At 38.4% G+C, this 123,242-nt stretch overlaps 1 protein-coding gene across 7 annotated transcripts; it reads right to left on the reverse strand.

The window, feature by feature from the left end:
* Nucleotides 1-27,242: 27,242 nt before the first annotated feature.
* Nucleotides 27,243-109,914, reverse strand: LOC129718263 (sodium/hydrogen exchanger 9B2). 7 transcript variants are annotated; one of them, XM_055668858.1, is made up of 8 exons: nt 109,523-109,914; nt 67,722-67,953; nt 47,588-47,884; nt 47,212-47,394; nt 28,861-29,036; nt 28,477-28,583; nt 27,888-28,193; nt 27,243-27,738 (listed from the first exon to the last, which is right to left on the reverse strand). In XM_055668858.1, the coding sequence occupies exons 1-8, from the start codon at nt 109,566-109,568 to the stop codon at nt 27,454-27,456; spliced, it is 1,632 nt and encodes a 543-aa protein (XP_055524833.1). In that variant the 5' UTR covers nt 109,569-109,914; the 3' UTR covers nt 27,243-27,453. The 7 variants fall into 7 exon arrangements, with proteins under 7 accessions (XP_055524833.1, XP_055524836.1, XP_055524837.1 ...); XM_055668861.1 differs by having other exon boundaries at nt 109,547-109,913; XM_055668862.1 differs by having other exon boundaries at nt 109,625-109,912.
* Nucleotides 109,915-123,242: the final 13,328 nt, after the last annotated feature.

Consider the following 123,242-nt stretch of genomic DNA (forward strand, 5'->3'; position numbering starts at 1 on the left):
CTAACGTGTGTAACATATTGATGGGACGAAACTCTTCGGCTTTAATCGTTCCAGCAACCTTTTGAATCGGAACAACCAACGATTCTTTCCACACTTTAGGCACGTGCCCAGTTAGCAATGATTCATTAATAAGGTTCAGCAGAGTGTGACCAATAACATTAAAGCAATCTTGAATAACCCTAGCATTTACATTGTCTACGCCAGCCGTTTTACCTAATGAAAAACAAATATTTTTAAGGTCATCCATTGTGATTGGGTGAAAACCATCAAATCTACTATTAACGTTAGTCGGCTGTTTTATTTCATCCGGTTCATCGACCAGTTCAATTGATTGATTGATCAATGAAACACTATTGATGAAATAATCATTAAACTTACTAGCAATTATTTGTTCTGTTTGTTCTAATGTGCCATCAAAAGTTATGGACCGCGGTTTTCAATAACTAGGTTTTTATAAAGATTTCAAAATTTTCCATAACTCTTTGCTGTTGTTTTGATGCTGAGTAATCTTTCTCTGGATATATTCACAACGCGTCTTTTTAACGCTTGTGAATATTTATTACGCGCGATTGTGTACTCATTCCAATGACTCTGACTATTTGATCTACAAAACTTTTTGTACAATTTATCCCTCTTGCGCTTAAGACGCAAAAGATCCAAATTGTACCAGCTATTCGCGTTCTTTAAGGTTACAAATTTATGTTCAACTAATTGATTCGTACACGTTTTCAAAATACTAGTAAGAACAGCTGTAGAATCATCTAAATTACCGGACGCGATTGGAAAATCCAAGCTTCTTTCAACAAGATTCGAAACAGGCTTTTTTTTAAATCATTTTTCTCACTCAAGTTGTCTAATACAGTGATCACTAATGTCTCATGATCGGTTATTTCCATATCAGAATCCGTTACTGAACAAATGGAATCCAAATTGGAATAAACATGATCAATCGAAGTTCTACTTCGCTGGGAAATACGTGTAAATTCATTAACGCTTTGTTTTAAATTGAAAGATTCTACTAAACGCTTCAAATGTTTCGAATTTGTATTATTTCGCCAGTTGATATTAAAATCGCCAGTCAATATATTCAGTTTACTATAATCGAGAAATTCATCAAGCCAATTTTCCAATATTTCAAGGAAACGGTGATCACTAGCATTGGGAGAATGATACAAAACACCAAAATTACCCACCTTCATACCACGTACTACTGTTATGCCCAAGAACCAATTGCCATCCTTCGCTTCGTTTCGGCAAAGCTCGAATTGAACTGATTCTCTGACATAAATAGTAACACCGCCAGTTTGTCTATAAATTATAGAATAAAACAATTACGAAATTTACAACTATTTTCGTAAAAATGTTATTTCTCGAGATTGGCTCATATTACCTCGGAATGATAGTTGCTTCTTACGTAAAATTTTCCAAGGAACACGATGAAATTATCAAATTTAAAATAAAAATGGCTGCATTTGCCGAAAAATGTAAATTCAGTTTTCAAATACAAAAATAATTTATCTGGCAACACTTCCGGTCAAAACTTATATTTTTTCTAGATTCCTTGGTTTATTTTCTTCGAAAATCATCTATCAGTATTTTTCGGACATCTCACGTCTATGAATTGTAAGAAAAAGAAAAAAGAGATTTTGAACAAAAATTGCGTGACTTTGCAATAAAGAGGTGGGTCCTACAGAGCGGGGGGTATTCCAATCGACACCAAAATTGGGATTTTTCCAAAGAGACAGTAGATGAGTAATTCCCCCAGCTTTGAGCAAAATCTGTGATGGTCGTGTACAAGTGGCATGTACACTTCGTATGGAATGACCCATATATAAGTCATTCCATGTGAGTATGGACCATAACAATTGGCGGAATGATTCACTTGAGTCACTTCGGAGAAATCGTGATTTTGGTGCTGATTTTCATACCCTCTAAAATAATACATATTTTGTTCAAAAATTTATTGGTATAAGAGGTCCCAAAAACGGTGACAGATGTTTTATGAATAAAACGAGAAATTAAAAAACAATGTTATTTTAAGTCGTAAATGTTGTCAGATTAATTATTTTTGTATATAAAAACGGAATTTGCATTTTCCGGTAAATGGAGCCAATTTTATACTAAATTTGACAGTTACATCATTCCTACTCTGAAAATTTCGCGTAATAAGCATCTATCACTCTGAGCTAATATGAGACAATCTGGAAACATAACATTTTTACGAGAACAGTTGTAAATTTTTCAATTTCATATTTATTTGAAATTTATATTTGTTCGAAAATGTCTGTTGACATTCATGTTCAAAGAACAATCCAAGAAAGGATTTTACGATTTTTTCTGGCTATTTAGGAACGAAATAGTAGCTTTCTTTTTTTTTCGAATCAAAAACTAACATAAACTAAAATTTTTCGAATAAAAATATAAGTCAACTTTTGTCTCTATTTTGTTCCATATGATTGTTTTCTAGGAAAATACTAAATTGAAAATAATATTATTTCCGTAACAATGCACAATGCGATTGATTGATTGATTGTTGGAACTGAGCTAGTGAATTTCTACAAAGAATCACGTACATGGAAACTCGACATTAGTTTACCATCTTCAATGTACAAAAATTCAGTAGCTTCCGCTTTGCACAAATCCGCAACGGCACAAGCCTTCCTTGCGGTCTTTAGGGTAAGAAAGGATATTGTAACGAAAAAGTTGTAGATGTCGTTGTTGTCAGAGACCGAGTTAACCCATGCATCTCCACGACTGCGACGAAAGTCAAGAGTTGCGTCATCGTGGTAAGTGACGGAATCAAACAAAATTGCACGTGAAATAAACTCATCACGAAGGCGAACGACGAATATAAAACGAGATTGAAAATAACCCAAGCAGATTGAAAAAACACCTGTTTTGCTATAGTTTTCTTATTTCAATTTTCACATCGAAACTGCCTTCGAATAATTTTTGGGACTTTTTAATACAAACAATTTGCAATGCTGACATTGTAAATGTCTTTAATCCATTCAAATTTATTAATGTTTTACATCAAAGATTTTTTGATGTGGAACTACGTCGTTATTTTCTATACTGGTACGCATTCTGTAAAATTGGAAATAAAACTGGCAAATGTTGCGTCAGATTTCAAACGATTATAACAGCATAACCGCATGATGGATAACAGCAACCAGTTTGTTGTTGGATAGATAAAATGTTGAACAATTTTGTAATACGCTAGTTATCATTATTTTTTCATTGCAAAGCGGTAAAAATCGATAAAAAGTGTCAAGGACAAAATTACGCGAAAAGTGATCCAATCACATGTGAGCATTCCTAGCACAGACGACATGAATAGACACCAACCATTCCCTGTGATATTCTCTGTATCAATATCCAAAAAAAAATGAAAGAGTCTGCCCATCCCAATAGGTCAATTTATGTTTGCTTCCATGAACCTAAACTAGTTTGATGTCGCGAAAGTAGAGGTTTTTCGAAAAGTTTAAGACAACTCTTTTTTTTGAACAATTACTAAACCTACTGTTAGAGCGTAATAGAAACTGATGTCTTAAAAGAAAACATGCTGGTAAAAGCAAAAATACTGTAGAATATATGTGGAGCAGAGCGCCGCTAGTTTCTCGACGAGTAAGTTTCTAAACGAGTAAGTTCCTAAAAATACTAATTTATAGAAGAGTAAGAGCCGGCGAGTGCTTGTGATCGTTACGTCCATTCACTAGGATCTTTTCAGATTTTTTTTTACATTTCAAAATTGTTAGATATTTTTTTTTTAATTTTTAACTTTTCAAATAAAAAAACATACTTATATTAGATGTCTTCGTAGTACAGTGAATGTGATTGTTGGCAAATGAAACAAACTTGTGAAGCAAAAAACAAAAATTAATCTTTTGAAACTTTAACTTCTTTGTGATTGTTAAATGTTGTTTGAACAAAAAAAAACACAACAGGCACAACATCACCAAGTGTAAATTAAGTTCTTTGCGAGTATAATTAAATTGAGTTCTGAAAATATGAAGGCGAGGCGTAAATCACTGAACAAACGAATTTATTGTGTCTGTAGTAACAGTAATTACAGTGTTTAGTACTACGTTTTTGGGCCAAATATAAAAACATCTCTAGGTCTCAATGTGAGGGGTATATTTGGATATATATATAGGAGTAAATTCAACTTGAAAAAATGACAAAAATGGAAAATAATCTTATTTTTTTTGCATTTAGAAGCTCACAGATTTGATTTTTTCGGTGTTTTTTCTCCCAAACAAGAAATAGTTACCTGTAATTTGATCCAAAAAAAATTGGAAATCGATAGACTTTTATAAAAGTTATAAATTTTTGTAAATCGAATTAGACCGTTGGATATGGTCACCCACGTTACTGTTATTTTCGAAGATTGAGAAACACCTGTTTTCTGCAAAAATGCTTTGAATCAACACGGCTACAACATTATTAAAAAAAAATTACCTATAAATATAAAAAAGTTAGATACTTGATTTCATCGAATATTTCGATCACCCAAATTTTTCACAATATATATTAAGTTGCATCATATACTACAACTTTGTAGAAGAAAGTGTTTTTCTAGAGTATCGCCATCGAGCTTTGGATAATTTAGGTGAACACTGCTGCAAAAAGTAAAACTGTTTTTTTTTTAGTTTCTTATTAAGGCCGTTGCAAATTTTATTTCCAGTTAGTTGCTGCATTATAGCCGAAAGTCGAATTACATAGTTACCCTGTGGAGGGTAGTACCTGGACAAGTAAGCGCGTCTCGGCAGCCTGCGGGTTGTGCTAAGTTGGAATTGCAATGGGATTTCAGTCCTACGTAGAAGTGTTTTAGTTTTTGTTTTCATGTCCTTTCTTGTGATTTTAGTTTTTCAATTTTCAACATCCTGCAGAAACTTTTATTAGGAAATTTTGAACCAAATCTTAAGTTATTTATTTATTCACCTCTTTTTATTTTTCAATTACTCTTTTTGGGGTGTGGTACACAAATTACGTAACGCTGACAATCTCATGTTACAATAACTAACGTTTAATATCATTTTATCCTCTCCACCACCCCCCCCCCCCCCCCTCACCGACAAAATTACGTAACGTTAGACAACCTGCAATTTTGAACAAATATCACAGTTACGCTACTATTTCAGCAACTAGAAAATACTAGATAAACATTTCAAAAGGTCCTATCTGCTTTTATCGTTTTTCCGAAGCTTCTTTTTACTTTGGTAACGGTTCAGCTTTAGTAACTCTCTCAAGCGTGGCTTTTGTTCAGAAGGCTAGAGTGATTCCTCCGCTATCAAATTGTGCAAATAACGTGTCATAAAAGGTGTTTAATAAGTTTTGGTGATTGATAGAAGGTGATCTAACAAAAATCGATCAAAGCAGATAGGATCTTTTGGAATGCTCTCTAGAATAAATAAATGCTGCATCAAAATACAATGGCTGTTGTGATGAATTTCTACGAATCAATTGACTAAAATATCTTCCGCTTATTTGAATGACAAAAGAATTTTCTCAGCATTCAGTAACCCATATTAGAGCTAAGAGGGTAAATTACACAAAAACAAAATAGCAAACGAGGCAAATGTTATCAATGGCTTCTGCAAAAACATTCAGTAGTACATCAAACAAAGCAATTATAAATGCGACAGTAAATCCAAGTCGTTTCGCAACCCAGTCCCCCATGTTCTGCGTCACTTCTAAAGGCATGAGTAATGTTAAAACTTCGATGCCGGAACCGAAAAGTTGGTAAACCAATATAAATCATGAATATTCACCGAATTCTTCTTCAAACATAAACGGTTCAATTGTCAGCACAAATCCTACAAACGGTTGTGCTTTTCTTGCTGAAAGAGAACTTTCGGCCGAGTTAAACATCAGCAAACTTATTCCTCCGCAGATGTAGGAACTGTGGTAGATGATTCTTTATGTATATATTCAAGCCATCACCTGACCTGCATTAATATGCACGTCACCAGGTACGTTTTTGTTCTACGAACAATTTTGGCTTCGCCGCCTGCAACATGATAAAAACCTAGTCCGCAGGCAACATCTCATTTCCCAGAGGAGGAGAACTTTCTTGGAGTTTTTTTTTTGTGTGAAACAGTAGCCACAGATTTCAACGCCTTGACCACCTTGTCCTTTCCTCGGAGTCAGATGGTACCGAACGGAAGACTAAACCATTCATCCACGAAAACTACTCTCGCAAATCAACTGCAGTCGCGATAAAATATGAAAAATACGTAAAGTTTTCGTGGGACACACTCGCACACACACACACACTCATAGCCCATGAGTTCCGGTTAGTGCTGAGGAATTGGCCAAAGTTTTTTTTTTTTCTTCTTTCGTTGAACGCAGTGACTGAAAACGCCAGCAGCTACAGTACTTTTCCACCAACAAAGTCTTCCAAATAGCCGATCGGGCAAAGAAACTCTTAGTGGAAGCGTCCAGCAGGAGAAGTTCAAAAGTATTGCACATCTATGGGCCGCCCCAGGGCATCCGATGGCAGAAAGTTGTTTATGGCCCCGGCAGTTTAATGGAGTAAAATTATGCTTCTAGAAGTACTATCCATCTTGCGCGACATCGCGGCACAGTTTATTGACAGATTGGATTTTTTTCTCGCTAGAGAAGCAGTGCAAAATAGTTGGTAAAGCAAAAAGTATTTCGTGATAAAACAGTTCTCTGCGAATCGTGAGATCGTATCAAAATAGGTATTTAATTTTTTAACGAAAATACTACATATAACATATACTACATATAACAATCAAGAATAAAAATAAATAAAAGTATTCTTCTTAGTTTTTCGAACTAAATTTCTATTTTTTCTCGAACTTAAATTCTTTTTTTTAAGAACGGCTTTTACCCTGCTTAATGAACTACCTATTCTTCTTAGTTTTACATAGTTTTCGATATAGTTCGATAATTAATTTATTATATTTTAGTACAAATTTGATTTGAACGTAAACAAGAAGGCGACCCCTCTGTTGCAGACCGCACAACATAGAAGCATACACGGACGAAACATGTTTCCCGTTTCGGTATGTATGCATACATCGGAACCGTGTACATTCATACCGCACAGACGTTGCATCCCGACGGGAGAGATAGAATTTAGGAAACCTTAGGTAAGAAACATAACCCCAACACGCTTCTTCCTGCGAATCCAATACCAGATGCAGAACAGAACACCCCACGATGCAAAACGGTGCTCTTGAATCGGGTCGACCATTACGATTTCTAGTCTACTTGGCCATCTTTAGCGAAGAACCAGTGCTGACAACTGAGCCACAAGGTAGATAGTGTTGTTTCGGGCTGATTCTTATCGTGGAACTTCTTCTGGGCGGGGTTTGGATCGTGCTAACTTTGGAAAGACTGAAAATAGACAACATACCCTAGACGAAGTCAGAGTTTAGGTGTTTTTGCAACACGTTGGAGTTTTGTACTTCGGTTTGTTGGGGTTACCGTTCCAAAGAGTTCATTTAATACTAGCATAAATTTTCACTTAGCTATCGACGCCTGGATCGTCACAGTAAAGTTGAAATATGACCTTCTCAAAACAGAGAGCTCGATTGAACCCAACTAACTAAACTAAACTAACAAATTTGAGACGAGCTTCAAAATATTAATATGAATCTTTATAAACATTTTTTAATTATTGATTGGAGCTTTTTAGAGGTTTTACTGAAGACCGGCTAGGGCGGCTTTCCAATGCAAAAACTAGACTGGTGATTCATCATAAGCAGCACTAAATTCTAATCTAACAGAAACTTTTCGCAGCAGCTCGCATACGCGGCTACTAACAGTACTGACAACACTGGCGCACAGCTCTAACATTCACAGTTGAGCTGGAACTAGGAAAAAGAATTTTAAAAAATGATTTCACAATACGCTACACCTTTGAAGCATGTTCAGCCCATTCCGACCGATTTTTCCCAGAAACTAATCTTGATTGCAATGTTTATTAGTGTAAAAACTATTGGCTGACAATATGAAATAATCGGACTGGACTTAAAATATCTTGAAGAACAATTTAAAAGTATGTCTTTATTCAACGGTTGTTTGATTCGAACTAAATAATTTTAACTCTATGCTATATGTAGCGATTACTTCGATTGCATTGCTTGCTGCGTTGTACACTGCACACTCCTCCTCAACGCTGCTGCTATTCGCCCTGACGAAATTATATCATCATCTTCACACACTTTAAACTGCCCTCTGCGAATTTTGGTGAAATTTACCAAAATGGTTGCTATCACATTCACCCTCGAAGAAATTCCTATCCTCTGCACTCATAGAGTAAACAAACTGAAGGTGGCATCACCGTAACTCCGTCAGAGCGAATTGTAAGCCACACTGCTGTCGAAGTACTTCCAAACGTACTCGTGATAGTGGTTTTGTCAGAAGATCTGCTGCCATCTGCTCCGTGGGACAGTATTTGTATTCAACAGCACCCTTAATCTGTAAATCTTTGGCAAAATGGAATTTCGTCGAAATGTGTTTTGTACGGTTACTGAACTTGTCGGATTCCAGCATCTTCAAACAACTCTGGTTATCTTCGAACAACGCAACTTCGGTTTTCTCTCCCAGATCATGTAACAGTCTCTGCAGCCAAACTGCCTCTTGGGATGCTTCTGAAAGCGCTACAAATTCTGCTTCTGCTGTAGACAATGAAACGCAAGATCGTTTCCGGCAAGCCCATGAAATAGTGCCACCGTTGTACTTGAAAATATATCCGCTGTTAGATTTTCGATCGCTACGACATTCTGCCCAGTCGGCGTCAGCAAATCCATTCAGGGCAGAAGAGTCTGCTGCTCAGTCTTAGCTTCAGACCACTAGTCCCCTTCAGGTATAGCGAACCATTCTTTTCAGCTCGTTCCAGTCTCTTTGGGTCGGGCAACTTACCTTACGACTAAGGATGGAAATGGCCGCTGCGATATCTGGTCTGCTGTTGACTGCAATGTACAACAATTGACCTACCACCTTTTAATAATGTTGATTACTAGGTAACAAGAGCGCATCTTCTTCTGTCTTGCCATATCCAAGATCAATTGGCACGGTTGAAACTTTTGCATCCTGTAGACCAACAGAATGTACGACATCATCAATGTACTTCCGCTGACTGATGAAGAAATCTCCACAATTATCTCGTTCGACTTGAATGCCCAAGAAAAACTTAATATCCCCAAGACTACTGATTTGGAATTTCTTTGTTTGCTCTAATGCATTGATCAAACGTTCATCCTGACTGGCCACAATTAAATCGTCTACGTATACCAAAACATAGCACCACCTGTCATGAGCTTGTTTAGTATACAGGCACGGATCTGCCTCACTTAGCTTGAAACCGTCTGCCTTTAACACCTCGTGAAGTCGCTGATTCCATGAACGAGCCGCTTGTTGTACAGGCTTTTCTTTAAACGGCATACCTTGCCTTCCACGCCGTTTACGCCATACCCGGGAGGTAGTTTCATAAATATCTCCTCCTCGAGGTTGCCGTTGAGAAACGCTGTTTTTACGTCGAATTGCTTGACGCTCATCATTTTCTTTTTATGCCATTCATCGATAAGCTTACCCTTTACCATGTCGAGGGTCAAATCTTCTTCCGGACGAGCTTCGAGAGCGGTTACCAACGTCTCGTACTCCTCCGGTAGACTGCTAAACAAAACAGCAACCAACCACTCGTCGTCATGGATTTTTTCCGGTTGTAGATTGTTAAGCTTCTCAAACAATTCCGCCAGCAGGTTGCAGATTGTCGAAACTAGGGTTGTCGATATTGAAAATAAAATATCGATATTCGTTTTATCGATATTAAGGCGGCATCGATATTACGTGTCGATATCGATATTTTATCGATATTTTCCTTCATATATTTTTTGTTTGAATTTTAGTTAGGCCTGAAACAAGCTGAACGCCGACGTGAGCGATCGGGCGAGATTCTTGCCGAAGGTTAACAAACAGCCGTGAGTAGAGTTGTTCATTAACCTACGGCGAGAATCTCACCCGATCGGTCGCGTTGGTGTTCAGCATGTTTCATGCCTTAAGGTGAAACCTCATTGAATCCAAAAATGGCCGACTTCGAGTCACCACTTCAAATTTTCAAAAGCACAAGACTCGGAAATACTCATTGCGTTTCCTATGAAAATTCTTTTTTATGTTGGCTTCACCACAGCAAACATAAAATAACATTTTCACAGAGAACGCATTAACTGTTTCCGAGTCTTGTGCTTTCGAAAATTCGAAGTGGTGACTCAAAGTCGGCCATTTTTGGATTCAATGAGGTTTCACCTTAAGCAGGTATTAGACGAAGCAAATATTTGCTATTTTTTAATACAGATTTTATTTTGTGCAAATAAAAGTCGTACCAAAAATAGCAAATATTTTCGTCGTCTAATACCTGCTTTAGTATTGCATATTCCGGCGAAGTGTTTGCTATTTCATCTCGTCCGTTAGGACAGCGGGCCGATTGCTGATCGCTTTACGCAAGGTGCATTTTCCAATCAGATTAAACCGACGTTTCGTGAGCCGCGTCTCCTAATCGTCACTGATCCATTGACTAATCAGCAGTCAGTTACTGAAGCATCCTACCTGAACATTCATGTTATCGCTTATGTAACACCGATTCTTTACTGAAATTCATCGACCCTGCCATCCCAATGTAACACCAAGGCATCGCATTTGATCGGTTTAATGTGGTGGTTATTGCCCCGAGAAGTTTCACACCCAAATTTCTGGAAATTCGCTCTATACATGCTGTCAATAAAAAAGAAATATGGCAACCATATTTCTGTCGAACTGCTTACATTTTCCATCTAGCACTTAATGATTCTAATACCAACAATTCTGGTACCTACTTTTTAGTTGGTTTGCCCTAAAATAGCTGAAATAGAGTAAACGTCCTTTAATTTCTATTGACCTATTTTCGAATAAATATATTTATCAATGGAAAACCAAGCCTTAACCAGGGTGGCCACCCAACCGAGAAAACCGGGAAAAAAACCTGGAATTGTTTGGAGCCGGGAAAAAAACCGGGAATTTCACTGAATATTTCAAGCCGGGGTGAGATTGTCAGCTATCTCATGGCGATCACTAAAATTCCTGGAATAAGTTTTCTCGAAAACGACCAAGAAAGACTGGTCTTCTGACCCGGAAGAGATGGCTGACAGGTCACGGGCTGGATGGCTCAATCTCACCCCGGCTGCCAGTATATTTAACTCATTTCTCACAGTGCTTATATCAGTTTTGTTTTAATTCATCTTTCTCTTGAAAATTAATTAACCACGGTAAGCTCCCCGGAAGTAGCAGTCAAACGGCTCGAATTTTGCCTAGAGCAAATGGTTCACAAAGATAATCCCGCGAGAACTGTAGTTGACAGATTTCGCCAAGAATACTCACAACTGTTGGGTATGCATTCGACGGAGACATTGCTGACTTCCTACCGCCGTAGTGAAAAACGCCTTGATACTCTCTGTAGAGATCTGATAGCTGATTTAGGCAAGAAACGTCCTAACTTGACCGTGTTTATTAAGGAGATTTTGATCCAGCGATTGGTGTACGATGCAGTACAGGATGCCGGTGGTGGAGACGAAATTGATATCACCAAGTCGTTAATCTATTACGCTCGCGTTTCACATAGCCGATATATTGAATTGTTGAAAACAAAGAAGGAGAATTCGGATCAAGATGAAGAAGCCAGAAAGAAGAATGACACGGCCCGTGCTCTTGAAGCTAATGTGTTTAAGTGTAATTCTTTTATATATTGATTCTTCGGTGGTTGAGGTAAAAACGGTTCCTACAAACTTAATTTAGCCTAGGAGTCCCCGGTAATGAGTATTATATGCGTTGTTTATAAGTTTTAAAAATTCTACGCCCCTGCGAGCGACCTTCCGGCAGTTAACCGGAACATTCGCCATGGCGGACGAAAACCTGCGTGCAGGCATGTTTTCAAGCTTTTTCTGTGTTTTTTATTAATTCCTCCTCCGTTTTCGCGACAAAATTGTTGGAATAGATCTTGCGCTTCAAGTATGCCCAGAAATTTTCCATCTCCTCCAACGATCGCTTCGAGTAGTGGGCCGACGCCAAATCTGGCCAGAACACCGTGTCTTCGCCCTTATGGTATTTCTTGATAAACGACACAACTTCTGGCAGGCACTTCGTACTGTAAATTTCCTCGTTCACGGCCAGCCCGGAGCAAAAGAAGAGCAACTTTGACATCCCTTTCTCGCTGATTGTCAGCCACAGCCGCACCTTCTTGGGGAACTTGGTCTGTGAATATACTTCACCTCGGTGCTCACTTTCTTCGTAGGGGAGGTAAAATACAAAGTGCCCTACTAATCGTTGTCATCTAGGGTTAGATAGGTCTCGTCGTCCATTACCACTGTCACATCGCGATTTGCCAGGGAAATCGACTTGACCATCTTAAACCTCTGTCGCTGCGTCATTGCCTGCAGCTCCGAGACTAGCACCAGTGGACGGGACTGCTGCTTCCTGACATGTATGCCCATGTTTTCCAACAACTTTTTCACTGTTTTACCGCATGCACCAACCTCCCGACCAAGTGCACGCAGCGATTTAGCCACTTTTCCCTCGGTCTTCCTCTTCAGCATGCTTTGAAGCTTCTTGCCGTTCAGGGTCGTTGGCCGTCCAGAACTGGGCTTTCTTCCGATGCTTTGATCGTTGTCCAATTGTGTCAATATATTGTAGATGCCGAAACGGGCATACCAGGCGTCTACAAAGTGCCGCACGATGTCCGTTTTTGACGTGGCGGGGTACCATTTTTTTTTTTACCGCAAACGTTATCCTCTTGAAAAAGATGACGTCCGTCACATTTTTCGAATTTCTGCAACAATATCTCTGGATTATAATAAGCGTGAACACGCTTAAAAAGTGACTATATTAGAATGTAATTCGATAATGGGATGTAAATCGACAGTCACGCTTTTTTAACCCTTAACTGTATGAAAAAATGCAGAATTCTGAAGTACAAATAACCGGGAAAAATATTTGAACGAACCGGGAAAAACCGGGAAAAACCCGGGAATTTAATTTCGAGTTTTGAGTGTCACCCTGCTTAACGTTTGTTTTCAGTATAATGTGCACTTTCAATGAATATCTTATATTGTGTGTAAGAATTTTAAATTTAATTTTGATGCCATGATGAATTTATGATCGGTAGGCAAAATTTTGCCGGCAGCACTCCCCTGATGGCAACCGAGAATATCGGACAGCAATATCGAGTCGCAATATCGAAACATCGATAATACCGAATGCGCCAATATCGGTCAAAAATATTGATATTGTGACGAGCAAATATCGATAATATCAAATATCGATAAAATATCAACAACCCTAGTCGAAACGTGTGCTTCCATGTAACCGTGTTTTTCCAGGCGTAGACTGCAGATTTTTCGCATCACGGATACCTTCTTCGTCAACGTCCTTTTCACATGAAAGTTTTCAAGAGCTTTCCACGCCTCAGCTGCCGATTTGGCCTTCCTTATGTGGATTAACTGGTTGTCTTCCACGGCCAATCCTATTGATGCCAGCGCTTGCTCGTTTTCGAACTTCCACACTTCCTTGACCGGTTCTGGCTTCGTGCCCGCTACAGGAATCCAATTGCCCTCTTTCGTCAGCAACAGTTTCATTCTGAAACTCCAATAATCGTAGTTGGAACCATTGAGTTTTGGAAACGACACCAGTTTTTCTGCCATCTTGACTTCCAAACTTCTGAATTTTCTTCACCAGTTCCGACTCCGGTCGCAAAAGCCCTAACCTATTGGCTGACAATGTGAAATAATCGGACTGGACTTGAAATATCTTGAAGAACAATTTAAAAGTATGTCTTTGCTCAACGGTTTTTTGATTCGAACTAAATAATTTTAACTCTATGCTATATGTAGCGATTACTTCGATTGCAATGCTTGCTGCGTTGTACACTGCAACAAAAACACGGTATACCGTGCTGGATCGAAACCCGTGCAGTATCGAAATCCGTATACGTTGGTGTTTTTCTTCAGTTCTGAGCAGTGATGGCATGAACTCGTGCAAAGTTGAACTGAGTAACACTTTTCCAGATTTGAATCCAACTTGAATCTGCTTCCTCTCGATAGTTTGAGTTTTTTTGCACCGCACACTCTGATCGATTGAGTTTAAATGCGTGCAATGCATGCAGTGCACGATGTATCCAGCGATGCAGGCGATGTTGTAACGCGATGAGTTTTGGTTTTAGGTCGAATTTATGCTTTCAAAGGACAATGCAACAAACTGTTGCAGCAGACGCGGCGCAAATTTCATCGCATTTCGATTTTTATGCAATTGTTGTTATGCAGGATTAAAACACAAATCCAACTCAAGTGTAATGCACTGTTAGTAGGGTTTACGTGCAAACCGAAAATAAATGTGCAAGCAAGTTTTAAAACTCACTTGGATACGAGGGCAAAGTCACACTGCCTACTCTGGTTTTGAGCATTATAAAAATGAAAATTCATATGTTAGTTACATGTACATGTCCGTTGAGCTGTTGGCCTTCTGTTAAATTAAACTATGCGCCAGTAGGTCATGAAATAAAAAAATTAAAAATTAAAAATCGATCGTGTATTGGTTTCAGTTGTCATTACGTTGTATCGTTAGAGAATTTACTAAGGAAACGTTCTTTATATAAAAACGTTTTTCAAGAGGGATATAAGTGTTTTACTCTGTGCATCTTTTTGAAATTGATGGAAAAAGTAAGTCTTTGTCATTTTCGAGCTGTATATTATCTGGTAAATAGTGTAAATTGTATTTATTCAACAAAAACTGTGCCGTACGGATTTTGATCCTTGTTAATTGCTTGAATCGAAATCCGTACAGCGTGTGTGTCATGCATATATCGTTGAACTTTCTTCTTGTTTTCAGCATTTTATGGAAGAAAACAAGTATAAATTTACAGCAAACAATTTCGAAGAAGCTGTGACTGAGTTGCGCAAGGGAAAGTCGTACCGGGAAGCTTCGAGAGGATCCGGTGTTCCGGTTACTACGACAAAGGGAGCCGCAACGAAACGTTACGAAAATTGCACTATTTCAGCTGAAAAAAATATAAATCAATATGTGATTTCTTGATTTTATATTGACCGTCGAAGATTATCATGTGCTTAGGTATACGGATTTCGATCCAGCACGGTATGGGGTTTGAGTGATGACGTAACTATGTATGGTGTGTCAAAAGCAGAATTGGCTATATTGGAAACAGATTTGATTGCGAAGAAGTTTGTTTATAAACAGATTCTGTGAAATAATATTGCATCATTCAATTTATCATTTAGATGCATTTAAATTGTAAATATAACAATGCTACAAACCTTTCTTTCAATATTTGTACTTCTCAAAAGCACCTCACAAGTTGAACATTGAAAATTGAAACATTTCTTTTTCAAATGAGCAAGGACACGTAAATAAACAAGGAAACTTTTTTTCTGTTCCATAGTGATACTTCGTCCCTAACCTTCCCAAGCAAAAAAACGCTCTCTCACCCCGTGCCTGCTTTTTGACCAAACCGTAACACCATGTTTTACTCATGAGTTTACCTTCAATCGCACTGACGAAACTACTCATGCATCATCAATCATAGTAACCCATGAGTTAGCAAAAAAAACATTTGACAGCTCTATCAGTCAAACTCAAACTGTGATGGCGAAAAAAGTGAAGCTACTCCGTTCAGAAGTGTGCGCGTTCAAAGAACGGTTCCCCACCGCGTCAAGAACGGACATCGTGCGGCACTTTTTGGACCCCGGGTATGCCCGTTCCGGCATCTACAACATCTTAACACCATTGGACAACGATCAGAGCATTGAAAGAAAACCCGGTTGCGGAAGGACAACGACCCTGAGCGACAAAAGATGCTGAACAGGAAGACCTAGGGAAAAGTGGCTAATTCGCTGCGTGCACTTGGCCGGGAGGTTGGTGCATGCGGTAAAAGAGTGAAAAAGTATCTGGAGAATATGGACAAGAAGCGGCAGTCCCGTCCACTGGTCTCAGAGCTGCAGGCATTGACGCAGCGACACACGCCGTTTTAGAAACGGAATATTATGCAACTTTAATGCACCTCGGGTTTTTCTTCACCAGGAGGTAGTTAAGGGTCTAAGCTTTCAAATGAAAGTGATTTTGAATTATATTCTATCGGGGAAAACTTTAATAAAATGAGTTTGAGTTTTTATTCAATATTTTGACCATTTTGGTCCATTTATGGAGACGCTAGGAACATTGAAATATATGGTACTAGTTAACCCGGCAAACTTCGTCCCGCCTATTTTAGTGTTTAATATAATCATTTTAAACCTTTCAAACTCATTGATTCCTTGCGATTGGTTTATATCGTTTGAAATTATTGGTTTTATCGGAATGACAACATCCTCGACTTTTGGCTCTTGTACATGACCTCTATTCCGGATATATATTGGGTGCATTTCAGTTATTTTCGTTGCTTTCCAGAAACTGAAAGTGGTCATCTTCTAATTCAAAATGGTGTCCAGGGTCAATGCTTGGCTTCTTTACATCATTTCGGTTACGGACAAATCCATATGTAGTAGTATTCGGTTATTTACGGCTGTTTCCCAGAAGTTGCCATTTTTCAAGTCAAACTGGTGGCTGAGGTCAATGTTTAGCTCCTTGCATCATTCTGGATCCTGTGATACTCATATTGGGTGGTATTTGGTCACTTTGGGTTATTTTTCAGGGATAGTAAGTCGCCATCTTGGATTTAAAAATGGCATTTGGAGACAATTCCTGGCCAATTTCTAGCTCCTGTGTATCATTCTGGTTCCGAAGATACTCATATTGTATGGAAATCGGCCATTTTTAACCGTTTTTCAGAAACCGGAAGTTGCCATCTTACAATTCATAATGGTGTCTGAGGTCAATTTTCAGCTTCATTCTCGTTCCAGAGATACTCATATTGGGTAGTATTTGCTCACTTTAGGTTGTTTTCCGGACATCGGAAGTCGCCATCTTACAATTCAAAATGTTGTCTGAGGTCGATTTGTGGCTTCATTGCGTCATAACAATCCCGGAAATACCCATATTGGGTGGTATTTGGTCATTTGCCGCTGTTTTTCAGAAACCGGAAGTCGCCATATTGGATTTCAAAATGGCATTAGGAGACAATTTTTGGCCTCTGAGCGTCAATCTGGTTGAAGAAACACTCATATTGAGTGGTATTTGGTCATTTGCCGCTGTTTTTCGGAAACCGGAAGTCGCCATCTTGCATTTCAAAACGGCATTTGGGACCAATTTCTGGCCTCCGTGCGTCAATCTGGTTAAAGAAATGCTCATACTGGGTGGTAATTGATCATTTTTGGCTGTTTTCCAGACACCGGAAGTTGCCATCTTACAATTCAAAATGTTGTCTGAGGTCGATTTGTGGCTTCATTGCGTCATAACTATCCTGAAAATACCCATATTGGGTGATATTTGGTCATTTGCCGCTATTTTTCAGAAACCGGAAGTCGCCATCTTGGATTTCAAAATGGCATTAGGAAACAATTTGTGGCCTCTGAGCGTCAATCTGGTTGAAGAAACACCCATATTGGGTGGTATTTGGTCATTTTCGGCTGTTTTCCAGACACCGGAAGTCGCCATCTTACAATTCGAAATGTTGTCTGAGACCGATTTGTGGCTTCAGTGCATCATAACAATTACGGAAATACCCAGGTTTTTCAGAAACGGGGAGTCGCCATCTTGGATTTCGAAATAGTATTTGAAGATATGCCAGAAGAAGGAAGGGTGTCGAAACATTATGGACATGTTTGTTACACCTAAAAACATTCACCTGCCAAATTTGGTTGTATTTGCTTGATTGGTTCTCGAACTGGGCGAAATCTGAGTTTCATTCGTATGGGACCCCTCCCTTATAGAAGAGGGAGGAGTGTCAAACCATTATGGATATATTTGTTACCCCTAAAAACATCCACCTACCAAATTTGGTTCTATTTACTTGGTTAGTTCTCGAGATGTGCAGAAATTAGTGTTTCATTTGTTATGAACCCTTCCCTCACAGAAGAGGGAAGGGTGTCAAATCAACATGGACATATTTTTTACTACTAAAAACATCCACATGCCAAATTTGGTTCCATTTGCTTGGTTAGTTCTCGAGATGTGCAGAAATTTGTGTTTTATTTGTATGGGACCCCTCCCTTGCAGGAAAGGGGGGGGTCTCGAACTATCTTAGTCACCTTTCCCGGCCCCTAAAACCCTTATATACAAAATTTCACGCTGATCGTTTCGGTAGTTTCCAAGCCTATATGAATCAGACAGACAGACAGACAGACAGACAGAGCTGCATTTTTATATGTTTAGATGGTAACGATATAAACAATGTGTGTGTGTATGTGTGCGTGTGTGTATGTGTGTGTGTGTGTGAGAGAGAGAGAGAGGGAGAGGGACCTGTGCAGTGAAGTAGTATGTATAATACGGAATTTATCGATAGAAAAAAAATACAAATTGTGTTTTCATATGTAACTGCTGTTACAAGCGACAACTGCCTTGAGAATATTCTGCTGATATCTTTCATGAGTTTCAGAAACTTAATAATTCATCAATTTTTAACAATGTCATGGTGCATAGTTTCAACAGTCTGTTCCGAACACCGTCCAAGCCCTTTAATTGCTGCAAACCACATTAAATTTTATAATATAAAACTTCGGAGTTATTGGATATCCTGAAGCTAACCAGCTTTTGCAAAAATAATCTATGGATTTACGATATCCATGAGCTCAATTCCAAAGCATAACAATAAAACAGACTTGAAGTAGGGTTGCTGATATTTTATCGATATTTGATATTATCGATATTTGCCCCTCGCAATATCGATATTTTCGAACGATATTGGCGCATTTGATATTATCGATATTTCGATATTGCTGTCCGATATTTTCGGTTGCCATCAGGGGAGTGCTGCCGTCGAAATTTTGCCTACCAATCATAAATTCATCATGGCATCAGAATTTAATTTAAAATGCTTACACGCAATATAAGATATTCATTGAAAGAGCACATTATACTGAAAACAAACGTTAAGGCTTGGTTTCTCCATTGATAAATATATTTATTCGAAAATAGGTCAATAGCAATTAAAGGACGTTTACTCTATTTCAGCTATTTTAAGGCAAATCAACTAAAAAGTATAGGTACCAGAATTGTTGGTACTAGAATCAATAAGGGATCATTCAAATAATACATAACGCTCTAGGGGGTGAGGGGGTATTTAGCGGAGCGTTATATTGCATGTGGCAAACATGTAAAATTGCGTTACATGGGGGTGGGTGGGTATTGAAAATTGCCAAATTCCGCGTTATGTAATATTTGAATGGTTCCTAAGTGATAGATGGAAAATGTAAGCAGTTCGACAGAAATATGGATGCCATATCTCTATTTTTATTGACAGCATGCTTAGAGCGAATTTCCAGAAATTTGGGTGTGGAACTTCTCGGGGCAATAACCACCACATTAAACCGATCAAATGCGATGCCTTGGTGTTGCATTGGGATGGCAGAATCGATGAATTTCAGTAAACAATCGGTGTTACAAAAGCGATAACATGAATGTTCAGGTGGGATGCTTCAGTAACTGGCTGGTGATTAGTCAATGGATCAGTGACGATTAGGAGACGCGGCTCACGAAACGTCGGTTTAATTTGATTGGAAAATGCACCTTGCGTAAAGCGATCAGCAATCGGCCCGCTGTCGTAACGGACGAGATGACATAGCAAACACTTCACCGGAATATTCAATACTAAGGCATGAAACATGCTGAACGCCAACGCGACCGATCGGGTGAGATTCTTACCGTAGGTTAATGAACAACTCTACTCACGGCTGTTTATTAACCTTCGGCAAGAATCTCGCCCGATCGCTCACGTTGGCGTTCAGCTTGTTTCAGGCCTAACAGAAAGCCAACCCGGTGGCATCACAGACGTTTACGTTCAACATGAGTGAAGCCCAGGGGCCTATAAACGTCAACATTTTGCCTACCAATCATAAATTCATCACGGCGGTAATATTTCATTTCAAATGCTTACAAAACTTATCTTATTCATTAAGAGTGCACATTGTACTGAAAACAAATGTTGAGCTCTTGTTTTTTGTCCATCTAGAACGACATTTACTCGAGAATAAGTCTACCGACGAAATGGGACGTTTACTCTATTACACTTGTTTTAGGGCAAACCAACCGAAAAGTGGGTACCAGAAATGCTGGTACCAGAATCAATGAGTGGTAGATGGAAAATGTATGTGGTTTGACAGCCACAAGAGCCCTCTGGTGAAGCCAGCATTAGCTGGATCACTGGATCAGTTTTATATGTAATTTGACAGCTGATTCATCGAAACACGAAAAAAAGCAGTGTTCATACGTGCATACAGTATCGGTGTTCAGTGGCAGTGTGCTTTTGTATTGTTTTCGGGTGATGTATTTATTGCACGAAACGTCGAGTGCTTTGCTGTATGAAACAAAAAAAAATGCAATGCATTATTTTAGAATGTAAACAACGTTTATTCTTGCCGATTGCGAACGGCGGTGTTTCTTGCAGGCAGCTGACATCGCGCGATGATTTAAGGAATAACATTTCAACGTACGTGTAAATGAGATAGCATATCAGCGCCACTTTTAAACATTTACAAAGCTAAGTTAATTTTTTTTTAAATAAATAAATTGATTCAAGCGCATAACTCTGTGCAACATATATTATGCTTCGCTCGTTGCGTTCACACTGCTGTGTGAACAAACCTTCAAAAACATAAATGAGACTAGCGCCACTGTCTTTCACGGCAGCTTCAAGAAACAAGGCCGATGCCACCGGGTTGCTGAAAGCCGAACAAAAAATATACACTAAAGTCGCTTTTTACGCGGGGGTTACGTGCCGCGTGAAAAACCGCGTAAATTCCGGAATCCGCGTAAAAAAACGCGTAAACTCCGGAATCCGCGTAAAAAAACCAGCGTTAATTCTGCATTCCGAGTGAAGGGAAACCGAAATCCGCGCAAAAAAAATATCGCGTAAATTCCGGAATCCGCGTAAAAAAAACCGCGTAAATTCCGGAATCCGCGTAAAAAAACGCGTAAATTCCGGAATCCGCGTAAAAAAAGCCGCGTAAAAAACGACCTTAGTGCATAGAAGAATATATCGATAAAATATCGATATCGGCGTGCATTATCGATTTCAATATCGATGCCGCTTTCAATATCGATAAAGCAAATATCGATATTCTATTTCTAATATCGACAACCCTAACTTGAAGTGAAGTTAGGTAAAACAATTTCGATTTTAACTTTGACTCTACTGGTTTTATTCGTGGGGATATCGGTTACTGGTATTGTGGTAACTAAATTCTGTAATAACAATGAATGCTAATTGTTGTTTTGGTAAAAGATGATGTCATCTGGGATGGGCGAACATCTTAAGAGCCGTTTATATGATATCGGCTTCGTTTGAAACCAAAGTTTACCAAAACATTACAATTTTCTGTATATAATGATACATTGTATATTCTGGTTTCGAACTATGTCAATGCTCATTCTACAAATTTCACAATTCACACAAATGTAGTGCGAAATTCTAGCAAAAGTTCAAGAGATTTGACTAGATATTGGCAGCACCCTATCAAAACTCAATGAAACTTTGTATGTGTGTAACTACCCTAAGCATCTTTGCATATTTTTAGAGATAAGAAAAGTTGACTGTGAGATAGTGATAATAAGACCTTTAGAAAGTGTTTGAAATTTTATAGAAAAATATTGACAGAATAGGATTAGAGATCATACACCCTAAGATAATCATTCAATAAGATTGTTGTTTTAAAAAATCGGATTTAGTTCACATCATCAAATCACATTTACAACTGAGTTAAAACTGAACTACAATTGATGCGGCCATATTTCAATTTTGTCTCCATTATACGTTTTGCTGCCAAACGAATATTCAACACTGTTGTTTCTTTTATACGCTAAAAAAAGCTGGTTAAAAACATGTTATAAATCAGTTCAACTTCAACTAATCAATCCGATTAGAAACATCATTCAGATTTAAAACATTATTGCGAGTGAATCGAAACTTAATGTTTTCCTAGTAACTTATTTATGACTTATTTATAAATTTTTCCTTTCATTTTTTTCGAAAAATACGATGCATATGTTGCTAAGGTCTAGGTATCAACAAAATATTCTCAAGGCAGTCGTCGCTTGCAACAGCAGCTACGTATGAAACCACAAGAAAAAATATTATCATAAACATTTAGTATTTTTTTCTTATCAATAAATTCCGTATTATACATACTACTACACTGTACAGGTCCCACCCCATTCTCTTTCTCTCTCTCTCTCTCTCTCTCTCTCTCTCATACATACACACATTGTTTATATCGTTACCATACCATATATTTATATAGTTCACTCTCGAATTTCCCATATATTCCCGTGAAGACAGACAGGGAACACCCCCTCTTGTGGTGAAAAAGGTAACTAAACTCATTGCACAGTGGTACAGTAAGGCAATTTAGGCGGACATAGGCGTTTCGTTGCGATTTTGGTTTGCGGTTTAAAACCATAGTTTTTGTAAAAAGTTGTTTCTTATACATAGTCCTCTATTCATGTGCGAATGAAAATTAGGGTGGTCCTAAAATCAACGAAATAAAACATTCTTTGGCAAACTTGTAGACCAACTAATTCTAAGTAACTTTGTGAAAAAACTTTTTTGTAGACATGAAATTTGGTTTCCAAAAACAGTCTTTTCGCTCTATTTTTTCAATTCAAATTTAAAAACAAAGTTTTGTTCGGTAACTTTAATCAAAAATACGCCAATTTTGACGAAAAAACATTGTCGATATATTATACAGATGTAGAGTTCACTATTTCAATTTTAAAAATAGGCCCCTTTGATATATTGATGTCTCCGTTTAGGGCAAACATAAATAATATTTTTTGGGATCGTTTGATAGAACAAATATTGTATTAATATTGTGAAGAAATACCGAAAGTTGCTTAAAATTAGTTGATCTACAACTGTGCCGATGAATGTATACATTTATTTATGCAAATAAAAAGTTAGTTTTTTCATTTAGTCGATTTCAGGACCACCCTAATTTTCATTTGCACATAAAAAATAGACTAAATATAAGAAACAAGTTCTTAGAAAAAAAATTACTCTAAAACCACAAAATCGCATCGAAAAACTCGTGTCCGCCTACATTGCCTTACTGTACCACTGTGCATTGTTGTTGAATTTCTGTGAGCGTGTGACATTCTCACACACGAAACTAAATTTACTCAATTTTAGATTTAGTTGACTCAATTTCATACTTTCACAGAAAAAAATATGTTGCAGATTTCGTGCGTATATTGTTTGTATGTAAAACTAACGCCATTCCGGGAGTTAAATATTGATAATATAATAGATGTAGCTTATCGAGGCACGAAGAAGAAATGTTCAAATAATCAGGCCACGACGTGTAAATGGTAAACTAATCCCAAGTTGCTATATACGTGGTTCCCTGTGTAACTTCACTAGCTCAGATCCATCACGGGAAGCAACTACGAAATGTGCGGGCGTCAAGCTCAAGCTCAATAATCAGGCCACGAAGTGTACAATTAAATGAATATTTCAATAACCTCGTGAAAAAGATAAAAGGAGAAACCGCACAATGGTTGTCAATAGTCGTATAAGGTTGTTGTGCAACTTTTAGCTTATATAACACTTGAATGTTCTATCAATTTAACAATTTAAGTATGAATACATATCATGTTGTAATTGGTTTAAAAGCTTTATTATATTATGGGTATTCATGTCGAGCTCGTAAACAAATACCCAGCCGTAAAAATACTCACCTCCATTGACGAGTAATGAAAGATACACAGTTTACGGCTGGGTATTCGTATACGAGCTCGATGTGAAGACCCCTATTATATATAAAAGATATTCAACAAAACAAACATAATTAGTGATAACAACTGTTATGCAAAAACTATTATTTAATGTTTAGTTTTCTTCGTTTTGAAAGTATTTTTTTTATCCCTCCGAATTTTTTGCTCTCGAGTTCTAATCTTCGTATTCATCACTTGCAGCTTTGCTTTAACCAGCATATTTATGTATTTACTAGCTGACCCGGCAAACTTCGTCCCGCCTATTTTTGTGTTTAATTCAATAATTTTCAACATTCCAAATTCATTGATTTCTTGCGATTTGTTTATATCGTTTGAAATGATCGGTTTTATCGGAATGACAACATCCTCGACTTTCGCCTTTAGTACATCACCTCTATTCCGAAAACACTCATATTGGGTGGTATTCAGTTATTTTCGTTGTTTTCCAGAAACTGAAAGTGGTCATCTTCGAATTCAATATGGTGTCCAGGGTCAATGCTTGGCTTCTATACATTATTTCGATTACGGAAATATTCATATGCAGTAGTATTCGGCTGTTTCCCAGAAGTTGCCATCTTACAATTCAAAATGGTGTCTGAGGTCAATTTTTAGCTCCATGCATCATTTTGGTTAAAGAAACACTCATATTGGGTGGTATTTGGTCCCTTTAGGCTATTTTTTTTGGAGACAATTTCTGGCCCCTGAGCGTCATTCTGGTTTAAGAAACACCAATAATAGGTGTTATTTTGTCATTTTCGGCTGTTCTACAGAAACCGGAAGTCACCATCTTAGAATTCAAAATGTTGTCTGTGGTCGATTCTAGCTCCTGTGTATCATTCTGGTATCGAAACATCTCATATTGGATGGAAATCGGCCGGTTGAAGAAATACCCATATTGGGTGTTATTTGGTTATTTTCGGCAGTTTCCCATTCACCGGAAGTCGTCATTTTACAATTCATAATGTTATCTGAGGTCGATTTGTAGCTTCAGTGCATCATAACAATCCCGGAAATACCCATAATGAGTGTTATTTGGTCTTTGCCACTGTTGTTTAGGAACCGGAAGTCGCCATATTGGATTTCAAAATGGCATTAGGAGACAATTTCTGGCCTGTGAGCATCATTCTGGTTAAAGAAACACCCATATTTGGTTGTTTTTGGGTCATTTTCGGCAGTTTCCCGGTCACCAAAAGTCGCCATTTTACTACTCAAAATGTTGTCTGAGGTCGATTTGTGGTTTCAGTGCATCATCACGATTTCGGAAATACCCATATTGGATGGTATTTGGTCATATCTCGCTGTTTCTCAGAAACCGGAAGTCGCCATTTTGGATTTCAAAATGGTATTCAGAGACAATTTCTGGCCTCTGAGCGTCATTCTAGTTAAAGAAACATCCATATTGGTGGTATTTGGTCATTTTCCTCTTTTTTCCAATCACTGGAAGTCGCCATCTTACAATTCAAAATTTTGTCTGATTTTTCTAAAACCGGAGGTCGCCATCTTGGATTTCAAACTGGCATTTCGAGACAATTTCTGGCCTCTGAGCGTCATTCTGGTTAAAAAAAACACCCATATTAGGTGGTATTTGGTCATTTTCGGCAGTTTCCCAGTCACCGGAAGTCGCCATTTTACAACTCAAAATATTGTCGGAGGTCGACAAACGTACAAACCGTGGAACACCACCCATGGATTGCCTTATGCATAGGCGAACTTTATTATTATAAAATATTCGGCCGAGTCCACTTCACAATAAAATGTGAATTTTTTTCAGTGTACCCATTAGGGTAATATTATTGTCAAAAGCTACTCTGTTTCGCATGTCGTGTAGAACAAAATCAGAAGTGGCGCACCTAGCGGTCGAAAAGGTGACTAACGCTTCTGTCATTTTCAATTTGTCTTCATAATTTCACGTAAGTGAACTATATTGGTATTTAATATATTTGATTTATTTCAATGTTCCTATCGTCTCCATAAATGGACCAAAATGGTCAAATTCAATGGTTTGAAAAACTTAAACTCATTTTATTAAAGTTTTCCCCGATAGAATATTTTAAAATCACTTTCATTTGAAAGCTTAGACCCTTAACTACCTTTTGGTGACGAAAAACCCGAGGTGCATTAAAGTTGCATAATATTCCGTTTCTGACACGGCGTGCGCCAGCGATTGAACAAGATTGTCAAGTCGATTTTCCCGGCGAATCGCGACGTGGCAGTGGTGATGGACGACTAGACATATCTTACCCTGGATGGCAACGACTAGCAGGGCTCTTCGTATTTTACCTTCCCACGAAGGAAGTGAGCGCCGAGGTAAAGTTTATTTCACAGACCAAGTTCCCCAAGAAGGTGCGGCTGTGGCTGACAATCAGCGAGAAAGGGATGTCAAAGTTGCTCTTGAACGGGGAAATTTATAGTACGAAGTGCCTGACAGAAGTTGCGTCGTTCATCAAGAAATATCATAAGCGCGAAGACACGTTGTTCTGGCCAGATTTGACGTCGGAAAACTACTCGAAGCGAAAGTTGGAGGAGATGGAGCAGCTGATTATCGATGTGGTACCGAAGTCGGCGAATCCGCCCAATGTCCCCCATCTGCTTCCCATCGAGAATTTGTGGGCAAACTTGAAGCGTAAGATCTATTCCAACAATTTTGTCGCGAAAACGACGGAGGAATTAATAAAAAAAACGAAGAAAGAGCTTAAAAACATGGCTACACGCATGTTTCCGTCCGCCATGGTGAATGTTCCGGTTAACTGCCGGAAGGCCGCACGCAAGGAAGTAATATTTTTTGCGAGGAAGCTAACATGATAACCTTCCATGGAAAAGTTATCCAACTGAATTATCTGTCATAGTTTTTTTTCATCACCATTCGGAAATTTTTTTTACCGCAAACGTTAGCTGTCAAATTATCGATCGATAGTAGCCCAGAAATTATCGATTGTTATCGATGTCCGTTTTGGGCGATATTTCCCATCACTACTCTAACATCTATTTTGCTTCAAAAGACAGCGCTGATCATGATGGCTCACGATTTCAAGCAGCGTTGCCAGAGATGTTTTCAATACAAGATGAAACTGTCGTACAGGTGCAATTTACAATCGCCACCAGTGCACGGTACACAAGAATGGCACAGCTTGTACGTTTTGCCGCAAATTTCTGTCGGCTTTAAACTTTGCAGATCGAGCTGTACTCTAACACACCGGCTGGACGAGAAAGTTATGCGCTGTTTGTTATCTGCCTGTCTGGCTAGGGAGTTTGCAGGACATTTCACAACCTGCAATGCTAATGCTATGATGGTCATAATTTATCATCTTTCGGTCAGTGTTGTTTGGTTAAGCTATATGTTTATTTCTTAGCTAAGAAAAGTTTGAAGATGGTTTTACATTATTGAGATTTTATTGCATTATAAGTGTATGGCACAAAAAGCAACCTCGAAGTGTAAATGACTGAGGTAATATTGAATCAGATATACCTATCACTAATTACTTTTCCATGCTCACGTAAAAACTCAAGTGAAGTCTTGAAAACTTATTGGTACTTTAAAATTAAGTACCCGTTCGTAACTTTGATAAGTACAGCTAACAACTAAATTTCTGCAGGGCCCCTCTTCAACCATCTGGGGGCAAGTTTGATCATGAGTATTGCTCCCAGAGGAGCAGTAAAGACAATAGCCAAAACCGTAACGATCAGCACCGTTTGGGCTCTAGGAATCTGGTCGGTGGCGTTTAAACTGCGTGCCAAATCCAAAGCGGCAGGGCCGAGAGCAGCCTGGACGGTAGCCTTCGGAAAGCCGGAGAGCGTAACGTAAGCCTTTTCCTTCCAGTTTAGGTCACTACCCAGTGTCGAAAGGTACGAAAACACAAGACGGAACTGCAATGAAAAGGCTCCACATGATTAGAGTTCGGCTTCAAACATGCACGTTACAAATTACGACACAACGGGGAAAGCTGCTTCGTATCTCGCAACTAAAGCGCATAGATGTTATATAAAAAGGAAATAATGATTAAGACTTCACATACCAAAACAGCCACCAATAGCGTGATTGTGCCGTACAGCACCGTGTTTCCTTCCAGGACCGAAAAGTTCACTTCCTTTCCAATTAACGAGAATGACACCGGCTTCAGAAACTTCCACAGCAAATCCAGGTACACGCCAACCTCATTCGTATCATGGTTGGGTTGCTTCTTCCAACCTGTACCAGCGACAAATGCTGTCATTATGCAGCCCAAAGCACCTGCCGAAGGATATCCAATAAGTTTACTCCCAACCACCGACAGAGCCCCGGCGCAGATCGTCATCGTGAAGCGCAACCCGTTGGAGTATTTCTGCGTGAGTGTAGGTGTGTGAATAATTAAAATTTCAATAAGAACCAACATGATTTACGACACTTTCTTCAAGTGAGTGAGAGCCTTGCACCACCCACGGTTAGCTTCGTTAGTGCAAATTCAGATACCGAACATGCTTTTGACGGCACAAATTTTAACTTTTCCTTTCTAAATTAATCGTTATCAAGCAAAGGCTAGACGATGATGTTCAACCATTTAGTGCGGTACGCTGAACAACACGTCTGTTACTCTATGTCTCACATCCCCGTCAACAAGGACTTACCGCTTGGTGCGATGGCATGTAGAGCAACCCAATCCCGCATGCACCGCCAAAGACTAGACCAATTACGATGCCGATCGGTCCCTGAAGAATCTGGCTCGTGAGGTCACCTGTGGGGAAAAGATAAATAGTGTACAAATATAATACAAACGCCTGCACGAAGGTACCAGCTAGAAACCCATTACGTTCTACAAAGACCAGACGCCCGCCATTCTTTGTCACGAGTCGAAACCCCCGTCGCCTATATTCAGAGTGACACATTTTTAGAAATTTCAAAACGAAATACTTTAGAGTGAGATCATATTCTACCAAGCATGCAAATTTTGTCTGGCATTCCTAGCAAGAAACGACGTTGCATCGCAACCATTCAAGTATATATGTACTTACCAGTGGAAAATGTCACCCCCAGAAGGACGCCAAATAGGAAAATAGCTAAAACATCATTACAGCTTGTCATAGCGATGATTAATGTGTGAATTCCTTTATTCAGGCCGAGCTTTTCCTCCTGCAAGCGCAGCAGCACCGTGACGACGACGTTGGGAGAAACCGCCGTTACCACCAGTCTAGAAAGGGAAAAGAATCCGGAAACCGAGCGCCCGGAGCAAGGACCAGAGTAGAGAGAAGAAAAAAAAATACGCTTAAGTGAAAATTGGGAGGAGATGCTGGTTAAATAAAAATGAACAAAAATTCCAATGAGATGCCACTCGCGAACGGAACGGGGAAACTCGATGGAATCCACCTAAAAATTCGCTGAATTTTGCTGGCGCACTCCGGCGCTTCGAGAATTGCTCTACCGGGATCGCCAACAGACGTTTGCAAAGTGAATTGTTTTCAAAGTGTAAAGTTTACAGGGGCAGACGGAGCAGGAGGTGATGGTACAGCCTGTGTGTCAAGTACTGGAAACTTTTATCAATCGTACGCCAGAGTGAGTGGCTTCGTTGGAGCTCGAGCTTACACGGTAACGATGGTGTCATGTGGGAAACTTGCAACACAATCCTGGCTTAGAGTGAAATCATTCGACCAGTGGCAGCTCGTGATTAAAAGGTCAACTACCAGTATCTAAGTTAGTGGCAACAAAACTTAATTCTTAATTCGATTTTTGTGTTGTGTCAAATCTACGAAAACGCATGATCCCGGATGCTGTTCAGTTTTAACTAAAATATTAATCTGGTTAATTATATTTACATTAATAATACTAACAAGTAACTAAAATGATAACGAATTTCAAGAACTAAACTATTTTGAAAAATCATTAAAAATTTACTAAATGGACAGAATTAATAGAAACATTTTAACATTTTTCAATACAAAAGTCAATAAATCAACGAATAACGATAACCAAGCCCATACACTATTATGAGAACAACAATAAAAATTTCAACAAATTATACAAACCTAAAATCTAAAAAAAATACCAAAAATATTGAAAGATAATTTTTTCCCTGCGAAAACCGAAAAATAATTGTGTAATATTCACTATTACAAAAATAAGGGAAATAAAGAAAATTTGCCTAATATTTAATTTAACAGTAGAAAAGTTTGTGCCAAACTGGCTCGACACAGGACTACTGGTATGACGTAAAATTTTGACTATCATCGATATAAAATGTCCCATTTTGAAATACATCCACGATACAAAAAGAAGCAAACAAAATTCGATTTGACGAAAAAAACTCCCTTTCGTATCAAATTTGTTACACAAGAAGCAATAACATTCATCTCTAGTCAAGCAACAACACAAACTGTCGTATATTTTGCACATGTTTGTACAGGTCTTCCTTCTCCAATTTTGTTAATTTTTCACATACGCAAACGTTATAGAGATAAAAATGTGCAAGAGTTGCCGGGTAATTTTTTTTCCTCCATTATACAGTATGCGAATGTTGGTGATTTCAAAGCCTTCATATTTCTCTTGAAATCAGATCCTGATCCGTAAACTGCGTCTGAGAAAGACAAAAACATTTGCTTTCTTGTAAACGGATGTAAGCCATGATGGAATCACAAACCCATCACTTTATGAGAACGAAAGAGATTTGAAATTATGTATGTTACATATGTTTAATTTTTCCTTCCCTAGAGTCAATTCTTCCTGAACTTCGTTCTGTTATCGATGAAAAAAACTCGTTTGAACCTGTTTGATAGTACAAAACTCGTGTCAACCGACCAAAATATATTCTCCATTAACTTATATGATGATTTTGCAATCATCTCCGGCAACTTTAGTCGCAGTGTAATATTCTTTTAATGTCAATCTATAAACAGTGAGGGTAATTAGCGAACAAACCACAATTAAACAATATCAAGTGGACATTTGGGACTGGGACGCCACGGGAAAGAGTCTGCATTTAGTAAGTAAAGCGGAATAAAATAATCCTCAACGTTGCACCAACACAAATAAAGCGAATGAAGTCTAACTAACACATGCATTGAACACATTAATACAATCGCGTAACTGCAATCTATTTGTCACTTTTAGTTTGTTGCTTTCAAAGTCTATTTCGCGGTCTAAAGACACAAAAAGTAATAGAAAGTTGCGCGAAAACAACAAAATCTTCTCCATTTGTGTTGGGCGTACCTTTATTGTGCGCGCTAGTGAAATGAGCCAGTCGAGACGTTGCAAGCTGTTTTCAAAGCTGCAAAAAATGTGATCGAAATTATTTTGACCCAAAAAATAGATTTTAGAGCCATAGTGCCCTCAGGAAAGTTGATCCATTAATTATTTTCCATTTTTTAGAAGTTGCAATTTTTGTGAATAACCCACTTAAATTTTACTATTTTCATATTTGTATATAAAAATTTACTTTGTTCGCAAAGTTGTTGCACATTTCATAAGAAAAACCTTTGTCAAAGTCACCATACTTCTATCTGCCTTTTTAAATGGACTTTTGTGAAGTTTTCTACAGATTGCCACTGAAAATCAATGTTTTTCAATATAACATTTGGTAGTGGTTTTCTACCATTTTTCAATGTTGTACATTGTTGTTTGCTATCACAAAACAAATAATTTTAACGAAGAAAGTTTGTTTTTTTTTCTCATATTTTTTGGTTATTGACGATTTTTTTGAAATAATGCACTAATTTACTAACAGATATCTACAAAAATCTGCTAATATCTGCAAACTAAACTATTTCTTTATTTAAGCATAAGTAAAATATCATTCAATCCAGATATAGGTATTTGTCTCTCGCTGTCTCCTGTGTAGATATCTCTAAGTAAATTAGTACATTATTTTGATGAAAACCTTCAATAACTAAATAAATTAAAGAGATAAAAATAAACTTCCTTCGGTGAACATTTGTATTTTATTATAGTAAACAAAATTGTAGAACAATGAAAAATTTTAGAAAATCACTATAAAAAGTTATATTAAAAAAATATTTTTAGGGACATAGAGAAAGCTTCAAAATAGTTAATTATAATTAGCAGATACAAGTATAGTGTCTTCGACACAGTTGTTTCTTATAAAATGTGCTAAAACTTCACTCAACAAAGTGGATTTTTATATGCAGAAATGAGAAAAATAAAACTCACTTCTCACTTTTAGGTGGATTAATCACAATATATCAACCTCTAGAAAATGGAGAATCATTAATAAAACAACTTTACTGGAGACACTACGATACCAAAATCATTATTTTTTGAGTTAAGAGTAATTATAATTATTGTAAATTAGCGCATTATTCTAATAAAAATCGTCAACAACCATAAACATATGTGAGATGAAAATACACTTTCTTCAAAGAAGTTGTTTATCTCGTAGCAAACACTATTGTAGAAAATTCAAAAATTGTAGAAAATCACTATAAGAAATAAACCGACGCACTCTTGGTCCCACCGCGGAGTGGGAGGCCGTTCTTTGATCGTTACGCCGGGATATTTCTTCGTTTGGGCTTGCAACGCGGCGTCGAGGATTAGGCCCGCGAGGAGGTTGTATTCTTCAAGTGGTGGGTGATGTTGAATCGACTCGACCGCTTTTGAAATCATTTCCTCGTATAACTTCCAATCGACATTCCGTGTGAGGTCATACGGAATGTCAATTGGTCGCATGCGAGTTGACCCGTTTGTAATTGAAATAAGAATAGGCAGATGGTCGCTACCGTGAGGTTCGAGGATTACCTTCCATGTGCAATCCAACCGTAGCGACGTCGAACATAAGGATAGATCCAAAGCGCTTGGGCGCGCTGGAGGTTTCGGGATACGTGTCATTTCGCCGTTGTTTAAAATAGTCATGTCGAAGTCATCGCAAAAGTTATAGATTAAAGAGGAGCGGTTATCATTGTAGGGGGACCCCAATATATATTGAGGCAATACAAAGCTCTTTACCTTGTATTGTCATTTGACATGCGACAACTTCGATGCCTGGAATCGAGGGGAGGTTAATACGATAGAAAGAATAGCACTTTTTAATCCCTAAAAGTACTCCTCCATATGGGGTGTCTCGATCAAGGCGAATAATATTAAAATCATGGAAGTTGAGATCAATATTTGAAGTAAGCCAAGTTTCACAAAGGGAAAATGCATCGCATTTGTTTTTATTTATCAAAACTTTAAACGAATCAATTTTTGGTAAAATACTTCTACAATTCCACTGTAAGACAGAGATAGAATCCTTCATATACGCAGTTGAATTAGGCATCGGAAGATACAATCGCTGCAAGGAGGGGCCATTGGGCAGTCAACTGCTTCAAAAATTATCTAACTGTTGGGAGGAATGCTGTAAGAAAAATTTTGATTGGATCGGGTACATTGAAAGTTTCAAAAATCCAGTCCACAATGTCAGAAAATTTCACTAATCCAGAGTTTGTTCCATCAACTGGGAGTGCAAAAGGAACAACTGGGGTTTTAGATGTTCCTGGCAGTGCTGGGAACTCCTTCTGGGACTTTAAATTTGCAAGCCCAGGAGGAGTTTGCTTCGGTTTTTCCGCAGCACTGTTTGGTTTGTTTGTAACTTTCATTTCACTTTGAGAAATCTTAGGACCTTTTCTGGGAAGTTTAGTAGAAGAAATATTTTTCCTCTTTCTAGACTCCCCAGGATTGGCGTAAGATGTTCCCGCTGGTGAATCGTCAGAATCGGTTTCATTAGAGGACAACAGATCAAAAGGGTTTGGTGTAATGGGAGAAGTGGTAACGGTCTTCTTCAGCATCTCAGCGTAAGAACGCTTCGAACGCTCTTTGAGAGACCTTTTTATTTTATCCCTGCGCTGCATGTACACCGCACATGTCGAGAGCTCATGCTGACTCTCCCCACAGTGAATGCATTTTTCAGCATTTTTACTGCAGGAATCATCCGCATGATTCTCCCCACACTTGCCACAACGTGCCTTATCGCAGCAGTAGGCGGCGGTGTGGCCTAACTGCTTACAATTCAGGCAGTTCATGACGCGAGGCACATATAATCGCACAGGGAGACGAACCCGGTGGATCGAGACGTGGCTTGGTAGCGCTGACCCGGCGAACGTAACTCGAAACGAGCCTGACGGGGTGTATACTGTTTTGCCACCGATGATCGATGCTGACCGCAATTGCTTGCAGTCGAGCACCTTTACATCGGGACAGGTTTTGTTCTTAAAGCACCCTTTGGCACTTTTCAATATACACTCGACGGACAGACTCGAATCGGTTATGACACCGTCAATCTCCACGTCTCGTGCGGGTATGTAAACGCGATACTCGCGTGTGAAGAGCTCAGAGCAGGCTATATCGTTGGCCTCTTTCAGGTTACTGACCACGACACGGAGCTTTTAGGCCGGACCTTGGAAATTTCGGTCACGGCCTTGCACCCTTTCGTCAGGTCTTGCAGTCTGTTTAATCGCTTTGAATTCACTCCTGCCTTTGGACGAAAATAAACAGTATAGCTGCCCTGTTGAGATCCGTCCGGGTACAGCCTGGGGCGAGGGGGGACTGAAGAATGAACAGGGGAGGGGGTAACAGAAGGGTCAGTGTCAGAGGGGTTCGGGGATGGTGGCGCGGGAGGCGAGGGATCTACATTCATCCCGTTAAGTCTAGCGCACTAGCGCCGACAAGAGCACGTACCTTTTTACTTCTCCCATCCAGTAAGGTTGGTTGTCCGATCGTTCGAAGCTGCACCCAAAACAGCCAGCAGCACCAATACAGCAGCACCAAACAGCCACCAGCAGCGAGCCAGGTGTGAGATCACTCCACACAGCGATACAACTCAACTGTCAACTGATGGCTTCTTCTTTTTCCTCTTTTGTGTCTCGTCCACTGCTGTAGCACAATTCAGCTAGCAGCCAAATCGGCTTACGCACCAGCAAACAGCCACGATGCGAAACAGTTGCACAAAGGCGCGACCTTGAACCCGGATTTATTTCACTCGACCAGGCAAACAATGCCAACACTTGTTCACACGTCTTTTGTTTTATATTCTATTGGAGCGATCACCGATCACACGTCCGATACTGATGCGTGTTCGGCACAGAATGGAACTTGAAGTATTTGATCAGTTTTTGTTAGTTTAAACCAGGGGAAAAAATGTACCGAGCGATGACAGTTTTTTGATGACATCCTTGAGCGTCCCTCTATGACAAAGTTGGTATTGGCAAAATAAACACAGCGGACAGAAAAAATATATTGCGATGCGACTATAACGTTGCCGTCTAGTTCTCCATACACGAATGTTTTTTTTTCTTTGCTGTTCACCTTATTCCAAGGTTGCATATTCAATTTTGGGGTGTTTTATCGCTGCGTGCCGATAGCTCGTTCCACAAATGCAATTTTGTGAAACAATGTAAATATGACAAACTTGTAGTCCCTAAGTAGTACTACAAGTTTGTCGAATTAGCGGCACGCGACCAATTGAATGGAGTTGACGGCTAAAAATTGGACCTGCAACCTTGCCTTATTCCCATGTCGACGATAGCATGTATGGTTGCATATAACATTCGTTATGCGATACACAAATCCTTCAGAGCACATCCACTCTATTGCCGAGTTTGCTTTTCTTTGCACGAAGGCTGTCGCACATACGTAGTACGTAGTACGGAGTACGTAGAACAAAAACCTGGCCAAAATTATTTTAATGACTTTTCAGTTAGCAAACGTGTTTTAACGGGGCCTTATTTCTGTTAAGCTTCATATTTAGACATAAAAACTTATTATTAACAAGATTTCATCAAGATCTAATCACCTAGCAGTGATATATCAACTTCTCTCTGCTATAACTCTGCAATTCTAAAAAGTACAAATATAGTAAGAGCGTGTTCTGGTAAATACTTTTTTGTCAATGATATCTATAATCTGCTACTCTTAAAGCGTCTTTTAAATCACTCGCTTTCAAAGGATCGTCTGATATGGTCTTAATAACGATGGAAACCGCAGTGCTCCCAGTAGATCATTGAATCATGGGAACTGCGTAACTCAACTCATCCAATGGTACAGTTTCTCGTTTGCGTTTTGTGTCTCTTGCTTCGATCACAGCCATCAATCCTTTGCTTGGACTACATAAATGTGAAGTTTCCAACCAACTTTACAACAATTTGGGTCAGCTATACAAATTTGGCAAATTTCGAGCTGTCAATTTTATATAAACTAACTTTTGAAGCGACTCTGTTGGCATCTTAAGATCGTGTGCTTCTTGGAGGACATTTGGGTTTTCTTGTGAGACTTCCACCACTCGATCATTGTTTTGATCTTTGGTTGTGACATTTGAGGGTTTCTTTGAGTTTTTCCTCCAGAATCAGGAACTTTTTAATTATCGAATGTTCATAGCATTGCGCAATCAACCCGAATAGGGTTTTTCTCGGCAAGTTATCACAAAATCTGAAGAAACTAATCAAATTTATACAACCGATGTATGACAAAGGCGCATTGGTCGCAATTACGAATGGGTGAGCATGGGGCAGATTTTCTTTCTGGTACTTATTGAGAAACACATAACCTTTCCATTGGTGAGTGAGTTTTTGCTGGGACTTGCTGGGAACCCAAACAAAAATCCTTTTTTGTAAAAAAATTGTTGATCAAAAGAAACTGAAAAACACGTGTATGGCAATGCCCTGTCATAAACAAGTTTTTTCAAGCTATACAGCACATTACCGACACAAATTTACTTAACATACCTTCGTTGTTACCGCCCATATTAAATTTACGCTCATAAATCACTTTAAAGTTATAATAACATAAGTGGAAGTTTATAGTTTTCGTACAACAATTTGTGACTTATTCATGGGCTCTAATTAATAACAAGGTTATGATAGTTACTGTAGTTTGTAAATAACTCAGATAATTTCAAGATGTCCTGCATACAAAGTAGTAAGTATCAGAGAATCCAAAAAGGATCAATAGCACGAGGAACACTTGAATTATTTTTTTTCATATTTTGACCAGGTTTCTGACTGAAATACTCCTATGTGTGTCGGTGAGTTACCGAGCAGTCCTTACGCTTCTTCTTCTCACAGCCTTTTTTACAGCCGACATCCATCACAGGCAAGAAAAAGAGAGGGGAAAATTTTCCGGTGGATTCGAGCTATTACCGAAACGAAACAGTTTGTGTAGTACTGATACGAACGTCTGTAAAAAACAGCTTCTTCTTTTTTCTACATTCGCAATCCCGAAGACATCCTCCAAATAATGCCGAATCGACACACGGAGTACATTTTTGTTTCCTTTTGTGATCGGACTGCCGGTCCGAATAGGTATCACGAACGAATAGCAACAGCAAACACATCCTTAGAAGACAGTAAAAAAGACTGTACTTTTGGCATGCCTGGTCTAAACACAACAGCAAAGCAAAGCCCTGGTGCTACATTCCGATTCGGAACTTGACCTTCTGTTTTATTATACAGACTTCGCAGCCGACTGTTTAGTGTACAGGACAATTGCGGGGCTAGCGCTACGATCCTACCGACAGTCTCTCCCGAGCCGAGAATCGAACCTACGGCGACTGGCTTGTTAGGCCACCATCGTACCTCGAGACCATCTGGGAGACAAACACAACAGACCGTGAGAAAAAAAATCAATTAGAAAAACCCAAACAAAAAATATTTATAATTAGTTCAATTTTAAAAAGCTCGTTTTTTTTTACAACAAAAGATTAGTTAAACGTTGATTATCGTCTGATCATGGAAAATATTTCAAAAATATTTCTAAAACCAAACAGGTTTGTTTGATCAGTATACTTTTTTCGGTTATGTTGAAGATAATAATTTCGATATAAACACCGTAAAAGAATGAAAAAAAATACACCTTGAGAAACAATTGCCATTTCTTCATGGTCGAAAAACCTTTTGTAGTTTAATTTTAAATATTTTTTGTGAAAATTAATTGTATTTGTTAAGGTGCACCTCTTTTTCGGAAAAATAAAAATATTACCTACAGTCAGGGATCGGGTGCTACTCATTTTTTTGCGTGCAAAGCACACGCCGTTAGGAAACTGCACATCAATTTCTAAAGAGACGAGGAAGAGCAGTTCGGATTGCACTGTACATTCGTTTCCAAAGAGACAAGTAAGTGCAGGTAGCATGTCACAACACACTTTATCCGTCTCTTTCCGGAGATGTCTCTTACTCAGGGATCGGGTGCTACTCATTTATTTTTTACGAGTAGATTGCACGATGTTGGGAGACTGCACATCAATTTCCAAAGAGACGAGGAAAAGCAGTTCGGATCCCTTTCGTGTCGCTCAGGAGACCTCACAGAATTTACCCCAGTATAGTGCAGAAAGACGTACCGTGACTGCGGGTAATTCTGCGCAGCACATTTTCCCGCGCACTCAGCTTATAAAACTGTTTGCTACAGTAAATTTTACTAAAACATACCTAATCTCTGTACTATTATAGCAGACTATGCTATGCACTTGGCAAAGCACACAAATCAACTGTGTTTTAGTAAAATTACTGTTGAAAAATAGTTTTTTAAGATGAGTGCGCGGAAAACGTGCTGCGCAGAATTACCCGCAGTCACGGTAGTTTCTACCTCAGAAAATTTCTTGGGCTTCGTGTGCCTCTTTGTTGAGAGAGTTTTTGATCACAGCCAGTGATGCCACATATTCAGATTAATCTGTAGTTATACAGATTTTATTTTTCGACATTTTCACGCATAACGATTATCTATGTTGTATGAGGATGCGGATCACACCTTTTCAATAAGTGAAAAATGAACCGTACAACGCATATTATTGTTTTCAAAGGTATGCTTCTATGTTGAATAACAGATTGAAGAAAATTGATCTTAAAACACTAAATGAAGGCACAGCTTAATGCTTTTAAAGTTAAATAGCACCTAAACATAAAGAGGCGTCAAAGAACATCTTGTACAGTAGACTTTAAAATTTAATTTAGTTAACAACAAAACCCATGTTTATCACATATTTAAGAGAGGAAATTGTTCCTTTTCTAGGTGCTTCTTATTCTCTATAATTCGACGTTTTAAAGATATCATTGATTACGGACTTTCTCGACTTTCCAACGAAACCAACAAAATTAAGCTAGCTTTACATTTCTTGTGCAATAGTTAAATGTATTTAAAAATGTGAGTGGCAACCCTGATTATTTCGCCGTTTTCGGCTTCCTGCTGACTCGTAGGGGGAATAGGGGCATAATGGGCTCCTAATTCGGTTGCTGATTTAAGCATGGAAAACGACAAAAATTTAAGGGCTGTCTTCAGTGCAAAACTTGAATTAACTTTTTATAATTAAAGGTACACTATTCACAAATTGAAAAGTTTATCGTATAATGGTGAAAAACACAAATTAGATTCATGCTTATAAAACTAGCAATCAGTCGATGTGTGGGGCACAATGAGCTTCCCACTGGGGCATAATGAGCTCTCTTATAGAACATATCTGTGTAGAAGTACAACTAATGGGCCAACGTTTGTCGCGAGATGCCATGATACTTGGCGGCTTGTTTCGTAAATGTCCCGTCGCGCCTTATGGTGGCCAATTCTGCCTGCAGTCCCTTTTTCTGACCGATTCGGCTTCAAAGATTTTCTAATATATGTTCGCACCATCACTGTAAACAAACACTGACTATGGAAACAGAACAAGTCTCACAAGTCTACTGAGATGAATTTCAGGTAAATTTATGTGACAACAAACCTTGTCTTATTTCACCCCAACTATAGGTGACCATTTCGCTCCTATCGAATTAGTTAAAGTTAATATGAGATTTTAACACTAATTATAGCTTAAAATCAAAACGTCAATGATGGGGAAATTTTGGGTACGACCCATACGCCGTATTGATGTGTCTACATACTTGATTGAGCCACGACCGTATAAGCTTATTTTGTAGTGCGCAATAATAATAATTTTTCCAACATCCGGGAACCAAGTTGTTTTTTTTAGTATATTTCCATGTTTTAAACAGACAAATCACTTTTGTTCTACATCAAGATATACTGTAGTAACTACGGAACAGTTCCACATACCACATTGTATTAAAAAATGCGTAGTTTCGCATATAAGAGGGGTGCCCATTTCACCTAGTGTGCTTATTATGCCCCTCATCCCCCTACACAGATTTTAATGCAACATTCGGAGCAAGTTTCGAACGCTTTCATTGCACATAATTGCACAGAGACATCTCCGGAAAGGGACGGATAAAGGGCTATTCCCACTGCTTCCGTTCCGGGACCGGGCCGGGACCGGGCTCGTGCGGGACTTTTCATGCATTCACAATGCGCCGTGCTTGAACCGTGCCTGCGCTGCGCTCTGGCTGAGAAATGTTGATGTGTGTATGTGAAAAAACGTCTTTCTCTTTTTTTCATACCGCAGCTCACTCCGCGCGAAATATGTCACTACACATGCACGCATCCACCCGAGTGCCTCCCGTGCACTCTCCGGCCAACACAAAGTATCGTCGGCAACGATAGTTTTTCTCTCGCACTGCGGCAGCACCACAGCAACTCAACGCTGCCCCGGTCTGGGCACGGTGCGTCGGTGTGAATGAGTTCATAAGAACGCATGCAATCAATCTCAAACGAGCCCGGACGACACGCGGAACAGCCACGGCCCGGTCCCGGCCCGGTCCCGGAACGGAAGCAGTGGGAAGAGCCCTTAAAGAGTGCTGTGACATGCGAACTGCACTTACTTGTCTCTTTGGAAACGAAATGTACAGTGCAATCCGAACTGCTCTTACTAGTCCCTTTAAAAATTATTGTGCAGTCTCCCAACGGCGTGTGCTTTGCACGCAAAAAAATGAGTAGCACCCGATCTCTGAGTCTCTGAAGTATAAAATCTCTCTCTCCTTCGTCTCTTACTCCTTCCAAATACTGGAGACGTGCATAAAAATCTGCGAGACGCACGAAGATTTTTTGCACAACTCTGAGTAGTTAGACGATCCCTGCCTACAGTTTTGCCAAAGATGTCGCACCGATCAAACAAACCGTTCTGGCTCTAAAAATATTTGTTAACATCAGACAAAAAGCCTACAAATTACCTACAATCATCAATATACTTCATCGATTGTCTCCATTATTCATTGATGAGAATGAAAATGGACCTCTCAATAGCTGCGCGAAACTAGAGCGGAGAATCACTCTAGTGAGAATCGGTTGAGATATCAATTTTTGGGAGCACTTTACATACCAGGCAATTTCGATGATTTTCATGTTTGAAAATCACAATTTTTAGCTTTAAATAGCTGTAACTTCCTCAGTTTTGATCCGATGATGATTCAACAAGTTTCATTTTGAAGGGAAATTTATGTACTTTCTGGGTTATTTTCTAGACTTGCAAAAAAAAAAACAAAAAAAAATTCAATCGAGGTAAACCATATTGCAGGGAAGCAAAAAAAAAACATGTATTTCAGACAGAACTCATTTCTACCGTACAATCTTGTGAAACAGTTCGGAGCGATCAAATAGTCAACAGCCTTTAAGAAAACTATTGTACCTTCCAGATTTTGGGTACAGTTTTGCACATTGTTGCTCAATGTGGGCTATTTTGGAAAACGAAAACTATGGAGACATATGGTGGCCAGTTCTAAAATATTCAGTTTCGTATATTTAAACAAAATGATTGACTGGGAAGTGAATCATGACCATGAAGTTTACAGTACTACAAGTATTCCAATTTTAAGTACCAAGCAAAAAAATCTGGAAAAAAAACAATTTCTAGCATCAAAAATTAGTTTACCACCCCAAAAATTTCGTAATATGTAAATATTTGAAAAACATTTTCGGTTTTCTCCGAAGTTTGTTCAGAGACCTGCCACTTTGCGCGTTGCGCACTACTGGAAAAATACAACAGAGGCAACTTGAGTTTTCTGTAAAATTCTGTAAATTTGTGATGCTTTTCATGATTTTGAATGAAAAATATACTAGATTTACTAGATACCAGGGTGTCCCAAAAAATCGATGTTGAAAAAGTCAAGGTGCATAGCCCTAAATTGAAAGATAATGTTATTTATAGCATTTTTGTAGAACATTTCGGATTTCTAAAAAATTGTTTTCAGGTTGCCCAAACGTGATTTATGAAAAAATGACTTTTTTTGAGCTACAAAAACATTCTTTTTCACTTTTTTCAATTCTGTTCGATTCCTACATTTTTCAATAAATTTTTTAATTTTTGTGGGGTTGTTTTTGAATATTTTGCATGGTTCAGTTCAGCATTGCATTCAGTTGTTTGACTCCCAGAACCCATTAAACATCACAGAAAAATAACTTTTCCCCCTAATTTTTAGAAACAATACAAATAAAAAAATTTTATCAACAACTAAAACTTTCATTACAATTTATGATGATGGATTTATGAAAAAAAATTGCATGAAAAAAGATCCCTCATTGGCATTTTTATATGTGATGCAAAACTATGCATTTTAACAAGTATGCTAAATAACTGTTTTTTAAGAGATAAAAATTAACAATGTTCAGGAAACAAATGCGTTTTTGGATGGTTGATAACTAAGTAAAAGGTTCGAAAATTCTTACCTATATATTTTTGGGCTCTGTAAGTCCAATATTTATATCTAGTAGATATACTCTCTCACTCTTTTTTCTCTCTCTCTCTTCTCTCTCTATCTCGCTTTCTCTCTATCTCTCTTTCTTTCTCTCTCCCTCTTTTTCTCTCTCTCGCCCTGTATCTCTATTTCTCTCTCTTTCTCTCTCTATTTCTCTGTTTCTCTATTTCTTTCTCTCTCTCTATCTCTCGGGGAGCTCCGTAGCTGCAAGGTTACTGAGTCTGCTTTGGTAAGCGGGTGGTCGTGGGTTCGAATCTTAATAGAATCAGGCCATTTGGTTGTCAAAGGACTTTAGCATGGGTTCATTATTAGGCTCCCCACCACGTACCCTTCCTTCAATCTGAATCCTACAATACCTTTGTTGACTCTCCTACTAACAAAAATAGTCCCTATTATAATAAAACTGATGTGCGTAACATATGAAAGTTCTCTCCAGGGAATTGTAATTAGGTGATATTGTTAGGATGGACAGAGGCTCGGTATAGTAGAGCAGTAAGCTTGGAACGGAAAGATGCAACTTACACACAAGCACGGATATGAATGATCAACGTATCACTTACTTCAATAGTGATACTGCCAATAATATGAAGTGCGGAATACAGATAACACCTGGGCAATATCACAATAGATCTAATCTCTGTTCGCAGTGATGAGTCCACACAGAGAAAAAAAATCTCTCTCTATCTTTTTATCTCTCTCTTTCTTTCTTCTTTTCTCTCTCTTTTTCTTTTTCTCTCTCTTTCTCTCTCTTCTCTTTATCTCTCTTCTCTTTATCTCTCTTCTCTTTATCTCTCTTCTCTTTCTCTCTCCCTCTCTTCCTCTCTCTCTCTCATGAAGTGTTTCTCACTTGATGATATCTCTCATACTTACTCCGTTTTCGCTCTCATTCTAGGTACCATTCTAGATTTTATGTGACGGGAAATTAGCACACTTAGTGCAAAGTGTGTGCAAATAACAGCCCGGCTCGAGATACTTGACGTAGTTCATTACGAACTAGCTGTTCCGATAAACTCCGACAAACGTTCCGCCCATTTTTTTATTTGAATGATTTCTAACACCCTAAATTGAATACGATCAAACACAAAAGATCGTTTGAAATGATTGGTTTTAGGGGCCATCCACATACCACGTGGACAGATTTTTACCAATTTTTCCCCCCATCCCCCCCACCGTGAACAAATGCCCATATAAATTCTTTTTTGTTTTTTGTAAGGCCGTTTCATTGCTTGTGTGGATATTATTTTTTTCATTTTTAATTGTTTATTTATTTCGTCAAGCAAATGTAGACTACATAAATATTTCATTACAGTTATTATTTATAGTGTTTACAATGTTCTTGTTACGAGCTAAGTATTTCTAGTGTATTTCAGATAGTTTTTAATTTGTTTTTTTTTTTTGACGTTGTTATGCCAATGGTTTTACAATGTAGATTATACTGACACATCATTCGATTAATGGGACCATTTTTTGCATAATTAGTTCTGCAATTTTTTTCTGAAAAAAGTTTTCTCGTTCTAAGATGCCGTGAAGGTGTATTAAAGCTGAGTTGTGATAATAATGCAGATGAGTCTATACGAATTGAAATAATGTCATTGACGAAGAATAGCATTGCAAATTCGTGGCGTTGTTTAAGTGTTTGCAGATTAATGAGCATGCAACGTGCTTCGTACGATGACAGAGGAAATGCAGTCCAATTCAAGTTGCGAAGCGCATAAAGAAGGAATTGTTTTTGGACTAATCTATATGAGATTACAATATTCTACAATAGGTCTAACATATGTAATATACATTAGTTTGATAGTATACGGGTCTTGAAAATTGTGGCTGAACCGCTTAGCAAAGCCCATCATACTATTTGCTTTACTTATGATGAAGTTATCGTATCATAATAAGTATTTTTCGAATAAGTCCACGGTCGAGCAAAATGCAATCATTCTTCTATAGCAGCGGTTCTCAACCTTTTTTCGTCCGCGTACCCCTTAGCGATATTTTTCATTTCGATTGTACCCCCTCGCTTGAAATGCTCTCGCAGAGTGGGATAGAGTAGTGATAGATCATATTGTGGTAGTCTACTTCAGGTTTCAAATTGAACTATGATTTGTTTGCTTGTTACAGTCATGTTTTAAGAGTAGGATTGAACAACATTTGAAGTATTTTGAAGAAAAGTTGCTTTGTCCGCCATTACTGATTTTTCTTTCGCGTACCCCCTGAAGGCTCTCGAGTACCCCCAGGGGTACGCGTACCACAGGTTGAGAATCGCTGTTCTATAGAAATCAATGATACCGTTACCGATGCAACTTCGTGCTGCTTCGTATCCGTTTCTCCCTCCCACACCAAGACTATGTTAAAACACCTAGGCTAGAAAAGTTAATCATCAAATTCTCATAATGCACGCAAATCGAATTACCCGTACCCGACCAGTTAAGAATTTTTCAAACCCGTACCCGACCCGAACCCGAAGCCTTGGTTTTTAAATTACCCGTACCCGACCCGAACCCGAAAAATATTTTATGGCGTTACCCGAAACCCGACCCGAACCCGTCGGGTACGGGTCGGGTACGGGTATCGGGTAAAAATACCCGTACCCGACCATCTCTATTCCACATGCCTAGTTTGGTACTATTTACTTGAATAGTTTATTAACTATGCAGAAATTTGTGTTTCATTTGTATGGGAGCCCCACCCCCTTCTAGGAAAAGAAGGGGTGTCGATCAACCACAGAAATATTTCTTGCTCTTGTAAATAAACCTAGAGCTATACGGATAGTGTGTTTGTATGGGAGCCCCTTCTTCCATAGCAGGGAGGGGTGTCAAACTATCACAAGAACCTTCTCTGGCCCTAAAAACCCCTACAAACAAATTTTCTTGTCGATCGGTTCAGCAGTTTCTAAGTCTGTATGAAACAGACAGGCAGAAAGACAGACAGACAGAACTCCATTTTAATATGTAGGGATAGCACTGGTCAACACAAATTTAGCCCTTGTCCTCAAACTGGAAAAAATGAAAGATTATAGCGTTAATCATGTCTGTGAATTTTGGTATCCCTAGTAACGATAGAACTGCGTCAAAATAGCGAAGAGTAATTGCTCACCAGGATCTTTTTTTAGTTTGAGCTCTAGGGCAAATCTTTTCGCTTTTTGCGACTAGTGTATTTTTTTAGGCTTAGTTTATTTTTAATCTTTTTTTTTTTTTCATAGCAAACTCGATCGACACAAAAAACGCAATCTAATTTTTTACCTAGATGCTCCCCTCATTTGACAATTCTGGTGTCTGATGTCTACACCAGACAGAATCACACTGTAGTGAGCTATAGGGTAAATATTTTTCCTGCTTTTGTCCACCATTTTGTTATTTTTTGGTGTAATTTGTTATAAATGATTTTTGGCAGAGCAAACTCGCCCCACACAAAAAGCACTGCAGTAAGCTCCGTTACGTAGTTACTGTGCGTACTGTCCTTTTGTATGACAAAGCTCACCTCAGTCTAACCTTTAAATTTAGGCGAAATGTTATATTGTTATTGTTACAACAATCCAATGAAAAAATTTACTTAAACAAAACCATTACTTGGACTGTCCGAAACCTGAAAAAATACTCCAATCAGAAGGCAATGTGTAAACTGTAATAAACTGTAAACAAATAGAGGTTACACTCATTACAAGTGGCCTATCCAATTATGAAAAAATTAAGAAAATAAGTAACTAAGTAATAGTGAGAAATTCAAACGTAAGTGACAAAATTAGAATTTAAATGAACAAAATGCATATGATTTACAATGGTTTACTGTTTATTGAAATTATGATCATAAAATACGAATGGTGATATCGATACTTTTTAATAAGTATGAAAAGAATGAAAACCAGTGAATAATCACCAACAATGTACTACGTTCTACAACATTCGCTTAGATAGAATCGGCTTGACTTGTAAAAAATGCCGATGGCAACATTGTTGCATTCGAAATGCTTCAATAAGGCGAAACAAACAATGACAGTGTTAAGTGCAATACAATGTAAAAAAGCACTACACATTCACCAGTTGATCGGAATCGACCGAGAGCTTCAACTTTTCTCTAACCTCCACTGCCAACGGTAAAGTAAGCATTCAATAACGCACTTGAAAAGAAAAGTTTTCCCTGCCGCAGCGTCCTGTTGCTGCTGCCACCACCAGGAGCAGAACTGTTGGTTAGAGAGATGAAACCCAAATTGATTTCCAGCGTTATTATTCCTACAGCACACAACACCACCGCGAATGCAATCTGTTTGCTGCACTTAGGGCAAATCAGACTCGAAAGAAAAACTTTTTCTTCTACGTTCTATACTTTTCTATATGCCTGCGTTGGGTTCTATAATGAAGCATTCACGAAAAAAAAATCCAGAACGCCAGAGGTAGAATCAGCAGAAGTTTCCTCCCTCCAACCAACCCACTTACGGTGGCCAAAGAGTGCAGGTTTTCTTCCGTCGATCTTTTGAATGACCCTATTGTAAAAAAAACTGGAAAAGAATTTCGCCATTTTCAATTTTTCTGCTGTAGAAACCTCTTTTAATGTGGCTTTCATCAGAGTTGCTATTTCCATTAAGCTCTCCGTTAGCTCCCGGCATCATTCGCTTCACAGACATCGAAAAAAAAAATGCATTTAAAACCAAATTAAAGGATTTTTCTCCGCGCTTATCGCTGCATATGGCAGTAAGTTCGTCTCGGTGGTCTGCGGTCAACGCTTCAAAAGAAAATGCATCGAAAGCCATATTTACGAAGCAGCGTTTTACATCTCACTCTCTAGTGCCGTGGTCGGGGAAACAAGAGGTATCTGGAATAGCTTACTTACCCCAGCAAAATACCCCATAGCCAAGGTAAATCCAACAGAAACCTGGACAGGATGGCAATTGCAGCCACCTCAACTATCGTTGGAATGAGGGTTAACTGCATGATGAAACGAAAAAGTTTTTTCAGCGAATCGTAATCCAAACCGAGCCCGGCCAGCAGCATAATGTTGACGAGAGCCATTTCCCTGGAAATAGAATCAGAACAAGAGCGCGCTTTATTTCCAGCCGCTTCGCTCGTTCCTTGCCATATAGGCAATTAGAACGGTTAATTACGTCAGAGCAATCTAAGGACACAATGGTGCATCCTCTGAACTAACCTTTTTCTGTTTGCAGAATGATCCCAGTAGATCATATAAGCCAATAACTGGAAATACTCACCGTAGAAAAACTTCCACCGTCTGCAATCCGCTGAAGTCGGCCCAACCGGCGTTGGTGTAGAGGACGCCCCAGAAAAGCATTCCCAGCATATCCGGAAGGCCGGTCAGCGAAACCAAAATGCCGCTGACTTGTGCACCGACGAACAGCAGCCAGAGTCTCATAAATGGTGTATTTGGCTCGGTCAGATGTCTGGGAAGAAGCGAAAACGCAATCCCCCAGAGTAAGAAGAATATTGCTAACAGCGCAAGCGGCTGTGATAAAACAGACCAATTTCGGGCGGCAATTCTTTTGGCATCTCTGTTGTTGTTCCGCACGCACGCAGACGGGTTCCGTGCGGTAGGGCAATTTCCGGGCCAAAAAGAAAATCCGACAGCAAACGAACATAACATGAAACGAATGGGAAAAGTTTAATAATCTCATCGGGTGTTTAAGCGCCGAGGACTCATATCTGGGAAACCGACCCGACGGTGTCGGATATTGAATAGTAATAGGTACGTACTGTCAAGGGGATTGTTTGTTCTCTTAAAAAAGCAGGTAAACTATTTATGCTATGGTACTCTGCTGTGGTGAACAAGTGAATTTATGTTTCATGTTGAATATTCGGCTCTACATGTGCAGCTGAAAACGTATTGGGACCTGCTACGCCCTTCAAGGCATATCTATTTAATCTAATTTCAGTGAGGAACTGAACAGAAAATCATAACAAATCAACCACTAAAGAGCGATTCAAACGAGTACAGAGCCTTTCCTTCGTCAATGATTGTTACGTTGAACAAAAATTGGTTCGTTTTATATGCTGGCTAGTTTTGTTTAAAACATTATGTTTTAAAAAAAAACTGAGTACCGTGCTGGATCGAAATCCGTACACCTAAGCACATAATAATCTTCGACGGTCAATATAAAATCAAGAAATAACTTATTGCTTTAAATTGTCATGTTTACTTATAGGTCTACTCATATTTTATCAGTATTTGCAAGCAAAATGATTTATGTCACTCTGAAACTCGAAAAAATCATCAATCATCAGTTCAAAAATGAACATCTTTTATTTATAATTTATCTTCAAATTACTAATAAATATATTTCGAGGACCAATTGGTTCCTAAAGTTTCACACGGTTTTCTAATTTTTATATCAGCTGCAAAAGTGCAATTTTCGTAGCGTTTCGTTGCGGCACCCCCTATCGAAGAAACCGGAACGCCGGAACCTCTCGAAGCTTCCTGGTACGACTTTTCCTTGCGAACCTCAGTCACAGCTCCTTCGAAATTATTTGCCGTATATTTATGCTTGTTTTATTCCATTATATGCTGAGAACAACAAGAATGTTCAACAATATATGCATGATACACACGCTGTACGGATTTAGATTCAAGCAATTAATAAGGATCAAAATCCGTACGGCACAGTTTTTGTCGAATAAATACAGTTTACACTATTTACCAGACAATATACAGCTCGAAAATGACAAAGACTTACCTTTTCTATCAATTTCAAAAAGATTCACAAAGTAAAACACTTATATCCCACTTGAAAAACGTTTTTATCTGAAGAACGTTTCCTTAGTATATTCTCTAACGATACAACAAAATGACAACTGAAACCGATTCACGAGTGATTTTTCATTTTTAATATTTTTATTTCATGGCCTACTGGCGCACAGTTTAATTTAACAGAAGGCCACAGCTCAATGGACATGTACATGTAACTATCATATGAATTTTCATTTTTATAATGCTTAAAACTGAAGAAAAACATCCAGGTGTACGGATTTCGATACTGTACGGGTTTCGATCCAGCACGTTAATGTTTTTCTGAAATTTTTACAGTGAACAGAGTTTTTGTTGGTTAACCATAGTCCGCATATTTGACATTTTTTATATACATATTTGCTTCTTCGATGTTTTGAAGCATCGAAAATTTTACAATAGTTCAACATTTAAAAAAAACGTCTCAGCTATAGAAATATATAAATTATAACTCTTGTCTGTTATTGACATTTTTGGTATTTTGAGCATTTTTGACATTTTTCTAATGTCTTGACCTTTGGATATTTTAGACTATTTTGTCATTTTTCACCTGAACTTTTTATAATTTGACGTTTTCGACAATGTTTACTTTTTATATTTTTTTTATATATTTTTAACATAATTAAGATCTCTGAATTATTCAAAATTTTCGGCATTTTACGAATTTTCAACATTTTTAGAGTGTTTGATATCTTTTACATTTTTATTTATTAGACACCTGGGTGACCGAACAGAAAACTTTGTATAGACCCGACCAGACCGTTTGCTCGGTCGAGCACTTTTTCAAGTCAAAATGTTTGGCGGAGTGCTTGCATTTTACAATTGATGAGCAACTTGATGCAAAACTTCAGATTTGTTGACCAATTTTGATAATTGGGAATCAAGATCTCGCCACGACATATTAGCTCCAGCGAGAACGTCCCTATCGCAACCCCCATGGGAAGCTAACTAGGATACAAGTAACCTCAGAGAAGATCCTGTTCGAACCCCGAAGGCAATCTTAACCCTATACTAGCTGGGGAAAGTCTGTTCTCCCATATTGCGCGACGTATAACTGCGTCTGATTCGGAACCGACGGCTGAGCTATGGATGCGGTGTTATATCCAAGACGGTGGACATGTTGCGAGACTAGGCATCGTGTAATAAGACAGTATGTCGAATGTAATCTACAACAATATCGCACGCTAGCCTGGGGGCCTAATGCGGTCTCGATCAACTAGATTAGTTGAGAGAATTCGTTATCGATATTGTTTTTGGCATATCTTGCATGTTGTAGGATAAGTACAACGATACACCGTGCCCCAGTGCTGAGTCGAGAAAATTTCCAGCTCGAAAAGATCCTCGACCTGATCGGGAATCGAACCCGATATCACAACCGTGTGAGAGAGCTAGCCGACCGACATCGCTAACCACAGAACCACGGGGACCACATAGTCGAATGTAATCTACTGTGAACATTTCAGAAAGAAATACTCCAATAGGTATCGACTTCAACAGATGAACGATAAATGGCAATGATTTAAAACTCGGTACCGTGGAATGTGGTGAAACTGATCAGTGGGATGAAATTAATCACCTGAAAATTCGTGTTAAAAAATACTAATCAAAAGATATTGCTCTTACAACACTAGGCAATGTTAACGTGTCCTCAAACGCAACTTTTGCATGATTCACATACCTGTCAAAGTTAACCCTTGAATGCCCGGTGCAATTTTTCATATTTTCGAAAAATTCTTCTAACTCAGTCAAAACTCAATCAAATTTGAGCAAACAAGTTTTTAAATAATAAAAAAAAGTATTAAATTTACTTGAAGTAATCTCAGTCAGAGCTGCGATTAATCCAAGCAACATGCTGACAATGACGAGAGAGAAAATATCATCGCACTCGTTTCTTTCTCTCATGAATAGCCAGCAACCATCACAGTAAGCGTGGAGATCCGACAAGTGATTCAATATCTTGTCTCTTTTGTTGCCATTTTCGGGTTCTCATTGTCAATCGTCGTGAATATACAGAGTTCACTCGGTAATGTCACTGCAATGCAAATCAAGGTGATTTTTGGTATATCAAAAATCGTTTCAGTAGCGTGATTATGTCAGTGCCAGCTTGAAGTTTGTTGCTATCAGGATTTTTTAAATTTGATCTGCTTTGCGGTCCGTGACGATCCCAACTCAAGATATGGCCACCAATGAACTAGGTTTATAATTTCAAACAGGTCCGCATTTTTACATTTTTCAATGAGAGGCATGGTAGGATTTTAAGCACTTCTAAGCACTGCGTTGATCATCGTTACCATGTTACTGAAATATATTCCGGCCATATATCCGAAACCAGTCGATTAACTCCGGCCATCCTCTTCGTTGAAAGAAAATATGAATGAAAACTAGGGGAAAAGCAAAACCGTTTCAAACCGAAATTGAACAGTTTCAAAGTTGAACCGTGCCAAAATTTAACAGGATCTGTATATAAATATACATACCCATACATATTTTAAAGTTTTCTGTTTTGCCACCCGCGATTCATTTTTTGCCGCGAACTAACACTGTCTTTAGTTTAACCTACAACAAGCACAATATTCAAGAATCAAATTAATAAACTCATGCTGTCAAAAAAACAAATAAAAATGCAATATTATTTTTCAGATATGAGATCATTTGAAAAATATTAATAGATTTCTTTCTATAACAATTGGTGTTATGAAAAAGCACCAAACTAAAATACGCTCAGTTACAAAACGAAGTAATAGTTGTTTATTGGCAATGCTTTTAGTCGGCGTGCAGTCAAACCGAACCAAGCTTCTAAAAACATTCACCGCCGCAATTGCTGTGTACAAGCTGTTACAGAGAATTTTTGTTATAATATCGTTATCAAATGCTCTAACGATTTCGTTACTTCATAATAGATAGATTATTACTTCTCATATCCACTGGGTGTCAATAACTCAATCTGAGAAAACGGCGCTTAATTCGGTTTGATCGCACGCCGACTATATATCAATATCATACATATCAATTGAAGAAAAATCATTGATTTTATGTTTGCTATCCTCATAACATCATGCTGTCTAAATGAACTTGATATTTCTGCTGGTTCAATCTCAGTACAGCCATACCCGAATGATCGAGAAAGATAGCAAGAAAAAAATGAGAGTGAGAGTTGACGCTAAGATAATCATTATAATATCGCAAACTCTTTTGTAATGAACCATGTATCGTAGTTGGCTGATTCTTGTGTTGCATCATTTTGGCGTAATGTCAGTAGTATGATATTGACTTTTCGCAGCTCTGATCTCAGTTGAGGGTTGATTACGTTAAATTTGGAGAAGTGAGTAAAGTTTGATTAAAGCTCAAAAAATGTTATTTTCAACAATGACCATTCCATAATATTAAAGAAATACTGTTTCATTCGCAGGAAACCACAAGAGATTTTGATTTCAGAGCTAATTTTTGAGCTTTTGCAACAAACCGAATTGAAATCGGTCTAACGACGATCAAATAAGAGCAAATTTAGCAACAAGCAGCTCGTGAACGAAAATAAACAAATTTTAACCTGAAAATCGTTATTTTCGTTTCCAAACTAGCTGTAAATGATATTTTTCTGCACAGAAATCATCATTTATCTTTAGCATATCGAAAAAAAGGGCATCGCCAAAAGAATGTATGGATTTCAATGGTGATCAATTTCACCCCAATTTACCTCATAGTACCTTATAGAATAATCGAATTTATTTCATGAAGTAGACGATAGAAATTTCACCAATAGCCATAGAGGTTTACTGAAGCACATACCACTTCTTGTTTTAAAGTTATACTATTTCTGGAAAAATGTACATGAAACTAGGGAATTGGAAATTGTTATTAAAATTGATCATTTTCACCCCGTTCCGCATAACAGCTTTCATTGTGAACTATTTCGAGTTACAAAAGAGCTTGTTTTGAGCGTAATACGAAAGCTGAAAACTCAATTTGTCAAGGACGATTGGGTCGTCACATTCTGAAACATTCACTACGTCCTCTGGAGTGCCGTAAGGAAGTAATCTGGGCTCTCTTTTGTTCTCACTCCTCATCAACGATGTTACTGCCACATTACCGCGAGGTACACGGTTCCTCTTTGCGCACGATGTGAAAATTTTCATGACTAGCCTACCTGGATGACTGCCTGAACCGCAAAAGTTGCTTGATTCCGGTGACCAACAAAATTGATTCGTTCGCCATACTCGCGGAATTTGAGCGGGGATGCTCCGGTACCGTAGAACAGTAAGCTTAAAAACCGATACTGCCAATAATATGTAGTACGGAGTCCTGAAAACACCTGGACAATTTCACAATAGATTGAATGTCTCTGGTCGCAGTGATGAGCCCACACAGGAAAATAGAAGATGATATGATAGGTATGTTATATTGTAATGTTTCTCCTTTCGTTACTGTGATTGAGTGGCCCTCAGTAGATGTCTCAATAGAATGTAGCCACTGTCCGCCCTTATCGTTTGTGAAAAACCTAGATAAATGCATTATTTATTATATTATATTATTTATTTAGAATAAATTATAAATTATTTAACAATTTATTTAAAAAGTCTCCATCCAAAATTTAAGCTTAACCAAATTTCTGACAAGGTTCAACTTATAGTCGTGAAAGTCTGACATTTTGACCAGCCTAAAAATGCATAAGTGTAATTCTTGAAGTTTCCGAAATCGATTTTTTTTTATAGCAAATCTCTTAGAAATGCATGAAATGTCGAAATCTGATGTTGTTTCATAAAAATTTGTTTTGAAAAAAAAAAATATTCAGGGACATGGAAACTTTTGCATTGGGAGACTTGAGCTACACCAGGACACACAAGAGACACTCCCAGCTCAAACATTTCTTTCATCGATTAAAAAAACTGTAACTTTGACCGCTTTGAGGCTCTACTTCCCGAAGTCCGATTAAGCTCAAATTTGGCATGGGGAATTTTTTCGAGAAAACAAAACTTTGGAATTCTATCGTAAATGAAATTCTCTATCGTAAATAAAACAATTAAAAAAAATCCATTTTTCCCGAAAAATGTTACAACTGTACAATCTGTAGATTTATCAATCTGTAGATTTATAACTTCCCGCTCAACAATATCCATCAAAAAGTCGCTCGCAACATTACCCTTTTTTGGTTTTGTCCGATGACATGATGGATTTGTAGGTAGACCAATTGATAGTTCATTAAAGGCAGACAGTGTGTGCAGCTGGGAAAGCGAAAAATAAGCGAACTGAAAATATGATACAGACTTGGAAAAGTATACAGCATCTATCATCAGATCTGGTAGGTTGACAGATATGTGCTCCACTGTTGTAGTTGTCAAACTATTTTCGAAGATCGCTAGTTGTCGTTTTCAACCAATATTTTTCTATTATTTCTTACAAACTTCTAAGTGTGTGCCCTGTGCTGCAACTTATCATCGAAAACTGCTCTGGGTACCATCAAAAGAAAGTGAACTTGTCGTTGATCGCTACTGGGAGTGCTCCGTACGATGCATTCTGTATCCACGGTTTGACGCAGACAGATACAGCCAAGTTAGATTGATGCTGCATTACGTGATACCGTGGAATGGGGTGAAATTGATCAGTGGGGTGAAATTGATCACCTGAAAATTCGTGATGATATATACTAATAAAAAAATATTGGTCTTACAACACTAGGCAATGTTAAAGTGTCCTTAAACGCAATTTTTGCATGATTTACATACCTGTCAAAGTTAACCCTTGCATGCCCGGTGCAATTTTTCATATATTCGAAAAATTCTTCCAACTCGGTCAAAACTCAATCAAATTTGATCAAACAAGTTTCCAAATAACAAAAAAAAGTATTAAATTTATTTAAAGTAATCTTAGTTGAGGGTTAATTACGTTAAATTTGAAGAAGTGTTAAAGTTAAAGTTGATAAAAGCTCAGAAAATGTAATTTTCAACAATGATCATTCCATACCATTAAATAAATACTGTTGAATTCGCAGAAAACTACAACGATTTTAATTTCAGAGCAAGTTCTTGAGCGTTTGCAACAAACCGAATTGAAATCGGTCTAACGACGATCAAATAAGAGCAAATTTAGCAACAAGCAGCTCATGAACGAAAATAAACAAATTTTAGCCTGAGATATCGTTATTTTTGTTTCCAAACTAGCTGTAAATGATATTTTTCTGCACAGAAATCATCATTTATCTTTAGCATATCGAAAAAAAGGGCATCGCCAAGAGAATGTATGGATTTCAATGGTGATCAATTTCACCCCAATTTACCTCATAGTACCTTATAGAATTATCGAATTTATTTCATGAAGTAGACGATAGAAATTTCACCAATAGCCATAGAGGTTTACTGAAGCACATACCAGTACTTGCTTTAAAATTATACTATTTCTGGAAAAAAGTACATGAAGCAAGTTAATTGGAAATTGTTATAAAAATTGATCATTTTCACCCTGTTCCATGGTACTTGAAACATCAGAGCTTTACTCGAACGGGTACGCGTGGGTATCGTCACCAGAAAACTTTTAATCTGAATAGTGCTGTTAAAAGTCCCAGCTGTCGTCAGTCGTCAATGGGCTCAGAGCGATAGACCCTATTGCGGGAACGACTTTCAAATACGACGTACCAGTAAAGGCATGAAGTTGGTGAGTTTGTACCTTAATATTTTTCATGAAAAGATATCAACACACATGGCAACATCCTAATGGTACAGCCTGCTCTTATTCTAGTAAACGGACGGTATTTCCCAGACGTTATCGATGGGCTGCCCCTCCAAGACCCAAAGGTCGAAGGAAACCTCATAACCAATGAGACTGGTGGCCATGCATTAGAAACAACATTTCGAGATTGAACGGTCGACAGAAACGGGTGAGATATTGCGAAAGGTAGTCATGCTGTGAACCACCAGACTTGGATGAGGTCCAGAAAGCTTGTAGAGAATAAAAAGTCACCAAAAAGTTAAAAAGAACTGCATCCCTGCCGAATTCTCAGGGTTGGGAGTGAGCAGCTGTTGCGTTGTCGCAATTAGAATCTTTTATAAAAGATTCATTGATTCGAAAATGCAGATGCTTCCGAATGAAAGATGTGGAAAACTGTCAGAAAAAAAATTGCGGCTGGTTTTTAATTCATTCAAAAACATCGCGGAGCACTTGCCTATGCCTCGCCGAGCATCAAGTGCTTCGCGGAGCACAATTTGGGAACCCCTTGTATACCGGAAGGTAGGAGAGACGTCGAAAGGAACAGGATAGAAATTGGGGAGGACGGACAAGCTGTGGACCCACCAACATTGGACGAGGTGAAGAATACTTGCAGCTCTTTGCAAAAACCACAAAGCCGCTGGGAAGGAAGGCTTACCAGCCGAACTTTTCAAAGTTGGGTGCGAGCGGCTGTGTAGTGCAATTCACCAGATTATCCTAAGGTTATGGTCTGAGGAACAACTACCTACGGACTCGTTGGAAGGACTCATATGCCCTATCTACAAGAAAGGACATAGGCTCGACTGTAGTAATTATAGAGGCATAACCCTCCTCAATTTCGCTTAAAAAACTCTCTCCCGTATCTTGTTCCAGCGACTGAGGCCGTTGCAGGAAGTCTTTGTTGGAGAATACCATTGCGGGTTTCAAGTGGGGCGATCTACAACGGACCAGAGGTTCACCTTGAAAAAGATTTTCGATAAGTTTCGAGAACACAACTTGCAGACGCATCATCTGTTCATAGACTTTAAGACGGCGTACGACACAGTGAAACGCAACGAGCTTTGGCGAATAATGCTAGAACATGGTTTCCCAACAAAACTAATTAAACTGGTACGTGCGACGCTCGATGGTTTCACATCATGCGTCAGGACAGCGGGCGAATTTTCGGACGCGTTTGTGACGTTGGATGGTCTGAAGCAAGGTGACGGGCTCTCGAACTTGCTGTTCAACATAGCTTTGGAAGGTGCAATACGAAGGGCAGGTGTGCAGAGGAGCGGCACGATCATGACTAATCTCACATGCTTCTGGGCTTTGCGGACGACATTGATTTAATTGGTGTTAACCGTAGAGCAGTTGAAGAGGCCTTTACGGCTTTCAAAAGGGAAGCTGCGAGAAATGGACTCACCATACACACTGCCAAAACGGAATACATGGTGGCTGGCAGAGAGCGTGGTAGTTCTACGGGTGTAGGTGCTGCGGTGGAGATGGATAGGGATACTTTCGTAGAGGTCGACGAATTTGTTCATCTTGGTACTCTCGTGACATGTGACAACGAGGTGAACAGGCGGATTGCGGCGGCGAATATGGTTTATTACGAATTGCGTAGCCAGCGTAGGTCCCGTAGCCTACAGGTCCGTACGAAATTTGCGCTCTATAGGACTCTGATCCTCCCGGTGGCGTGGAAGGAGGCCGATCGACGAGCGCTTGGAGTCTTCGAGTGTAGAATCCTGCGATCAATACTCGGAGGCAAACTAGAGAACGGGGTGTGGCGCAGGCGCATGAATCACGAGCTGTACGAAGTATACAAACACGCTGATATTATCAAGCTGATGAAACACGGCAGGTTACAGTGGGCTGGCCATGAAGCACGGATGGCGGCCCAAGTAACACATGTTGGTATAGAATAGTTGACGTTACCTATTCCATGCCATCTCTATCACCAGAAAAGCGCAGAACATGAAGGCTAATAGAACAAGTACCGATAACAGCATCAAAGCAAGCCAACTTGATAGAATTAAGTGGCAAAATATATCTCGAGTACCAATACCAAATGTGTTGTGTCGGCGCAGTGCAACTAGATCGACAGTAGCTTTTATCAGTGGCAGTTTTAATTGATTGTAAATTGATGACAAAAAATAATTTTAAAAAAATAAAAAAAAATTAAAAGAGTTGTTTCTTTTGCTTGAATATTAAAATTGTTTTCGCATAGTTTCAACGTTATCTGGATATAAAATCTAACAAAACTAGAAAACGTTGTTAGATAAACAATAACAACAAACTGAATTGATATTGGTTACACTGCAAGCGTTTTGTTTATCTTTTGATGGCACGTTTTGACCCGCTTCGAATAAATATAGAAATCGTTCATATAATTTAAATATTAATTTGATCAAGTATTTTTAAGTTGAGTGTTGAATGCTACGACTGTTGTACTAAGGAAAAGCATTTTACAGGTACGTAATGTTGTTATTAGATGGTGTAATGTCTTACGAAAAGACCAAGTGATAGTGATTGTTATTCTTGAACTCATGTTATTGAAAAACATCTCCAAAACCAGAAAAAATGAGCTTGTTCTCGAAATGCGGTTGTATTACTGATGAAAAACAACTTCAAACACAATATAATAACACAAGTTTTTAATTACGCTTGTAGTACACTTATATGACTACTTTCGTTGTAATCTATTTTCTAACATGTTTTGTGTGTTACTTGGGGGATAAGCGACCGGCAAAGATAATATTTAGTAGAGAACCGGAGAGAGGCCGACGACTTCGAGGCAGACCGCGCACGCGCTGGATGTGTGCTATCGACGAGGATGCCAGAGCAGCGGGTGTAAGGGGAGACTGGAGGATAGCAACCCAAGACCGAGTTTTGTGGAGACGTATTCTGGATTCGGCATAGGATTTTATTGATCTGTCGCCATAAAAGTAAAGTAAGTAAGTATGTAGACCATCAAAGATTTGGCTCATAATTATTGGGGGAATTATTTGTCTAGGTTAACTTTGCAAAAAAATCAATTTTGGAGTCATTTGGAATACCCTCGCTCGCTGAGAGCCTCCCCACCCTGTGTAACAAAAAACGCATTTTTTGCTCAAAAAAACTTTTTTCCCTTTCTTACAATTCATAGACATAAAAAAAAAATATAAGTTTTGACCAGAAGTGCTGCCAGATAGATTATTTTTGCAATTCAAAACTAAATTTCGGCAAATGCAGCCACCGAGCTCCCACAGACCGTTATTATGAAAAAAATGCACCAAAGAATCAGAATACATGACGTCCAGAATCTCAGGCCAAAATTTCAAAATCATCGTACGGTACAGTTTTGAGTAATGCCCATTTGAAGGACGTTAAGTACAAAAAAGTTATATAAAAACGACGAAATACTTATTGTAAAGCACGTTTTTCAACCACTAGTTTAAAAAAAAAACTCCCAAAATAGTTTCTACACATTCCAAGCACTATAGGAAAACTGCTCCATTATTCATCTCATTAAGCCGATATTCACGAAGAATGCACGGATCAAACACCAAACTTTTACGAAATCATTGAACAAATAAGCTAAACATGCTTACGTGCTCTTATGGAGGTTCAGCATTGTATATTTAGTAAAATTAGCTAGGCTTATCCTGAATTTTGTAAAACAAACCATTTTTCACAACGCTTCCATATCCATCTCATGTCAAAACTTGAATTACTGCTCAATTATTCATCTCACGACGCCCCCATATTCATCACACTGTTAATCATGAATGAATCACATTATCATGAATGAACGTCGCCGCAGCCCGTCGTAGTAGGTTACCTAGATATCCGCTGTAGTTGTTTACGTGCAAACTTGGTATCCTAGGTAACCACTGCAGTGCTGTCGATTTATGTCAATTATGTCGGAATAATTCAACATTTTAAGTATGATTTTTTAGTTATAACAGAAACTGATTTGGCAACTTTTGATTTTCTTCAACGCACTGAAAACAGATGAAAATACATACAGTTGAAATTAGGAATTGTATAAGTTCATCTCATATATTTCTACTAATTCAAGCTTGTTCTTTGGAAATTTGAGGTGAACATTTCGAAAATTATAGTATTCTTAGCGTAGTGAGTGATTTTGTTTAGTGATTAAAATAAAAAAGTCGTCCGCTAGTGATGAAAAAAACTTTGATTGGCTGCTGAACGAGTCCCGTTGTAGCCGTATTGAACAAAGCGCGGTTTTTTTCTTATGTAGGTGATTGAATTAAATAAATTAAATTCGAGTGCAGATGCCTAACTACAATATCAAATTTAGAGCTTTTAAATGAGGATTCTACTTTATGAGAAACCTGAAGTGAACTAAGAAGAATCCATTCCATGGATTAGCAGATTGGTTTAGTTAGAAAATGTGCGCTTTTTTCCTGTTTTCAATTGTGTTTTCATGTTTTATAAGATGAATATATGGGCTGAGATGAATAATGGAGCAGTTCCCCTATTTCAAGATTTATTTGAAAATCCCACAGTGCACAGTGATCTAAATTCAAAAAATCGTGGTCGCTTTAGATATGACTGTGAAAAATTGATCTTATGTACTCAATGTCTGCAGCAAAACTGTTCCATAAAACAAGGCCTTACTTCTGGCGTATTCGGTTTTTCGATCATTCCACCTAACAGTTACGTTAGAATAATATTTTTTCTTATTCTCGACATACCAGATTGCTTTCTTCAGCAAAGTTGTGTAAAAATTAAAAAAAAAATCTATTACTAAACACTGTACGGTGGACACGACAAAATAGATTTTTTTGTGGAACACCCCTCCTTAAATTCAGTAACGGTCTGTGAGAGCACCGTGCGACCATTTAAAATTTGATAATTTCATCGTGTTCCTTAGAAAATTTCACGTAAGAAACAACTATCACTCCGAGGTAATATGAGTCAATAAAAATCATTATAATCTCGTCATAATGCAATGAACAAATTTGAAAACGTAACAAAGAAAACATACTTAACTACAGACTTGGTTTTCTCCTCCGGGCGACCGAAGAGCAAGGTGTATTTTACATTTGCACTACGCGAGAATCAAAGGACTCCGCGCGCGCAATTAATTTACGCTACATTTGACAAGCAACTGCTCACTCCTATTCATTCTGCACGGGAAAAACAAATCGGTTACACATCAGCAAAAGAGAAAGCCGAAGTTTTACACCTGAAACCGAAGTTTTGCTCCTCAAAACCGAACGATGGCACGCGGCGACGCGGCGTCCGTCATATCATTGCCATGGCTAGTGTGATTGATTTTCAAAGTCAAGGTAATTTTTCCCAGCATTCAAAGAGGAGAACAGATGAATATCTCAAGCATTTTTTTATGCCTGACGAGACATGCCGACAGTAGCAAAATGACTCCGGAGATTGAATGACCATAGCGCATCGGGCATAACATGTTGAGCTGGTGTATGACAATAAATTTCAATATGAAAAATGGATACTTGAACTCTAATTAGCCACTCTAGTTTTGCAGCTTTTTATAGACTTTTGCAAACGACCGCAGCTTTTCTTTACCAGTTCTTCGCATCCTTTATTTGTTCAAGATGTCCTTTTCATGGATCCTCAGGTCAGTGTGACAATTTGATGGTATGGATAAAAAAATGTGACAGTAACGAAGGGGTAAGCACGTATGGTCCACGTTGTTAAATGCTTATCCATTGGAACAATAGTGAATATTTTTCAAAATTTTAACCAGATAAATCTTATTTCTAAAATATCTTCTAAAGGCGAAACGAATTAAAACTAAGTCTAAAACTGAAACTAGCATGTTCTATTTAATCAGCGGTTCGACTTGTGGTTTGATGAGCACTCTGTTGCTTTTCAAGTACCGTCAGCCGCGATCAGATTGTGCCAGTGGGGGTGAGATTGTGTCATACAACCCGTGACTTGGCGGCCATCTCTTCCGGGTCAGAAGACTAGTCTTTCTCGTTTAAATATTAGAGGAAACTAATTCAAGAAAGTTGGGTCTTGTGATCGCCATGGGATGGCACCCCACACTGGCATAATCTTACCCCGGTTTACGGAACTCATAAATCGGCATCATTCATGTCTTGTACCCTTGATCCAGGAAACTACAAACTGAAGCATAGGTTTGTATTTCTCAAATCAATTTTTTTCTCAGTGATCAATTTGTTTTGTTATTAAAATATTTTAAAATAAATAGGATAAAATATGGTATGGATAAAATCAACCTTCTATACATATAAAAATGGAGTTCTGTCTGTCTGTCTGATCCATATAGACTTGAAAACTACTGAACCGATCGAAAGGAAAATTTGTATGTAAGGGAGGAAAAGGTTCTTATGATAGTTTGAGACCCCTGCCTCCTCTGGAAAGGAGGGCCCCCAAACAATTGAAAAACTAATTTTTGCACAACTCGAGAAATATTCGAGCAAATGAAACCAAACTTGACACATTGATGTATTAAAAAGCAAGAAATATTTCTGTGGTAGTTTGACACCCCTATCTGCTCTGGAGAAGCGCGCTCCCATACAATCGAATCCCAATTATTGTTTGGCATGTGAAGGTTTTTGGGGGTAAAAAGTGTTTCTATGATGGTTTGACACCCCTCCCTAATTTGGAATGAGAGGAGTTGGAAAACAGCCAAAAGTGATCAAATACCACCCGGTATGGGTGTTTTCGTTATCATGATGATGCGCACAGACACAATTTTGAATTCAAAAATGGCGACTTCCGGTTTCTGGAAAACAACCCAAAATTACCAATTGCCACGCAATATGGATATTTCCGGAACCAGAATGATGCACAGAAGCGAAAAATCGACCCCGGGCATCATTGTTAATTCTAGGATGGCCACTTCCGCTTTCTAGAAAACAGCCAATTATCTCCAATAAACGTATTTTCGTAATCGTGACGATGCCACCAAAAACCAACCTTATATTCCATTTACATTCTTAGACGGCGTCTTCCGGTATATGTAAAATAGCCGAAAGTGCCCAAATACCATCCAAAATTGGTGTTTCCGTAATCGTGATGTTGCACAGAAACCAAAAATCGACCTCAGACACTATTTTGAATTCTAAGACGATGGCTTACGGTTTCTGGAAAATAGCCAAACAAGAACGATTACAACCCAAAATGGTTATTTTCGGAACCAGAATGACGCTTAGAGGCCATAAATGTACTCCACATGCTTTTTTGAAACCAAGATGACAACTTACGGTTCCTGAAAAACAGCCAAAAATGACTGAATATCATCCAATATGGGTATTTTCAGAGGTGATGTACAAAAGCTGAAAGGCAACGATGTTCTCATTCCGATAGAACTAATCATTTGAAACGAAGTTTCCTTAGGATTTGAACGTATCCAATACCTGAATCTTTGGATGCCGGTGGAATCAATTTAGGGTGTTTGAAATGATTCAAACAAAAAAAAGCCGGAACGAAGTTTGCCGGGACAGCTAGTGGTTTCATAAAAATGATATTCTATCTCGAGATTATTACATTGGGGTGATAGTTGTTTCTTACGTGAAATTTTCTAAGGAACACGATTAAATTATCAAATTTCAAATAAAAATGGCTGTATTTACCGAAAAGTGTAAATTTAGTTTCAATATACAAAACTAAGCTGTCTAGCAACACTTCTGGTCAAATATTATATATTTTCAAGATTCCTTGGCTTATTTTCTGTAAAATTATATTTATATATTTTATATAAAAAAATTTATATAAAAAATATTTTGAACGAAAAATGCTTTATTTCATAAGAGGGGGTCTCACAGACACCAAAATTGGTATTTTTTCAAAGTGAACCTAGATGAACAATTCCTCCAATATTGAGTCGAATACATGATCGTCATGTTCAGGTGGTATGGACACTTCATACAAAACTGTCCACTTGTAATATTTTTGGGTTTTTTTTTTTTTTTGGACATTTGCCCTAAAAAAAGCTTTTAACCATTCCTGTGAATTTAAGTACCCCTACCCAGGTATAATTTACATCCAAGTCTCGCATAGCAATCGGTCGTCGGTTTCGTCGCTTCAACGTTATTTTTACGTAAAAACTCATTTAAGTCTCTGAGAAAAATGTTGGTGGCTAGGAGCAAAGGTTAACAAGCTATAATCCATCTTTTTTCCAGTTTTAGTTCTTGGGCAAAACCTAAGTTTAAAAGTTAAATGAAACCAATCATTGTATTTGCATTGTGAAAATGATACCGAGATTGAAACCAAACCAAGTCAGCATCGAAAACGAAAACGAAATCAGACAAAAATCGCCAAAAAGCAAAAAAAAGGGTTTGCGTGGTTATGCACTTGTTCAAAAACACGTTTTTCTTTTAAAAATTCAAGATGGCAGCCCAATTTTTTCTACTTCAAATGATCAATGAAACGACCAGCAATTGCTCAAAATACAACTTCTCTTGTAAAGCATTTGGCATATTCGACAAAAACACCCATGCTTGTTGCACTTCATGAGAAAACGAATTTCAATTCTAGTTGCAAGAAAACGAATCAAAAAAAGTCAAAAGTCGAAGAACCATCGCAAACGTTTCTTGAAGAAACAGAAAAGAACTAGTTGATGATTTACTATTAGGTACTAGTTTAATTTAAATTCAGAAGAGATCAAACATAGAAGCCTATTTTCAAATAATCTAAGTCTTACGAAAGAGAATCAAAGGAGTCTACAAATCGCAAAGAAGGATAAATGAAGTTGAGGAAATATGAATAATGCCATGGGGTTATTTTGAAATTAAATGTTGACATATTTTGATACATTTGAAATTCCCAATATATTTAACATTTTTGATAGTTTTAGAATGAGCAATTCTCGCTGGAACTAGGCCACTAGATGCACAAGGTCTTTCAAATTTGATATAAATGCACATAGTTATTAGAAATAGAGAAAAAATGATGATGCCATTTTTGTTTGATCAAATTTGTTGACCTCTTGGTCACCAAGGGGTGAAACAGTTTTCAGAAAAGTTGAAATTTAGACAATTCTTGATGTATTTCTTGAGCTATATCTCTAAAATTCGTTATGTAAAGTGCTACAAGTAGTACTTTATTGTGAAGAGGAATGATAGGGCTTTCATTTGAAGTAATCAGAATTCAGGCCGCCATCTTGAATTGGCCGCCAGCTTGCATCATATCAGAAAAAAGCAATTTCGACCGGGTTCGCAACTACCAATTTTCGATCTGAGACCAGCATTGGAAAGCTGAGAAAAAATGCTATAAGATGCAAGAAAAAAATTAGGTAAGCATCAGTGTTGACTCATCAATTGAACCTATTTTCCAAGCTGAGTGATAAAATATTCAACGTACACCGCGCGATCAACGTAGAAACCTGTCTACTGAAACCAAGTGGATGTACATGTTATAATCCTACTAGCTCCATATATCGTAATCGATTGATGCTACAACTAGTACGCCACTACTGTTTTTTTGAGTTTAGTGAGAATAATACAAGATAGTAACAATAAACAATAAACAAACAGAATAAACAAAGCGATAGTTTTTTTTTATTACTGAGCAGTTTCACAAAAATGTCCCAGTTTTAATATTTTATTTAAATTGTCGTTTTAATTTGGCTGAAACTTTGCATAGACGTTTCTATACGCAAAAGATGCCATTTTGTGCTGCTGGTTTAATTTTTTGCAACACGACTCATTTTTGTGAAGCTATTAAAAATGCTATTTTGGGAAGGTATTGATGATTACAAATATTTTCAGGGCCAAAATGGTTTGTTTGATCGGTATGACGTCTTCTATAAAGTTGTAGATAATATTTTTGTTTCTCCGATAAATTGAAAAACAAATTTAAAAAAATGTAAAATTATCGTCAAGTTTTGCCGGGGGGTTAATGAAGACATAGAGAACTAATATTTTGTAGGAAGATGCTTTGCATTATGAAGAACCATCATGCGAAAAATTAACGCTCTACGACATCAATTACTTGACGATAGAACTTGACGATAATAGAGCCGATACCTATCTTAAAGCTCATTCTTTTTAAAATATATTTTTTTATTAAGACTACAAAGGATTATTTAAACATTACAACCAAAGAAAAAGTTATAGAGTGTATATTTTTTTCAGAAAGACAAAATTATTATCTACAACTTTATCGAAGACGTCATACCGATCAAACAACCCGTTCTGGCCCTAAAAATATTTGTCATCATCAATACCTTTCCAAAAAAGCATTTTCAATAGCTTCTAAAAAATAAGTCGTACTCTAAAAAATTAAAACAATAGCACAAAATGACATCTTTTGCCTATAGAAATATCTATGCAAAGTTTCAGCCAAATTAAAAATGACAATTTAATCGTTATGTACTCGACAGGGTGCCTTTTCAGACTTTATTGCTTTAAAAAATAAGGATAACCTCAACTCAGCCAGCTAAAACTTATGAAATGCTCCTAATAAATCATTTTTTATCATCAGACAAACAATGTTTGTGTAAGCAATGTTTACGAAGATTAAAAATTTAAAAAAAATAGACTAACTTTCCAATCTTTTGACAGGTCAAGATCGAAAATCGGTCAAGAAATGAAAAAGCAAGAAGCATTTCATTTTGTGGTTACCCGGGTACCCTGCCGAGTACTTACGTGTGTTGAAATTGCCGAGTACATAACGGTTAAATAAAATATTTTTTTCTTGCATCTTATAGCATTTTTTCTCAGCTTTCCAATGCTGGTCTCAGATCGAAAATCGGTAGTTGCGAACCCGGTCGAAATTGCATTTTTCTGATATAATCCAAGATGGTGGCCAAATTCAAGATGGCGGCCTGAATTCTGATTATTTCAAATAAAAGCCCTATCATTCCTCTTTACAGAAAAGTGCTACTTGTAGTACTTTACATAACGAATTTTAGAGATATAGCTCAAATAATACATCAAGAATTGTCAAAATTTCAACTTTTCTGAAAACTGTTTCACCCCTTGGTGACCAAGAGGTCAACAAATTCGATCAAACAAAAATGGTATTATCATTTTTTCTCTATTTCTAATAACTATGTGCATTTATATCAAATTTGAAAGACCTTGTGCATCTAGTGGCCTAGTTTCAGCGAGAATTGCTCAATATTTTAAAACCTTTTGTATTAATGCCTATTTTTTTCGATAATGTGAGCAATCGATATTATGGATATACCTATTTAATATTTTCATATTTTTGACATTTCAGATATATTGAGATTTTTAATAATTTATTTTATTGATATTTTTATTTCTCTAATTTTTTGGATATGTATAAAATATCAGAAATTTTCGATAATTTTGATATTTTGAATATTTTTTTATATTTTTATAATGGCATTAAAATTACTGATATATTCGATATATCTGATATTTTCGAGGTAGGATAACGAAAAACAACGTTTAAACCGCATTAAAGCAACTTTAGTATTGTAGACTTTCCACCACGTTTCTTGTTCAATCGTGTTACGAAAACATTGTTTTGTAACTACTTGAATGATTTTGAATGATTTTTTTTTTTCGTTTTACAATTGATCTATAGCCTTTGAACTCGAACTCGAACCTACGACGACTGGCTTGTTAAGGTAGCATCGTACCTCGAGACCAACTGGGATATCACAAATTTAACTACTTGTCCATTAACTAGCAGCTTCTGTTACAATATTGTCTCATTTTAAAACTATGTAATGTAAACTCTCACTAAATGTCTCGAACTGGTGTAAAATGTTCAAATCTTGATAACCGCAAATATTGAGTGCCAACTAACAACATCAGTACGACATGTAACATTGTGAAAGAGACTATCAGACTCTGAACGAAAAGTAAAGAAAAATAATTATAACCCATTAGCTCCCTCGGATTAATATACCATCAAAGACCGTTAATATTTCAATGCTTGCTCGCGAGTTCTGTCGTAATGTAGAGTTACTCGAAACTTATCAATATAACAAATGAAATTCTTACCTGTTGAGTGGTTCATCATTCGGTCCATTTTCAATGTCACTGCGCTGCAGTGTTGTGGCTGCTGCATCATAACGCTCATCAGCTGTCTGTTGCTTGTTGAGTGTCATTGTGAGATCTATCGACGGTATCGGGTGCTGAACAGACGGCGACACAGGCGGTAAAAGGGCCACCGGGATTGTCAACACGGGAGCAGGCTGCTGGCTGGTGCTATCGTCCACCGAAGTGATGTAAACTACGGACAAACAAGGAAAAGATTAAAACACTGCTGCCGAACGATACGCTGCAATTAGCTATGGGTTTATCAGCAGAAAGTAAACAACCTTTTCTATGTTTTTTCATGTTTGCTCGCATCAATTGGAATGAATGTACCACCGAATGTTGTTAAGAAACTAATGAAACTAAACACACTATCTTATGAATGAAAAGCTGCGCTCATACTGGCCTGCAGTCCCGCTAACTATCGATGAATATATTCGAACTAACCTCTTCAGTCGTCACCACTTAACGCTTTTGGTCTAATAAAGCGATCCGACTACCCCGAAGGCAATTAACGCATCGTTGGCACGTGTACATAAATTTGTTTGTATTGCAGATGAATTGGACTTGACTGCAGCGCCTTTAAGCTCGTGCGTACAGTTTCGATTACATCGGGTGGTGAAATAGAGTGGTTACCTCTGGTCAATAAGGCTTGAAGGGTACAACGACAGGTTCTCGAGTGCAATTCAGAATTACCATTCCTTCCGCTGCCTCACTGCAAGCATTGTTTTACCAAATCAAGCAAATGAGTAACATATAAATTGTAGAGAGACTGTAACAGCCGCCATAACGGTAAGTGTCTTGTCGCCTCTATCGTATATTCTCTCTAATAAAGTGTTTTATTATGTAAACGCATGAGCAGTTAAGCCTTGATAATAGCTTTGATCACGTGAATAAGTGTGATGTTCTATTTATCTTATTCTTCTAAAATATAAATAACCGTAACCTAGTTGATCTAATTAATATTATTTCCTAAGACAAGACGCGACAGCTGCCTTCTTATTTTTCTTTTTGTAACGGCCACCACCCCCGTTGTAATATTTATTGTCAAATTAATAATTTCTAACAGCTTTTGCAAATCGAAAAAACTAACGGGTTTTAACCAAAATTTATTAAAATGAAACGTTAGAATTAGGAAAAAACTTCTCCTACCGTACGAAATGAAAGCTTGGATATATGCATGCTCTTGCAGCATCATTAATGATCAATTATAATAGCTAAATATTGACTCTCCAGCAACATTCCATCCGTGACGTAAAGTAATCAGAGGCGTTGGGGGCACTTTCTCCCTCCATTACCATAAACGTGTAAAATATAACACAGTTTTTCATCCATCTCTAGTGATTTAGTATTTATTTTTCTTGCGTGGTTTCAAAAATCTGTCATTAACTAGGATTAGGAACGACTTGTGCAGTGGCGCCTATTTTAGTCAATCCAAGAAAACGGGCCTGAAACCCTTGAATTTTAATTGATATCGAACAATTCAAAGACGGGAGCGAGAACTCTGATTACATAACTGTCTTACGAATTTACAGGGTGTTAGGGAGCTCACTTAAAATCTTTTAAGGGATGATAGAGGACCCTATTTGATGAAAAAAATCCTTCTACGCATGTGGCTAGAACTTAACTACTGCAGAGTTATTCACTTTGTTTGCCGTGGGACTACGTCTTTGTTTTCTATACTGGGATGCATTCTGTAAAAAAGGAAATGAAACTGGCAAACTTTGCGTCAGATTTCAAACGATAATAACAGCATAACCACTAGAGTGGCCATTTTTGTAACATCATGCGATTTCGATGAGCGCCGGGCAGAAAAAGTTTCCTTTTTACTCCAAAAATGAGCCATGAAAAGTTGACTCGAGATCATTTAATGGACCCACAAAACGCTTATATTAAAAAAAATAGATTCTCATAAGAATTGCTGTTTTTTTTATCTCTTTATGAAGTTTTTTTGTCTTAGTTTCTTAAAGTAGTTGTATATTTTGCGTCGAAATGCTCTTTAATCATGAAACCATATCATTAGGGATATTCACATGTTACGTAACGCTCAATTTTAGCAATTTTGAATACCTTCCATCCCTCAATAACACAATTTTACCACAGTTTTTTGGGGGCCTCGCACAATGGAACATTTCATTGAATATCCCCTTCTACTGAGTACATTACGTAATAAATGAATGACCACTTGTATTCGTTAGAGGATTTGAAGCTGCCATTCAGTGATTATATCCCTAGTGAACCGTCACAATCGGATTGGTGAAGCAAAATTATTAAAGTTATTAAGAGCTTTTTGTATGGATTTAATGTTAGTTTTATTATTATTATTTTTTTCTATGAAACAGTTTAAGACTAGTTATCTAAATTCACTAGGACGGTGATTTTTTTTTTCAAATAAAGTCGGTAGATCTCATGTTGATCGAATTGCAATTCTTATGAGTTACGATGAAACAGCAGAGTTCTTAGGCGCGCTTGAAATTGATTCAAGCTCCGGCAAAAATATCGCCTAAGAAGTTCATAATACGCCAGTGGATTGGAATATTTCGGAAAAGTTTCAAAAACTAACCAATATTACTTGTCCTCTTCATATCTATGAACTTTTATGCAAAATATATTACATGGCAAAAGCATCGGACCTTAAACACCTTTCTTCAACCATTTTACAAGAGCATCAAACGAAATCATTCACAGCTTCAATGATCCAAAAGATCGCTTGAAATGGTTCGATGATGATTACAATCAAATCAAGCAATTTTATGCAATCAAGTTCGCGGTGATTATGAAGTGCTCTTGAAGTTAGCATTTACATATCTAGGTTGTAAAGCGATCCTTTTTCACTTATCACACACAAAAGAGAATGAGCTCTGATCATTGACCATAAATTGCATTCGAAACATGTCCCTTTTTATAGTCAAACTTCACATAGGAATGCTATCCAATGTATAAATCCGAACTTTTTAACAAACACCAAAAGTTTTAGATTATTTTTAACTTAAATTTGAATACGTTTATCGAGAAATATTTGTTAAAAAAAGAAAAAACTCCGTACAATTTTCATGTAAATCGATTTCTAAAATATAAGCGTTTTGTGGGTCTATTAAAAAAACTCCGATCAACTCCAAAATTTCGTGGCTTATTGTAGAGGTCAAAAGGAAACTTTTTCAGCCCGGTGCTCATTAAGATCGATAAAATATGGCCACTCTAATAACCACATGATGGATAACAATAACCAATATGTTGTTGGATAGATAAAATGTTGGACAATTGTGTACCGTGCTGGACCGAAATCCGTACACCTAAGCACATGATAATCTTCGACGGTCAATATAAAATCAAGAAATCACATATTGCTTTAAACTGACATGTTTACTTATAGGTCTACTTATGTTTTATCACTATTTCCAAGCAAAATGATTAAAATCACTCTGAAACTCGAAAAAATCATGTTTGAATAGAACATGTTTTGAATCGAAATCCGTACACAGTTTTTTGTCTGAATCAAAACCCGTACACTTTTGACTCGAAATCCGCACACTGCGATATAGGCTGAATCAAAATTCGTACAGCAATAAATCAAAATCCGTACAGATATAAAAGTACAATAATGAACATCTTTTCATCTAATAAATATATTTTGAGGGTCAATTGAATAATTCTACAGAAGAAAAAATAAAGTTTCTCCTAAATGTCAGCTACAAGACGCCTTCTGCTTAACTCTCTGCCAGTGCTAATGGTTTATAAGCAAAGAAAGAATTTAAGTGGAATGATTTACTGAGATGAATGTGTGAGTTCTAAGCAATTTAAGCAATTTATAACGAAAGTGTTGATGAACTACTTATAAATTAGCCTAGGGAACGGCGTTTTTCAATAATTTATATTAGAAAATGCACGAGATTTTTATTAAATACAAAGCAGAAGGCTAATATGTTTAATGCTTCTGTTGCCCCCGATAATTCATTTATATGTTTTTATTTAAAATATAAAAATAATCGAGTACATACGATTCGGATATGTACGTTAAAGAGACCAATTGCAAGCTATTTTTTGCTTTGATAATAAGGAACTAATAAGGAACTTAAATAATTTTTCAACTTTTTCAAATAAATAAAAATACATGAATATGTTACTTAGTCTAGATTTTATTCAACAAGCATAATGGTGATATCATTGGGAAAAAATATTATTTTAAACTCATGAAAATTAGTCAACATTGAATTTGTTAATTTTCGTACCTTTCTTTGTTTTGTCTTTCTTTGCTGACTTTTCAATCTCCAATGTTCGATTTCGCTTTTTGGCTTCCATCTTCCTTTGCTGCTCTTCCTGGTGCGCAACCCTTTTTATTTCACGTTCTTGCATCTTTCTCTCCTGCTCTTCCTGACGCGCAACCTTTCTTTTTTTCCGCTCTTGCGTTTTCTCGTCCTTGTCTTCCTGTCGTGAGATCCTATTCTTTTCTCGTATTTCGATTCTTCTTTTTCTGGCATTTTCCTTTTCAATTTTTGCTTGTTGTTCCTTCATATACATGTCTTCCCATTGCTTGCTTGTGGCTACAGAAGGAAATGCTCGTTTTACCCGCTTCTGTTCGGTAATCTTGTACTTGTTGGTTTCGTTTGGCAGGAAATTTGCGTTGTTGTTCTCTTGGTATAAATTTGAAAGATCTTGAATCGATGCTATTGATGATAACGTATTAAAAGTTGATTTATTGAATATAAACATCAATTTCTTGAGATTTACCGTTTTGATCAGTACTTTGGTCTTGATTATCGTCTTGGTCAGCATGTTGCTTTTGATCGTAATTTGGATCATGGTTGAAAATTTCCCCGTCGTTTGCAGTATCCATTCTAGAGTATGTCTCTGTTAATAAAATAAGGAAAGAAAATTATGTTCAAAAGTTAATTTTAAATTAACAAGTCTAACCTTCCTCAGCGTTGTTTGGTTCGAAATCCTCGGCATAACAAACATCGTTTCTCTTAATCGTAAGAAAAGGCGCATCAATCACCATGAGTTTGGGTGGCCCTTCGCTTTCGTTCACAGCATTTCTCCACAGGTAGAATAGACTCACATCTTCTACGGGTCCAGACCAGACGAGATTGTTTAGATTTGCTCGAGAAGCGTCCAGTTTCTCGGAAGACAATCTAGAATTTAATGATTCAAGGAAACCTCTATTCTCTGGAATTGAAGCATCGTTGGCGTCTGATAAGTCTTCTTCTGATCCAATTTTTGCTGAAGACGTGGCTGGAGCTGTCGATGGTTTTTACAGGGGTTTGGGAAACGATTTGTAGTCAATGGCATCTACATCGAATGGGTATAACCCACATTTTCTGAATTCGTTGGTCAGCGTTGTGTCCTTGTTTTCCAAGGTATCTATTGCTTTCTCCAATAATGGAGCAAAATTTGCTCTAGATATCATTGCACCATCGTTTTCGAACCTCCACTGCTTAACCACTTCTTGCCAAGCGTTTTTCAGAGGAGCGAAAAATGATACATCAAGTGGTTGCATTACGTGGGTGGCGTTCGTGAAAAGCGACACTAATATTATTCCGTTCTTCTTAGAGAACTCAATTGTCTCAAAAGAAGTATGGGAGGGGTGTCCGACAAACAGAATTAAAGGGAATTGCACCTTTTCCTTCAATGCCCATGGATAAAACACATTCGCGATATACTCAAAAAACGCTTCTGAGTTCATCCAACCTGATTCGGATCGCCCGACTGCCCACCCTTTCGGCACGCTGCTTACAATGTGGGCTGGTAATCTTGATTTGTACGGAAACAGTACCAGCAGCTGATGCCGAAATCAGGACCGTATAGTTTTCCTTGTCACTGTTGGAGGACAGAGCCTGAACGTTCTTTGATTCCTTTGCTGCGAAAACTTTTTGTTTGCGCGGGACCAAAAAAAAGCTGACTCGTTCATGTTGAAAATCCTTGAACGATCCGCCAAAACATTTTCAACGTTGTTAGCGGCCGCATACGCGAGGATCTCAGCGAACCACCCTCGCACATCTGCTTCGGTAATGGCTCTCTTTTCCGCCATATTGTTGGCCGTCCTCTTCACCAATTCGGGGTGCCGTTCCATAAAACGCTTCACCCAGCCGCGAGTTGGACCGTTATCTTTAAATGCATCTTTCTTGAGCTTCTCAGCCAATTTAGCAACGTAGAGGATTAGCTGCAAACGTATTCACCAACGTATTCACATAAGATACGATCATATTCAGAACGCGTAATAAAGTAAAGCAACTTCCAAATTGCGTACCTGCTTTTCCCCCACCGGAAAACCTGCCGCGGCCATGGATAGCACCCACTTCACGATCATGTCTTCCTCTTCAGCAGTGAAGGTTGGTGGAGCTCCCTTTGACTGGGAGTCGTAGCGATTTGTTACGGCATCCCTTATCGTAGTCACCGGAACGCCCGAACCTCTCGAGGCTTCCCGGTACGACTTTCCCTCGCGCACCTCAGTCACTGCTCTATCTAAATGGTTACCCGTATATTTACACTTTTTTTCCTCCATAACATGCTGAAAACATAAGTGAAAGTTCAACAATATATTCATGATACACATGCTGTACGGATTTCGATTCAAGCGATTAACGAGGATCGAAACCCGTACGGCACAGTTTTTGATAAATAAATTCAACTTACACCATTTTCAGCTCGAAATACAGTTCGAAAATGATAAACACTTACCTTTTCCATCGATTTCAAAAAGATTCACTGAATAAAGCATTTATTTTACACTTGAAAAACGTTATTAGTTGAAAAATGTTTCCTTAGTTATATCGCTAATGATGAGACAAAATGACAACAGAAACTGATACACGATTGCCTTTTTATTTTTTAATATTTTTATTTCATGGCCTACTGGCGCATACTTCACTTTGACAGAAGGACAACAGTTTAACGGACATGTACATGTAACTGTCATATGGATTTCCATTTTTATAATGCCTAAAACTGAAGAAAAACATCAAGGTGTACGGATTTCGATACTGTACGGGCTTCGATCCAGCACGGTAATACATTATTATTTATTATTATTATTATTTCATTGCTCAACGCTGAAAATCGATAAAAAGTGCCATGGACAAATTTACGCGAACAAGAACCAATCACATACGAGCATTCCTAGCACAGACAACATGAATAGACACCAACCATTCCCTCTGATATTCTCTTTATCAGTATCAAAAAAAAAATTGACAGAGTCTCCCCGTACCAAAAGGTCAATTTATCTTTGCTTTCATGAACCTAGACTAATTTGATGTCTTGAACGTAGAGGTTTTTGAGAAGGTTTGAAACAACCCTTTTTCTTGAACAATTTCTAAATCTGCTATTAGAACGTAATAAAAACTGATGTCTTGAAAGAAAACATGCTGGTGAAAGCAACAGTACCGTACATTATATGTGTAGCAGAGAGCCGAGCTTCGTCTTCTATGACTCCAGCGGTACACTTCTATTCGTATTTTAATACGTGTGCAAACGGGGAAAAACTGCATTGCTGCTGCTGATGGTGATTAAAAGTTCATCTCATGAGTATGATTACCATAAAAACCCAACAAGAACTTTACATTTTTGCAACGGTTATAAGTTATAAGTTATTTTTATTTCATTTCAGTTTCGATATTCACTGAATATTCGTGACTGGATAATACCGAATAAGTACATTCCTAAATATACAAATTTATGTAAGAGTAAGATACTCGTGATTTTTTTGTCCATTGACTAAGATTTATTCAAAATCATCTTAAAATTTGAACATTGTTAGATGATATTTTTTCATTTGTAACTTGACAAACAATTTACGGGTCATTCCATACTAAGTGTACATGCCACTTGTACACGACCATCACTGATTTTGCTTAAAGATGGGAGAATTATTCATCTTCTGTCTCTTTGGAAAAATCCCAATTTTGGTGTCGATTGGAATACCACCCGCTCTGTTTATTGCAAAGTCACGCATTTTTTGTCAAAAATCTCTGTTTTTCTTTTTCTTACAATTTATAGACGTAACATGTCTGAAAAATACTGATAGATGATTTTTGAAGAAAATAAACCAAGGAATCCAGAAAAATATAAGTTTTTGCCGGAAGTGTTGCCAGATGAATTGTTTTTGTATTTGAAAACTAAATTTACATTTTTCGGCAAATGCAGCCATTTTCATTTTAAATTTGATAATTTCATTGTGTTTCTTGGAAAATTTTACGTAAGAAGCAACTATCATCCCGAGGTAATATGAGCCAATCTCGAGATATAACATTTTTACGAAAAAAGTTGTAAATTTCGTAAATATTTTATTTTTTAATTTATAGACGTAAGGCACCAGAAAAATAGTGACAGATGAATTTTGAATAAAATAAACCAAGGAATCCAGAAAAAATATTATTTTTGACCGGAAGTGTTGCTAAATAAATAATTTTTGTATTTTAAAATTAAATTTGCATTTTTCGGCCAACGCAGCTGATTTTATTTTAAATTTGATAGTTTCATCGTATTCGTATTCGTATTCGGAAAATTTTACGTAAGAAGCACTTATCACCCCGTGGTTATATGAGCCAATATCGAGATATAACATTTTTAAGAAAAATTAATTACGAAATTCAGAAATTCGTAACGAGCAAAACCCGATCCTGTCCGTATATTAGTTGGACCACCAGATTTAGTCGATTGATAAAGATTCATAGTATTATAGCTGGACTGAGCAAAGTAAATACGAGCAGCAAAGGTAATTACAGATTTTCGAAGCCATACAGCTAGAAACAGGGTATCAAAGTTTGTTATTTTTTTGTCAAAGATGTTTTTACATATTTTCAGTTTCATTGAGTTAAGTTTTATATATTGTGTTGCATAAAAAAAATGGATTACTGGAGTCTGTGACTTTTTCTATAACGAAGGTTGCACAAAAGTGACGCTAATTTGTTGATTTTTGTTCCTCCCGAGAAGTTTTTGGCACAAAGGGTTATCGCTCATAGTTTGACAGTTCGGAAGTGTTGCTAGCGGGATGGAAGGAACGGAAAAGATGGAATATCACACTCTGAAGGAGATATAATCGGAATGGCGGAATAGTATACACTCTACTAATTAACTACCTAAAGAAAGGAAAACGACACCCGCTCATCAGGTTAGATTATATTGAATGGTTACCCGCGTACTACTCGTGCTTGGTAAACGAAATACGAAGTTGCTTCCCGCGATAGGTGTTCTTTAGTTTCTCGATTATTTCCGTATTTAGTCGATTGATAGAGATTGGCCAAAACACTCCAAAAAATAGTAGTTGTTGGAACGGTCCACGTGTAGGAACCATTCAGCCTCCGTGCCTGGCTCCATAAGGTGACGTACACTCTTTAGTTTATCCTGCGGGCATACATGAATTGTTCAACTACTTAACGTCGGTCGGAAATGTCTGTTTGGTTTTATCCCCTTTTCACTGACTGCAAAGCCTAGAAACTCGATTTCGGTAAAGCAGAACTGACATTTCTTCATCCTAACTTCTAATCGAAATTCCGCCGATCAAAATGCTCTGGAATAGTGTTGGTTGCTTGCGTAACATTATCCATATAAACCACGACAGTGTCCTCTCTTACAAATGGTTCCAGTACCATGCTTATATTTCTGAAATACAGCCGGAGCAGTCCGTAACCCAAACGATACTTTCACATACTCGCACTGTCCAGAAGATGCTACAAAAACTTAATACGGAACGGAATCCAAAACCATGCTTACTTGACGGAATCCACTCTCCAAGTTCAAAACAGAGCAATTAGGCTCTTCCTCTACCCGCTCCAGACAGATATCTATAAGCGGAATAGGACAACTATCGCGTTATAGATTTTGTTAAAGGCCCTATAACAAACACACATTCATCACTCACAGGATTTTGTTCTTAAGACAATCGGAAATAAATACGGGACGTAATTCTCATTGATCACTTTGATCAGCTCGTGTTAAAATTTTTTGACCAGAAAACACACTTAATTTTAAATTACATGAAGGGGTCAGATTTTATTAGGAATTCTGAAGTTATTATAAAACTTTTGGTAAAAAGTCCAGAATCCAGAAACGACTAGCAATTTTTTTATTGAAGATCAAGTTTCAAAAAAATTCCAGTTTTAACATTTTTCAAACTATTTTCAAAATTAGATGGATTAGATGGATGATTAAAAAATTACGGTTATATTCACTGTCACCCTAGGGGGCAAGACACTATTGATATATTGCGAAATATTTCCGATGTTCAATATTAAAAAGTATTTACCGTTCCATTTTCAGGCACCCCTCTATCTATATCATAAGCGTTACATTAACGTTGGAGGATGTCAATTGACAGATAAACGATAAATCTCGAGGAACATTTCAAAAGGTCCTATCTGACATTTGTAAACAAAACCTATTTTATGTTTATTCGCATGAAAGAGCTTCTTGTCTATAAGTTCCTTTGAGAAAAAGAAAAGATTTTTGATATCCATAAAAAATTCCAGAGTATGCAAGAAAACGTCCAATTTGAATAATAATACAATATCGCACAGCTCTCTGATTGGACGTTTGTCTACAAGTAGGCCAATCTGTTATACGAACAAAAACTTTGACAGTTGCAGATTGGACCTCGAGCTTTGTGTAATATTCTTTACCGGTTTGAGAAAGTGAAAAACAGTAAAAATGAAGTCCCAATCGATGTCCACAGAAGACGCCGAAAACGTTGCGGTACGGACGACTAGCGTGCACCTGGTAAATCTTAATTAAAATGTTTAGCTTAGATGCTACATTATTACCTCTTATATGATTCACAGATCTCGAACATCTCCTCGTCATCGTTGTAGGTTCCTCTCACGAAGTCTCATAGAGTCGTTCACGTCGCGATTATTTGTTCATGAAGAATTTTCCAGATGGAAACAGACGTTTCATGGACTCATTCGAGTAGAAGGAAAATTTACAAATCTTTCGCTCACTGTCATAGGGGTTTTTTGAATCATTGCCAGCCAAGGAACATCATTGAAAATGATGAAAAATGGAAAATCAACTAGTTGCAGGTCACTGATTCTATGAAGAATATTGCTGTTAATTCCGACTATTCAGAAAATTTTAAACGTGACACCATATATGTTGGTTGTAACTATGGTACCTTCCTTCTCCGAGGCTGCTACCTTAACTCCACGGACAGAGCGCCCCCCCTGTGTCCAGCGGACGAGTTTCAAGTGCTCGATTTTGCGATTCAGGATTCCCACGAGAATGATTCGAACGACAGCTGTATATTGCCAGCAAATTCAGAAGGCCTTTTGGTAAACGACGACCTAACGAGAGACGACCTTATGTTTTCAAACACACATTTTTTCCCTATGTTCTATAGTCACTTCGATGGAAATCTGGATCCCGAAGAAAATGATGCGCCTCACTGAAAAATCATGTGATTAATTGAATACTATTATTTTGATTTAGAAAAGAGAATTAAATAAAAAAAATGTTGGTTTAAAAAACCAAACTTTCATAAGAAATGATAGACAATATTTTCATGGAAATGAATCTCGAATTCGGATATCAAACGTTAAACATAATGATATACTGTTTCATATAAAGCCTTTGAAGCCATTGGCATCAAAGGTCCAATGTGTCATTGATAGTTACTAAGAGACCAATCAGATAGGTCCTATGTGATAACGAAAACAACATAGGTCCTATGTAACAAAACCATCAATAAAAACTGGAAAAAAGAATTGAAACGATTGAGAAAGCACTAGAAGTTCAGGTGACGTTCTTTTTTACATTTGAGATAATAAAAGGGATGGAATCTTATTTCGGTTTTAATTGGAAATTGAAAAGGATTCACAAAACTTCAAGTTCATTTTTCTCTGACAAGCATCGATGTCAGATAGGACCTTTTGAAATGTTTCTCTAGAAATATCAAGAGGAGTCATCCACATACCACGTGGACAGATTTTTAACGATTATTACCCCCCCCCCCTCACCACCCTCGTGGACAAATGCCCATATAAACTCTTTTTTTTTGTAAGGACCGTGGACATTCCACACCCCCCCCCCCCCTTTCAGGCTTTCCAGGTGGTATGTGGATGGCCTCGAATATATCAACCAATATTGTGTATATATGAATATCGAAATATTTTTCATGAAAAGCCCCTAGCTGTCACCCTTTCCATGGCTTGATGAATTCAAAGGACGGAAATAACTAATTTTTTCATCCGCTCTTCTGTCTTCTGTCGAAGAATTAATTGTGTAATATTGATCATACATTTCAATGAATCCGGAGTATCACAAATAGTCCAAACTCAATTTTGAAATGTCTTAAAAACGGATGCATTAAAAAGGTTAGTCCCAAAGAGCTTTATAATTTGAAATTACTTTCGGAATCATCTTGCATCGTTAGGATTAAATTATTCTTAAAAGTTGAAGCTGAACCAAAATCCTAAAGATTTAATTTTTAAGTAAACATTTACCTAACATATCCCCATCCTGAACATTTCAAAAAGTAACGCTTGCTCTGTATGGATATGAAATTTAGTGTTCATTTTCCCGTAAATCAAAATTTATTTGGAGTTTATTTTGGTTAAATTAATTCTATGGTGCCTATTTTTTCTGAGCATTATTAGTTTTCTATACAATTCATTCTCATATAGCTTTTCTGTACAACCAAATGTTTCTAAGCTACAATGCTTTGAATAAAACCTATTTTTGCATTTTGACGCTTACGTTTTATCAGAAAATTACTCTTGCCGGAAGCGAGTCGTAATTTTTCCGCACATTAAAACATAGAACACGTATATATGCAAAAGTATATTTACTACTTTTCGAATCATAGTACTTCACATATTCTAGAAAATATTTTGGACCGCAATTCTCCTTGAAACAGCGAATCGCATACCTGTATATATGCAAAAGTATATTTACTACTTTTCGAATCATAGTACTTCTCATATTCTAGAAAATATTTTGGACCGCAATTCTCCTCGAAACAGCGAATCGCATACCTGGGTTCGAAAGGTAGACCTTTCACTTGGCACTTATTTTGTTATAATTTGGTAATAAACTTATCTTCTAATCTTTACATTAGAGTTCTCACTTCTTGGTGGAGGCAATTTTTTCATGGACAATTCCGTGTAATCTCGAATCTTTCATCCAAGTTCTTGTATCGTTAACTTCACCACTTTGCACTGAATAACTTCTTTAGCATCAGTGTGTATGCAGCGCCCCTAACTAACTTTATAATCAATTTTTCGTTGCTGTATTACCGGTGATCTCTATTTTATCAATAGCATGGAACATTATATTAGCTTCACTGTTTGTTTGATCATTTAAGATAATTTATCGCTTTCAGAAAGGCAAACCTTATTATCGGGGCACGAACATACGAAGCCTAACCGATTCGGCTAGCGCTGAAGTCTCTGCAGCACCAAACCAATATCTGTTATCGCTTGTCTCAACAATAATTACAGCATAATTTTATTTACAAATTACAAAGCGATTCAGCCGCTGCCTTCTAAGCGGCAATTTCAAAAAAAAAAAACGATCACGTAGTAGTGTTCAGTGTTCATTGCTCTCAGTTAATGTGTGCCGGGGGTAATTTTTAATTTTAATTTAAGATAATATCTTAATTTTATTGATACGAACATTTGAAACGTTGAGGTTTATATGTGCTCATGTTAAGCATCTAGCACAATGCCTACCGAATTGAAAACGAAGCCGATAAAAATCATCGTAACAGTTGCTCAATCATAAATTTTAAAAGAAATAAATGGCACGATCCAGTTTAACCTAATTGACGTGAGCAATGCACAATTCACCCAGTGAAAAAAAAACACCCAGCAGCAGCACCAGTGGCATTAAGTACTAGCCATAAGTCCAAATTTATTGCTCGGCAGTTCAAGATCACGCTGCTTCGCACTGAAGAGAAGAGGAAAAAAGTTGCACAATTTTCACGAAACACGAATATTAGCGGCGAAAATTTATCACTTTTAATGTGACACCGCCCTCCACCCTCTAGCTACACGGCTGGCGCCTTTCACGATGCGTAGAGTGGATCCACGTAAGAGGAAATCTTCTATTTTTTTGTGCAAACTTAGTTCCTCCGGTCTCGTTACGTGTCGCTGCTCGAAAGCTACGATAAGGAAAATAACCAATTCCCCTAGTATAGGGTGCGCACCTTACACCAAGCTGCGTATCGAGAAATACAATCTGAGAGAAATGCTGATTTTAAAGTAATTAAACTTTATTTTCATTAATTTTCGCTTAAACATACTCCTATTGTAACGGAAAAGAAAGAGAGGCATGTGAAATGAGCAGTAAGAAAGAGCATCACACAAATTTTTCTTAAAGACATTCTCATAGAGATTTTCAAAATGATACATTCCTTGATTTACGATTTCATTCTCCATTCGCTTCAATAATGCAATGAATATCATTCCATGCACATCCCAGAAAACAGACGCTATAACCTTTACGATACATTATCACATTCATCCTCGCTTTAAACTGGGTGTGTTATTGTTGTTTCTTCTATGATGATGCATGTACAACTAAAAATTAGTACATATCAGCATGTTTTCTGCAATATCCTAACGATAAAATACGAGGCATGCCATTTTATATCATCAGACCTCTTGGCTGTAGAATGATGTGAACTGTTTTTGCTATGATGCCATTCTGCCCATAATTCAAAAATTGGCTAATATGCCATTTTTACCAAAATCGAGAAAATAGTTTCTCGTGATGGTACACACCCTAAACAAGGTCCCTACGGAAGCCGATTGTCAAAAAATGCATTTGGGAAGGCAGCAAACGTGAAACAATTTTGGCTAATATCCAAAATAATTGAGAATTCGGCTAATATCCAATATCCAATATGAACCTGTGGCATGTTCACGAACCAGTGTATTATTACTGAACTGTGTTTCTTCTAACTTTCGAAAGTGTGTTGTAGCTTGGTGGTTACTGGCGACAGGTGAGCGATCGTAAGGCCCTTGCATCAAATTTGACTTTATCACGAAGAATATTTAATGCTACAAGAATTAATTTGTTGAACTGCGAAACCCAATGATCAAAAGGTGTGACTGTTTCCTTCTGTCATAAATCTTCATCAGATCATTTTGGATTTGATGAGAAAAAATAGGAAAGTGGATTGTGAGATTACCATGAACAATAATAGTTTCGTTATATTATTATATTGCTGCACGAAACAATTGTCTCGTCGTCCTTTTCATCCTCACTTGTGCTTCCGTGTTGTTTTATTAAATTTAAAACCATTTTCATCACCAACAAGCACGATATAATTCACATCGTATGGATACTAGCCAAATTGCACACCGTTTTGTCAACTGACCTTTCGTTTATAATTGAAAAAACGGCTACTGTGTCAAAAATACGTGGCGGATGGAATTTTTCTACAGATTTCTCTGTTTCAACTCAACGGCAAGGTTCCAGCATATATGAAGGGTGATATACTCAATGAAAAAGTTGTCATAAACAGTCAAAATATGTTGTACTGACAAAAAACTTTCAAATGCGTTTTTCTCGCTTTGAATTATGGGCAACATTGTAAAATTTGACAATCTTTAAAAACACTACTAACCTAAAATACAAAATAAAAGAACTTTTCACTTTTCATTGTTTATCTTACAATTACGCTGCTGCAGTAAACGATAGCTAAAATGGCGAAGAAAAAAAAAATAACTCAGATGTGCGACATTCGTTGTGATAATTAAAATTAATTTTATGGAATGTTCTTCCACAGGATCCATTTCGTTTACAGTACATTTCAGTTCTCCATTCTACACACGGCAACGAAACGGAAGTCGACTATCTGTGTGCAGGTAACCGACAAGCTATAGCACTGGGTCGCCTGGGAAGTTTGCGCTATTTTTAGTTCCCTTCCGAACGTTTTTCTTAATGGTACACCGCATGACCAAGGGAAAACCGAAACCGGAGAAAGTACCGTCAATTCATTAACTTTTGTCACTGTTGACAATTTTTCGTTTGAACGTGGATAACGGCAACGTCGGCCGTAGATCCTACGGTGAAAGCCTCCGGGGAGGTGAAATTGGCGCTTTAAATGAGTGGAATCGCAAGATGGCCGGCAGGTAGAAAACATTCAACTTTTTCGTAAGGATCAACCCGCAGATGTTCGAACTAAACCATCAACTGGAGGCTAAATTTACAATGATAACAGCAATATAAAATATTGCTATTGCCCATATTTACAAATAAAATAAATAATTGAAAATATCTTGAATAATTACCAAGGATACAGTGACTCTCGATAAAATGACATTCAACTAGACAGTTAGGTGAGAAACAATTAATTGCAACATTCGATGAAACGCTCCAGAAGGAGATGAAAATATCTCATATAGCTAAATTTCGAAGCTAAATTAAATTTAGTTCGGAATTTCATTCACTTTTCGTTTCAAATTGGTGCTGGTACGGTAGAAGAAAATGCATATTCCACTGTTGGAACTACTTCCGTAGCAGACCAAACACAAGGATTGTTGGATTCAGCTTTAGCTGTAAAATGTATTTTTTTATAATAAGGGTATGTGTTTCTTAATTAATTACCTACAAATTTTCAGTTCAATCTATCACCGTCGAGATTCTTCCCGTATCCGTTTTAGGTTAACAAATTACAACTACAAATTTTAATACTATATATTTTAGAGAGGGAAACACAATTTTAATTAACTTACTTGAATTGTAAATAGTAGGTTTAAGTAGAGCAACAAATTAATTATTTAATTATTTATTTTAGTTGGAACAAATTTTAGATATATAATTTACTTCAATTCAGCAGCTATCGAGCATGACTTTCACTTTCTATGAACGATATATGAAGGAGAATTCTTGCTTGTCACCGCTACGTGCGTCAAATGTGCCCGGCCACAATATGCCAATTTCTTAGCGCGTAGTATACACTGCTGTAGTCGTCGGGGGCTTTTCGCCGTCACATTTCCCCACCCGTGATCCGCTATCAGGATCACCATCCTTCATGACGTCGAGCAAAGCCAGCTTGACTACCGGCCTTCGAAAAACTCCTCCCTTAGTGCGTACCCATGCTTGGCGTACACGACCATCTATACCACAACATACTTTCTCCACTCGTCCTCTTATCCATTGATTTCTTACTGTCCCATCTACTACCAAAACAAAATCTCCTTCCTTAATTTCTCTGTCATTCCCGAACCATTTGGACCGCCGTGAGATCACTGGAAGATATTCTTTCACCCATCGCCTCCAAAACTGATCAGTCAAGTGCTGCGAAAGTACAGGCAATTGCTTAACCCCAGAGGAACTGCCCGACAGAAAGTGGTTTGGGTGAGCGCTTCCTGGTCTGCCAATTCTAATTCTTCAATGATAACTGTCTCTAGCGTTTCGTCATTTGGCTTCCGTGGTGCTTCTATAATTGTTCCGATCGCAGCTTTCACAGAACGAACCATTCTTTCCCATACTCCACCCATATGAGGAGCCCCAGGTGGATTGAAGGTCCATCTGGTATTTGAGTTGGTGAACACTGAAGCTAGGGTTTTCTCTCGATCCCGAATTTTCTTTTTTAATTGGTTGTTGGCACCATGGAAATTTGTCCCTAAAGAATTCCGCAGGTGAACCTCGCCTCGACACGAAACGACGAACTGCTAGTACGCAGGACTCTGTGGCCATACTGTGTGCTACTTCCATGTGAACAGCGCGTATACTTAGGCACGTAAAAAGTGCAACCCAACGCTTCACGTTGCTGCGCCCAAATTTAGCCAAAATCGGTCCAAAATAATCCAGACCCACGAAAGTGAACGGTCTTACAAAGGGTGTTACACGGACGTTTGGTAATGGGGCCATCGGTGATGGCCTTGGTATGGCGTTGCGTATACGGCACAATGCGCATTGTTTGGCAACGTTCGCGACTAACGCTCGCATCTTAGGAATAAGGTATTCCTGCCTCATTTCGTTTATAATCGTCTCTCTGTTAGCGTGGTTGAAACGACGATGAAACTGTTCTACCAGTAAATAGGTTATACGCGATTTCTGTGGTAGAAGTCGCTGTATCGATCCTTCCTCGTACCCTCATCACACCGCATTGATCTAAAAACGGTCAAAGTTTGAAGGTAGACCTCGCCCTAGATACCGCTGCATGCTTCCACTGCGACTGTTCGTTGATTTTATTGAGTTCTCCTAGTTCTTTACTATACCATTCCTGCTGTGCTTGCTTATATATCGTGATTTCAGCCTTGACTAATTCTCCCTGCTTCAATACTTCGAATTCCAATTGTTCGCCTCGACGTTTCCGCCTTATATTATCGACGAACCTGAGCACTATTGCCACCGTGCGTTCGAGTTTTTCCCAACAGCTAAACCTGTTTATTTCCATCAACGGCACGATCTTCTCGTGCAAATTAACTCGACGAATTTCTTCCTCAGTAGAATAAGGGACAGTTCGTTGGTTTGGCCAGAAGCTCTCCGGTTCTGACAAGAATTTCGGCCCACGAAACCATGGATTGTTCGCGTCAAACCTCAGTCCTCTTCCCCACTTTGTCGCCATATCCTCTACATTCAGTTCACTTCAACTTTTCTCCATTCCTTTACATCAATTCAGTTGTAGAAAAAATTACCACCACACGAAACCCGACGTACTGTTGATACTTTCTACTGTTTGACAGCAACCACGCCAAAACTATCTCGGAGTCTGTCCATAGGACACGTCTAGTACTTTGAAATTATGCATAGTTATGACACTGTTTAGCAACCGCGAACCCAGCACGGCGCCACGCAACTCCAAGCGAGGAATGGATATCATCTTGAGAGGAGCAACTTTAGCTTTTCCAGCGACTAATGCTACCTCCACACCTTGGGATGTTTCCACTCGAAAGAAGATTACACTAGCATAAGCAGATTTACTTGCGTCTACGAAAACATGTACTTCTAGCGTCGAGTAAGTACTATATCCGGCTCCAGGAAATTAACACCGGGGTACTTTGACCGAATTTAGCTCGTTCAGGAGCGCCGTCCAACGCCTCCATTGTACACACAACGTACTGCTTATTGGCTCGTCCCAGTCAGCACCTGATGCCCATATGTCTTGCATTAATGTTCGGCCATGAATCAGGAAAAAGCAAATTAAACCTAGCGGATCGAATAAGCTCATAACTACACGAAGCACTTCTCGTTTTGTTGGTGTATGCAAATCATCCAGCGCTTGTTGAAGATCTTGGCGCCATACGTAAGTGTTGGTGAGCACATCACTGCTTGGGATCCACTTCATTCCCAAAAACGACTCCACAGTTGCCCCCTTTTCCGCATTGATAAGTTTCTCAACTTCTATCGACTCTGCACCAACTTGCGCTACTATTGCTGGATCGTTGGAAAGAAAATTCCTGATTTCAAACCCGCCTTCTGCGTGTATCCGCTTAACTTCATTCCCCACCTTCACTGCTTCTTCGGCTGTTTGAAAACTGTCCAGATAGTCGTCCACGTTGTGGTATTGTAGGATAGCCTCAACCGCTCTCGGGAATTGAGCCTCAAACTCCTGCGCATTTAGATTTTTTATATATTGTGCAGAGCTCAGCGAACACGTAGCTCCGAAAATAGCTACATCCATTACATAAACTTCGACCTTTGATGTTGCTTTATCTCGCCACAGAAATCGCAAGAACTGGCGGTTTGCTTGCCTGATGAAGAAACGATGAAACATCTCTCTTATATCTCCCGTCAGTGCATAAGCATATAAGCGGAAATGAAAGAAAACTGCAATCAGCGACGTCAGAAAACCAGGACCTTTCAACAACGTTGAGTTTAACGAAATCACGTTAACTTTCGCGGCAGCATCCCAAATATTCCGCACCTTATTAGGTTTTTAGGATTAAGCACTACTCCCAGCGGTAAACACCAACACTTCTCGGCACTTGTGTTTACAAGTTCTTCCTGCGTAGCTCGATGTGCGTATCCCTTCCTTTCATACTCCCGTATTTGTTGACGAAAAGAGTCGTTAAGATGCGGTTCTTTGCTAAGTCGTCTCTCCAATAACCGCAAACGCCGGTAGGCCATACCGTAGCTATTGGGGAACTCGATGTCGTCCCACTTCCATAAAAGCCCAGTCTCGTATCGGTTTCCGACTTTGATTGTCGTAGATTGAAGAAGCGAACGGGCTCGTTTGTCATTCTCTGACTCAAACGGAGTTAGCGGTGGTACTACTCCAGAATCATCCAGCGTGATATAATCGCGAACTAGCTGGTTCAAATCGGGCTCCGGATTGGTCCATCCTCCAACGTGAAACCCACATATAAATGGTTCCGAAACAGGCTGTGCACATCCGTATATGCTCCAGCCGAGCCGACATTTGGCTGCCATTGGTTGGCCACTACCTCCTTCCCGAATCTTCAAAGGAACCGTGAGTTTCAGGTTGTCAAGACCAATCAGGAGTTTTGGCGTAATGTCTACGTAGTCATTTATCGGCAGTCCGCGTAAATGTGGATAGATTGTTGCTAACTGATGATAACGCAACGATTGCATCGGTAATTGAAGACCAGCTACGGTGCGTGCGTCGAACAACTTGTAGCGTTTCGCCAACCCACTACCTGAAATTTCCATTCGTATCCGCTTATTTGGCTCATTCCGAGTAATGTTCCCAGTCCACTGTAAATTTAAAGTTTCAGCAGGTCCAGTCATCCCCATCTTTAGCGCAACCGTCTCATCCAAAAGCGTCAGCTGCGAGCCTTCATCTACGAACGCATACACATCGAGCTTGCAGTTTTCCCCATACAAAGTTACAGGAAGAATCCGAAAAAAGGGATCGCCACTGGTCTGTTCGCCTGCATGGCTTGTAGAGACTACTGTCGATACGAATGGTATAACCGAGTGAAGCAGTGTGTGGTGACGCATACGACATCCCTCTATTCCACATCCTCGCCAAGTTTTACAAGGCCATTTCCCGTGTTCTGACTCGCCACTTTACACCGCTCATCAACGTTCAACAATTTGAATTCAAAACAATCCGCCACTCTATGTCCTTCAAGTTTCCAAATAATACAAGTCTTCTTTGGTTGTTTCACTGCTGGTGTGGCTGTATTATAGTTTGACGGTGATGGCCCAGCCGAAGTCTCTGCATGAGTTTGTACATATCCTCGGTCTTTGGACTTCTGATGAACTCCTTTGGATGTTTTTCCCGTAGGTGTGTCATCCATCACTTCGAACGCCAGCTCTACTAATGACGACATGAATGATCCGAACGTACTAAGGTTAACTTCTGCAACATTGCTTTTAAATGCTGACCACTTCAACATATAATCCACAGGAAGTTTTCCCACTAGATCGCGAAGCAGTGATGGGTTCGTTAAATGGGTTTGTTGGTTTGCAATCTTCAGGTGCTCTACTAAATTATCAACCGCCATACCAAAGTCAACTATACTTTCCAAATCGTCTATTCTTGGAGGTGGAAGGTGACGAATTCTCTCGGTGAGAGCCTTGATCAAAGTTTCCGGTCGACCATAACGCAACTGTAAAGTTTTAATTATATGCGGTACACTGCTTGGAGAAAGCAGTCTGCTACGCACCATTTCTAAAGCTGGACCTTTCAGGCAGCGCTGCAACCGAAGTAAATTTTCATCCTGAGAAAAACCGCACGTAGCTGTTGACTGTTCAAAGTTATTAATCCAGATAGGCCATTCCTCTAGATTCCCCGAAAACACTGGGAGATCTTTTCCCATCACCTGCCTTGCTGCTAATTGACGGCTGGTGGGATTTCTCTCTACTCGCATACTATTGTTCTGGTTGTCGTCATCTTCGCTTACCTCAGACTCATCCAACTCTTCACATTTTCTTAGAGGCCTCTGAGTTTTATTAGTAATAGGATGGAGGATATCGTGAAGAATAGGATTCGATTTCTTAACATGAATGTTAGTCCGTTGCTTTACTGCTGACGTGGAATTATTTTTGTTTCCTTCTGTCTGCTTGTTTGATTTCTGCAACTAACTTTCCACCTTTTGAACCGATTCCTCTGTTTCACTTTGACAAACGCTCGAAACATCGCTACCGCATTGTGACAACTGCCGAACAAGACTTTTTATTTTTTCATGAGACTGCTGTCTCATTTCTGATTGGGCTTTACGAAATTTTTCTTCATCCGCGAGTTGTTTTTCATGATACGCTTTTTCATCTGCCAACTTTTTGGCTTCTAAGAGCAAGCGCACCGGTGAGTTGCCATTTGAGTTGCTATTTTCACAACGCTGGCCGTTGCTATTTTGGATAGCAACCGATTTTCGCACCGGTCGTTGCTAATGGGGATTACCAATTCCACTATCACTTTTTCACACCGGCAGTTGTCAATTTCTAAAGACCGTCACTAGCCAGCGTTGGCAAAATGTTTGTATGTGATGTATTTCGCATATTTTTTGCGTATCTAGTAATAACCAACCTATCCGTCAGTCAATCTTTTCCGGAATGATCTACGTTCTTTCTGATTCATAAAATGTTCCCTCCATTTCATGCAACTTTGTCTTAACTTTGTTTCCGTTTTCCCAAGTTATCGATAACATAATTCTTTTGCAGGTTTTTTTACTTGTGCGTACATGGATTTTTTCATCCTTACATGTTTATTTAAAGTAATTTCGTAAAACTGGGCACGTCCCGCAACGTTGGCTTAAACGACTATTCTACTGAAAGCTGGCGAACTCTCATTAGATTGTATTCTGTATTCTATAATGTCTTGGTTCCCACAGTTTGCTATCAATATTTGAAAATTTGCCACCAAAAAAAAAAATTTGAATATAGAACGCGGAAATTGTTTTCGAGTATTTGGTTGATTCTAGTGATGAAGAAAGTGATTTCGCAAAACAAATTTCCTTATACGCGATTAAGAATATGGTTTTTGGAATGATTCGGGGCGGCTCCCAGCCTAGTAAATAGCCAAACATTGACCGCCATACAAAGGAAGGTGCCATCCAGCGTTTTAACAATATTTTTATGGGAAACACCCGTCAATACAGATGACCATTTCCAACGCCGCTTTCGAACGCATCTCAGGTTGTTTTTGAAGATTGAAACAGCGGTAAAGGAGAAAAATGGTTTTTCATACAACGACCGAACTAAATGGGAAAATAGTTGGTAATACTCCCGAGCAGATTTGCTTAAACCTTCCAGGTATATTGAATAATATTGGCCAATCTTGTGAGGATTTGCGCTTTCCGCATCGTGTAGGTTGCATACCAAAATGCCAACCAAAATGTTCATTTCAATGAAAACCTATACAAAATGTTCACCTGCCCGAAAAAACACCCTGTGCAAAAATTCAGCTCAATCAGAAACAAAATTGAGTAGTAGTTCACGCCGACACTTGCGTTCTACGACGTGTTTAACAAGAGAGGCAAAACATCTCGTCTTCCGTGGCCGACCAATTGAGTCCGCGTCCGCGGAGAATTCTTGCTTGTCACCGCACCGCTACGTGCGTCAAATGTACCCGGCCACAATAGGCCAATTTCTTAGCGCGTAGTTTACAGTGCTCTAGTTGTCGGGGGCTTTTCGCCGTCTAGAGCTGTGACGACACTTGCAGTGACGCACAAAATAATGCATTTATCTAGGTTTTTCACAAACGATAAGGGCGGACAGTGGCTGCATTCTATTGAGCTATCTACTGAGGGCCACTCAATCACAGTAACGAAAGGAGAAACATGACAATATAACATACCTCTCATATCACCTACTGTTTTCCTGTGTGGGCTCATCACTGCGACCAGAGACATTCAATCTATTGTGAAATTGTCCAGGTGTTTTCAGGACTCCGTACTACATATTATTGGCAGTATCGGTTTTTTAAGCTTACTGTTCTACGATACCGGAGCATCCCCGCTCAAATTCCGCGAGTATGGCGAACGAATCAATTTTGTTGGTCACCGGAATCAAACAACTTTTGCGGTTCAGGCAGTCATCCAGGTAGGCTAGTCATGAAAATTTTCACATCGTGCGCAAAGAGGAACCGTGTACCTCGCGGTAATGTGGCAGTAACATCGTTGATGAGGAGTGAGAACAAAAGAGAGCCCAGATTACTTCCTTACGGCACTCCAGAGGACGTAGTGAATGTATCAGAATGTGACGACCCAATCGTCCTTGACAAATTGAGTTTTCAGCTTTCGTATTACGCTCAAAACAAGCTCTTTTGTAACTCGAAATAGTTCACAATGAAAGCTGTCCTGCGGAACGGGGTGAAAATGATCAATTTTAATAACAATTTCCAATTCACTAGTTTCATGTACATTTTTCCAGAAATAGTATAACTTTAAAACAAGTACTGGCATGTGCTTCAGTAAACCTCTATGGCTATTGGCGAAATTTTACACCGTCTACTTCATGAAATAAATTCGATAATTCTATAAGGTACTATGAGGTAAATTGGGGTGAAATTGATCACCATTGAAATCCATACATTCTTTTGGCAATGTGCTTTTTTTCGATATGCTAAAGATAAATGATGATTTCTGTGCTGAAAAATATCATTTACAGCTAGTTTGGAAACGAAAATAACGATTTTCAGGTTAAAATTTGTTTATTTTCGTTCACGAGCTGCTTGTTGCTAAATTTGCTCTTATTTGATCGTCGTTAGACCGATTTCAATTCGGTTTGTTGCAAAAGCTCAAAAACTAGCTCTGAAATTAAAATCTTTGTGGTTTCCTGCGAATTAATCAGTATTTCTTTAATGGTATGGAATGATCATTGTTGAACATTACATTTTTTGAGCCTTTATCAAACTTTACTCACTTCTCCAAATTTAACGTAATCAACCCTCAACTAAAATTACTTTAAGTAAATTCAATATTTTTTTTTTGTTATTTGGAAACTTGTTTGATCAAATTTGATTGAGTTTTGACCGAGTTGGAAGAATTTTTCGCATATATGAAAAATTGCACCGGGCATGCAAGGGTTAACTTTGACAGGTATCTAAATCATGCAAAAGTTGCGTTTAAGGACACTTTAACATTGCCTAGTGTTGTAAGACCAATATTTTTTTATTAGTATATATCATCACGAATTTTCAGGTGATCAATTTCACCCCACTGATAAATTTCACCCCATTCCACGGTATCACGTAATGCAGCATCAATCTAACTTGACTGTATCTGACTGCGTCAAACCGTGGATACAGAATGCATCGTACGGAGCACTCCCAGTAGCGATCAACGACAAGTTCACTTTCTTTTGATGGTACCCAGAGCAGTTTTCGATGATAAGTTGCAGCACAGGGCACACACTTAGAAGTTTGTAAGAAATACCAGAAAAATATTGGTTGAAAACGACAACTAGCGATCTTCGAAAATAGTTTGGCAACTACAACAGTGGAGCACATATCTGTCAACCTACCAGATCTGATGCTAGATGCTGTATACTTCTCCAAGTCTGTATCATATTTTCAGTTCGCTTATTTTTCGCTTTCCCAACTGCACACACTGTCTGCCTTTATTGAACTATCAATTGGTCTACCTACAAATCCATCATGTCATCGGACAAAACCAAAAAAAGGTAATGTTGCGAGCGACTTTTTGATGGATATCGTTGAGCGGGAGGTTATAAATCTACAGATTTATGTACAGTTGTAACATTTTCCGGAAAAAATGGATTTTTTTTAATTGTTTTATTTACGATAGAGAATTTCATTTACGATAGAATTCCAAAGTTTTGTTTTCTCGAAAAAATTCCCCATGCCAAATTTGAGCTCAATCGGACTTCGGGAAGTAGAGCCTCAAAGCGGTCAAAGTTACAGTTTTGAAGTAGAACACTTCTCTCAGGAAGTTCGGCTACATAGGGATGTGAAATTAAAATCTAAAACCGAAAAAAGTGAAAAATATGTCCAATTTCAAATGCTAATAAATCGGTTAGTATTCGATGGATTTCCTTCGTTCTTGCAGCAATAGATTGGAAAATCTTCTAAGATTCGTCTAAGATAATTGTAATTTTATTATTCACACTATTGTACTATTGAAAATAGTCAAGCCTTGTCAAAAAGAAAAATTCGACCTCTGATTGGTCGTTATATGCTTGCTTCCCAAGCACGGTCGACAGGATCATATACCTTGCAATTGAAAACATGCTATTTGGCCTATATAAGAGCCTGTTTCAGCCGGAGCCGCTCATAATAGTTATAGACAGCGACAACAGCAGTCGTCCTTCCTTAGCAGCAGCACTAGCTCTGTGGTTGGTCACCACGTCTCAGAAGCAGCGCGGTTTTTCTCAGCGTGTGTCGCCAGACAGCCATTATTCCCCCCGCGTTGGGGCAGCATGAAGATTGCACGAAATCCAATTTTGGAAATCAAAATGCATTTTTGAAGGCAAATAAACAAGTCATTGAAAGTTAACAGTTTTTGTCAACGCAAGCAAGTATTCTGTGTTGCATCCTAACAATTTAAATTTGTCGCACCCGTCTAATTTACTGAATGTGAAATAGCTTCCACAGTGCATGTTGTCCATGTATCTTAATTCCCCCAATGTTAGGACAGCTCAAAGGTTGTAATTAGCAACCGATTTTGAACAGCAAAATGCTTTTTTGAAGGCAAATAAAAAAATAATTGAAGGTTAATAATTTTCTGGCATCAACACAAGCAGACATTCTGTGCGGGATGCAATCGAATTCTGTTGTAGTTGTCTAATTTTCACTTTATTTAGTAAACACCCCACTGTAGGGGCAGCGCAAAGGCTGCGATCAGCATAACCGACATTGAATAATAAACTGCCCTGTTAGAACGCATTCACAAAAGCAGTTAGTTCGACTATGCAGAGCTAATATGAAGTCGATTCAATCAATCAGCATAAACAGAATTTCGTCGTCTCCCAGCTGCCAAGTTGCAACATGATGCAACACGCAACAGCGAGCAAACGAAATCGCTTGATGTTACAAACCGCAATAAGATACGGGTTGAAACCGTTGCGTGTGTGAGAGCACCACCGGTGTTTATTCGCTGGATACACTATCTACTGTCTACTGAACGCAATAATCTGCTTACATGCGACATGGGGACGGGAACATTTTCTTCAACCAAGCTGCACAACACGACACAAAACATGTTATTTTGTTGCTTCAATGAGAGTGCTATCGGTCCGGCTCGACAGAATGTTCACAAGAAATCATTTTTGTGCATCCGTGCTACGAAACTGAGGAAAAACTTTAGAAACTGAAAAAAGAGGTGGAGCTTATCAAATGATCGCTCTGAACCAGAATGAAGTCACACATATTCTTCAAGTTATATCATTCCACCACGTACGTAAAATAATTCATTCCTATTTTCATCCCTTTTAAGAGCCTGTTTTAGTCGAAGCCGCTCATAGTAGTTCTGAACAGCGACGACAGCAGTCCTCCCTTAGCAGCAACGGGAGCAGTGCAGTGGATACCATCGATAGCGGATAGCGGCCACAACTGTGGCATGGCTGCGAATAAGCGTAGCAGTTTCAGCGGATCTCACCATCGATAGCAGCAGGGCCAGCAGATGCAGGTACAGCGGATACCAATGGCGGCCACAACTGTGGCATGGCTACGTATAGCGTTGCAGTTGCTCAGCAGTTGGGCCAGCGTATAGCGGCCACAACTGTGGCATGGCTATGCATAGCGTAGCTGTTGCAGCGGGTATATCAGCATCGATAGTAGCAGGGTCAGCTGATGCAACGACACTCCCTTCACTAAAATGCTGTTTCAGTGTGGTAGCGGGAAGCATCAGCAGCAGGCTTGCATGAAGTGAATACATCAGTCAGCAACTTTCTCTAAGGCCTCTGCCATAGTAGACGCGAAAAGCGGCGCGAACCGATTCGCTCGGCCGTAGGTTGATGTACAGCTCTACTGATGGCTGTACATTAACCTACAGCTGAGCGAATCGGTTCGCGTCGCTTTTCGCGTCTATTATGGCAGAGGCCTAATGGGAAAGTTGTATCAGTTTGTTCAGAAGAATATTATTGACGGTAATATTACAGAGATGCGATTGCGTAGATCCGATTTTGAGTTGAACAATTGTTCTTTTGAGAACAAATAACACACTTATTTGAAGAGTTAATAGCTTTTGGTGCCAATAGCAGTATAGTGACAGCCTCAGCGGTAGATGCAGATGCAGCCGGTACTTCCCTGAGGCCGATGTAAAGGTAAATGGGAGCAGCACGGCGAAACAGTTCGGGTTATGCTTAGACGCGCGTCATTTCTCGTTGTTGATATTCTCCACATGAAACGACGCGCTTTCGTATGATAGCGGTGGTATTAGCGGTAGCATTAGCATTAGCATTTGCCAACACTTCCTCCAGTAAAGCAGTGTCTAGTTTTCAATGTGAAAACACCTTTCTCATTGTGTTGACCGTGCGCCTTAGTCCTCACTATCAATGTAACACAGAGATGTAAGATAAACACTACATCCTATGATAAATTGAACAATTGTCTTTATAAGGACAACAAATGAATTAATGAAGATTTAATTTTGAATTAGAATATTTCTCTCAGGAAGTTCGGCTACATAGGGATGTAAAATGAAAATCTAAAACTGAGAAAAGTGAGAAAAATTTCAAATGCTAATAAATCGGTTAGTTTTCGATGGATTTCCTTCGTTTTTGCAGCAATCGATGAGAAAATCTTCTAAGATTCCTACCAAATGCATGAAATTGCAATTTTATCATTCGAACTATTGTTCTATTGAAAACTCTTAAGCCTTGTCAAAACACAAAATTCGACCTCTGATTGGTCGTTATACCGCGCTTTCCCAAGCACGGTCGGCAGAGTTATGGACCTAGTAAATTGGGAATGCATCATTTGGCCTATATAAGAGCTTCATCAGATAATAAACAAACATTTCATCGGATATTAAATTGAACAACTGAAATTTGAAGAACACAAATGATTATTTGAAGAGTTAATATTTTCTCGTTTTGCGATATAATCCAAAGTTAATTATCTTCATCTACATGCATACTCTGACTATTATTACGTGTTTGCGTCGCTTAGTGTTTGGCTACGGTCATGCAGAACGCAAATAACGGCGCGATGCGATTCGGCAAGACGAAATCTGTTGAAATGTATAACTCTACTTCGCCTTCAAAAGAGCTGTACATTTCACCACGGTAAGGCGAATCGCATCGCGCCGGCATTCGCGTTCTGCATAACCGTAGCCTTTGTTCCGTTCCCGTTTAATGATGTCGTAATAAATGTGCATATTACAATTCGGCAAACCTTCAACCTCTCATTTGCACAAAATTTAAAAATATCCAATGAACTTCATTCAAAATATCAGACAAAAAGAAATTACAATACTGCCAATGAACGGTCAACATTTATTTACTAGAAAAAATGACTGACACGCAAGCAGCCAGGTTATCTTTCTTGTAAAAGTATTCTACTTCAACCTTGCGGTCGTGGCTTTGCATACAACCTTCTTGTGATTTTTTTAATCGATGAAAGAAATGTTTGAGCTGGGAGTGTCTCTTGTGTGCCCTGGTGTAGCTCAAGTCTCCCAATGCAAAAGTTTCCATGTCCCTGAATTTTTTTTTTTTTTTTCAAAACAAATTTTTATGAAACAACATCAGATTTCGACTTTTCATGCATTTCTAAGAGATTTGCTATCAAAAAAAATTCGATTTCGGAAACTTCAAGAATTACACTTGTGCATTTTTAGGTTGGTCAAAATGTCAGACTTTCACGACTATAAGTTGAACCTTGTCAGAAATTTGATTAAGCTTAAATTTTGGATGGAGACTTTTTTCGAGAAGACAAAATTGCTGAGCCCTAACGTTTGCATTGAATGAATGCTCAAAAAATGCCGATTTTTCATGAGTTTACACGCCCTGACGCAACTACCCACACATAGAACAGACATTCATGTTCATATGAAGAAATTTGAAAATCGAATCAAAATACGTTAATACACTAACGACATCTGTTTTGTGGTGCCCCAGTTGCACTGCATAAATATTCCCGTACCGATATTTTATCGATATCAGTGCTTGACTTGTTAGTGACGAGAGCGTCACGTAGCGGGAGCATTCCCAGTCCGCACAAAGGACATGTTGGTGACCTTTGAGAGAAGATTCTTTTTCGTATGAAGAATATGTTCTGTAAATGGTCAGGAATGCTGAAAAAGCGTCGAAAAGGCGGGGCTTAGAGCCTTATACAAACTTTTGGCAATTGTCACAAAGTGGTTCGTTAGAAATATTCTACATTTAAATATTTTCAACTTGGTGATATTTATAGGAGGAACCAGAAACGTTTCTACTTTTCTAAATTGTCACCGCGAGTGGTGTTTTCATCAATACATTCATGAATATTTTCCGTGACAAAGTTTCAAAATAAAATAATTTTTTCGTGACCAACTCTCGAACATTGCAATTGTATTTTCTTTTTCATTTAACCGATGAAATAATTAATTATGTACATATTAGCAATAACATTCAACAAGTTGAAATTGCGATAAATGCTCTTGAAGCTATTTTCACATGCCATCCCATTTTCGTTGTGAAAGTAAATCGTCTACCCCTTAAAATTTTCATGCGCCCTCAGAAGAATAAGGTTTTAGATAGCGTTCGTAAAATTTTGAATATATTAGAAACACGAAAAGATAAATTTGTTGCTCTTTTCACACAAATGTCTGTACATATGTGAGTCATGCTATAAACTAGTTACAAAATATATGAACATTTCCGATGGAAACGTCCAAATCATATTATGGTTCAATTTTATAATATATACTTTTACCGATTTTAGCAATCATCATCTCCATTTAGTCAACGAATTCTAGGTGTTCGTCACCAATTATTATTGGTGACTTCCGTAAAAAAACATGCATTCTTCTTGAAAACGTTTATAGATCCTATCCGCATTCGTCAAAAAATCAATTCATAAGAGGTCTCTAGTGAGAAAACACCAATCGAACGTTAGTTTAATACATATGTCACTTCATTAAAATGAGGTAATCCTTCATTTGTCACTAGATTGAAAAGGGATGATAACTCAAACTAGGCCGAAATTTTGAAAAAGATCACATATTCTTTTCCAACAACATTTGACATATATTTCCTTAAAAAAATCACGGTGACTAAATAGTAACATTTGTCCGACAAAGCTCGATGTTTACTTTTACTGATATTTCTTTAAACCAAAAAAGACGACTACCAAAATCACTGTGACAATGTTAATAACTTATATTTTTTTTTAAAAGGTCTGACACATATTTTGTTATGAGAGTCACAGTGACTAATTAAGGAAACTCCCGCTATGAAAAGTCACCATGAATTTACAAGAAAAATTTACCCGCACCTCTTTATGACTTGGTGACTATTCTAAGACAAAATGCCACTCGTACTTTGAATTATCACCGTAACTTCTTAGTGGGGAGAACTCTTTTGTTTCTAAAGAAAAATAATTTCGTCTGTGACTCTTCAGAGAAAAATAAATATATTGTAGTTCAATTATCACGGAGACAAAAATAAATGAAAGTTTGTTTTTGAATCATTGCTTTCGTGTCTTTCGTGAGGAAATTCGCACAATTTTTTTTCTATAAAAAGTAATGGTTACTCGATTACAAAAACTGTTTCCATATTATTTTAAAAACATTCAGGTGACAATTGTAACAAAAAAGCCCTTCTTCATTTGTGACTCTCGTGCGGATTGGGTTACCACTTGCTGGTAAATGATGGTTGCAAGTTTTAACACATCTTTTGAAAATAAGATGAACGTCTGTTTTCTGTGCTAGCCATGCAGCATCAATCATAGTAACCCATGAGTCAGCAGAAAAAATTGACTCGAACTCTAACCGTGATGGCGAAAACAGTGGAGCTACTTCGTTTAGAAGTGTGCGTGATCAAAGAACGTTACCCCGCCGCGTCGAAAACAGACATCGTACGGAAAAGGGACGCCGGTTACGCCCTTTTCGGTATCTATAACATTTTGGCACAGTTGGACTACAATCAGAGCATCGAAAGAAAGACCTGTTCCGGACGGCCGACGACCCTGAGCGACAAGACGCTCCAAAGAATGCTGAAAAGGAAAACCGAGGGGAAAGTGGCTACATTGCTTTGTACGCTTGATCGGGAGGTAGGTTCAACCGGCCAAACAGTGGAAAAGTACCTGACGAACATGGACATCAGAAAGCGGCAGTCCGTTCATTAGTCTCGGAGCTGCAGGTGAAGACGCAGTGTCAGCAGGTGAATAAGATGCTCAAGTCGATTTCTCCGGCGAATCGCGACGTGATGGTAGTGGTGGACGCCGAGACCTATCTCAGCCTGGATGGCAACGACTGGCAGGGCACTCCATATTTTACTTCGCCCACGAAGGAAGTGAGCTCTGAGGTGAAATTCATTTCACACACCAAGTTCCCAAAGAAGGTGCTGCTGTGGCTGACAAGCAGCAAGAAGCTCCGTTCTGGCCGTGAACGGGGAAAATTAAAGTACATTAGTATATTAATTATAGCCTGCCGGAAGTTGGATTGATTATCAAAAAATACCATAGGGTCAAAGACGCGGTGCTCTGGCCGGACCTGGTGTCGGCCCACTACTCGAAGCAATCGTTGGAGGAAATAAAGCGGCTGAAAATCGATGCGGTACCCCGGTCGGTTACGAGGCCTGCCAGTAGTAATATATTGGCATGAAATCAGCCTGCTCAATGATTACGGAAGACTTACAAAAGCAAATTGTTGATCACAGATGTTTGAGTGAACTTTTCACTGTGGCTGTAGATGAGCTACCGCCAGCTATGACAGCATGTGACAAACTGCACCACGTGATAGACTTGTACAAGATGCAACTTTTTGAATGCACTAGGACAATTACCGTGCGAGCTAAACTGAAAGGGTTTTGTCGATGGATGACGGCTGACTTGTGGAAGCTTATTCGGATAAAAGATAAACGTTTTAAGCGAAGTAAACGAAATACCGCGGATGATCATTTGAGTCAACAATTGATGCATGTGTCAATTTTGTTGCGTAGGAGAAAGGCACAATGCAAACGAAACTATTTCGCAAATCTTTTAGCAGGCAGTAGTCAGAAAGAGGCTTGGAGAATTGTGAACAATGCTTTAGGAAAAGGACAGGATCGCAGACAAATCATGACAATTCAAAACGGCGAGACGAAGATTACTGACATGGCACAAATTTGTTTATCCTTTGACAACTACTTCTGCAGTATCGGGAGCAATATCGCTGCTACTATCGAAAGCAACAGAGTTACTCATCAAATAGAAACTGCAAACCCACAACCAACATCTATGTACATAGATCCAGCTACTATCAACGAAACCATTATTCTGTCTGATAAACAATCCAGAACGCAAAAAGTCACCTGGTCCAGACAGCATACCTCCCAGCTTTGTGAAGGACCACTGCAGCATATTCGCACCGTTACTAACAGAAGTCTTCAATAAAATTATACTGACTGGACAGTATCCAGAAGTTTTGAAAATAGCTCGTGTGGTCCCAATCTTCAAATGTGGGGAACCGAAAGACCGCAACAACTACCGCCCAATCTCGTGCCTATCCGTGCTTGATAAAATAATTGAAAAAATGCTTGTTAAAAGTATCAACGATTACATCCATCGCTACAAATAGCTATATACCCATCAGTACGGGTTCCGTAAAGGCTCTAGCACACTTAGTGCCACCTGCGATCTTGTGGAAAATTTATACGAGTCTTTGGATAACAGGAACATGGCAGGCACCCTGTTCGTTGATCTTAAAAAAGCCTTCGATACCATTGACCATAGGCTGTTGAACCAAAAATTAGAACTTCTTGGAATACGAGGGTCAGCAAATGCTTTGTTGAGCAGTTATCTCAGTAATCGTCAACAGTATGTTACTATTGGTGAACACCGAAGTTAATTCTGTCCAATATCTACTGGTGGACCACAAGGCAGTAATCTGGGGCCTGTGCTATTCTTGTTGTTCATAAACGATATATCCACCCTGCCGTTGACAGGAAAGCTTCGTCTATTTGCTGACGACACGTCTGTGTCTTATCAAGGATCAACAATCGACGCAGTACAGGAATTAATTAGGTATGATCTTCTTCTGCTACAAGACTAGTTCAAAACCAACTTGCTTTCGTTGAACTTAAGCAAAACGAAATACATGCTATTCCACTCACCGTACCGACAAACACCACCCCACCCTACTCTTAAGATCAATGGTGAAACCATAGAGGAAGCGGCTGAGTATACCTTTTTGGGACTCACTCTGGACTCAACGTTAAGCTGGTCAGCACACATCAACCAACTTAAAAGCTGCGTAAAATTTCTGCGTTTATTCTGAGTAAATGGCTGGTGAAATTATACATCGCGCTGATCCACTCTAGACTGCAATATCTAATAGCAACCAAGCCAACAAAACCCGACTGAAAAAGCTTCAAGTTATACAAAACCGTTGCCTTAAAGTAGTGTTCAGGAAACCGTTCTTATCTCCGACTGAGTCGCTTTATACGGACCCCAGTAGCCCAATCCTGCCGATTAGAGCTATGCATGAGATGCAGGTTGTAACTTTCATGCACCAACTACTATCATCGCCAGCTACCTATCACAACATACAAATAAGGAGAGTCCATCCATTCTGAACGTGCCTCACGACAAGACGGAAATCTAGCCCAAGCCAGATGTAGAACCCAAATGGGAACAAGAAAGTTTACTTACACCGCCAGTAAAATTTACAATGCCCTGCCTACTGCAATTTAGACCTCCAGAAGCCACAAAAACTTCAAACTTCAGATGAAACGTTTCATCAGGGGGGATTTACTGCTGTCAAAATTCATATATGTGTGCGTTATCGCAGATCAACTCTGGTCCATGAAGTTTGTTGGTCCATGACGTTTAAAAGATTTCCTGTGTGGTGAGGAAACTTCATGATTTTCAGCTAATTGCAGGCTGCTGCCACCAAATTCCACTACGCCACGCAGTATGAATAAAATTTTTCCGCGATTTTTAGAGTTTTGTTAAAAAAGAACGTTACAATTCTACTAAATTTTACTTCAATCAAAACGACACAAACCAAAACAACCGGACGCCTTGTTGCCAAATATGCTGGTCACGGTTACACGATATTTGACAGATAGATTCCCCCTGCGTTTCATCAAACAACAAATTCGCCGATTCCTCACATAACCACACTGATACGCCTTTTTTTCTGCTTTTTCTCCAGGTCCGCCACCGCCTGCCGCCCGCCGCCCATCGCACCTCAACCACCACAACCCATCGATAATCACAAATTCACAACCATCATCATCACTAATATGTGTTCGAAAATCCAGTGAGAATTATGTTATAAAATGTTACGTTCTAAGCATACTTCCTTAAAAGAGCATTACTTGCTCACTGGGAGATATATCCACGGGACATTCATGGGAAACATTACTACTGAACGAAATTCGAAAATCTAATTTCTCTTAAACATTTCATTGGTACACTGTTGTTGATGCACTGTCGATTTTTCATAAAATTATGTTCAGGTATCAGTAGGTCACAACCCCCACCCCCCCGCTATGCCTTTGTCACCCATGAACCTTCCCTATTCCTTACTACCCACTCGGGAAAATAACGTGACGCCGGCCCTGGTGGTGGTAGCCGACGAGCAGGCTCATCTTTCAAATCCCACACTCTTGGGAGTGTGTGAGAAGTTGGGAAGCTACTCGAAAATCAGAAGCTAATGTGGGCCGGGTTTGAACAAAGTTTTTCCAATGTCGACCTAGCAGTATTTAGCGAATTGGCATGGCTGGCGTGTTGTGTTCCCAGTGGTTTTGTGGTTAGCGTAGCACAGCACACACGGTTGGGATGCTGGGTTCGATTCCCGATCAGGTCGAGGATCTTTTCGAGCTGGAAATTTTCTCGACTCAGCACTGAGGCACGGTGTATCGTTGTACTTATCCTACAACATGCAAAATGTGCCAAAAACAATATCGATAACGAATTCTCTCAACTAATAATCTAGTTGATCGAGACCGCTATTAGCCTCACAGGCTAAGCGTGCGATATTGTTTGTTTATTCATTCAAAAATCCGCGTAAAAGAAAGCCGCGTGAAACTCGTTAAAAAATCCGCGTAAAGAAACCTGACTGTATTTAAATTTGCACGGTTCTCTGGGAATAAGTTTTCAAGTTTATAAACATCAAGCTCACTCCCTCTTGATACGCTCACGAGGTAGAACAAAAATAATATATTCGTGGCACTTCCCAGAACTCGAATACCACTGATTTTCATGATAATCAGTAATTTTTGAGTCTTCAACAGACAAACAGACAGACATTCGCAACAACAAAATATCAATTATGTTATCAGTATCGCATAGCTGTGCCACAGACTAACAGACTTAGCACTTTGAACAAGTTTTCAATAAAATCATCGTTCGGATGATGTCAGTGCTTTACGATTGTAACACTAGTACCACCCGCTGCCCTGTTTGCGTTGTGTCGTGTACTTCGACAACAGCGCTGGCATACGTGCAGGTGTCATATTTCGAACCACGAAATTTGTGTGAGATTGCATGACAGGAAATAGCAGGAAATTTGAAATGATCGTTTTACGTGGCGGTGGAGCTAGATTTCAGTGTTACATGTACGAAACAATGATTGTGATATATTATTCATTTATAGATGCCACTGGTTCTCATGTTAGGTTTTTTTGTTCCATTAGTGAAGAGAACATACGTACATAGTTCTTGAAATAGAGCAAAATGGAACTTATACGAATGAAAATTACGCCAAACGCAAACAAAATTGTGACGATAATTCAGACGTTGATAATGTTTACCCATCAATGTATTTTTTTTTTCAACTGCACCAACATGATTAAAAATTTCAGATATAGAAATAAATTTCCAACAACGTGTTCAATTACTTCTGAATGCTGTGATCGGTCGTCTTCATTTTTTGATGATTCAAAACATAATAATAAAAAAATGCATTTTCTTGCAAATTGTATTTGAAATTTTCATTCACTATTGAAAAATTTCAATTTTCTTATCACTAATCTGTTTCCTGTTGCCTAATGGGTAACGTCAAAACAAACCGTGATTACTTGCACTTGTAAAAATCCGAAACGCTACAATATCTGATATCAATTAGTAACTAACCTTTTCGGCTGAACGTTATCTCAGAAAACTCCAATGAAATGTGAGCCACTGCCGATTGGAATGGTGTAAAAAAGGAAACGATTTGAGCATTACCGATAAGAAAAGGTTGAAGCTCATCTCTCATTCGCTCGAATAAGCCAAAACAGGAAGGCCTCTAGGCAGGATTCATGGTAATCTGAGATATCAAGCCCAAAGCGTCTAATAAAAAAGTTTATTCATTACACTACCGTCGTCGTTTTGGAAAAAAATGCGAAACAACATCGCTGCAGAGAGCCCTTTCGTCGGTGGAGAAGTCATAGCAGTGGACATTAAAAGCGACTGCCCGGACTCCGTTAGCTGTAGTCTTCTTAAAATTCAAATTGACCGAAAGAACGTTTATGATGCCATCAATCACAACATGCCCCAAGCGCCTGGGTCAACCGGCGACGGTTAAGACACTGAACACACCGCCACTAATAGGTGTATCACTGGCGATCCTCACTAGAATTTGGACACTGATGGACTCATTTAGATGGGGACATTTCGATTGCAATCTCCTAATTACAAGTCATTACTGTTTTAGAGCTTTCGTACTTTTACATAAAAAAGAACCGCGAACCTTTCGTAAATTCTTTCAAAAATTGCAAGATGATTGCAATTAGAAGTAAATTATAATTATTTTTAATGTTTAACAATTATGATTAATTCTCTACTTCAACTTACACTTTTTCGTTGAATGTGACCGATTTAAATTCGCCTGAAAAAAATGAGTTTTACCAGCGGATAAATCCCCAGCATCATTGGCATCAGTCACCGTTCAACAATTGTGACATTATTTATATCACACTTACCAGCAACTGAAACCTCGAACCTGCGTGACAGATGTCTTCCCTATGTTTCCCATCGTGCAAAAAGGAGTAAAACCTCAACGTTATCTATTCCGTACGCTGCAAAGACACTGCTCTCGACTGACAACCATCAGTCCCGTAGAACGATCCGTCCGACTGAAGCCTGTATCAGACTAACCGTTGCAGCGATCAACCGCTACCGTTCCGTTCTTTTTCGACCAATCAGAACACAGCGGTCGACCGTCGCTTGTTGTTGTTGCAAAAAATAGAGTCCTTTCTATTTTTGCCGCCGACCGTTCCCAACGGTTGCCGGCTGCTGTCATTGACATGGCGAAGGCAAACGAATCTCTTCACACCTACACAAGATCACATATAGAGCAAGATCGCGCCAAATCACCGATGGTCGAATATCGACCATTTTTTATTTGAATGAAACTTTGCACACGTATTTGGCTAAGCAAACTGAGCATTTTCCACAGATGGAGCGATTTTTTACACCCATGAGTTACATTCTAAAAGGGCGTATGCCTTTTGGCATAGGTTTTATTCGAAGCATTGTAGCCCAGAAACTATTGGTTGTATAGAAAAACTGTCTGAGAATGAGTTGTAGGGAATTAAAAATGCACCATAAAAAAATATACACTGCACAAAAAAAAATTTTTTTACCAAAAAAAACTAAAAATAAACATTAAATTTCAATTTAAAAAAAAAAAGAGTTGAATTTGTTTTTCTTATTTTTTTGTTAAAGAAACTTGACGTTAATACGCAACTTTAAAAAAAAAGTCCAGGATGGAGAAATGAAAAATATTTTTTTTATGGTAGATTAACTTTTTTATAAAAATTCTAATACAAACATTTTTCAAAATATTTGTATTCTGATGATTTTAAAAGATGCAGAGAGTCATTTTGAATCAAAAAGCTCTTGGTAGTAAACATTCTAAACGCATTGGTTTTCAAGTTATTTTAAATTTAAGCTCGATGAATTAATTATATTCGGAAAAATTCCTGATCATCGGTGCTCATCAAGCTTACGCAAATTAAACGCAAACGTTATTGCAAAATTAAAAACATTGAACTGTCAAGCTCATTTTAATACGTCTTTATCAATTTGTGATTCGTTTAGTTATTTGAATGATAGTCAAGCCACCATTCATCCCTTCGTTGTTTACTATTCAGAATCTGGAACATTTAAGAATACCAGCTTCATCATACTATCGGAAGTACTCCATCATGATACGGTTGCGGTTCAGGTGTTCATTGCCAAATTAATGAGTTTTTCGAAAACAACAATAGAGTTGATTAATTTCTGATGGAGCTGTAATAAAAATTCATCAAAAATGTCATTTAGTTGGGTATAATATGAAGAATATGAACAAGGAGTAACAGAATGGAGCAATATTTTGAAAAAAATTTATAATAATAGCTGCCACACAAAAGTATTACTCTTTTGTTTCGATTTCAGAAAATAAGATACAAACGAAGCTGTTTTCAAAAGATGACGAATCATTTACTTATGATGTATATGAAATATAAGGTGAAACTAGTTCTGTAAAGTATCTATGTCATGAAAAAACATGTTCTTAAGATAATAAAACTCGAAAATAAATATTTGATTCTTATATATATTTATATCACTTAAAACATTTAACTCTTTTCTTGAGAACCGTTCGCCCAATCGTTTTGTTGTCAAAGAATGAATTGTATATTTTTGATCAAGCATTCCAATGAACGCATGGTTTTTGCTGGAGAACCATGGACAAATTAAGAAAAACGTGTATTTTCCCAAATAATTATTATTTTTCGAGCTTAAATTAGAAATAACTCGAAAACCAATGCCTTTAGAATGTTCACTACCAAGAGCTTTTTGATTCAAAATGACTCTCTGCATCTTTTAAAATCATCAGAATACAAATATTTTGAAAAATGTTTAAATTAGAATTTTCATAAAAAAATTAATCTACCATAAGAAAATTATTTTTCATTTCTCCATCCTGGACTTTTTTTTAAAAAGTTGCGTATTAACGTCAAGTTTCTTTAACAAAAAAATAAGAAAAAAATTCAACTCTTTTTTTTTAAATTGAAATTTAATGTTTATTTTTAATTATTTTTGGTCAAAAAAACTTTTTTTTGTACAGTGTATATTTTTTTTGGTGCATTTTTAATTCCCTACAACTCATTCTCAGACAGTTTTTCTATACAACCAACGGTTTCTGGGCTACAATGCTTCGAATAAAACCTTTGCCAAAAGGCATACGCCCTTTTACAATGTAACTCATGGGTGTAAAAAATCTCTGCACCTGTGAAAAATGCTCAGTTTGCTAAGCCAAATACGTGTGCAAGACGATAGGTGACATTTTCATTCTGTGCAGGGCACGGGAAAGGGTCTATATTTCCAAAAATACGCAAAAATGTGGTGAAAAGAGGCGAAAAAGACTATTTCCCGAGCCCTGTCCAAATTAAAACCATCGCCAATAAATTTGTTGACCAATTTTACATAAGAAATGCTATATTTAAGGTATCCAGCCCAGCGGCTTTTAATTAGTGGGAATTTGGATTCATTTTTGCCAGTGTGCGTTAGTCGAAAATTGACATCGCCAACCAGCGTTGCCGGTACTATGAATGTTTTGACTGGCTGTCGTGTGTGCCAAAAAGAGAAGCACACATTTTCATTTGTCAAGTCTCTATATGTGATCTTATGTAGGTGTGAAGAGATTCGTTTGCCTTCGCCATGTCAATGACAGCAGCCGGCAACCTTTGGGAACGGTCGGCGGCAAAAATAGAAAAGATTTTATGTTTTGCAACAACAACAAGCGACGGTCGACCGCTGTGTTCTGATTGGTCGAAAAAGAACGGAACGGTAGCGGTTGATCGCTGCAACGGTTAGTCTGATACAGGCTTAACGAACACAAAAAGAACGACTCAAGCGCGACAATTCGAGGTGAGCAGTATACAAATGGGCGGTGTGAGAAGAAAACGTTTTCCTGACGCTGATGGAAGTGCAAATCCACCATTATTCAAGTGAGGAGCACGAGTGGAATGACTACTGCCTTATAAACCGAAATTTATAGCCGGAGTGGTGATTTCCATTTTTGGCAATAGAGAAATGCGCATTTTATCCGCACGAGAATGATTTGCGGTCGCATTAGCGTTCGTAAATACGGCATCACACAAATGAGCAATTATGTGTCTAGGAAGACCCTGTTTCTTCCTTCTACTCTGGTACCGGTGCTGGTTTTGTTGCCATGTACTAGACTAACTCGAATGGACTCCTAATCCGAATTGCAGCTTTTGTTGGAAGAAAGCAGTTTACATTTACAATATTCATTTAATAAAAGGACTATTTCACAACTTTAAAATAATTTATAACTTTACAACTTACAACTTTACATTCAAGATTTAAAATTGGAAAAATTGAAGAAATAAAGATTTAGTTTTTGAAAAGTGCTTCAATTAGAACTTAAAAAATGTTAATAAAGATTCATAGTGATTGGCGTGTTTTAAAAATAACTTGGGCTTTAGAGGGTGAAATTAAAACAGAAGAGTTTATTTGTTCATGAATTTTTTGTTGAAACTTGACATTATTTCGAAACATTTAGTAAAAAGTTTAGAATGGAGAAATGTAAGAGAAAGAAAAAGAGAAAGAGAAATACTCAGTTTGCTAAGTCGAATACGTTTGTAAAGTTCCATTCAAATAAAAAACATTTGCCATGAACTATTAGTATGTAACATGAATATTTACTAAGTTAAACATTCTGTATCTCAATTTCCAGTACACGGTGTTCCAGGCAAAATCTGTTGGTTCTTTCAAACACGTATTTATCAAGCTGCTGGAACATAACTTTTTCTACCTACTAAATGTTTTCTGAAATGGCGTACTGAAGAAATGTTTATTTACGCTTTCAAGGTTTGGCTTTCCAAACCCTTACCTATAAACTTTCCCAAAAACGTACCAATGTATTTCGTTTTACACATCAATGAATAATTTTATTATTCATTAATCAGCTTTCAGTTCAAGTTTATTTACTCACAAGTTCGCACATCAAAACAAAAACAGAGATCATACGTAGTCGAGTATCATGAAGCAAACAGCATTAACACGAAACAGCTGTTCATCGGTTCATTCATTCACAGGCTGAGCTCCGGTACTACGGTAGTAAATTCGAAATCGCACGTAGCTATGGAAACATCTTGTCTGGATAAAATAAGCAATCTCTCACTTTATTTCCTAACACGGCCACAACCACGAACAAGTTTTTCACATCACAACCCAGTGATACCACTTTAACTCCAAACAAAACACTAAGGTACAGACACAGACTTGTATTAGAGTACCTGCATACAGAGTGGCGCCATGTCATCCAAGGTAACGCTGGTAACACTTAACATTCTTTCTCTTTTCTCGGTAATAATAGGTTGTTTGCTCGATTGGAATGACACTGACAGATAATATTTGTTCCATTTTTGACACTGTCGCCACTCTGTATACAGGCACTCTAACGCCGCCAAGTACATGACAAGAAGTACGCATTCATCGTGTTGGGACCGGCATCAGATATTATCATAATATAAGTGGTGAAATTACAAAATTTTTGAAAAGATAACTCTTATACATTAATTGACGAAATTAATCTAATTGTTCTGTATCAAATGTTTACATTTCTTTACAAATTAATACATGAAAAACTATCAGACTTATTATTATACCATACTTAAAAGCTGCATACACTGTCAGTCACCTGCCTAGTGCTCAAAGGTCGTGTCCGATTACACATTAGGTATTAGAGAATTTGACCTTAGTTTTTTCGCAACTCATGAAACAATTTAGTTTAAGAACTGGTTGTTCGTTTCAGGAAAAACTTTTTTAAGAAATATCTATATAGTTTTTCAACCTTGTGTGTACTTCGACTAAATTTTCTGATACCTATAAAAAGAAAATATAACGACAAAACCACTAGCTAGTATTTCTTCTTCTCATGGCATATTTGGAATATTTAAACATTTTCACATATGACCTTGCTAATGCCCGACGGTTCCAACGTTGCGTAACGGGGTTTGTATCTGAATGTGTTACAGCCGTTACATTATGAGCATGCTGATGACGCCTGCTTTGTAATTAGATTGAGACAAAACCACGCGGCCTTTATCTTTTCTAACTTTTCTATATTATAATTGCCATCAAGTACCATTGAATTCAGTCAAGAACTATTAGTGTGATAACAAAAACTGAATGAATTTCAGGTTGATTTATCGTAAAGAAAGCATATTTTGGTGGAAATCGAGCCAAGCTTGAAGTTTTTGTGATTTATCTGCGGTAGCAGATGTGAATAAATTGTCCATAAAATTTATTAGTTCAAAGCTATTAATAAAAGTTACATTTGGAGGCAATAAAAACATATCAGGGCGCTTATAAAAGAATACAATCACATCCTACATAAGACATACGTAACACTCAGGAAGAAATATTCCAAAAAAGTTGGTACAAAATGAACTACTCGAATGGTACCACACTGTGAATAAAATCACTGTTTGAGTTGTTTTTGAAGATAGTGTACCTGCGCAGCCCTGCTTTTGTCTCGTTCCTACTCGAAAAATGCTGCATTAATTTTGTATATAACTTTTTGACAGTTCCTTATGGGATTTTCTTTGGGGATTGATAATGCCGAGAAAAAGAAAATTCATTTTGTTCATTATTTATCGAAGTACGGAGAACTATGGGGCAACCCCTAGTAACAATATTGGTTTTATCAAAGTTTTTAGCGGTTAATACAGCCAAAAAAGCGCTACAAAACTTTCATAAAACCAGTTTTGTTACTTGGGACGTGTACCAGAAAAAAAACGCCAGTGTTACGTATGTCTTATGTATGTGATACAATAATGATATCAACAAATGAAATTTTTAAAAATTTGTTCTTGAGATTAAATTGAATTGTAACAGGTGAAGATGCCGATAAGTCAAGAGTGCCGCGATTAACGTGAAAATAAATATTGAAATGATGAGAGATGAGTCATATAAACCTTGAATTAGTTAAAAGCGGTACTCTCAGAAGTCAGACGTCGACGAGATGCACCTAGTCGCTACCAGAAGACACACTCCGTTAAACGACCACGGGGGCAGAGGCGTAAAAACCTCTGGAAATGGGGGCAGAAATCATGGGTGAACCGGTGGAGAGCGCCAAAAATCAACCGCCAACCATCGTTTGGATTTCACTAATCGACAAAAACTCGTGGTAAAAAGTTGTAAACGAATTCGAATTAAAATAAAAGCGACAGTGTGACTATTGTTTGCTAAAAGTTTAAAAAGTTGAAAGCTGAGAAGAAAGAAAATACTACAAGGTATACAGCCCTAGGGTTGTATGAAATGTTGACGTGGGACTAAACACTGTAATTAGGGGATTTTTTGTTACAAAATATACAGAGCCTGCAGACAGAATCAAGGTGTTTGCTCAGCGACTGTACGTATTTTTATTTTCAGCCTTCCCTGGAAATCAATTTTTTGAAATATATTCAACAGCACTCGAAAGAATATCGTATATATTTGGCGATATTAGTATTACCCTGCAGTATTTTTTTCTGCAAACAACATGTGTTTGACAAGGCACAAGCATATCATTCTTGTTGAAAAAGCACCAAGAATTTCTCGTAATGCGTCAAAGTCAGAATTAACTCTATATCCTCGAAAAAACCAATAATACTTACGTTATTTAAATAAATGGTTTTGTCTTATTAAACTTTGATTGAATCAAATCTATAATAGGTTCAAAGGTTCATTAATTGGCAAACATAGAAGGTATGTCTAACAAAATTATTAAGTTCCAGCAAAAAACCATAACAATAAACAATTCCATTTTTGTTTTTGCTTGACAATTTTTTTCATTTACCTACAACTACATTCGCTGCATTACGAAGACTGCTAATATACATGTAAAAGGAGATTTTAATGAATCTTAGTAAATAAACCAAAAATTCACAAGCATTCGCAGGCTCTTACTATTCTATAAATGTTTATATGTGGAATTTACTCTTTCGATACTATCCGGTCACGATTATTTAGTGAATATCGAAGATAAAATTGAATAAATATCCGTTGCAAAATTTACAATTCTCGTTGAATAGTTTATGGTTATCATATTTATGAGATAAACTTTCAATCACCATCAACAGCAGCATTGCAGTTTTTCCTCGATTGCACACGAATAGAAATGTACGAACAAAAGTGTACCACTGCAATATGAATAGTACCACTGCAGTACGAATAGGAGTGTACCGCTGCAATGTACAAATAGAAGAGTACCGCTGCAATCATAGACGACGAGAGACCTGCGGTTCTTTACTCCACTGGTACTGTTGCTATTACCGGCATGTTTTCTTTCAAGACATCAGTTTTTATGAGGTTTTGAAAGCAGGTTTAGAAATTGTTCAAGAATTGAGATTGTTTTAAACTTTTCGGAAAACTTTTACCTTCGAGACATCATTTTAGTCTAAGCTCATGGAAGCAAAAATAAATTGACCTATTGGGACGGGGAGATTCTGTCAATTTTTATACCGATATTGATACAGAGAATATCACAGGGAACGGATGGTGTCCATTCACGTCGTCTGTGCTAGGGATGCTCGCATGTAATTGGTTCATTGTTCGCGTAAGTTTCCCTGTAACTTTTAATCAATTTTCACCGTTGAGCAGTGAAGTAATAATGATAACTAGCGTTTTATAAAATTGTTACACTTTTTATCTATCCAACAACATATTGGTTATTGCTATCCATCATGTGGTTCTGCTGTTATTAACGTTTGAAATCTGACGCAACATTTGCCAGTTTCATTTCCAATTTTACAGAATGCATCCCAGTATAGTAAACAAAGACGTAGTCCCACGTCAAAAAAAGTAGTTGGGAAGTGAAGTGAAGGCATAGTGGAAAAAAACTGGTCAATCAGGACCTCATGTTCCTGTATGAAAGTTGCTAGGACCCAGCTCTTTAACCTGGATAGTTATCTCTACTAGAGTTAGCCAGTTCCTCGGAGCACCACGACAAACTGGGACACCGGGTAGGCGAGTGGCAACAGACTTTAGGCAGTGGCAAAGCTAGGAAGGAGAACGTAAGCAGACGTCGCAGAAGGGGCCTCGAATGCAAAGAGAGTGACGAGACGAGGTTGGAGATGAATACTAAGGAAGTGGAAGTGACAGACTAAATAAAGAGTTGTTTGAGACGAAGTTCAAGTGTTTAATTTGACCAACTCACGAGAGCCGACCATGAGGCGATGTAGAAGGGAGTCTCAGCATTGCTGGCTCTACCGGCCCGCTAGTTACAATGTTCCGTAACTGCTACCGACCTGAGCAATTCCGTAAAAAATGTCCCAATTTCAATATATTTTTTTATTTGACATTTATGATTTGAGTGTAATTTTCTGATCAAAAGGTGATTTTTGAAAAATGTTTATCAGTTAAAACGAAAAATAAATGGAACAAAACAACTTTAACGTAAGTTCATTCATATCATGTCAATCAATAGCGGATCTTTGTTGGGAAAAAAACAAAGCAAGCTTTGCATTTTCACGTTTTGATGTATCTTTTGAAGTATAATCGATGCATGTAAACACGTGGTTTTTGAAAATTTTATTTTCAGCTCAAATATTCCCGAATAGGTGCACCGCTCATATAATTCATCTATAGTAGGCAACAATAATTATTAGTTATCGTTTACATGCATTGAAAATATTTCAAAAGATGCATCAAAACGTGAAAATGCAAAGCTTGCTATGTTTTTTCCAACAAAGTTTCGCTATTGATCAACGTGACACAAATAAACTTACGTTGAAGTTGTTTTGTTCCATGATTTCATAAGTCTCTGCAAATTTCTGCAAGAAATTTTAACTGCCGTGTGTGCAGAGCATATGGACAATTCAATTGGTGGTAATCTTGCCGTGAGATGTGTTGGACACGGCAGAGAATCGAAAATTACTTGTCAAAAGTTAATTATTTGGCAGGAAAAATTGATAGAAACCAAATTAATATAAAATAAAGTCTGCTGTAACATATAAAAAATAAAGGTCTGATGTTGTTTTTAAAGTTCAGTGAGTATATTAGAGGTATAGTAGTATAAAATATGAATTTTAACGGCAAAAACCTTTTTTTTAAAACATCATTGAACATAATCAGATAGCTCAGTAAGATTTAGAAATAGTTACCTAGTGTCTTCAGCAAAGTTTTTTGTTGCGTTATTTTGGAAAACTTTGCCAAAGATGGCGATAAAAAATATTGATTTTTAGAGAAAATATTCTTTTTATCTCACTTGGAGGGGTATTCATCACGGATCTGTTAATGTCCAAAGAAGGGTCTTTTTTTTACTCTAGAAATTTCCCGAAGACAGAATTGCTCTAAAATGTAACGTTTATGGTCAAAGGTCTCCTACAACGGCCTCAGTCTATGGAACAGAATACGGAAGAGAATTTTGTAAACGGTAATGAGAAGGGTTATACCCCGATAATTACTACAGTCCAGGCGGTTGCCTTTCTTGTAGGTCGGACATATGTCACCCTCCAACCAGTTCGAGGGCAATTTTTTATCGGTCCACACATATGGAGTAAAGCACGATACAGCTATTCGCTCCCGACTTTAAAAAGTTCGGCTGGAATGCCGTCCTTATCAGTTGCCTTGCAGTCCATTAGCTCTTTCATTGCTGTCTTAACCTCGTCCATGTATGATGGGTCCACAGCTTTGCCATCATCCTCAATCACCATCCTGCTCCTTTCAACTATGCTGTTTTCTTCACCATTCAACACTTCAGCACACTAAAGTGTTCGTTCCGATGCCTGGCCACCTCTGATCTATCTGTAATCAGGATCCCCTCCCTATCATTGCACATGACAGTTTCGGTTTCTGATTTCATTTATCTTCTTGTAGAAGCTTCTCGCATCGTACCTGGAGAAGTAACCTTCCGCTTCCGCAAGGATCTGCTCCCAATGCTGTCGTGTCTTCCAGCGATGGAGTCTTTTTTCAGCAGCCCTAGCTTTCCGAAATCTTCCTATGCTCTGACGAGTCACAGTCGTGGCTATCATGTTAACTCTGGCGCGGTTCTTTTCATCCGTCGCTCGCTGGCACTCAGCGTCAAACGTCTGATTGGTCGTGGCTGTCGCAAATGTACCCACACTTCTCCTGCTGTGGTGCTGATTGCACTGTGGATATGCCTCCATTGTTCGTTCAGGCTACCTCCAACTTGATGATCCTCGATCCGCTCATCAACCTTCCGCAGGTACTTTGTAGCCACTTCTCCAGTTGATAGCCGCTGGATGTTCAACTGTATCCTCCTTGTTGTCCTGGATTTTTACACGTTGGACAACCGGGCGCGAATCTTGGATACCACGAGATAATGATCCGAGTCAAGGTTTGGTCCTCTAAACGACCTTACATCTGTAACGTCTGAAAAGTGTCGATCATCAATCAAAACATGGTCGATCTGAGAGCAAGCCTCTCTATTAGGATACCTCCAGGTTTGCTTACGTTAGTGCTATAGATAGCCATACCTCTGGTTGCAGCGAAATTGGCAAGCCTCAAGCCGTTGTCGTTCGTAGTAGAGTGGAAGCTTTCTCCACCAATCACGGGGCGGAAGATCCTGCCCGACCTGTGCATTTGCATCTCCCATGACGATCTTGATGTCGTGTCCTGGGCACTCATTATACGTTTTTTTTTTTTTCAGGAGCTCAAAGAACTCCTCCTTCTCTTCATCGGGTTTATCGTTGGTCGATGCGTACACATTTATCAGGCTGTAATTGAAAAGCTTGCACTTAATTCTCAACATGCATATACGGTCACTGATCGGCCCCCATCTAATGACACGCTTTATCTGTTTCCCTATGAGCACGAAACCGACTTCCCTTTCTGCTTTTACGCCACCACTATAGTAAATGTGGTACTCGAATGAAGTGCCCGTAATAAGATCTTCTGCCCGGAATTCGCGTTTTCCCGTTTTCGGCCACCTCACTTCCTGTATGGCAGCAACCTCCACATTCACCTCCTGCAGCTCTCTAGGATAGCTGCACATGCCAGTGCGAATAAAGTTCTTACATTCCAAGTACCGAGTTTCCATTATTCGTTGTCCTTTTTCGTTCGTCTAGGTCCATCCCGATTATTCCGTTTCGTATTCATATCTGAATTGTTCGAAGTATTTCACCTTCGGTGTGCTACCTTACTAGGGCTGCGATACCTAGTCTTGCGACGGAGCTGCCGTCTCAGATAGCCGCCCGCTCCGGATCAGACGCTGTTGGACGTCGCCCCTAACATGGGGATGCAGCCGCGTACGACCCACCTTCCCAGTCAACTTTTTTTTTCCTCTGTATGCCTGAAGGGCACTGGGTACTGAAATGCCACTGCGACATTCTTGCTGATTGTCTTTTGTGGCGGGCCCCGATTGCTGTGCACTGGCTACGGATTGCTCGTACTCATTGATGGAGTAGAGCTGTTTTGTTGTAAACCTGTACCCCAATTAGGTACAACATAGTTGATGAAACTAATAACCTGTTTGGGATTAGAGCTCCAAACTTGGTATGGAGTTAAAAGGTAGCGTCTTAAGAAGTTGTACCTAGGAAAGAAAGAGCTTCGCAAGAGCAAAGCAAATGCTCTGAACTCTCTGGTTCAAATTTGCAGAATCGGCAGGTGTCGTTCAACACTACACCGATTTTCTTTGAATGATAAAAAGCGGGACAGTGTCCGTTGAGGAGTCCCGTGATTATCCGTAGGTTACTACGATTCAAACTAAGTAGCTTTCTGGCGGTTCCAGGGTTCGGATAGATAAACTGTTTAGCTTGTCTACAACCCTGTACCTGTTGCTATTGGGATACTATTTCTAGCCCTTCCCAAGTTAGTAGTTCGCTTTTGATAGCGGAAATGGACGTACCCAGAAACGGCTCGGGGCCAATAAACCGCTGAGCTGATCCCTGTCTTGCTAGGTAGTCAGCGTGTTCATTACCCTCGACTCCGCAGTGTCCGGGCACCCAAAACAGAAAAACTGAATTCTGTCGGGAAAGTTCCCGTAGAGTTTCAATGCATTCCCAAACAAGTTTGGAAGCGCATTTGACGGACTTGAGTGCTAGTAGTGCTGCTTGACTGTCCGAGAATATACCGATTTTCGCATGTCTGTAGTTGCGTTGCAGACATATTTTTGCGCAGATATATATTGCATATACCTCTGCTTGAAAAACGGTGGGCCATTTTCCCAGGGAAAACGTTTCCCTGATACCGGGTCCGTATATACCAGATCCCTCCATTGTTCCACATAGAGCGGTTTGTTTCAATCACTGTATATGGAATATCCATGTTTGTCCTAACGTCCATCCAGTCGGAGACTGTGGTTAATAGCGGAGTTAGTTTGAACTCCTTAAGTATGCGAAGGTGGCCGATTTGGTCCCCTTCAAGTATAGTTTTTCTCCTTTGCAACCTTAGAGCGCCAAGCTCTGCTTCCTTTTTCACATGAAGATGTAGAGGTAGTAGGCAAAGCATAGCTTCCATGGCTGCAGTTGGAGTTGTTCGCATAGCGCTGGTAACCGAAAGACATGCAAGTCTTTGAACTTTTTTGAGTTTGGCTTGCGCAGTCACTTCGTTCACCTTAGGCCACCACACTAGGGCAGCATAGGTGATTCTTGGTCGGGCAATGCTCTTGTAAGACCAGAGTGCCAAGTCTTGTTTCAGTCCCCAGGTCTTACCGAACAGAGTTCTGCAGGCCCAGATCGCTGAGATCGCTTTCTTAGCGGCATGATCCAGTTGTGCAGATCAGTTCAGTTTCTTGTCCAGAATAATTCCGAGATATTTGACTTCATTGCTGAAGCCCAATCTGACTCCATTCAGTATTGGAGGAGTGATGGAGATCTTCCTTCGTCTGCCGAATGGAATTAGGACTGTTTTTAAGGGGTTTATGTTTAGACCCTCCTGTAAACACCATGACATGGTGGTATTCAGAGCCGTTTGCATTCGGCTCGACAGAGTTGCGTCATCTTTACCTCTGACGATAAGGACGATGTCATCAGCGTATCCAATGACCTCGTAACCAAGCTGTGAAAGCTTGTTGAGAAGTGCGTCGACAACTAGTGACCATAACAAGGGCGAGAGAACTCCTCTTTGCGGGCATCCCTTGATCACTGACATTGTTACAGACGAATCTCCCAAGGTTGCTGTGATCACTCTGCTAGAGAGCATTGCGTGTATCCAGCTCCTTGAAGTGTGGTCGATTCCCTTATGAGAAAGAGCCGTACCAATTGATGCAAAGGACGTGTTAACGAAGGCCCCTTCAATATCAAGAAAGGCGCATAGCGCCGTCTCCTGAAACTTAGGGACTTTTCAATCAACGTCACTAAGCTGTGAAGAGCAGTTTCTGTTGACTTGCCGCTTTGATAGGCATGTTGGTTCCTGTTCAGCGGGGAGTCTTTAAGAAACTCATCACGGATATATTTATCCATTATTTTCTCCATCAACTTGAGAAGTGATGAAGTCAGACTTATGGGTCTGAAAGTTTTAGGTAGGGTTTTGTCCTTTCTTCCAACTTTGGGGATAAACACTACCTTCACCTTCAGCCAGTTATCCGGAATATGGCCCAGGATAAAGCTGGCTCTGAAGAGGTTGATGAGTTCGGACATGATAACTGTGGCCGATTTTTGTAGAACGATGGGTAGTATGCCGTCTGGACCTGGAGACTTCATAGGGTCGAATGAGCTTAGAGCCCAACCTATTGAAGCTTCCGTGAACAGTCGACGGGCCAGCAGGATGGACTCCCGAGACGCCATATGTCTCGAATTGTCCTGTCGCGACCCATCACTATTCAGTTCTTCGGTCTCTGTCGATCCAGGAAAGTGGGTGTTCATAAGAACCTCCAGCGTTTCCTTGGTAGTGACAGTGAGGCATACATCCTCTTTCCTCACTTGTCCTAAACCGTTAGTATGGTCTTTGGACATCGCCTTTTGGAGCCGCGTAGCTTCCGGCAGAGTTTGGATTCTTTCACAGAAACTAACTCTGGATTTCCGTTTAGCCTTGCGTAGCTCGGCGTTGTACTTAGTGAGGGACGCCCTGTAGTCGTCCCAGTTAGACGTGACTTTTGCCCTGTTGAACAACCGCCTAGTTTCCCGACGAAGGTCACTAAGTTGATCACTCCACCAGGGTACATCACGGCATACTGACCGCTGTGTTAGTCAGCATATGACCATAGTTTCCACCGGGGGTTGGTTACCCGATCTCCGCTGAGGATACTCGTATCTCGGTCGGCACTTCTTGGAGGTAGGTATAAGAATTGCTGGACAGAGGTTAATGACCACAATGGGGTCTCAAGTGACACGTGCCCAGCCGGTTACTAAGCAACAGGGGACTATAAACGTCAAAATTTCGCCTACCAATCATGAATTCATCACGGCGTCAATATTTCATTTCAAATGCTTACGAAAACCATCTTATTCATTTAAAGCGCACATTGTACCGAAAACCGAAAACAAACATCTATAAGGATATATTTTCAAAACTTGATTTTCAAAGAAAGAATAAAAATCGCTCCAAATCGCTACAATGACAGTTGATTCATTGGCGAACCACATACATAAGACATACGTAACACTCAGGAAGAAATCTTCCAAAAAAGTTGGTACAAAATGAACTACTCGAAAGTACCAATTTCTGTAAAAAAAACCTCTGTTTGAGTAGTTTATGGAGGTTGTGTACCTACGCAGCCCTGCATGTGTCTCGTTCCTACTCGAAAAATGCAGCATTGATTTTGTAAACAACTTTTTGACAGTTTCGTAAGGGATTTTGTTGAGGGCTCGAGTAAAGTCGCTATGAAGAAAATTCATTCCGTTCATTTTCGTCGAGCAGTTCATACTGGTGTTGGTACCGGGTGATGTGGGGCAAAGAGTACCAAAAAAAATCGCCAGTGTCATGGGTTCGAATCTTAGTAGAATCAGGCCATCCGATGTCAGAAAGGACTTAAGCATGGGTTTATTCTCAGGCTCCCCACCAGTTACCCTTCCTTTACGCTGAAATCTACAAATACCTTTGCGTGACTTCCTCTTAACAAAAAATAAGTCCCTCTTATCAATAAAACTGGCCAGAAGGACGCACGACGAAACTTCTCCAGGGAATTATAATTGGTGATGTTTGGCAAGAGGAACGAGTATCGGTATAGTAGAACAGTAAGCGTGTAAGGAAGAGTAGCACATCACACACAAGCACTGATAAACAATAATAATAAGCATGCCACTTCTCAATAGAGGTATTGCTATTAACAGAAGTGCGGGATACAGCAGACACCCGGGCATATCTCACAATAGATCTACGATTCTGGTCGCAGTGAGGAAGCCCATACAGAAAAAAAAATGTATGTGCTAATGTACTTGCCATTCGATTTTTCTGCCAAATCGAAAACTAACATAACGCCCCATCAAATATATCATACCCCTACCGGTAGGCAATGTTGACTAACAGCACATAAGCAACTCGTATGAAAGACTCTATCGTAAAGAAAACGTGATGCATCCGAATTAAACAGAGTGTGGTTGGAAAACGGTGTATCACTACAAAAAAGGAAACGAAAACGACACTAGAGCAATATTAAGGATACCCATAATAGTGCTCTAGTGTCGTTTTCTTTCGGCTAAACTAGATATTATTATTATTTTTAGACTTGAAAACATTTAAATGTGCATGATCAATTTTGCTTTACTTTTCTACAATATACACACTTAAAACTGGATCTCGAGCTCGGCTGAAAAAATATCCGAGCTCACTCGGCAACTTTGGGATTTCAACGATATTTCAGCAAGAAAAAGCCGGTTGCCGAAAGTCGTCAGATTATTTGCCGAGGCTTCGACAAAAAAAAAACTGAGCTTGACGAATCTCGTCTGAATTTTTTGCCGTATTTATCGTTGAACACTATTGATGCCGAGGTCAGCAAAAGTTTTAATGATATCCCAGCACGAATTTTATTCGTTCCCGAATTTCTGCAACAAAGCTGTCATTCTTATGGACCATTGGCCGCCATTTACCTTCGTACGAATTTCTGTAAGCGTATCAAGTACGATGTATTAAACAAGAAGCGGATGAAGTTGTTGCTAAAATTTGTGTAAACTACAGATGTTTTCAAGCCGAAAGTCGAAAAAAGTGTAGTACAGATTCGTGCGAAGTGGCAGTAGTGTACTTGTAAAAATCGTGTAACGCCTGTGCAAACAAGCAAAAAGCGGAAAAAGCACCTCGAAGTGAAATGGACGCGGTTCAACAGAAACTGCAAGAGGAGGACGTTGAGTATTCCGTAAACATTCAATACTCAAAATTAATAAATTACTTTCTTAGTAAAACGCATCAAGCTCATAATTTATCTTTTGAAAGAAAACTATTGAATTCTCAGCGAAATTATTGAATTCCGCTGGAAAATCGCCTCTATTGTGCCGAAACATTCAGCTTATATAACCGAGAAGTCGTTAGACTAGTATGCCGCCTCTCGGTTATATCTGCCGAAAGCGCAATAAAATGCGTACCGAGATTTTCGGCATAAAATGACATCTGTCAAATACTGGTTTCCCGAAATTCTCGGCAAAATAAATTTAGCCGAGAGGGTTACTGAGCACTCGGCTGTCCAAATCACGGCGCAAATAATGCCGAGATTCGGCGAAATTTTTTAAGTGTGTATACAGTAGAGTGGGACAAAAAATAAATTCCAACTCCCATGCACTTTTTATGTTCCTTATGGGTCCTATAACAACAGTGTAACTTTTCAGATCGATCGGTGGAACTATAGTTTTACGCCCGATTTTTAAAGTTTCCATACGATTTCATATAGGAAAATCCACTTCTTCAAAACTTATTCTCTAGAGATGTCCAGTTGGCTCCTAAAAATATATCGATACATGATATTTGTAGAAAAGGTTATTCACCTCAAACTGTTTGAATGTTTGACGAACGGCTCACCATTGAATTTTACTAGCAATATTGCTGCAGAAATGGATATAAAATCGTAAATATTACCAACTACGAATGTTTTACTATCTATCTCTGTGTTCAGATGTGTACTTTCGATCAACAATTATTTTCACTGCAGTTGATGCGTGTAAACCGGTTGGGAAGAAAAATATCACTTAGCAAAAGACACTATTATGGGTCATTTTTGGCATTCAAAATCATTTAGTCTATAATATCGTCAAAATACATAACGCAAGTTATTTTATTGTTGTAAAATAATAACAAAGGGCCATCATTTTACCATGTGGACAGCTTTGGGGGGGGGGGGGTTTGGTTAATGTCCACGGTCCATACAATTTTTTTTAGAATTTATATGGGCAGTTGTCCACGGAGGGGGAGGGGGGGAGGTCAAAATCGTTAAAAAGCTGTCCACGTGGTATGTGGATGGCCCCTAAGTTACTTTATTTAGTCTTGATGCATTATCATGTAAAAGTAATAAAAATAGTCAAAATATGGACTGACCCACAATTGTGCACCGTAAAATGTAACATTACTACAATTATGGGTCACTTTACTTATTGCACCGAGCTCAGTTATATTTTTTAGGGACATTTTCAACTCTAATCATTTTAATCGTATAAATCAGGTTACAAGTGAGTTACAAAAAATACCACTGCTAATGAAAATTGTTCAGTTTCTTGAGAATAGACTATTTGCGTAAAAGTGAC

The sequence above is a fragment of the Wyeomyia smithii genome, chromosome 1, assembly GCF_029784165.1.
Source record: "Wyeomyia smithii strain HCP4-BCI-WySm-NY-G18 chromosome 1, ASM2978416v1, whole genome shotgun sequence".
Classification (NCBI taxonomy): domain Eukaryota; kingdom Metazoa; phylum Arthropoda; class Insecta; order Diptera; family Culicidae; genus Wyeomyia; species Wyeomyia smithii.

Excerpts from the sequence above, each read along its gene's own strand:
- LOC129718263 (XM_055668858.1), bottom strand. The coding sequence starts at position 109,568 with ATGTGTAAAACGAAATACATTGGTACGTTTTTGGGAAAGTTTATAG. Across the intron at positions 47,885-67,721 it reads AATGATGAACCACTCAACAG|AGATGCCAAAAGAATTGCCG; the intron begins GTAAGAATTTCA and ends GAACAACAACAG. Across the intron at positions 27,739-27,887 it reads CGCTATTGGTGGCTGTTTTG|TTCCGTCTTGTGTTTTCGTA; the intron begins GTATGTGAAGTC and ends TTTTCATTGCAG.